Here is a 115,504-nt window from a genome sequence, read left to right as displayed (position 1 = left end):
TATATTTACCCAGACCACTGCTTGTCCATAAAGTCCTGGATTTATAAACCTCTAAAGTCTCTTTAAGGACTCTGATGTCTATCTACATATTGAAATGAAATATAGCCGGGCTCCTAGGGGTAAATTTAATCTTTGCTTTTTCAGTGTGTGGGCCTAGCGAGAGATTTACAGCTAATCCAGGCCCTGGATAGTGAAACACGTGAATAGAATGCCTTCTGTGCAATCTGAAGTTCTTAATGTATAAGATGTACCACATACATTACCTTTGTTTTTGCTTATTAATCATGAGTTTCTTTCTGGCACTGTTGTTGCCAAATACCTGAGCCAGAGTGTTCTGCGCATGCAAGAAGCCAGGCATCATCTGCAAACAGTAATGTGGGCACTGGACAACCATAAGTGTTAGTGACGTCAGCATTCATGTATACTAGAAATTCATTAGCATCTTTAATAAAACTATTAAAAGGGTGGATTCGGCACACGGCCATTGTAAACTGGAGCCCTCCACTTCTTCCAAGGCGTACACTGGAAGAGTTGGGGCGGTGTAGTCATTCTAACCGTTTCGCCAGCGCACAAGTCTCTCGCTCATTCCCTCACCATCATGTGAACAAATGGTTAGAAGACAATTGGAGTTAAGCCTGTGAACCTACCAGATAGTACAGCGGGGATTGCAGAATGGGTAACAAACCTGCAAATAATCTGTACAAACCTTCCTTCTATTTAAATGGCCCTGATCCGTTTTCATTACAGAAACCCTAAAAACTGCACTGGATTTTCCCATTTGTTAGGCTGACGAGCACAACCCAAAAATACAAAATTTAAAAAATCCCTCACCAAATAAAAATCTAAATACAAACCAAATGTGAAATGTCATAAAGTTAATATTATAAATGCATTGATTACATTACACATGTTGTTGACAAGAAAGGACACCTGTATATTTTTGAGTTATGGCGCCAAATACTTGACCTGTAAACCAACACTCCAAAAGGTGCCTCCACAGCCACATATGAGCCAGAAGCCAGCCCTAGTTGGAGGAAGTGCTTCGGGTAGTAACATTTGAGTATTAATCCCAACCCACTTCTCATTGATGGTGAAGATATTGCCGGCCTTGAAGGGGCAGTGAGGAGCTATGGCTTGGGCAGTCCCTCTATTTTGGACATTGCTAAGTGGCATGCCAAGAGCCATTTAAGCCCTTATTGTCCCCATATTGTCCCAAGAGAATCGATGCTCTAGCAACAGTTTGTGTGGTTTTATCAATTCTCGATATTGGCATTTTGTATATATAAGTGACAAATGTGGAATAAAAAAAGAGAACTGGATTGCTTTGAAGAGGGCAGGCAGCATCATCTTCAATGTTGTGCCCCAGTTGAAGCTATGCTGATTTAGGTCTAGAGCTCGCCCCCCACGTCCGCAGCACCACCCTGCTGTCTCGTGCCCCTGACCCCCGCCCACGCTGCTGCTAGCATGTTCGAGGCCCGTGTGCCGCTTTTCGCCGTCCTGTAAGTGTTTGTTCTATTTTTTCAGCGCCTCGCCTCCTTGCGCTCTAGCCCCCTTTTGTGCCCTTTCTGACTGCTGTATTCCAATTGTACTGTGCCATTTAGCGTATTTTTGTGCCCCTTCTGACTGCTGTATTCCAACTGTACTTGTACCATTTAGCGTATTTTTGTGACTGTTTCTGTATTGTGCCTTTACTCGTGTTATTTTGCCTTGTTTCCGGCTTTTTCGCCCTTTTTGCGCTCCCCCCTCGCCGTTCTCTCCCTGCCGCTGCCTCCCCGTGGCCCCGCCCCCCTCGCGCCGCTCCCTCCCGCCTCCCAGCTGCTCCTCCCTCCCCCCTCCCTTCTTAATGGCTGGCGCTGCGCGTCGCGAGTGAGCGACCTCTGACCTGATTTAGGTCTAGAGCTCGCCCCCCACGTCCGCAGCACCACCCTGCTGTCTCGTGCCCCTGACCCCCGCCCACGCTGCTGCTAGCGTGTTCGAGGCCCCTGTGCCGCTTTTCGCCGTCCTGTAAGTGTTTGTTCTATTTTTTCAGCACCTCGCCTCCTTGCGCTCTAGCCCCCTTTTGTGCCCTTTCTGACTGCTGTATTCCAATTGTACTGTGCCATTTAGCGTATTTTTGTGCCCCTTCTGACTTCTGTATTCAAACTGTACTTGTACCATTTAGCGTATTTTTGTGACTGTTTCTGTATTGTGCCTTTACTCGTGTTATTTTGCCTTGTTTCCGGCTTTTTCGCACCTTGTGCGCTCCCCACTCGCCGTTCTCTCCCTGCCGCTGCCTCCCCGCGGCCCCGCCCCCCTCGCGCCCCCATTCGCCGCTCCCTCCCGCCTCACAGCTGCTCCTCCCTCCCACCTCCCTTCTTAATGGCTGGCGCTGCGTGTTGCGAGTGAGCGACCTCTGACCTGATTTAGGTCTAGAGCTCGCCCCCCACGTCCACAGCACCACCCTGCTGTCTCGTGCCCCTGACCCCCGCCGCTGCTAGCGTGTTCGAGGCCCGTGTGCCGCTTTTCGCCGTCCTGTAAGTGTTTCTTCTATTTTTTCAGCGCCTCGCCTCCTTGCGCTCTAGCCCCCTTTTGTGCCCTTTCTGACTGCTGTATTCCAATTGTACTGTGCCATTTAGCGTATTTCTGTGCCCCTTCTGACTGCTGTATTCCAACTGTACTTGTACCATTTAGCGTATTTTTGTGACTGTTTCTGTATTGTGCCTTTACTCGTGTTATTTTGCCTTATTTCCGGCTTTTTCGCCCCTTGTGCGCTCCCCCCTCGCCGTTCTCTCCCTGCCGCTGCCTCCCCACGGCCCCACCCCCTCGCGCCCCCATTCGCCGCTCCCTCCCGCCTCCCAGCTGCTCCTCCCTCCCCCTCCCTTCTTAATGGCTGGCGCTGTGCGTCGCGAGTGAGCGACCTCTGACCTGATTTAGGTCTAGAGCTCGCCCCCCACGTCCGCTGCACCACCCTGCTGTCTCGTGCACCTGACCCCCGCCCACGCTGCTGCTAGCGTGTTCGAGGCCCGTGTGCCGCTTTTCGCCGTCCTGTAAGTGTTTGTTCTATTTTTTCAGCGCCTCGCCTCCTTGCGCTCTAGCCCCCTTTTGTGCCCTTTCTGACTGCTGTATTCCAATTGTACTGTGCCATTAAGCGTATTTTTGTGCCCCTTCTGACTGCTGTATTCCAACTGTACTTGTACCATTTAGCGTATTTTTGTGACTGTTTCTGTATTGTGCCTTTACTCGTGTTATTTTGCCTTGTTTCTGGCTTTTTCGCCCCTTGTGCGCTCCCCCCTCGCCGTTCTCTCCCTGCCTCTGCCTCCCCGCGGCCCCGCCCCCCTCGCGCCCCCATTCGCCACTCCCTCCCGCCTCCCAGCTGCTCCTCCCTCCCCCCTCCCTTCTTAATGGCTGGCGCTGCGCGTCGCGAGTGAGCGACCTCTGACCTGATTTAGGTCTAGAGCTCGCCCCCCACGTCCGCAGCACCACCCTGCTGTCTCGTGCCCCTGACCCCCGCCCACGCTGCTGCTAGCGTGTTTGAGGCCTGTGTGCCGCTTTTCGCCGTCCTGTAAGTGTTTGTTCTATTTTTTCAGCGCCTCGCCTCCTTGCGGTCTAGCCCCCTTTTGTGCCCTTTCTGACTGCTGTATTCCAATTGTACTGTGCCATTTAGCGTATTTTTGTGCCAGAGGCGCGCCAGTGGCAAGTCCGTCTGCGCCCGTCCGTGCCTGGACCGCGCCCAGCGCCACCCCCCCAGTCCTCACGCCCCCCGCGCCACCAGCCTTCACTACTCAGCCAGCGAACTCCACGCACTCAACCCTGGCTCCTCGACTGCCTGCTGCCAAGCCACCCCGAAGCACACCAAAGGACCTTTTTCCTGCCGCAACTGCATCTTCACCCTCAACAGAACAACGAAGCCTGCAACAACCAACACAATCCACCTGCACTGCATCCTCCTTAACACACGCTCCGCACGAAAGCACGCCATCGAGCTCTGGGACCTGCTCGACACCACCGCCCCAGATGTTGCCTTCCTAACCGAAACCTGGTGGAACGACTCCTCAGCCCTAGACATCGCCATCGCCATCCCTGACGGCTACAAGATCACCAGAAGAGATCGCACCAACGGAATCGGCGGAGGAATAGCCATCGCCCACAAATCCACCCTCAAGATCCACACCCACACGGACGACACCCTCAAGACAGCCGAACACCTCCACTTCCAGATCCACACGGACCCCAACACTACCCTCAGCGGAACCCTCATATACCGTCCTCCAGGACCAAGAGCCCCCTTCAGCGACACCATCTCCGACCTCGCAAGCACCCACGCCCTCGCCTCTTCAGACTACATCCTCCTGGGAGACCTCAACTTCCACCTGGAGAACAACAATGACGCCAACACCGCATCACTGACCACCAACCTCTCCAACCTCGGACTCCGTCAACTGGTCAACACACCCACCCACATCGCCGGCCACACCCTTGACCCACTCTTCACTGCAAGCAACCACATCTCATTCAGCCACACCTCCGAACTCCACTGGACCGACCACCACTGCGTCCATTTTTCCTTCAAGAAAAACACCGAACACCACCGCACCCCACTACCGCCTCACCGCCGCTGGGGAAAAATCACCAAAGACCAACTAGCCAGCACCCTCGCCAAAAACCCACCACCCGACCCCACCGACCCGGACTCCGCCGCCATCAACCTCCAACAATGGATCCTCAGCTGCGCCAACATCCTAGCACCACTCAAGAGACCCACCGTCAACCACGAAAAGAATGAACCAGCCTGGTCCACAGACGAACTGACCACCTTCAAACGCACCTGCCAGAAACTCAAGAAAAAATGGATCCTCGAGGGAACACCCGACAACCTTGCTACCCTCAAGGAAGCCAACCGCGAACACCACCAACTGATCCGACTCGCCAAACGCTCCCACTTCACAGAACGCCTAAACAACAACACACACGACTGCAAGGAACTCTTCTGCATCGTAAAGGAGCTCTCCAACCCCAACGCCAGCGTCAACGACGTCCCACCATCCCAGAAACTCTGCGACGATCTCTCCACCTTCTTCTACCAGAAAATCGCAGACATCCACGACAGCTTCAACACCGCACCTCCGCCCGACCCCACCCCCAACAACTCCTCCCACGCCGACCGCCTCACCACTTGGACCCACGTAGACGACGCCGAAACCCTAAAGACCATGAACTCCATCCACTCAGGATCTCCCTCAGACCCCTGCCCACATCACGTCTTCAACAAAGCCGACGTCACCATCGCCCCCAAATTCTGCAAGATCATCAACCTTTCCTTCAACACCGCTACCTTCCCGGACAGCTGGAAGCACGCAGAAATCCAACCCCTCCTCAAGAAACCTAAGGCTGACCTCAACGACCTCAAAAACTTCCATCCGATCTCCCTCCTCCCTTTCCCAGCGAAAGTCATCGAGAAGATCGTCAACGCACAGCTCTCCCACTACCTCGAAGACAACTCCATCCTAGACCCTTCCCAATCCGGTGTCAGACGCAACCACAGCACAGAGACTGCACTCCTCGCCGCCACAGATGACATCAGACAACAAATGGACAACGGCAAAACTTCAGCCCTCATCCTCCTGGACCTCTCCGCTGCCTTCGACACGGTCTGCCACCGCACCCTACTAAATCGCCTCCACGAAGCCGGTATCCAAGACCAAGCCCTCAACTGGATCTCCTCTTTTCTCTCCGGCAGAACCCAGAGAGTCCGACTCTCAACCTTCCGCTCCGAAGCCACCAACCTCATCTGAGGCGTCCCCCAAGGATCCTCACTAAGCCCAACGCTGTTCAACGTCTACATGGCCCCCCTCGCACAACTGGCCCATCAGCACAACCTCAGCATCCTCTCCTACGCCGACGACACCCAGCTTGTCCTCTCCCTGACCAAAGATCCTCACACCGCCAAAGCCAACCTCCACGAGGGACTGAAATCCATCGCCGAGTGGATGAGCAACAGCCGCCTGAAACTAAACTCCGACAAGACGGAAGTCCTCATCCTCGGCCGCTCCCCATCGGCCTGGAATGACTCTTGGTGGCCCACCGCCCTGGGCCCCCCACCCACCCCAGCCAGCCATGCACGAAACTTCGGCGTCATCCTCGACTCAGCTCTCACCATGTCCAAACAGGTCAACGCAGTCTCCTCCTCCTGTTTCAACACCCTCCGCATGCTCCACAGAATCTTCAAGTGGATTCCAACAGGAACCAGAAAGACAGTGACCCAAGCCCTCGTCAGTAGCAGACTCGACTACGGCAACGCACTCTACACAGGCATCCCAACTAAAGACATCCAACGACTCCAACGCATCCAGAACGCATCCGCCCGCCTGATCCTCGATATACCCCACCGATGTCACATCTCCCACCACCTGAAGGACCTCCACTGGCTCCCCGTGGACAAGAGGATCGCCTTTAAACTCCTCACCCACGCACACAAGGCACTACACAACACCGGACCGACCTACCTGAACACCAGACTCAACTTCTACGTTCCCTCACGCCAACTACGCTCTGCCAACCTCGCCCTCGCCATCGTCCCCCGAATCCAGCGCAAGACCTCTGGTGGCAGATCCTTTTTCCTACCTCGCCGCCAAGACCTGGAACTCACTCCCGACCTCGCTACGCCAGACCCAGGACCTCCTCACCTTCAGAAGACTCCTCAAGACATGGCTCTTCGAACAATAGCAGCTACCCCCTCCCCCCCCAGCGCCTCGAAACCCTGACAGGTACATAGCGTGCTTTATAAATCGAATGATTAATTGATTGATTGATTGATGCTTAAGGTACGTACACTTGTCCAACATCACATGACAAATGCTTTTTTGGAGCTGACATATGTATTTTTTGTGAAGCATTATAAGAAATCGGGTTACTAATTGAGGGGAGTACCCACCTCAAGTAATAATCACAATCCTTCTTAGGTTGAACAACTAAAGTCACTAAACCTGAGAACAACTCCAGTAACTATGGCTTAGGGCTGGCATGCGTAACATAGAGACAATGTGTAAAGTAGTTATGCATCACTAAAGGAGTCATAAAATCAAAATGCAAAAAAATAAATATCCCAAAAGAATTTTAAATAATAGAGTAACATGAAAAAACTCTAATAAGAGGACCCAAAGATATGATTTTTTTAAATTTTACAGAGAACTAGTGCAAAGAAGCACAAAGTCCCAATGATAGTTCATGGTAGTGGTAGCCCAGGGTCTAGGCACGATTTAGAGCTGACTGTGGTGGAGCGCAGATCGGATACACCAACAGGTTTGTCTTGGACAAAGATTTTTTAACTTCTAACTTTAGTCCTTTAAGCCCAACTCCACCACCACAGGGGTACTCTTGTAAAGCACACAGGACCTCAGGGGAAGCACTCAGGGATTCACAGGTTGGCAGGCAGAGTGCAGTCCAGTTGCCACTGATCAGCTGGATTGTTGCAGAAAAAGCCTCCTGTAGGTTGATGTATCCCTGTAGCTTGAACAGGAGATCAGCCTTATGACCTTTGTAGTCCACTTCTATGTCCTGGCAGTCCCTGCACACCTGGCAAACTCAGGAACAGGCATCTGCTGGGACAAAGCTGACATTTCAGCACCCAAGCTGTGGATATACACAAATTGTTTTGGCACTCCAGCAGGATCTGACATGCTGATGTCAGATCCTGGCACTCCAGCCGGTCTGGCTGGAGGTACAATAGAAGGGTGCAAGCCTTGTTCTTAACTTCATCAATCAGGCCTCTTTGAAAATAATCAAGTTGTTGGGCCTAGCCTGCAGGCCATCCTGTCAAGGGCACAACACCTCCCTACACCCAAGACCTTTTCTCCCTGTCCTAGGAGCAAGTTCACACCTCATCCACATCTAAAGAAATACTAAGTACTACCTGGCATAAGGAAGAGAGCAAAATGCAGACTTAGCTTCCAGGGACTTCAGGTATGGCAAAGGTGATTTTTTTTCTAAAACTCATATTTCCCAAATATTTATTACAAATCTGACTTCACTAGTGAATTGGGCTTGTATAAATATTTGAAAATTCCAAAAATTCAAATTGTACATATTTCCTAGGCAGAGTTAACATTTCTTAAATATAATATTGTATACAAATGCTTTGCCAACCCTGCTATAATGAAAACAGCTTTGAGATGCTAGTCGGCATCTTTAACATTAACCTTTTCATGTTTAACATTAACATTTACATATCCTACTTCAAATTACCATGCACTCCCTTTAATGTGCAGTAAGGCTTTCTTAAGGGTGACCTATAAATATTTAAAAAGAGGGTATTGGATCTGTCCGAAGAGGTTATTTTGACAGGTCAAATTTGCAGTTAAACCCTGCCCAGCCAAGCTACTGGTGGAGGGCATGCCGTGAGGTTTACATTTTCACTGTAGTATATGGCACAATGGGTGCTGCAGTCTACTTGTGGCATTTAACGTACACCCTGAGAACACCTTGGCACTATATAATAGGGACGTATATGTAAGTTAAATATGCCAGTTAGGTGTATACCAATTTAATCATGTTGAAAGGAGGAGCTTGAATGCTTTGCCACTGGTTAGACAGGGTAAAGTGCACAGAGTTCTAGAGCCAAGAAAAATTGGGTTCAGCAAAAAAGCACAAAAACCCAGGGTGACCCTGCAGAAATGGCAAATTTGCAGTAAACATTAAAATAAAATAAAAAACATTTTGTCTATTTTAAAATGAAATTTGAGGATATAAATTTAATTAATAGGCGTAAATAACCTAATTTATAATTTGAACCACATGTAAATTTGCAGGAATGTGGGAAACTTTTAGTAAAAAGTCAAAAAAAAAAAAAATCTCCTCAGAGAGGCTAGGATTCGCAGTTTGATGGCAGAAATACCTTGACAGCCAACTTGTGAATAAGTGGACACTTCATAACGTTTTCAAGGCACAGTTGTAACCTGGATATGGTTAGAGATTAACTCCTTTGGAGGACGAGTTACCCTATGCATGTTAGGATTACGCCTGTCCAAGACTGTAATAGGGCGTGAACATTCCCAAAACTGTAGTGCAAGGGGATTCTCCAGTGGGAAAAACGTTCAATTGTACTGTAAGGAAAAACACTTTATTTTGCATATGTAAACATGCACCTCGAACATTAACTCATTCATTGCCGTTTACCCTTGGGAGTGCCCCTGGTGCTCCGCGGCTGTCACAATTTCCCAGGAATCGCCCTAGATTTTTGGGAGAAATACAAAAAATGTACTCCAAAAGGTAATAGTAAACCTACGGGAGAATGTAAGTTTTTGTGGTTTGGGCCTATTGTAGCTTAGAAAATAATTATCTATTTTCATATGCGCTGCTACTAGAGATTGTGGGGTGCGGATGAATCGGTGTCCCTTCGAGTAGGGAGAGTACGGTAGGAGCGGGTCACGGCAATTTGTTTCTCCGCAGTGTTTTCATTCATGCAGGTGGACCCAGATCTGACGAGGAGGAGGAGGAGGAGGGAAGCAACCGAAGCCCGGGCAGCAGATCACACAGCGCAGACCCTGGGAGCAAACAAACAGACAAACACACGCGCGCGCAAACAGGATTACCGCCCGGGAGCATCACCGCATGAAGAGGGACCGAGCCAGAGGGGGAGCCTCACTGACTCCCCGCCGGTGCCCGGGACTGCAGGGGCGCACGGGGGCTCCCGACCCTGGACCACTGCAGGCTCACTCAGCTGACTTCAAGGAGAAAGGGTCGAGCTGGGTCCGGAGCGGCCCCGGCTGCAGAGGGCGCTCCTGCACGGGAAAGCCGTCGGGCTGCGGTTTAAAGGGCAGCTGCGCCCGGACCTGCTGACCCAGCAGCTGGGAGGCATATGGATCTGCCGTGCATGTTACCTGCCGGCTAACCCTTTCCCTGCAGGGCATCACTGGGACGTTTTTGCAGGACGTCACTGGGGGCTCTCCCATTTAAACCCATCACTGGGTTTTTTTCTGGGCGGGATGGTCCCTGCCTGCGCTGCGTTTCTTGTGATGATTTTGCAGGAGGTCGCAGCCCTTGCGGTTGAATCTTCAAAGAGCGCCGCGCACCTCTGGTCAGGAAATGTGTCCCCGAGAAAGTGACCTGACATGCCCCCAGTGCCACCGGCTTGAGGGTTAAAGGGCTCTAATCCTGGCTTCTGCGCTCAGCTGCGTTGTGTGATCCTGGGAACGCTGTTCCGTTGGTTCCTGTATCCGATGCAGTTGGGAGCGCTCCGAAGCAGCAATTTCCCTTAAGAAGCGCTATATAACTACCTTACGTTCATTTTCCTGGATAGTGGGCTGAGCGGGTCGGGCCGCCCCAGCCTGGGGCGCACCATGGACGGGGTCTGGAGCGAGACCCTGCCGGACCTGGAGTCACTGGAGAGTAAGGTGGGGAGAAAGACCCCCGAGGGGCTGCTGCGGTGGCTGCGCGAGGACCCCACGCAGCTGCTGGGGGACAGTCCGGCGGGGCCAGGGGAGAGCAGAGGACGGGGCCCGGCACCGCCGGGGAGCCAGGGGCTGGGAGAGAAGATCAAGGCGCTGAAGCTGGAACTGGTGAGTGTTTGACTGCGGAGGTGCGTGTGCAACGCTCAACAGTCCATGTGTCTATAAAATGTACACCTGCCCGTCGGGGTTTCCAACCCAGCTGCCTTCATGGAAAGATCTGAGCTGTAGAGCCTCTTAACGTGCAAAGGTTTTCTTTAAAAGACCCCCTCTAAAATGCCCATCACATATCTTTTAAACGGTGGCACATCTGCAAAAGGTTATCTAAGTGACACTCCTGTCGCGTGCTATCCCTGCAGCCAACAACACATTGCATTCTGGGACATGCAGTTTCGTTGTTTATCTCTTACGTACGGACCCATAAACCTCAGCATGTAAAATGTTGTTGGCTAAAACATCAGGCCTGGCTAGTGGTGTTACACCGGATAGGTGACCACTTGGCCCCTTCGTATTAATGGATCAGAACAAATCCCTCCATTGTAATGTCAGGTATAAAATGATACCCTCTCATTATTAACTATGCACTGCAAGGTCCATCTTTTTCTCACCCGTCTCCTTTTAGGACTTCACCTATTAGTCAAGTAGCACACAGAGACCGTGTCTTATGCAGAATTTCAATTAGGGGTACCCATTTTTTAGCTTTAAGGATTACATCATATGGCATGAATTGCTACATAAACGTACATTGTCATTGTTATCAAATATGTAAAAATCGGACTATATTTTAAAAACTGACCTAGACTGGCTCAAGCTTCCCCTTGACAGTGCATAGTTCCACAAAGGATGCTGCACATCCATCAACTCGAGATACGTCCAGATGTGCAGGCTGTAAGTTGCAAAGCTCTGGCATGTGTCTCCCTGCCACTAACTTTTCAAAATCCATTTTCTGTAGCAAACATCTCTTTTATGAAGACCCTCCTTCAACACTGTGGTCTATTGATTTTATTTCGGCATATATATGTGTAACCGGTTACAGCTGACATCCGGTACCCTTTGATCCCCAGTGACATCTCGTGGGTGACCCTTAGCCCCTCAATAGTTTCCGGCTTGCTGCTGGGGTCTGGGCAAGGTATGCTGTGGAAACAACAGAAAATAAGCATAGCTTTTTGAAGTACCTTCTTTCTGTTCCTTTTGCCTTTTTGTGAACCCCGTGACTGAGGGTAGCAAGGTCAGTGCGAGGGGTACCATGGGGCAAGTCAGTGCCACTCCTAGTTGGAGCTAATGTCCTCATCTTCTTAATATGATATACTTGTTGTCTGTTACGATTTCCGCGATAGTCTTCAATATTTAGCCTTCTGGAGACATGTCCTGCAGAAATGGACATAGTACCTTCAAAGGGGCTTTTCCAGTCACCTGTGGGGTGATCACACCTTCTTTTATTGTGGTGTTTGTACCTCGCACAATATCTTCTTGGTTCTTCATGTACCCTTGCTGCACCATTTGGTAAACTCTGAATTTAATGAATGAAAAAACCCAATGCCCTTCTCATTTATGATGGCCTCTGAGGTTGGTCTAACCCAGGGGACTCCAGCCTTTTCTGTAGTAAGAGCTACGTTTGCTCAAGCAAAGTCCTTGCGAACTACTAGAAACTTTTAGCACTGTAAAATAGTAATCACATATGTTAACATTATACTATGGGTACCATAAGCAGGATTATCAGTAGCGATCACACAAGAATTTCAGGCACAATTAACAGCAGACATACCAGAAAAAATCCCATCAGTATTAAATGACTCCACCTAACTAATGAAATGTCAGCCAAAGCATGAAGTGTCCCCTTGCGGAAAGGACTACCGCAATATGTCTCTCATTCAGTTATCAACTTTAAATGTGTATTCTGGCTTTGAGTGACGACAGATGGCCACGTTACAGAGCCCTTAGCCCGACACAGTCTTATTATGACATCCGGTCATAATAAGACTGTTTTGCCAGCCTACTACTCTACATGTCTTGAAGTGAGCAGTGCCACATTCTTTAATATGCACAGACCCTCTCAAAGTGGTACTGGGATCTATCTCAGCTCTGAGAGCTACTTTGAGGGTTCTAGTGAGCTACCAGTAGCTCCCGAGCTACTCGTTGGCTTCCCCTGGTCTAACCTGAGGTATATGTCTCTGCTATTTAAGACCTAAGTCTGAGGCCTCCAAGGAAGATGATGTTGGTATTGTAGATGACCCCAGGGAAAGGATAACACAACTTTAGCAATAAGTACCCCCAAGTAAGCATGATTTTCGTGTCTAATGTCAGCTTATCGTTTTGATATAACTTCCTCTTCTTTAAACATCAGCTTCTCGTTTTAGGAAATAATCTATTTTTCCATTTTACATTAGGCTTGTCATTATTTGAAAATGTCATAATTTCGCATTCAAATTCTTGCTTTCTATTTTTAGAACACCGAATATGCGTTTTACATTTTCATCACGATCCACATGAAACGATTGGCAGCTTCTAATGTCTCCTCATCCCCATTGAATGCCAGGGATGACTACTATATATCGGGGATGACCAACACATGCTAGGGATGCTTAGCCACGTGACAGGGATACTCTCCGGATGATAGGACTGGCTAGGGGTGCTTAGCACGTGCCAGGGATGCTCACCAGATTATATGACTGGCTTGGGATACTAAACACGTGTCACGGATTCTCTCCAGATGATAGGACTGGCCAGACTATGGCAGAGGCGGCCACCATATTGCCAGAGTTGTCCACTCGGGGTTGGCAAATCCATGTGGTTACTCAAGAATTGCAAACACATGCAAATGTTGGTTTATCACAATGTCAGGGATGCCCACATAATGCAACCGATGGCCACAATGTTATAGGGCCCTGGTGCAAACCCAGTGCTGATTTGCAAGGCTTCTCCCTCTAACCTGAGCCCCAGGCAGACTCTGCCTCCCCATAGCCCAAAGGGAGATGCCTGTGCTAAGGTCTGAGGCGAAGGGGGCAGAACAGGTGGTGTTTGATAAACTGATCGCACTTAATCTGGCGCAGGCCTCACCGCCTTCCACCATTGCATGATCATCTATTGAACGGGAGCGTTAGAACCCTTTGAGCCTGCGGCTAATGCTGATGAAGCAGATGTTCAACATCCTCACTGTAGTCAGGGCTACGAGACTTTTGTGGCTGTGGCGTTTTTCGCATAATAATGAATTTGGCATGTATGCCACATAATCCATCATCTGCTGCATTATCTGCAAATTGTAACCAAAAAAATGGATCAAAAGTTACTTAACGTGTGTCAGCATGTGCCCCGTGTAGTGGAAAGCCCTTCGTAAAGGTTGACTCGTTATCTTTCAACTGCCTATTGCTGTATTTGGGTGTCAAATTAGTGGTTCCAGGGTAGTGGCAGGGTGACATTTTTGACCAGGTAGTGTGACTATGTGTGAAAAAGACAAAATAATGAAGTAATACCACCACAAAGTGTGCAACATTTTGCCGCCTAATTTCCTCTTTCTTGCTGCATAATTTAGCCACCCCTAGTTCTTGCCTGCCACATAATTCCAGTGCCCCTGACTATAGGTAAAAGTGCTACCCCTGGCTTGAGGACACAATGTGCACGTGAATAGCTCCACCTCTCCTCCTTCCACACAGGCACATCCTGCATGTGAGTGCCAGTAGGTGAGCTGGTGGAGAGGACACAGCTCGGACCCCCGGTTTACTGGACCGCTGTGGTCATACACTGCTGTAGGTGAACCTCTCCATATATTACAGACTAAAGATAGAAAATAGGGAGGGCACTTCCATCTCTCTGTGGCCTGTGCTTCCCCCAGGGCCAGGTGCTGTTTGTGTAATGAAGCACTTGCTCATGACTAGGAACCAAATCAACATCACTCTCATAAATTGTACATGGTGGCAGGTGAGCCCACACCGGCCCGCACATCACTTTGGTGCTCCATTTTGCAGAATGTTGTATCGACCCTTGGTCGGTGCAGGGACCCTCCTGATTTCCCAAGGCAATAACACTTCGCTCCAAAATTCCTCCTCACCGGCTTACTTATTTGCATCCTATTGACTTGAGTTTCCAAACGTCAACTGCTAAACAGAGAAGTTGGGGTACTCTTTGAGCCACACCAAGCTATCCAAGACCTTCTTATGAGCCTACCATGGAGATGCCAGTGATTAATGGCCGCTGGAAGTTAGGGCCCTGATGAACACCATACAAGGGGAGTATATGAGTATCTGTCCTGGACTGTTTTTTGAGTTCACCCTCCCCTTCCACCCCCCTTAAAAGCAGGCACACTCTCTGAGAGTACTGGAGTCCGCTGAAAAGGGTGTTGCCTTGCTGCTTGCACTAAAATCAGCTTGTTATCACCAAAAGGTAATTTAGGTTATGTGTATATGTTAAATGCACTATCACTAGGGATGGGCAATAAATTCAGCTCTGCCATCGGCAGTCGCAGAGTGTTAGTTATGCTGCGTTATGCATCCAATGGGGATTTTCAGCCTAATTCCGCACTCCGCCGTGCTGCAGAGTTTGTTTTGCATGCGACTCGCCAACTGTAAGTTGCTTACAGTTACAGTTGGCGAGTGAGAATTGGCATCCCCTAGTGTAATTTTTGGGCGCTAAGAGGGCACTCTGCAAGATTTTGCCAACGCCGAAGAATGGCCATCTTACTCTGTGAAATACCCTGGAGTGAAACTCTGCGAGTTCCACCCACCCCTGACTATCACCCACCAGGGTATCCTGGTGCTGAGTAGGTGTGTGCGCCTAGACCGGCTTATGATAGGTTAGTTAATTGAAAAGCAAGGTCTTCTGACTCTTGCGGAGTTCAGGAAGAGAGGAGGAGGCTCTGATGTGGAGTAGGAGGCTGGTGCACACTTTAGGAGCGATGTAAGCGAAAGCCCATCCTCCTGATCAGGTTCTGTGTGATCAGGGCATGTGTGCGAGTCCTGTGGACAGGAGGTGTCTTGCTGGTTGGTGGAAGGAGTTGTGACTGTGCAGGTAGGTGGGGCCTAAGTTGTGTATGGTCTTGAATTTGTATGAGGAGTTTTAAATTAGTGTGTTTATGTATCGAGAGGCAGTCGAGCAACCTGTGAGGTGGTGTGATTTGAGGTCTGTATGGGAGGTTGAGGATGAGTCTGGCTACCAAGTTCTGGATGGTTGTCTCTTTGAAGTCCAGGGCTTGGGGAACGATTGGACACCTCTTTAGATGTGTTGCCACTGTGTTGTGATCTCCGGTTTGTGGAGAAGTTTTGTGAGTTGCTAAAGTTCTGCCTGCTGAAAGAAAGACCTGCACCCAAAAACTACTTTCTGTGTATGTGACCGGAGGTGCTACACCAGAAATCTAACAAAAAATCCGCAATCCTTGGATTAAGGAAACCTTTGTGGGTGGCCTTAAAAGTTTTCTTCGCATCATCGCACACATAAATACAAGAGAACTGGCAATGACATTGTTAAAACAAGCAAGTCCCCTTTGTTGGACAAAATCTTAAACCTTAATGGTATTACCTCTGGATATGTGTAGCCCTCTAATTGAGGGTGCTAAAAGAGTGGGTTCTTACTAATTGTTTAGCTGTCCTACAGATGACAATGAAAAGTGGAATTTACATTCATAATTTCCAGATCCTGGTTCACGATGCAGAATTTGCAGAATTTTCCATCTGCTCATTCTGCGTACTCCTGTGTAAAATATGTGAGGATTGCGGATTTTCTCCACCCACGCATTGTTTTAAAGGAGGGAGTATGGGCGCTCCAAACAAATGACCTGGTGACCACTGACAACATGCTGAACATCCACAAAGCCCCAAATTTGCATTTACAGACATTTCCAACGTCGTTTCCAATCCTATTTCTAGTCATAGTTTACTACCAAAAAAAGTAAAGGAATGAGTGCTGAGCGCTTCATTTCTGAGGTAAATTTTAGCCGGGTCTTACCTTAAGGTCTCCAAAGCTGTAACCTCGAAACTACCTTGTAATCTGTGCAAATCTCATAAAAATAGGCTGTTTCAGTTAGTAGTGTAGCCCTAAGGAAAGCAATGGAAATGGACCCCCTGTTTTTGGCAGCAAAAAACAGCCATCTTGAGTACACTGGGTCCCTCACAGCCGTGGACCCAGAGCCACCGCACCGCTACAGCATTGACAACTGCACCACTGACCTTATCCCCACCAGTCATTCTCCTTTGCAAGATCTGCTCTCCTCTTCCCCCATGCATACCATCCTTATGGATCCAGGCCCATGCATACCCTACAGCCCCCCACTCCTGGCTCCGCTGCCTCTGTTGTCTACCTGTAGAATGCGCCCACGTTCTGTGGCTTGATAAACATCCAGGTTGTGCACGTCTGCGGGTAGAAAACTTTGTTTTGGCTAAAAACGGAAATTTCCAAATTTGCATCTCTTTGCGGCGAGGGTTTTTCCTTTGCCCCTACATAGTCTTACCGCCATGTGATCTTCTTTAGTTATGGGATTCTTAGACGGAACAAGCCAGTTGCCCTTAACAGGGTCAGTAAATGTCACAAAACTCAAAAGTGGAAGTTGGCCTTTTTACAGATGATCTTTGCACTTAATCATGGGTCCAAAAGGACAAATGTGATAGTAAATCTGATCTGGCATCTACCCCAGAAATCTTTGTATACCTAACCAGTTTTGTGATGTAAGAGGAGTAAGATAATTCTGGTGCTCATTGCAATTGCTTGAGAGATCTGTATGTAGTCTAGTCGCAGCTCTGACTCATCTTAAAATCGATTACACGGTTAATGTGGCTGCTGCAAAGCACAGCAGTAGGGGGCAGGTTACATATTTGTATTTTGTGGCAGTAGCTCAATTGATTATTGACTCTGCTGGAGAAACCCTGGTGTGATGCAAGTGCCTGTCCTCTTAACATACCTTAAAAGTTATGAACAAGGCTCGTAATGTTCCATTTTTACTAATATTTTACAGATTCAATCTGTCTTTATGTTTAAATATGGACAATACAGAAAATGGGTTATCTTTCGGACAATTCTCACTACTGTCAATCAGATATGGAAGGTTAACAGCGGTGCAGATGGACAGGGGAGCTAAGAGTCCCTAATGAAGCTTAAATCACTGCAGCAGTGAAGCTGTCCCATAGTGCAAATGATTTCAGATGACTGCATTGTACTGTAAATGGCAACAACTCATTGGACATTCAAACATGAGTAATCATCTTTTGGTTATATCGACGCGATAATATACCCAGTGCAGCTCATTTTTTACACCAAGCACAAAAAACATGGATAAATACAGGTAAAATGAGCAAAAAATAAATATAGATAAACAGGGACGGAAATGTAAAAAAAAAAATACCACAAAGTCGAGAGCCTTATTTATGAATTAGCATTAAGGAAGACACACAAACAGCAACAAATACGTTTTGAGCCTGTTTTTTCAGTGTTTCATTATTTCAAACTTGCTAAAAATGGTTGTTTTGGACAGTTATAAATGCGAATTAGTGAGTGCTCAGTAAATTGTTAGCTGACATTCGTATAGTGCCGGCATAACTCTTATATAAAGCTTTAAAAACTCAAAACCTGCCCCCAAATCATAGTTTGTCTCTTCAGTACCTGTGAAGTGACAAGCTGATTGTCTTTGTTTCTGGGCATTAAAACGGTAAAGCTCCATATGGCAGAGTGCCCCCGAGGCCTCCCACGTGAAACCACATCATCTTTAGTCATTAAATATTAGTTTTTTGGGTTAGGGGTCGTATTTTATTTACAACACATACATCAGCCATCAACCACAACATTTTACACAGTAACCCCCCTCATATTTACAGGATACTTTACATTTTGTCAGATACCTAGCCTTAACAGAGTATGCTAGTACATCCATTGTCCTATCATTAACTAAAGTCCGTTCATGCATATCCAAAATCATTGACTACAAATGAGTTAATGACTGCTTCTTAAGTTGACACCGCGGGCCTTGTTCCTCCGCAAGGCTAGAAGGCCCTGGGGTAGGCCCTCCATAGTGGAGCATCCTACCCTCTCCCCAAATACTCCTGGGTGTACTTCCTTGTGCAGGGAGTCCGACTGTCCACCAGCATGCCTACCTCGGGTGCTCGCTCCACCCTCAGGCTCCACCCCGCCAAGGGCCAGTGCTAGCTTCAAGACCTGTGCGCATGCGCTGGTATGTGGCCCTAGGGACCAGATGCCAGTAACCGCTCGCAACCCCCTGCGCCCCAGGATGTCATCTTCAATTTCCAGCCAGCACCTATTGGAGCATCCCATTACCTTGCCGCCCTGCTCCGGTAAGAAAAAAAAAGCTACCTAATTGTCCCCCCAATTAGGATCTCATGCAGTCACAGGCCAGCATAGTAGACCGACTATCTGGCCTCCCTCTCCTGCAGTCGCTCCCCTACCGAGGGCGGTGGATGAACCAAGGCAGGAAATTTTCCAGCACCATATCATTCCCAGCCTGCAAAAGATGCAATCCCCCTGAATGTAGCCATGTGGAATGACAGTCAACCTAGGCGGTCTGAACAACTTGGTGCCCTTGTTATTTATTCTCTTCACCGAGTCATTGAGGGCCTTGACTGAAAGGCCACCCCTCCACTGAAATCGGAGGATGATGTTCGACCAGGTGAGCACTGCCTCTGGAAATTTCTTGGCCAACCAACCAACTTCTGAGACCACTAACTCAAAAATCTGTTACCGACCCAGGAGAACCAAGTCATTGCATCCTAGATGCAAAATTATGACGCCTGGAGGCAGACACCCTTGTGGTAGTATTGAGTCCAACACCAGCACCAGCTGAGGGAGGCGCAGCCCACCACAACCATGGAAAGATAAGCGGTATCCAGTCTGTAATGCGCATGACGCAAAGGCACTCCTTACATACAGATCACCTGCTTGTCGCACATAAGAGTGTCTGATGACCAAAACATCCGTGCCCCCACAGCTCCTGGGTGTACTGGAACCCTTGGGACCTCCAAAAGACTGCATCCACCACCTAAAGGAGAAAGATGTGAGAGGCAGAGCACTCACAGCATATGCAGTCACACACCTCTTGTAGCAATCAGAGGACCACCTGCCAATCTTCCTAACTGCTGAACCTGAAAGCCCCATTGGTACTGCCACCGGGGTAGCCCCAATCCTAAATGAGTGAGTATTGAACTCAGAGGCACCAAAACCCTCCGCAAACAGAGCGCGCTTGAGTATTTGTGAAAATTGGTACTGGGTCAGTGGCGTGCCACCTGTATGCACCTACACCGGGCCCCCTATCCCATGGGGGTGCTGTGCTAAGAAGACCTTCAAATTATAAACAGGACAGCACATGTTACCCTGAGCCCTTTGCAATAGAACATGGTCACCCTTCCCCTCTTGATCCATCTTAGAACAAGGAATATTGATCACCAAGGCCCTCGTCCCCTCCAACCAATGAAGGTCCATCAGCTGTAATCCCTCTGCAACATCTATCTTGCTTCTGGCCACCAACTCGCTAAGTCTGAGGGCCCCATAAAAAGCCAAGGTAAAAGCCACCCTAAATAAGGCGCTTTTCCCCAGGGAAGGTAGATTTATCCCCAAGAGTCCCCAAGATAGACCCCAGCTTTACCGCATCTACAGGGCATCTAGGATCCAGTCTAGTCCCCTGGAGTTGCTGCAAACCCTTGAGAGGCCTCATTACCAAGAAAGATTTTGTCCCGTTAGGCACCCCCATAGTTGAGCAAAGAAAGAAATGGCAGCGGTGTTGCGCCTAGTGCACGTGACCAACTTCCCCTCCGCCCTCAGAGCCTCCAAAAATGCCATAACTGATGATGCATCAGACCAACCAGACAACCCTTCATGCACAAAGAATTCAGAATAGGCTGTGAAAGCCCCTTCATAAGCCCTCCTGGTATTGGGTGCTCGACTGGCTGCTACGAGGTCTGGTAATCTTGGGCACCAAACCGCCACAGATGCTCCAGGAAGGGCATTGGGAATTCCTCTGCTTCTGGGTGATGGAACGGGAAAACCTGCATTTTAAAAGGGGACAGGGCATCAGCGCCATTATTCAAGACACCAGGTACATGCATCATTCTAAACATTACATTCAAACGCAGACACGGCACTACGATTTCTTTCAAAAGTCTCGGGATCATTTTGCACCTGGCTGCTTGTTGATTTTTGCACTCCACAACTGCTATATTGTCTGACCAGAAAATCACAGACTGGTTGTGGAATTGCTCAGGCCAGACTGACAACGACAGGACATGAGAATCTGGAATAGTTCCAGAAAAACAATATTAGCTACTGGACTAGACTGAACCCATTCAGTGGGCCATCGCTGCGCACACCAAGCCACACCAAATATGGCACCAAAACCTTCACTGCTTGCTGCATCTCTAAAGAGACCTAGGTCTTCATTGGACCTGGGCGGACTCGGCCACACTACTGTCCAATTAAAATAATGCAGGAATGACTCCCAAATCCTCATATCCTGCTTGACCTCGCTGGAGAACCTGGTGTGGTGATGCTGCACCTTCAACCCTGACATGGCTTGAGCAATGGACTGAAAAACATTTTTGTCCCATGGGGATGGTCTGCACAGCTAAAATGAGTTGTCCAACAAGGCATTGCAACTGATGGAGTGTGACTTTCCTCGCCCTCAGAAATACCTGTAAGGCCTGCAAGAAAGTGATGACCTTGCCCATTGGAAGCCTGGACACCCCCACCACGTAATCTAATTCGATACCTAAGAACTCAGTCATGGTTGAGGGACCTACTGTCTTGCCCTGTGCTAGTGGGGTGCCAAATTCACCCCTCGGCCTTTGAAAGACCCCCAAAGCTTCTGCACACCGCTCTGAGCCAGAGGGACAGAGAATTAGAAAATCTTCTAGGTAGTAAAGCACACATTGGTGATCACGTTGTGATTTGTGTCTGAAGACCCACTCCAGAAATATGCTAAATTTCTCAAACTAGGAGCAAGACACTGAGAAGCCCATTGGCATACACTTATCAAAGTAGTAAGCCCCTTAAAACTGAAAACCCAGGAGATGGAAGTTGGGTGGACAGGTAGCAGCCTAAAGGTGGATTCAGTATCAGATTTTGCCATCAGAGCCCCAGGCCATTATCTAAATTGTCTGATTCAGGGACACATACCTAACTGAGCACAGTGCCCCTTCAATAGCTTAATTCGCAGATTGGTGTTTTGGCGCCAGCGGGTTATGGATTAATCTGAACTCCCCTGGATCTTTCTTAGGAACTACAATTAGAGGAGAACAGGCCAAACCCTGCATGGGGACTATGTCAAAGGGGCCCGCTATGTGACCCAAGTTTAGCTCCTTGAGGATCTTAGCTATAGCCACCTCAGGTTGGATCACAAAGATAGCTGGTTCTTACAATGGCGTGAGCCTACATAGTCGTGAGTCGGGATCCTAAAACTATCCCTAAAGCCTTCATATAATATCTGTGCAGCAGCATGGTTGGAGTAGGTGTTAAGCCAAGGAATCATAGCCAACAAGTTAACCAGGGAGGAAGCCTTGTTGAGAAGGGAACCTGCAATCCTGCTTCTTGCTACCTTTATCTCATGGTTTTTTTCAAGCACTTGAATTCAGGATGCGAGGAATGACCACATAAGGAACAGCAATTTTTGAAACAGCAGGTCCCAGGAGGCCGGGAGCATGCATGTCAGTTAAAATCCCAGCAGGCCTCTTTTTTGCGGCACACCAACCCCACCCCCATCCACTCCTGAGGTAGCTTCTGTCCTTGCCCAAAAGAGCTGACCCCCAAACCCCTGCTGTCGGTTCATGTATCACAGCCATGTGATTACATCAATCTGGTCCCACCCTCGGGTAGGCATATTGGCCTTGATCCTTCTAAATTGTTTATCGTAATCCTTCCATGCTGTGCCATCATACTCATCATGCCCCCCACAATTCTATTCTGATAACAAGCCAGCTGAGCTCCCATATCATTGAAATGTTCCTCTGGATGGCTTGATATGTCAAGAAAGCCCTCACCCAGTTTACCAATGACCCCTCCACCTTCCTCCTGTGAGGCCAATGGCCACATTCCCCAGAATGTGCACACTCCTTACAACACTTAACCTCCTCTGTTTCATTTGCCAACAAGTAGATCAAAAATATCCATGTAAGCCCCCCTTCCAGATCTTCTCTTTCACCTCAGTTGGCACATGCACTCCTGGGCACGCATGCTCAGAGCAAATATCTCTCAGGCCCTAGGGGGCAAAGAGTGTTTAGTACCTGAATTCACCATTCTCTGGCCAGTAGTAGATGTTATCGTAGCCGCAACTCCCCATAGGCCGGCACCGCTCACTGTAGTGCTTGCTGCCGCAGGCGCTTGAACTGCTGACCGGGCAGTCACCACTGGCACAGGGGCGGCCTGACTTTCAGCTTGGCCAGACAATGTGGGGTATCAGACTTCTTTGCTTCCCACTGAGCCTGGGCCACACATGCTCCCTTGAGGCCCTTGGGCTCCCTATGCAGTGCCTAAATGCAAACCAGGTGCCGAGCCCACTCCATAACATCCTCCTCTCCTTTACCTGCTAGAGGGCCCCCAACTAGGGTGGAAGACAGCATACCCACCTCAGAAAGCCAAGGTAATATGGATGCCAAGTGGCCTAACAAGTCTTAGTGTGCTAAACCCCCAGCAGAGGTAGCCCCTGCAGCCATACCAGAACCACCACCAGTCACCGCCGCCCCTGATACACCTGTGGCAGTGCCCTGAGAGCCCACCTGGTCAATACCACCCAGCACTAGTGCTACTTCCGTGGGCAGAGATGGTGCCACCGAGGGTTCCAATTGGACTACAGTCTGCAAAGGAGGGGCCTCGGACAGAGCCAGTCCGCCTGGTGGCACCCCTACACTACCAGTGACCTGAGTCGGAATGGTCTGACCAGATTTTGCCTGCCTCTTTGCTCCAGCTCCCCACTGCGATTAGATCATCATGCCTCCACTGCCCCAGGGAAGAGTGCTGAAAGAAAGGCCATCAGAATTTCCTTGTGTTCTCTCTTTTTTTCTGTTTTCTCTTCTTTAGGCTTTAACTTGTGGCAGGCAGGATTAGAGAGCACTCTCCGCTTGCACTGTGCATTTGGGGACACAACAGCAGCTCTGCATTTGGGGACACAACAGTAGCCCAGCGTGCCTTACTCGGAGCCCCGCGGGTTTCAGCCTTGATCTCCTGACCTGAGTTGTGCTATGTGGTGACTCGGGAGGGGGCCCTGGTGCTGCAGGTGAGGGGCCTGTTTTGGGACAGATTGTGAGGGTGTTTTTTGTCCCAGTTTTTCTTGCGCAGTGGGGCCCATTAATGGCAGGCGTCCAAGAGTTAATCCACGCTCATCGGTTAAATAAATGAAGAAATATACTGGACATAACTATACTTTGTCACAGAATGCATAAGTAAATACGCATACCTAAAAGATTAGCAGAAAAAGTAAGTACGTGTAAATACAGACGGAAATGTTAAAAAAATAAACACCATGAAACCGGAAGCCGTTCTGTAAGCTACGTCCTGTGTTTCCACTGGATCACAGCACTGCACCTCCAGGTAAGCCTGGTCCTCTCGGATTCTCATTGCACGCGAGATAGACCTGCGTGGGGTGAAGGACAGGTTGGTTGGGCGAGGACAGGAACAACAGCTTAAAAAACGTCACAGGGGACAGCGAAATGGATACCAGAGCAGGTGGGAGGCAGATGCATAAACTGTCAGTATGCGAACATGCGGGGCAGCTCGTCTCTAAAAGACCCTGGAAATCAGCGCTGTCTCGCAACAAATGTTCTCGATTTGGACACGAAAGCAGACTTAATTGCAAATGTTGGCTACCCACAAACAGCTGTGCTCTTTGACTCCGTCCCTCTGCTGTTTCTGGGGCGTGTGCACGAGGTGAGGTTTCCCAGTTGACTACCAGCCTCAAGGTCAAAAAACTTAAGTCACCCAGAGCTAAAACAAAACAGCAGAAATCACCTATATCTGCAGTGGCATGGCAAGAATATCAGGGGCCCTACGGCGGGAAAGGAAAATGGGCCCTCATGGTTGCGCACCGGTCGGTTGGTCACAGACAGCCATTATCAGAGGGGCTGTGGGCCCCTCACACCTCAGGACCCGGCGCACTGCACCTGCTGCGCTAATGATTGGTAGGCCACTCGTGTCTGTATTATTATCACTTCTGATACTCAGGCGTTCATTAAAAGCCATTGCAAAGTTTGATGCAGCAATTACTTGGGCACCTACAGCGAGGGCTGTGATAATTAGCATGCCGTTACCACTGACTTGTAAGGAGGGCCTTTCCCTAATCCTCTAAAGGAGGGTGTCCATCGCAGATCCGGATCCATGCCATATTCTCGGGACTCCACTTCAAATAACTTTATAATTTACATCATTTTGATCATATATTGGGTCCCCTTTTTCAGGTTTACGACAATCCTGACTAAATATACACTGATTGTTGATGGGCCTATATCTATTCAAGGTATAATGTTTACATCGGCTCCTTTGTTGTGCTGCATACATTTAAATATAGATGAGATGATTGATCTCCTATGCATGTGAATGTGCTACTTGAAAAAACATTGTACCTTTCCTGTCACTGTTTTGCTTATCCTTTTATGTACCGTTAGTACTGTATTCTTATATGATAGTATCTGAATGACAATCATTATTTGTTTCATTTTGAAAAAATAATAAAGAATTGAGATACAAAAAGTTAACTAGATATACCAGTGGTTCCCAACCTGGGGTCCGCGAAGCCTCCTCAGGGGGTGCGTGACTGCTTAGAAAATCAAATAATATTAACAGATTAGGTCTCCAACTTTCAATAATGACTCAGTAGGGGGTCCCTGAATTTCAATAAAGACTCGATAGGGGACCCCGGGTTCCAGTCATGATAAAGTGGGGGTCCAGAGATGTCAAAAGGTTGGGAACCACTGAGATATACAATGAATCTAAATCGACTCATTTACATTGTGGCTTTCCAGAAAATCTGACATGGATCTTGCACCCCTTGTCTACATCGAACATCCTTGTTCCATGCTCATTTGCTGGGAGGGCAAACACCTTTATCTCTGTGGGAACTCCCTTTCCCTTTGAGTACCACTTCATCACATTCCGTCTCTCTCCAACTGGGTGTGAAAGCTAGAGAGAGACTGGGAGCTGACAAGAAGCTACACCATTCTAGCTCCCTTGATGCAGAAGACTCTTCCCTGGTTTGCGCTCCGCTCGTGCTTTACCTTGAAAGCATTTTCTCTCGCCCACAAGTGCAGTCACCGCATTTCCGGACTGCATTGCTCCATGCATCACCTGCACCAGAAGCATCAGTCAGCCTGCAGCGCGATACATGCGTTGAAGTGCACAGACCCGACTATGGAAAGCTCTCCCTTTTGTCCATCCATCCGCACTGAGGCCAGCCTTAGCCAGTCAGTTTGTGTATTTCTCAGGCCAGATGTGCCTTGATGCGATTTCGTTCACAGAACTGCGGTATCTTATAATAGTCTTTCAGATAATGCTGCAACTGAACTTTGTGGGTACACCTGTCACGTGCCTCTTGTGACCCGGCAGTTGATTAATTAATATCGTCTTTATTTCAGACCATCTTCACGATCGTTTGGCGGGTTTGTTTCCCCTAGTTACATTTTATAGGACAAACTGATTCAATTTAGAGGACAAACTTTCATATATATTTTGTATAGGGCCATTGGTTTCGCATGCAGTTTTGAAGATGACTTTCCATTTTGGGCCAGGGACAGGCACGGTACTGCAGCGGTATTCCTCTGCATCCGACCAGTTGTCTCTCTTGCTTTCAGTGGTCCTGGTGCATTGAGAACACCTCCGCGGGACGGGGGTTCCTGTGGACTTTAACTCTGCCCCATATGGCCTGTCCACCCTTGACGAGGAAGTGCCACTACTTTGAGTTTATTTGTCGCACCGGAACTGGACGAGCCGTTGTTGGCAGCCAAGGTGTCAAACATGACACGGGGTCACCTGGCGGCCATGTTTGATGTCCGGAGTTGAGAAGGGGCTTTCTCCTGACAGGACCGCAGGGGTCGGTGGCTCGTTTTGCCAGCTGTATGAGCCCTCACAGGAGCTTTGCTTCAGTCTAGCAGTGAACAGGGCCCGTGAAACCACAAGCGCGGACTAACCTGCAAGGCGGCAGAATATTGCCTAGGAACGGAGCGCTGCTTGGATATCCGGGTCTCTTGTTTGCAGCAGCCGGGCAGGTTTACACAGCCGCGCGTTGTGCAAGATGTGGACGCAAGCGCTGCCAGGGGCCTCTGCAGAGCGCTGTTCAGGGAAGGACTGAAGGGGTTCTCTAGAATCAATGACAGATTAGTTCAGGCGCCAGGTTTTAAGGGCCTGTGAAGCATGGGCCCCGCCAATGATCTATGGCAAGTGCCCAAGGGATGGGCCAGCGCCTTTCACGTTGTTTACTGGCTGAACGTGCGCGAGCCTTTGCCACGCGCCTCCCTCCAGAAAGACAGGGTGTGAAAGAGTGATCGGGTTTATACATGGGGGAAGGTGGACTGACAAAGACGCACAGCTGCAATTCAAAGCCACCTTTCTTTTCTCATATTTTTAGTATTCAAGCATTATAACAGACAAGGCAGAACGTTTACTTTAATCCGCGAAAAACTGCCCATTTTAAACGTAACAAACAAGTATTACTCTTGTTTTAACCTCTTAGCTGCTGGGCCTTTTCCCCCCCAGTGCTGAGCCCTTTTTTGGCTATTTGGGGTAGTTCGCGCTTAGGGCTTCATAACTTTTTGTCCACATAAGCTAACCACGCCAAATTTGCGTCCTTTTTTTCCAACATCCTAGGGATTCTAATGGTACCCAGAGTTTGTGGTTTCCCCTGGAGGAGACCAAGAAAATAGCCAAAATACAGTGAAAATTTCGTTTTTTCCAAAAAAATGGGAAAAAAGGGCAGCCGAAGAAGGCTTGTGGTTTTTTCCCTGAAAATGCCATCAACAAAGGGTTTCTGGTGCTGAAATCACTATCTTCCCACCTTTCAGGAACGGGCAGACTTGAATCGGAAAACCACATTTTCCAACACAAATTTGGCATTTTACTGGGACATACCCCATTTTTACTATTTTTGGTGCTTTCAACCTCCTTCCAGTTAGTGACAGGAATGGGTGTGAAACCAATGCTGGATCCCGGAAAGCTAAACATTTCTGAAAACTAGACAAAATTCTGAATTTAGCAAGGGGTCATTTGTGTAGATCCTACAAGGTTTTCCTACAGAAAATAACAGCTGAAATAAAAAAATATTGAAATTGAGCTGAAAACAACAGCCATTTTTCTTTATGTTTTACTCTGTAACTTTTTCCTGCGATGTCAGATTTCTGAAAGCAATATACCGTTTTGTCTGCTGGACTCTTCTGGTTGCGGGGATATAAAGGGCTTATAGGTTCATCAAGAACCCTAGGTACCCAGAGCCAATAAATGAGGTGCACCCTGCAGTTGGTTTTCATTCTATACTGGGTATACAGCAATTAATTTGCTGAAATATCAAGAGTGAAAAAGAGGTATCAAGAAAACCTTTGCATTTCCAAAATGGGATCAAGATAAGGTTTTGAGGAGCAGTGGTTATTTGCACATCTCTGAATTCCGAGGTGCCCATACTAGCATGTGAATTGCAGGGCATTTCTCAAATAGACGTCTTTTTTACACACTCTCTTATATTTGGAAGGAAAAAATGTAGAGAAAGATAAGGGGCAATAACACTTGTTTTGCTATTCTATGTTCCCCCAAGTCTCCCGATAAAAATGATACCTCACTTGTGTGGGTAGGCCTAGAGCCCGCGACAGGAAATGCCCCAAAACACAACGTGGACACATCCCATTTTTTGACAAAATACAGAGCTGTTTTTTGCAAAGTGCCTACCTGTAGATTATGGCCTCTAGCTCAGCCGGCACATAGGCAAACCTACCAAACCTGTACATTTTTGAAAACTAGAGACCTAGGGGAATCCAAGATGGGGTGACTCGCGGGGCTCTGACCAGGTTCTGTTACCCAGAATCCTTTGCAAACCTCAAAAAGTGGCTAAAAAAACATGTTTTCCTCACATTTCGGTGACAGAAAGTTCTGGAATCTGAGAGGAGCCTCAAATTTCCTTCCACCCAGCGTCCCCCCAAGTCTCCCGATAAAAATGATACCTCACTTGTGTGGGTAGGCCTAGCGCCCGCGACAGGAAATGCCCCAAAACACAACGTGGACACATCACAGAAAACAGAGGTGTTTTTTGCAAAGTGCCTACCTGTAGATTTTGGCCTCTAGCTCAGCCGGCACCTAGGGAAAACTACCAAACCTGTACATTTTTGAAAACTAGAGACCTAGGGGAATCCAAGATGGGGTGACTCGCGGGGCTCTGACCAGGTTCTGTTACCCAGAATCCTTTGCAAACCTCAAAAAGTGGCTAAAAAAACAAGTTTTCCTTACATTTCGATGACAGAAAGTTCTGGAATCTGAGAGGAGCCTCAAATTTCCTTCCACCCAGCGTCCCCCCAAGTCTCCCGATAAAAATGATACCTCACTTGTGTGGGTAGGCCTAGCGCCCGCGACAGGAAATGCCCCAAAACACAACGTGGACACATCACAGAAAACAGAGCTGTTTTTTGCAAAGTGCCTACCTGTAGATTATGGCCTCTAGCTCAGCCGGCACATAGGGAAACCTACCAAACCTGTACATTTTTGAAAACTAGAGACCTAGGGGAATCCAAGATGGGGTGACTCGCGGGGCTCTGACCAGGTTCTGTTACCCAGAATCCTTTGCAAACCTCAAAAAGTGGCTAAAAAAACAAGTTTTCCTCACATTTCGATGACAGAAAGTTCTGGAATCTGAGAGGAGCCTCAAATTTCCTTCCACCCAGCGTCCCCCCAAGTCTCCAGATAAAAATGATACCTCACTTGTGTGGGTAGGCCTAGCGCCCGCGACAGGAAATGCCCCAAAACACAACGTGGACACATCACAGAAAACAGAGCTGTTTTTTGCAAAGTGCCTACCTGTAGATTATGGCCTCTAGCTCAGCCGGCACATAGGGAAACCTACCAAACCTGTACATTTTTGAAAACTAGAGACCTAGGGGAATCCAAGATGGGGTGACTCGCGGGGCTCTGACCAGGTTCTGTTACCCAGAATCCTTTGCAAACCTCAAAAAGTGGCTAAAAAAACAAGTTTTCCTCACATTTCGGTGACAGAAAGTTCTGGAATCTGAGAGGAGCCTCAAATTTCCTTCCACCCAGCGTCCCCCCAAGTCTCCCGATAAAAATGATACCTCACTTGTGTGGGTAGGCCTAGCGCCCGCGACAGGAAATGCCCCAAAACACAACGTGGACACATCACAGAAAACAGAGCTGTTTTTTGCAAAGTGCCTACCTGTAGATTTTGGCCTCTAGCTCAGCCGGCACCTAGGGAAACCTACCAAACCTGTACATTTTTGAAAACTAGAGACCTAGGGGAATCCAAGATGGGGTGACTCGCGGGGCTCTGACCAGGTTCTGTTACCCAGAATCCTTTGCAAACCTCAAAAAGTGGCTAAAAAAACAAGTTTTCCTCACATTTCGATGACAGAAAGTTCTGGAATCTAAGAGGAGCCTCAAATTTCCTTCCACCCAGCGTCCCCCCAAGTCTCCCGATAAAAATGATACCTCACTTGTGTGGGTAGGCCTAGCGCCCGCGACAGGAATGGATCACACAAGGGTCAATAGTAGTCCTTGCTTGAGGTCTACTGTTAACCCTGGAGTGATTCATTCCTGAAGCAGGCACTAGGCGCAGGCACACAAGCGGGGTTGTGTTTTTATCAGGACAAGTGGGGAAACACTGGGTGGTAGGAATTTTGAGGATCCCTGCAGATCCCTGGACTTCTGCTCATTGGAATGCAAGGAAAATGTGTTTTTTAAGCACATAATGTAATTTCAAGGGGATTCTGGGTGAAGGAAAACTGGTGAGAGCCATGCAAGTCCTGCACCCTTGGTCTCCCATGGTACTAGTTTGTTAAAGTTAACCCACCACTCACACTGGTTGGTTTTAGCACCTCCAGAAATGATGGTTTTAAAGCATGATTACTTATCAAAGTATCTGAATGTTGAAACCAAGCCTTCTGAAGGTGGGCCATAAAGCCGCGTCCAGGCACCAACCTCTTTATGGTCCATTCACACGCCATTCACGCACAACAAACAACCCTTTCATATCGCCAGCCACGGGCCCAATCCAGTCAATCACTCCACTCACATTAACTTACCGCTGCCAGACAAGGGCCCATCACATTCACACGCCACAGAACGGAATAAGTTTGACTACATTTTACCACCTGTCAAGTAACTGCCTCCTTCTTCCTTAACATTACCAAATGCATGCGTAACAAACCTTTACTAATGACTCCTGTGACAGCCACCTGAGGCTCAGGAAGACATGTTTTTCATGCGCCTTTAGCGCACTCTCTGTGCTAAGTCCAACTCCTTCCAGTTTGTGGATGCAAGTTGGGGGTGTCCGAGTATGCCGTACAAAGCGATTCCTCGAACTGAGTGAGCATATCTACCTTTGAAACTAAGGGAGACATGCTGGGGATTTCTCATGATGTTCCCTAAAGAGAAGGTCATAGGCTATGGAAAAGGGTAGTGTTTGGTACATAGGGGAGTCCATGAGAACGTAGCATATGTCCCAGCCAACATTATGTGCAGTGATGTGACTATAATGCACTTATACAGCAAACTGAACACCTACTAAGTTCTGATGGAGGATGAACATGAAAAGCAGGTCAAACACTGACCTATACAAGTCATTCTCCTTTAGTGCTGGGATGGCACCAATGGGTTTGAATCCATAGGTGTAGATGATGTACATCTGTACTACCTTTACTATCTGCCTTCTACCTGTGCAATAACCCTGTGAAGGCACTCCTACCATAAGCTTTCCTTACCCATCCATGTCTCTGTTCTCATCAGAGTCCTGGCTAATCCTGTATAATAGCCAAGTGAACCTATACTAGTTTGTGGAAGCAAGTTGGGGGCTTCCAAGTATGCCCTACAAAGTGATTTCTCGAACTGAGAGAGCATATCTACCGTTGAAAGTAAGGAAGACATGCAGGTGAAGAAAGGGTACTCCGTGGCAATGTGGCATATGTTCTGTCTACTAGTATATGCAGTAGGGGGAAGAAAATGCATGTTAATTGAACAGAACACCGACCACGCCAAAAGGAAGTCCATGATGAAGTAAAATTCTGTGGCTCCTTGCCTAACGAAGCAGTGGCCCATGGACGTTCGGTATCCATGCACTGCCACTGAAAGGATTACCCAACAGCAGCTCAACCTCAGTCGATTTCCCAGAACTTTGCTTTAGTATGATACAGCGTAAAGCAAGTAGGGATACAGAGGCCTGGTTGTGATGGACACTGGGGACAGTAATACCGACTCTCCTGCCGCTTTCCATGCTTTGAGCACACTTTACAGCGACGACATGGGCGATCCTTTTTGGGTGTTTTAGGTATGCGATCAGCAAAGTGTCGCTCCTGCAGCCTTGCCACATCCTCCAGAACATATGAGGTGGAGGCTGCTGCTTCTTCAGTAACAGCAGTGAGGCTTTCAATTACAGACAACTGGAAGTCAAGGAAAGTCATGAGTCTTCCTGTTGTTGTCTGACGGTAAACAACATACGCATTATATGTTGCCATCTGAATCAGGTGGGTAAACAGTTTCTTGTACCAAGTGCGAGTTTTACGACACGCATTGTATGGTTGAAGAACCTGGTCGTTCTTGTCCACTCCACCCATGTACTTATTGTAATCGAGTATACAGATGGGCTTGTGGACTTCGGCCATCTGACCCCAAACCGTGATGGGAGAAGTGCTCTCATCATGAATTGTAGTGAGCACGTATACATCACGTCTATCTAGGAACTTGACTGCGAGCAGTTCGTTAGAACGCAATGCAGTACTCTGTGATTTCTGGAGCTTCTTGCAAACAAGCTCCCGCGGGAATCTTTTGCGGTTACAACGAACTGTACCGCAGGCCACAGTGCCAGCTTTGTAGAGCTCACTGAACAGCTCTACTCCTGTATAGAAATTGTCCACATAAAGGTTATAACCTTTGTGAAGAAGTGGCTGGACAAGTTCCCATACAATCTTACCTGTGACCCCTAACGCGGGAGGGCAACCTACAGGGTTTAGGGTAGAATCCTTCCCTGTATACACTCTCAGGCTGTACACATAGCCAGTAGAGCTCTCACACAGCATGTACAGCTTTATGCCATAGCGAGCTCTTTTGCTCGCAATGTACTGTCTGAAAAGCAGCCGTCCTTTGTACAGGATCAAGGACTCATCGACTGCTATATTCTTTCCAGGAGTATAGATCTCTGGAAACCTGGCAGACAAATGTTCCACGACAGGCCGAATTTTGAACAACCTGTCATGATCTGGATGGTCCCGGGGCAATGCAGCAGAATTGTCATTGAAATGCAGCATGCGCTGCAGTAGCAAAAAACGATCTCTGCTCATGTATGGTGCGAAGATGGGAGTTACCCAAACCGTGCGAGTCGTCCAGTAGGACTGCAAGGTGGGTTTCTGTACTAACCCCATTTTGAGGGTAAGGCCCAAAAATATCTTCAACTCCGCCAGCGAAGTGGGAGTCCACTGGCGTGCCCTAGAACGGGGCCCTAGAGTGCCTCCGCGCTCCCTCAGAAATTGGTCTGCACGCAAATTTGTTTGCTGCACAACTTTCTGAAGAAAGTCAACATCCAAAAACAGATAGATGTAGTCGACTGGCAAAAAGTTAGCTGTATCGACTTTACATCCAACGTCACCAGTAAAAGGTGGAATTTGGGGCTGAACCAAACAGGGGGGCTGCCAAGAGAGCACTCGTTCTGTGCTTGCGGCAGCAAGCACGTGCTCTCTGGGTTCGGCTAACCCAATGTGGTCCCGCTGCCCAGAATGTGCTTGCGAAGGGACAGCACGGATGTCGTCATTGTCTCCTTCAGACTCACTGGAAGAGGTGTCGTCAGATGGGACTCCGCCGACTGAAAAATCACTCCCAGAATCTGCCCCATTGTCCTCTCCCTCAGATGCTGTCTCAGTGTCTGCTGTCTCAGTCTCTGAGCCTACATCAGAACTGTCCTCCATAACCCGAGCTAGGGCTTGATCAGCAGTCATCCAACGAGACGCCATCTCTGCAACTGGCTAAACTGTCCCTCTAAATTACTATCCTACGTAGAAGGCAGATAGTCACAAAATTGCTTGTTGGTATGTTTGTTGTGTACAACAGGAAATGTCGTCACCTTACCTTCGCTTCTTCTCCAATTCTGCAGATTCTCTGAAAACACTGAAAAAAACAAAAAAAGAATGTATTACTTCACCTTACCACACACCCTGTGCAACAGTCATTTTTGGTGCTCTGCCTCCCATTACCTCCTCTTCTAATTCCCTCAGTACTATCCAGCAAAACTGCCACTACAGAAAAGACATGCATGCATGCATATTGTGTATATATATATATATATATATATATATATATATATATATATATTTATATGTTTAGAAACAAAGTGGTTGAAGGGTTGCTGGGCGGCACACTCCACTGCCGGTGCCCAGTGACAGGGAAGACCAATCTAGAAATTATCTAATGCCGAAAAATTTCACCGCACTCCATGAAGTACAAATAAACGTGTATTTTATTGCAGTCAATAACCACCAACGTGTTTCAACTCACCAAGGAGTCTTGATCACGGTCCTCGTGGAGTGCGGTGAAATTGTTCACCATTATAAAACAACACACACAAGAATAACAAGCATTTACAATGCAATGGGTCTCGCATCTGCTCGAGTTAGAGCTATTAGCGTTATAAACTCCTAACCCAACTTTTCTTAACACATAAATTGATAATTTAAAGTTAAACTCTTTCACATAAGAGAGCCGATTCACAGCGCCATGGCCACCATGAGCATCATGTGAAGAGTTACACAAAAGGAAAAGAAGTTCGCTCGCAGTTAAACGTAACAGCAAAAGTGCAATTAGCCATGTACCAGGGGCGATGGCCAAGGCGGTAGCAAAACCTCCCCAAGGAGGGACAAAGGTAAATCATTTTCCAATGCCATCAAAGGAGTGGTAGTGATGGGCGTGAGGTGGGCGTTGTTAGAAGCCCAGATACACACCAACAAGTCAGAAAAGCAGCACATGGACGCTGCAATGCTTGTCCTGAAAAAAATATATATATCTATCTATATATATATATATATATATATCTATATAGATATATATATATATATATATATATATATATATATCTATATAGATATATATATGTGTATACATATATACACATATATATGAGACTCATGTCACAAATCTTTTTCTTTTTATACATGTGTGCTTGCCCTCGGCAAAGCACACATGTATAAAAAAAAAAATGGCCCCATTGATGGTCACCCTAAGGGCTGACCACCAACAATTTGTTTTTTTTTGTTTTTTTTTACCCTGGGGGGGCGATCGGCCTCCCCAGGCAAAACGACGTTTTTTTTTTCCCCCTGGGGTCGGCCCGTGTTCCAAGGGCCGACCCCGCCATTTTTTTTTTTTTTTAATTTTTTTTTTTTTTTGTGGGGGGCGCGATCGCCCCCCAAAACAGTGTCAATAATTTAAATATTGCGGGGGGGGGTGGCCCTTTTACGAGGGGGCCGTCCCCCCCCAAAGAAGATCCCCGTTGCCTAGGGGCGTTTCTTGGCCGTGGATCGCAGCCGCGCTGCGATCCACGGCCAGGAAACGGTGCCAGGGAGGCATCAATGGAAAGGGGAGAGCCTCCCCTTTCCATCGATGCCTCCCTGGCATCTGGGGAGGCCGTTTTGGCCTTTTTTTCCCCACCGGAGAAGGAAAGAACGCTTACCTCCGTCTCTCCTTCTCCGGTGGGGAAAAAATGTGACGTCAGCGCGCCTCGCGGCGCGCTGACGTCATAAGGGGGCGGGAGGGGGGTGGGATGGAGACGCGGAAGCTCTTCCGCGTCTCCTACGGTGAAAAAAAAAAAAAAAAAAAATCCTCCGGTGCATTGCACCGGAGGATTTTTAACCCCCTCCCTGGTGTCGGCCACTGGTCGTGACCCGCACCAGGGAGGGAGTGTGGGCGTCGGCCAGTGGCCGACGCCCGCATTCAACGGGTTAAACGTAGCAAACACCCTTGTTTTAAAATGTCATTTTGACCGTCTCCTAAGGTCAAGTCCTCAATTCAAGGAAATATAGATACGATTTACATTAGCAAAATAACTTAAATCTTTTCACATTTTCGTTTGGGATAATATCTCGTTTTTTGTTTAATACTCAAATAGTCCTTAAAACATGGTTATAAACCTTTTAGCCCCTGTGTGTGATTTACATATGAAGATCTACTCTTTAAGCCATATATTTGCATGCACTTATACTAGAGAAGGGCGAGCCAACAAATTAAAAGGGAGAGGCAAGCCAAGCCATTGTCTGGCTTGGATCTTAAAGCCTGTCCAAGAGCCGAGCTCTGAAAATGTTTGCAATGTAAATCATACAACAAAGCTCACGTAAAATATGATAAAATCTCTTTAAAATTCAAGAGTATATTTTTATTTAAGGAGTGGAAGCTTTGACATTAATACGTCACATTATAACTGCAGAGAAGTACTTATTAAAATGATATTATTTAAACATGAAATGTTAGTGAACTAAGAGACATGACAGTTGTCATATAAACCCTGTACTTGGCCCAGATTATTACAGAGCAACATTATAGTTCTATTTAATCAAGGTCAATAGGTTTTTTTTACAACTGTTTTTCTGAGCTCACATATTTGAAAGTGCTTTCATAGGTGATAATGAAGAAAAAAAGAGTTTTGATGAAATACAATAGTTGCCCATGATCACTCAGTTTAAGCAGGTAAACCACAATTTATCCAGATTTTCTGGTTTCACTTTATACAAGTCAACCAGTAAATTATTATGTATTCGTCCTGCCTTATGTTAAGGCTTTATTTTTACCTGTTTGCATTTTTCTGCATTTTTTATTTAACACAAACTTGTAGCGATGAACATGAGCACTAGTTATATCAGGTCACATTAATTATTTCTAGGCACAGGGAGATTAAGTGCTTTGCCCGTAATCAGAGGATGTTGAGCTGATGCTGAGACTCAAACCTGGTTCCCCAGTTCCAAAGTCGGCAGCTCTGGTGTAAGGCTATATCCTGGATAGAGAGAGGGAGTCAAGTAGAAGCCACACAACAGCTCGGTGCATTATGTGCTCGAGGTTCCAACAGGACCTTGAGCTGAGCCAGGCTTCAGGCTTGAGCGTGGCTCAGACTTTCAGTGGCTCACCCACCTCTAATATATAATACACATTTCTATGTTTTTACCTCACCTATGTAAGGTGGGTGCAATAAGGTTGTGACAGTCCTTTTGATAAAAAGACACCAGTACACCCTGCCTATGCTACTGGTGGGGGGCTGTCCCAAGTCCAGCCAAATCTGAATTACAGCTGTGGTTGAACCACCCTCTGGCTTAGACATGAAGTGGACTAAGCACGCAACAATGACCGGAGACTCACTGCCATTTTGTGTTCGAGAAACTATCTCAAGCTGTACTTATAGTACATTATAAATATGGCAGTTCAAACTTTGCATAGTTTCCTGCCCATATCTATTTATAACATTGCAGTACATCATAGAAAATACAATCTGAACATCAATCTACACAGGTTCCTTAAAAGTTGATATAACAAGTCATGGTTGAACACCCCACAGGCCCATGTAACACTAACTACAACTTCTCTTTTCTAAAGCAAACGCACTAGCTCCCTCAAGATAGAGGACGCAGGGGCCAGCGGACTGCAAATCAGCTGATCCCCAAACAACTATGCCAGACCCAATCCAAAGAGGGATCCACCTTAGCACCTGTCAGGAGATGGGCCGGGACAGCCGGGCCATACCTTAGTCCCAGGCACAAGCACCACTCCCTCATCATCCCCACGGCCATTACAGTGTGGTACCCTGTAAGGCTAAGGACAACTACTGTAGCGTACAACCCTGGTCGTTCCCCACAGGCTGGAATACCTAACCCGTAGCTTGAGTTAAGGCCTAAAAATCCAAATCCGTGGTAAATTCTTCTGCCCTTGTATTCTTGAAGACAAGGTGTCTACCTGGTTTGTAGCCAAAGACGACTCCTTCCCGGCCTAACTTAGGGTATGAGAGGTGGGATCAAGAAAACCTGCTTGCCAGAGTATGGTTGAGCAGATGTTAGTGGCCACTGAACAGCATGGCGAACAGGTGAGGCAGCCCTGTTTTAAACTTGTTCGCATGTTTCTGCTGCCCACCCAGGTGACCCCCTCCATCCCCTGGCAACCAGCGGCTGCTGCCCACGCTTTTGCATGGTTGCAGGTCAGCACACAAAATTTGAAAATCAGGGCAATCCAGCCTGCGCTAGTCTGCGGGTCCCACCATGGGGGCGGAGCCCTTTGGTCCAATTATTTGCCGTCTAGTTTTATGGAACTTGTCCTTGGTTTCTTGACTGAAGTGATGGCAGTCTTGGACACCTGGCACTGGTTAGTTGGCACAACATAAATTTAATAAATACGTTTCTTATGGTTCTTGACTTAGGGTAAGATTTTTATTTAGGGCCTTTTACATGGACGATGCTTGTGGATAAAGGCATCCTGTGGTGCAAGCTTGTCATCTCGCAACCTCACAGAACTGCTCAAATAACTGGGCCCCAGCAATAGTTTGTTGAACCTGGCTCCCATGCACATTATTGAACACAGTGTTATTGCTTACTTTATAAGTGGCCCCATGCTGCATGTGATACTCAGCCAGTCCTGGTTTTCAAGCCAGTTGGTCTTCGGATCCTGGATTTGTTAATCCCACACTTTTATTGCTAAAACGAAACGTTCCTCGGAGTGCACAGCCCTACCGATGTAGCTGGGAGTGGCTAAAAGTATAACAAATGACATGGATACACTAGTTAGGTGTGTTATTGTGAAATCAGTAGCACACGTGGTTTCAAAAGTGCCTGGTAAAAATTTCACCAACGAAGTGAACCACTTTGGCGCCTTTAGCAGAGCTTTGAAGATACACTTCTTTTGCCAGGCCTTCTTCAGCCCCCTGCCTGCCTCCTGCCATCTTCCGGGGCTCAAAGTGCCCTGAAGCAGCTTTCCCCTACACCTGGCACTATAAAAGCACCAGATATTGTCAGCAGTCCCGTCAGAAAATGCATCTTGACAGGCGGGTTTGCGGAAATTAGGTTGTGAAGCATCTGAAATAGAAACTGTTTACAAATAGTTGATAGAGTGCATAATTTGGGCCAGTGGTTGCTGATGGTGGCCACAGGCACTCATTTTGGGGGACTGGCACTTATAGTACCTGATAAGACATTTTCAAAGAGCAAAAGAGGGAAAAACACGCAAAGGGGAAAGAAGGAGGAAGAAGAGAAAGACTAAGAAAATGTCACAAAGGGATGTACGACAGAACCACGCATGCCATTACCACGCAACTTTCACCATGCATTGCCGTCACCACGCAAATGCCGTTATCACAAGTGCCATCCCTGGGCACATTAGAAATGCAGTATATAAGGGGGTTGCAGTTCCATTCTATGCAGGTGGTTTAGCAGACCCCACACACACACAGTCCTGACACTGTATACTGTGTACACCAGCGATGTACTGTTATCCCACATGTGGAGTTCCAGAGGAATAGTGGCCCAGCCTGAGAATGTCTGCATTTTCTGAGGAATGTAGTTCCAGGAATGGGATAATCTGCACTCTGAGGGAAATAATCTCAGACCTATATTTTCAGAGGCATACAGACCCTAATACGGTATACTTGGATGATGGTGTCTAAGCATTGTGATTATTTGTACCCTATGAAGGAAGTGGTCCAAAGCCTGGAATGAAGTGTATCGTTTCATCAGTGACTTTTGGAACCTGGAGTGTCTGCACTGAAAGGAAAGCAGTCACAGACTTGAAATGCTCGGTTTACTGAGGGATGTAGTTCCTGACTTGCAAAGAGCTCTGTGCAGAGAGATGTACCCAGAGACTGTGAATACTATGCCTTCAGAGTGCTGTACACCTGAAATGCTCTGTACCTCATAGGAGTACAGTTTCAGACTTGAGATTCTCTGTCCTCTCGTAGGAATGTGGTCCAGAACCGGGCTGCTTTGTATTCTAGAGACAGATGTCAGACCTGGCGTGCCCTCTGCTTCCTGGGATGTGGTCCCAGATCTAGTGTTGCTCTGTACTATTACTTATCAAGTCGCTTCCTTGTGGTGTTCTGTGGTTTAATGGATGTAGGCCAAAATGTAGGGTGCTCTTTTTCAGACTGAGGCAAACCCAGTGCTGGAATTCTGTAATCTCTGAGGGATATAGTCCCAGGCGTGAAATGCTCTGCACAATGAGGGATGTAATTCCAGACCTGAGATGCTCTGCACTTTGAGGGGATGTTGTCTCATACTGGGAATCATCTGTCCGCCCAAAGGGATCTGATTCCAAACCTGACATATTCTGTACTCTAAAAGGGAAGCAGTCCCATATCTTGGTTGCTCTCTACTCTGAGGGATGTGGTCCCAAACCTCGGATGGTGTGTCCTAAAGGATGGACACAGTCCCAGACAAGGGATGTTCAACCCATTCAGAGACGCACACCCAGATCTTGGATGCTCTGCCCTCTCAGAGGGATGTAGTGCTAGACCTGGGACGCTCTGTCTCCTAAGACTAACATAGATCCAGACCTGAGAAGTACTGCACTCAGGGGAATGTAGCCCCACATATTGGATGCTCATCTTCTAAGACTCATAGTCCCAGGCAAGAGATGTTCTGCTCTCTTAGAGATGTAGTCCCAGACTAAGGAGGATGTCCCCTCAGATGGGTGTAGTCCCAGACCCAAGATGTTCTGCCCACTCAGAGGGATGTGGTCCCACACGGGGCATGCTCTCTCTTCAAAGTCTAAGGGAGTCTCAGACAAGAGATGTTGTGCTTTCTCAAAGGGATGTAGTCCCAGGCAAAGGATGCTGTCCGCTCAGAAGGATGTAGTACCAGAACCGAGATGTTCTGCCCTCTCAGAGGGATGTAGTCTCAAACGGGGCATGCCCTGTTTTCTAAGATTAACTTCTGAGACAAGAGATGTTCTGCTCTCTCAGAGGTGTAGTCCCAGACCAAGGATGCTGTCCCCTCAGAAGGGTGTAGTCTGAGACTTGAGATGTTCTGCTCTCTCAGAGGGATCTAGTCCTTGATTTAGAATGCTGTCTTCTCAGAAGGACATGGTCCCAGACCGGGGGCTGCTCTGTGTTCTCAGATGGTTGTAGTCCCAGACAAAGGTGTGTGCTCTCTACTCTCATGGACATAATCCCAAGGATACTCTCTAGCCTCACGGGGCTACCCCAAGACACATTTTATTCCTCTTGAGTAAGAACTATTAATGCTCTGTAAGAAAGGAAGTTCCTGAGTTGTCTGAATTTTACATGGTGAGATATTCTAGACTCACATTTAGAACTTGGAGATCTACTGGCTTTTTTCTTATACCCTAAATCAGTGGTTCCCAACCTGTGGTCCGGGGACCCCTGGGGGTCCGCGAAGCCTCCTCAGGGGGTCCGCGACTGCTTATAACATTAAATAATATTTACAGATTAGGTCCCCAGTTTTCAGTAATGACTCAGTGGGGAGGGGGGGTCCCCGAATTGCAATAAAGATTTAGTGGGGGTCCCCGGGCTCCAGTTATGATAAAGTGGGGGTCCACAGAAGTCAAAAAGTTGGGAACCACTGCCCTAAATAACATACTACCTGATTAATATTTACCATAAACAATACTGAACAGGCAATCTAAAGTATGACAAATATGGAGTTGTCAATTGGTTCTGCTGGGGTGAAAACATAAACTTCTAATTATACAGTCACTTTTGTCATTATAAAAAGAGGATGTAGAACTCTCTCTCTTTCTTTATATATATATATATATATATATATATATACATATATCTATATCACATCTATCGTAATATGAGCCGAGAATCACAGACCGTGTTCTAGACGATTTGGTCCTTTGAAACAGAGGGATTCATTCTCCAATGTAATATGATACTGGAAACAAGTACAACAACCGTTTCTTGGTGACCCAAGAGGCACAGAAATGTTATTATTACAAAGCTGAGGTACTTTGGCTGGCCCCGAGACTCTTGGGCTTGATTCTGAAAAGGGAGGAGTTACTCACCACTGAGGACTACCTTAAAACGAGCACCTTAATGGTGCTTTCGAGACCTACAAGGTTATCTTTTGATTTCTGTAGGACTCCAGGCTGCATTTTATGTTTTTAGTTCTGACGAAGACCCACACTGATATTTTGTATTAACCACATCTAACAAGGGTCGAAACGTCGGCGATTTGCATATGTAGCCTGGACTAAATCTAAAGACCAGTGGACTGCGGAAGAGATATAACAATATGGGATCTACAAATCTGATTGAGGGCGGTTTCTGCCAGTTACGCCATACTCAACAACCTCTGACTTTACTCTATGATCCTGCTGGCCATAGATGAAAGCAGCACCTTATAGAAGGATAACAGTTGTCTTACCAAGAGTACTTCTTGCACTCATAAAATATTTAAAGCATCAGATTTTGCCACAGTAGCCTGGAACACTATATTCTCAACAAAAACCATGATTGATAAATTGATTGGTCTCCATCCATCAGTACTTTGTGGAATGACCTTAGACCCAGAGCCTGCATCCTCACTGGGAATGTCAGTCTGGTCATTCATAGAGACACGATGAGAGCATTAAATTCAACCTTTGCAAAATTTCAAAAGTACTTTGTTTTGAACTATTGCTGTAGGAAATCTTTTTTTTTTTTTTTTAAACCATGGACTGACGTCATTAGCCCGGAGTGACGTCCCTGCGAGTGTGTGGATGTTATTGGCTGTCATTTCTCACGCTGAGAGACCACATTCCCCCCCGGTTCCCTTGAGAGTGCAGAAGTGCCCACAGCCCGGGTACCCTTCGCCGTGAGAATACAGCACACTCCCAGGCTGTAAATCACTGCTCTGACGATAAACCAAAAACACACATGCATCACCGCAACATGCAAGACTTGGGCGCATTCTGCAACGGGTCCTGGGAACGGATGACTCCCTCCTTCTGTGCATATCTTAAGCCTAGCTGACCGAAAGAAACAAGGACAGAAAGGGGTTCGTTTATTGATTCTCTTACAAGCATCTCGAATAAAGTAAACAATTAAAGCTGCTTCCTGAAGCAGCACATGAACATATATGTTTCCGATTTGAGAGCCTGTCTCCGGTTTCTATGTTGAAGCTATTGTAAGAAAGGACTATCATTAGGCATTGGTGAACTGTTGCCTCCTCACCCCCTGCCTCCAATTTACTATAAATAAACAGACATTGGCAAAGCCAATAGATCTTGACTATGCTTTGCAATGTCTGTTAGCCATTTTGTGCGCCAGCTGTTCAGCATGGCTAAAAGTGTCATAGGCGAGAGTGGTGTGGAGGGTCATAGAGTGGAATGGCGTATAGTGTTGTGGAGTGACAAGAGATTGTTGTGTATTGAAGTGACATAGTGTGGAGTCACGTAGAGTGGCATACACTGGAGTGGCAGAGAGTAGAATGGATTGATGTAGATGTGGTGCATGGGTGTACAGTGATGCAGACTATAGGGGCTTAGAGTGCGGTGGCATTGAATTCAGCTGTGTACAGTGCAGTGTTGAATGTAGTGGCATAGATTACAGTGGTGCAAAGTAGAGAGAAGTGGCACAGAGTGGAGTGGTGCTGAATAGAGTAGCGCTGAGTGCAGTGGCATAGAGTGCAGTGGTGTGGTGTGGAGTGCAGTGGCATAGAGTGCAATGGTGCAGAGGAGAGTGGTGTAGAGTACAGCAGAGTGGCATAGAGTGCAGTGGTGTGGAGTGGTGCAGAGTTGAGTGATGCAGAGGGAGTGCAGAGCAGAGTCGAGTGGCATAGAGCGGTGCAGAGTAGAGTAGCTTAGAGTGGTGCAGAGTAGAGTACAGTGCCATAGAGTGCAGTGGAGTAGTACAGAGTAGAGTGACAGAGAGTTCAGTGTTGCAGAGTACAGTGTCTGTGTGCAGTGGTGTAGAGTGGAGTGGACGGGCATAGAGAGCAGTGGCGTAGAGTAGAGTGATGCAGAATAGAGTGCAGTGACATAGAGTGCATTGGCACAGAGTGCAGTGGTTAAGAGTAGAGTGGTGTAGAGTGCAGTGGCAAAGAGTGGAGTGTCGAAAAAGTGGAGTAGAGTGCAGTGGTGCAGAGTAGAGTGATGCTGAGTAGAGTGGTGCAGAGCGGCATAGAGTGCAGTGGTATAGTGTAGAGTGGTGCAGAGCTGAGTGATGCAGAGTAGAGTCGAGTGGCATAGAGTGGTGCAGAGTAGAGTATAGTGCCATAGAGTGCAGTGGAGTAGTACAGAGTAGAGTGGCACAGAGTTCAGTGGCGGGGAGTTCAGTGTTGCAGAGTACAGTGTCTGTGTGCAGTGGTGTAGAGTGGAGTAGATTGGCGTAGAGCACAGTGGCATAGAGTAGAGTGATGCAGAATAGAGTGCAGTGACATAGAGTGCATTGGTGTAGAGTAGAGTGCAGTGGCAAAGAGTGAAGTGGCGAAAAGTGGAGTACAGTGGTGCAGAAAGCAGTGGCATAGAGTAGATTGTTTCGGAGTAGACTGAAGTAGTATAGACTGGAGTGGTGCAGGTTAGAGTGTCGTAGAGTGTAATGCGTAAAGTAAATTTGTATAGAGTGCAGTGGTGCAAAGTAGATTGAAGTGGCATTCAGCGGATTGGTGTAGAGTACAGGGGCATAGAGTTGAAATGTTACAGAGTAAAGTGCACTGGCATTGAGTGTATTGCATAGAGGGCAGTGGCGTAGAGTGCAATGTTGTAGAATGACAAAGAGTACAGTAGCATAGAGTGGAGTTGTGCAGAGTAGATTGGTGTAGCCTAGCCTGGAGTGGTATAGAGTGCAGTGACGGTGAGGGGATTGGTGTTGACTAGAGTGGTGAAGAGTGCATTGGCATTGAGTAGAGTGGTACATGGCAGAGTAGAGGGGCATAGCGTGAAGTGGCATAAAGTGCAGTGACATAGAGTGAAGTGGTACAGAGTGCAGTGACATAGAGTGGTGCAAAGTGGCGTAGTGCAGTGGTGTGAAGTGGTGCAGAGCAGAGTGGAGTATTCATGGTGTGGTAGCACACTGCCATTACTGACAACACATTTTCAATTGAAATGACCATTAAATTTGGTATAATACAGTTTTACTAATAAAACTCTACAGTGCACAGATGAAAATGTGTGGGAATTGCATCACCTAGTTTAATGATTTGTTTTGATCATATTAAACTATGTGTTTACAACGCACTTCAGAAATAACAAAACGTGCTTCATTTGTGCATTCATAATTCTTACATATTCTGAAATACTTTCACAGTTCACTTAAATGTTGTAGTGTGCTAGAAATAAAATATTTCTTACCCCCAGTATCCAGCAAGATTATCACATAAATCCTCTCATTTGAAGTCGGAGAAAGAAAAGTATACAAGCGCCCTTAGAAGACATCACCTGAAGTATGTCCTTGTTCTTTGGATGCACAGCAAATACTTTCAGATAAAAACAAGATTTAAAGACCTACCCCGTCCTACCACGGGGGTGGCTATAGCTGACACCTTCACAACATATACCTCCTCTTCCGCTATGTCAAGTGAGGACTGTAATGACTTCTTTCGGGATATCGCACTTCAAACGCTTACGGCAGAGGACCGCATGACATTAGAACAAGGTCTTATGGTGGAAGAGTTAGCCAGAGCTGCTTGAGCCCTGCAGTCTGGTAAGGAATCGGGTCGAATTTCTTGCAGTAGAATTATACAAATGTCTGGTGGAAAAGATTGGGGAGCACAATTTGCTGAAGTTCCAATCAGCGAGAGAGGAGGCGACTATCCCGGAAGACTAGCGGCTGGCCTTGATAGTGGTTGTCCCTAAACAGGGCAAACCGCCAAATGAATGTGGATCCTACAGACCCATCTCACTGCTTAATTTCGAAGCGAAGGTCCTTGTGACCAGACGAAGGGCAGCCATCACCAAAATAATTCATTCAGACCGGTCTGAATTTATGCCAAACAGGGGGACATGGCTTAATCTTTGTCGTATCTACGGTGTCCTGCACGTCACTAAAGATTCCTACCATGAGCCAGCTGCCTTATTGTCACTAAATGCCAAGATGGCATTTGACAATGTAGAATGGTCCTACCTGTTTGCTGTGTTGGCGAGGACGGGCTTTGGCTATAGCTTTCTCGGCTGGATCCAGCTTTTATACAAAGATCTTTTGGCTCGGGTACGAGTTAACAATACAGTGTCATGGCCATTTACCCTTCACTGGGGGACAAGGCAGGGTGTCCACAGTCCCCCATGATCTTTGTTCTAGCCTTTGAGACCTTGGCTGCCTGGGTCCTACAGGACCCCATCATATGTGGCATCCCAGTGGGACAGGAATGGGATGAGAACATATCCTTCCACGCAGATTATGTACTGTTGTATGCAGCACAACAGAAGTTCTCCATTGACTGGATCTTGCACTTTTTCTGTATTTTCTGAGACTATTCCGGGTAACGGATCAATTGGGAGAAATATTTGGTCTTCCCACCGACAGCAGAGACACTGCGACTGCAGAGGCCATGTCCTGTACCGCTGGAGGCACATGGCTTTAAATATCTGGGCATTTACATTATCAGAGAACCAGCCAATATTGTGGACAGAAATTTGCTCGTGCAATTGGAACGATTTTGCTTGGATGCACCCCAATGGCGGGTGCTCCCACTCACTTTAATGGGGTGGGCAGCCTTTTTTGAAATGATGACCCTCCCACTGCTGCTCTACATCCTCCAAAACACGCTACACAAGATCCCCCAGATTTTTTTCCGCAAACTAGATCATGAACTGCGTCAGCTACTCTGGAACAGAGGTACCTCGCATGTAGCGCTGTGTAAACTATGGAGGGGAATGTACGATGGAGACCTGGAGGTCCTAGTGATGAGGCAGTACTGCTGGGCCTCCCAAATGGCCGCAGTGAATGATTGGATCTATGCGGCTAGAGAGGACCTGCCTACAAAAGAGATAGAATGGCTATGGGCCCTGGCGGCTGCCTGCCCACCCTCTAACACGGGGCACGAGAACAGACATTGCCCCTACACACTCAGACGGTAGTGAGGGTGTGGAGAGAATATACTAGGTATTTGGGCTGGGAGAGCAAACTCACAGAACTTACTCTGTTGTGGGACAGCTAAGGGGGGCTGGGAGGCTTTCAAGCTTCTCAAAGTGAGCCCTGGTTGGAATTGAACACCTTGGGGCTCTGTGGAAGAATCAGGCATGCATCACATTTGAGTCCCTTCAAACAGAATTTGAAATGGACAACACTGAAAGGTACAGGTACCTACAGCTGGGGCACGCGCTTAGATGCCACATAGTGGAAAGGGAGCAGTTACCTCCGGTGGGTCTGATGGAGGACTGATTGCTGTCAGACCCCCTGAGCAAAAAAGCAATCTCTCTTGTCTACAAGAAACTAATGTATAAAGCTCCAGACCAGTTGGGGAGACTGAGAGCAGCGTGGCGTCAAGATATAGGATTGCTCGTCGATGAGGGCTGGAGCGAAGCTATACAGAGCCCTAGAGAGGCAGCTCTCCAAGCCCGTTTTAGATTAGTACAATTTAAAATGCTACACAGTGTATACTATTCCCGGTCCCTACTGCATCGCATAGGGAAAGCGCTTACCCCAATGTGTCTTAGAGAGTCTGGGCAGGAAGGGACCTTTGTTCACATACAATGGGGATATCTTAAAATCCAAGACCACTTGGGAATTGTGTTAGGTATAATGACCCGAAATCACAGACCTAGTTGTTCCTTTAGATGCTAAATGGATCCTTCTTAACAACACTGGCAACATACAGTGGCCCAGGTGTCAGAAGATGTGGCTAACATTAGCAGTGATGGTGGTGAAGCGTAACAGAGCAAGAAAGTGGGGATCCTCCCATTCACCATGGGTGGCTGAGTGAGAAACTGACCTCGACAGGTGCCAAAGGGCTGAACAAGTGGTGTGTCTAAGCCGGGGCTGCCCATGCCAATGGGAAAAGGTGTGGGAGGATGGAACAACTACAGAGACTTGTAGACATGGAGGTAAGGGTGGGTATCGGTGACTGACGCACAAGTGTCTATGAGAAATACCTGGTGTATAAGGGAACAGATTGTTCTCTATTATGCCCTATTACAGTGTTTCACTGACATTTTTACCCATGCAGTATGATCATCAAAGTTTTTTATGATAAGCCGCCTATGCAATTAAGCCATTGTTAATAAAAAGAGTTTTTATAACAAAAAAGATTTAAGGGCCTGTTAACAGAAAGTTAGTTAGTGGAAGGATACAGCAAACACTGTTTAGGCCATGAGAGGGACAAACTGAATCTAGAGATCCTAACATAAATAAAGTCAGCAAATGGAAAGCCAGAAAGTGTGAGTTACAAACCACAAAGCCATTGGTAATTAACGAGTGGAATTAATTTCTAGGTCAACTTTCTGAAAGTCCCCAAGTTGTCTTTAGCAAACAGATAGCTGTGTTGTCTGGTAGGCTGCAACCTAGTGAATATCTACAGTGCCTAGGGACACGCAGAGGCGTCTGCTAAGCACTAGGCAGACATATATAAAACTGAAAGCATAAAATATATTGCATAAATAGATCATACATATGACAACCAATACATGCATTATTTGAGTATATCATGGTTATTTATCGTGGGTTGTGTATTATTATAGTATATAGATTTGCCACTATTAGGTCCAAATCCACGTATGTTAAAGTTGTGTATTGTTTAGGTAAATGTATGTGGAGTTAAGTATGTTAAACCTATACCTTGCTATATTTCCTTACAATGTCACTATTTGGGTCATCAATATTTTTTATATTATGTTTGCACAGCAAAATATTGAAAACTCGCTATTCCAATACTAAACCATGATTCTGCACTTTGGCATCCCATTACTTCCTCTGACCATTATTAATCTGCCACTTCTTCTGCTACATAATTTTATCCCCCTGCCAAGGGCTATGTTAGCTGCTTAAGGCCCTTAGGTTGAGATCCTTACTGACCCAGAAGGGCTAAATGCAATTGGAATATTACAGAATGTTACAAAATTAAAACTGGTGAAACAGGAAGGCACACAATGGGATGTTGCATCAGAAATCCAAAGCCAGCCATTAATGGCCCTGGGCCACTCTTGACTTCACTGTAGCTCTCAACATTCCAGTGTTCTAATAGACCATGACTTATGATGCCATTACTGAGATCCACCATCACTAAAGAATCTATACTTCATCTCTTACAGAAGGTCAAAAAATCATTATCAGTGGGTAAGTTATGTGCTAGGAGCTATCATCTCTCCTCGCATTTTACATGTCTGATAAGGTAACTGATGAGTCCCAATCTAGGAGAGGAGCAGATTTTAAAAGGAAGCAAACACAGACAAAGGCAATGGGTGCATGTAGCCTTTTATCAGTGTATGTGATATTTGAATAACTGGCAGGGGTGACTGCAAGAATGAGACAGTAAAACATCAATCACACTGCAAGAGGCAGTGGCTTAAGTGGAAAGACACATTTCATTGTTTATACTTTACATATGCCAACTTTATAGATATATGTATTTATATATTTTCCACATATTGGGGATGAAAATAACATAAAAACTTTAGAACTTTACCCAAACCACTAATCTTTGACTCATCCGAACTTCTCAAACTATCCACTACCTTTACTCTGACTCATTCCAAACGTGTCATACTACTGTTGTCTCCCAAATAACCTTTTCCAAACTCTTCCCTCCTTTTTTCCTCCTTTATTCTGTGCATTCAACTAACAGACGCACATGTCCATCACTCCCATTAACAATTTATATTTTCTCTCTACTAATCCACCACGGGTTCTGGAATAGTATGGTACTTGCTTGAAAGTTTTTCAAACCCTCATCAGGAGTAGTAAGCGCTATATACCCACAATTCCACAATTACAGTTAAAATGACAACAGTTGGATATATGGATGATTGAGTGGGAGCATGTAGGTTGAATGTGTGAATGCCTCGAGTGTGTGATGGATGGATGAGTGAGTGTCTCGACGAAGGAATGTGGAGTGACTGGTTTGATACGTGACTGAATCGGTAAGTGAGTGTACAAGAGATAAATGGCAAAGTGAGTGCGTTAATAGAAACTGTATAAAACAGGGAGTGCAGGATGGATTAGTGACACTGAGCCCACTGACACTTTAAATAAAGAGCTGTTTTATTTGTGGCATAATTAAACATAGTATTTCAGAGGACGTACAGGCATGTGAGATGGGCCAGGCTATGAGCTCTAGAGCCCCTGGTTTAAGAACAGAGTAGTAAAGCTTCGTGAAGGACAGTCCGGGCTCTTACTCCGCCCATCCTTGTGACGTCATGAAGTAGTCCCCAAATAAAGGCCAAAGTACTCAGCTGCAGGCACAGAGGACCTTGATCTGCAGGTCTCGTGCTTTCCGTGTGTGTATACGTTCCTGGAAAAACACGTCCAAGATGGCTGGTGTTTCTGTCCCCTCTTACCTGCTGTGGGCAGGGGTGCCTGGGTGTCTTGCCCCTTAGGTTCTAGTATAGAATCTTGAGAAGGATGGGCAGGTGGCGGAACAGATGGGGAGAGTTTAGAGCCTGAGAGGTACAGCACGGGTTAGCTTGTGTGTTTGTCTGCAGAGGGATGGACCGAACCCCGGCTGCTGAACACCTCCACAGGGCCACGCTGTGGGTCGCAGTAGAACGGGCAGGCGTATGCACTGAGCTGTTCAATGCCCTGTAACACGTGTGGCCTTCGTGTACTGCTTACGGCTCTCTCCAGAACAAACAGCTGTTTATGCCGCAGCGGTGTCGATGGAAACAATCTTGCAGGGGCGAAGCTTGGTCCATAAAATTGGGGGAGGGTGGGGGACTACAGACTTCCTAACAGTGACTCTGGGATATCTTGGTAAAACAAATTATATAAGAAGCAGGACGTCGGGGGGCTTAAGGGGCTGTGGAAAGAGATAGGAAGGCTGATTATTAGGCCATTAAAACACATTTTCCAAGCTAATCAAGGCCTTTTAAACAGAGACGAGATAGTGTGCCTGTGGGTGTGTTTTTGCCAGTGTGGGCATGTAACAATCTCAGGTGATCTCTGCACCGTACCCGACTGAAAGCACACGTACCTAACTGTTTACTATTGAACACATTTTAGGGGGGTGTCAACCTTTGCAAAGGGCCCTACTCTGCACAGCAGCAGCTGCCCGTTCATTTTAGTCAACTAATGATCCATTTGAGGTAGAAATAATTTATATTTTGAAAATCCGCAGATTATGCAGCCGTGGGTGGATTATGTGGCAAAACGGGGGGCGGGGGGCAGATCCATAGTTCTGTGGAACATGCTGCGGCTGCAAAAATCCTGATCATGTATTGGGAATAGTACGCACTGCTAGTGCTTGTTACAGGCCTGCTGTAGCTAGTGTTGAGACTAGCGAGGTCTGTGGGATGTTACACCACATCCTTGACAATGGTCCTCTCCACTGCAGTTCTTTGGCTGACCCTGTATCAGCGATGCCCCTGCTTCAGGGCGGGCAGAGCCCTAACGCACTATATAACTGCGAGTAAGTCTCTCTTTCTAGACTTCTGGACCTTCTTATTGGAAACTAATCAGGGGGACTAAGGCTTGCTAGTACCATTATTTTTTAATTGTGCTCAGCTGTATCCAGCCTGACCCTAGTTTGTATACAGTCTGCTGTGCTCAACTCTCCCTTAAGCCTGGTACTGGGGTGGGTGGTTCACCTCTCTTCTGTTACCATAACAACAGAGGTTGGTGACAGCGCCTGCAGCTAGACTCTACTTAATCAACGGCCATAAACATCATCAATTAGATGCTCCCAGTGGCCTCTCTTGTCTACACTCAGGCCCACGTCGGGGATCTAGCCCCGGGTGGGAGTGAATGCTTTGTGCACACGCGTGCAGGCACGTCTCTTCTGCTGAACTGGTTGGGGCCGATAGGGCCGCTCCACCCTCGGGGCATAGCTCCTGTGACTACCAGATCATGTATCTTTAGGAGGCGGGATACCTGGTTACATCGCACATCAGTAAAATGGATGGATGGATGGATGGATGGATGGATGGACGGATGGATGGACGGACGGACGGATGGATGGATGGACGGACGGAGTTAGCCCATCCAGATACCTTTGGAGAAGGCCGAGCTTTCAAGCACTGTACGGTTTTGCTTTGAGACGTCTCGTGAGCATCTGCATCGGATCAAGCTCTTTAGGGGCCGCCTGTGAGTCGCTGCTCCCAGGGAACGCACGTGGGACACTGGTCCTGTGCCACGGCTGTGTCATTCTCAGCGGAGATGGGATAATTAAAAGGACATTCTTCGGATGGGGCGGGCCTGCTCTGTGGCTCTGCTGAAGGCACAGAGTCCGTGCCCAAAGAGTGTCCCTTGAGGCGGATTTATTTGTCCGCATGTGTGCGCGCGCGTTTGTGTGTGCGTATTTCTGTGTAAAAAAAATATATATATCACAGGAGAGTGAAGCTGAGTAAACGATGCAAGTATTACTGTGATATCCCCAATCCCGAGCTGGGGAACTCGAAATTACATGGTAATTCCGCACCCATTAAACACTGCGCCCGATGCTATTACTTGTGGGTGTGGTATCGCTGGATTACATGGGAGTGCTAGGAGACCCTACAAGGAGAAATTCAGCTCAATAGAGTTTCAAACTGGGGATGCCATAGAGAGACCAGGAAATGTGTGCGCGACTATTCACAAAATTTTGCAAGGAATATTGTCTCCCGAGATATGGTCACAGGTTTACTCCGGCCATGGGCAGGAGTAAATCAGTATCACGTATTGGAATGAAAAGGGAATATCATCAAGATGATGGGATGTAGTGGAAGGGGTTTCTTCATGAAGAGTATTTTTCAATTTAGAATAAAAACTTTTACATGTGTAAAAATAATTTATTTACACATACATAGAGGTTAACACAGGTGACTAACTTGAAAGCCCTAAAAGAATTCCACAACAAGTTTAGGAATGTTCCACAAAGTCCCGCAAGGGTTTGAGGAATCTTTTGTGAATTCATGATAGCATAAATTTACTCCAGTTGTAGGAGGAAATTAATGGACATACATTTCAAATTTTTAGTTCGAGCATAGCAGCGCACAAGCGCTGCTTTTCGACTTGTAATCTATTCTGTGGGCTTTTACCACACCCATCACTTCCATTCGTATATAGGCCTGCCTTTCAAAAATCCCTTGATGTCAAAAGTAAATGCTTTACGTTTGTCCCACTTGAGACTGATAGTGTTACAGGGATTATTGCACAATCGGCCAAATAGCTTCATGTCGGTGCACTACTTTTGCTTTTGCTTTGCTGCCTTGCTCATGATGGTATGTTGTTTCTTTGTCTTCCTTGGTTTCGGGCATCTTTCTGTTTCTTTGTGATGTCTGCAGGGTCTTTTTTATTTATCTTTTGCAGTTTTATGTAGAGCAAACTCAAGGCAAAGGTATGGATCGCTTTATTTTTTTTACTTTTATATAGTGCAAACTTGATACAAAGGTATTATAGTGCTTTACATGGGCACCGGGTACATTACACAAGAACACATTCGTTTTTGGCAGCAAGGGGAGATTAAGTGATTTGCCCAGAATCAAAAGATGTTGAACCGGCGCCGAGACTCAAACTGTGTTCCCCAGCTCCAAAGTCAGCAGCTCTGACCCTTACGCCACATCCTCTCCCCTAGGGGTCTTTGTCTGGTGCCAGTTGGGGCAGTCTGGGAATAACTTTTTTTTTTTTTTCTATGGCGCTTGGTAATATAAGTTCTGCCATTTCATAGCGCTGCAAAACAGGTGTAATTCTTAAAAAAAATCGCTAGAATTCATTTGCTTCGACCTTGCAGAGATGAAGAGGTGAATAAGCTACGTCAGGATTATTATTATTATTATTATTATTTTTTTGCAGTTTTATGTAGCTCAAACTCAACACAATGGTATTGGAGTGCTTTTTTTTTTTTTTTTTTTTTTTGCAGTTTTATATAGCGCAAACTCGATACAAAGGTATTACAGTGCTTTACCTGAGCACCGGTTACATTACGAAAGAACACATTCATTTTTGGTATCAAGAGGCGATTAAGTGCTTTCCCCAGAATCACACGATGTTGAGCCAGCGCCGAGACTCAAACCGTGTTCCCTGGCTCCAAAGTCAGCAGCTCTGGTCCTTATGCCACATCCTCTCTCCTACGGTTCTTTCTCTGGTGCATGTTGTGGCAGTCTGGGAATAACTCATTTTTTTTCCATAGCGCTTGGTAATGCAGGCTCAGCCATCTCATAGCGCTGCAAAGCAGGTGCCATTCTTAACAAAATCGCCATAATTAATTTGCAGTTAAGCTGCCTCTTCTGTTATTCTCTTTGTAGACAGTGAAGGTTTTTAAAAGCTAGGCTTTTATTGCCAATGTAGCGGAATAATTCATTTAAAAGATTAACACACAGAAATATATGGCTGACCCCTTTTCTTTGCTCCTAACTCTTTTGATCCCCTCATCTCTGGGTTAAATGCCAGGAAGGTGCCTCTTTGCGGCTTGTTTGGTGCTATAAGAGTTCAGATAAACACACTAGAAAGGGTTGTATCTCTAGGGTATCACAGCCAGCCTGTAAGAATGATGCAAAAACACTCCCAAGATGGTGGCCTTGTTGTGTCGTCTCTCCTGCAGCAACATGCCTGGGAGGGTTGCTATGGCACTTGGCATATATCCACTACACTTCAAACCAAAACACATAGGACAAAGACATTGTAATTTACAATGCCAATAGCTCTAACTCTCACAAATGCGAAACCTATTGCATTGCAAATTCTTGTTTGAATCTGGCCACTTTTGTCAATGTGCCCTATTCATAGTTAAACATGTCATAACATTGTGGGAGAATCCATAGGAGTCGAGCTGGCATTTTCTGTGCCCCAGACCTGTGGTATGTAGTTGTGTGCATGAAAACGATTTTTTCATTTTATTATTATTATTTTCAATCGGAAACACAAGTGAAGGTAGATTTTTTGATGGTAACCAGGTCTGAAACCTCGCAACCCTGGACGTTTGGATTAGGAGGTGCAGCACGCCTCCGTTTCCTCCAAATAAACACAAATCCTTTCTGACCTCTTGAATCCCGAGAAGGCTAGTTTCAGGCTCTGTATACATTTGTTTGCATCACGTGGCAAATCAAGGCATTTCCCCGTGAGCAAACTGCGTGATCTTGTGCAGATTATTTTCAATTCTTGGGACCGCTTGGAAATGGGCTAACCAGAATTAAGAGTACAGCTGTTCTACGTCGATCAACGAGGCTATTGGGGAATTGTTTTATAGCGGAGTAGGAAAATACCGTAATGCGTGCCTTTCTCAATAAATGTAGACATTATTACGTTTTTGTGTTTTTCCAAATGGTGTTAAGAAAGCCCAGGCGAAGAACTAGAGGGATTAAACTCGACTGTTTCTGTTTGTGAAAATATTAGGTGGTGAAAATCCCGCCCTTTCCCGGACCCGGTCAGTGTGTCAGGGAGAAGGCCGCCATTTCACGTCGTTGGTTAATCATTCCGGCTTCACCCAAGGACACGTTTTGGGCCAGAACCGAACACCCAGGGCCGCCTGGGGCTGGGCTCGAGGGTCACATGAGAGGCATTTCACTAAATACTCTTTCATTACAAGCAAATGGCCCCACTGGGGCTCCCCGAGCCATCTGCTCCAATTATTCCCCAGGAATACCCGCTTGATGTAGTGGGGGTGGTGCGAGGAGGGGTCATTATCAGGTGGAGCTGACGGAGTGTGATAAAAAAATAATATTGTGCGGAACACCACCCATGATGCCAGGAGGCATTGAACCCCTCCTTCCCTTTAGCACGTCACGCGAGAAGACGGGAGAGCATTTATGTGGCCACTGTACGTTGCGTTTACATGGTACTGGCTGAGAAAAGCACCTCTAAGCGCTATAAAGAAGTAATGCTCGTCAGAGCTGCTGAATCGAGAGCGCTGTCCTCTGACGACAATAACAATTTGCAGTTTGTGCTTGTGGCTATCGCAAGTCTTAACAAATCGAATCTTTGCAGGTAAAGTAACTCAGGCCAGGGAGGCAACAGTGTGCCCAATATCACAAACTTCGGTCCAGTGGTGAAGCTAGAATTAGAGCCCAGGTCTTACGCTTCCACTGCCTGCAGTTTATTCATTAGAGGTTGACGTGCCCTCGCGTGTAACTGCAGAAGGGTTTCGTGAGAACTGCATGTCAAAGTTAAAAGACGGATATTACCTCAAAACCTCCAAAATAGCAGTTCCAAAAAATAAAAAGTACACTTCCAAATTATTAGTTCTAAAAAAAAAATACTTTGAAAAAGGACCAGTTCCCAAAGTCGCTCTTCCCAAAATATGTTGAAGTAGAGAAAGGATTAGGGATTCATGATCTGGGAATAAAGGTTAGTGATATACGGTCGGAGGTATAGAGCTATGGGTTGAATAGAGAGGATAGCGGTATGGGTAGGGTTATGATTTAGGGGTTACAGGTGTAGGGGTTCATGGTATGAGATGAGGGGCTGAGTGGGTTTTGGGTATAAGTGTTATAGGTGCGAGGTTGGGGCATAGACTATAGGGTACAGAGGTTAAGGATATGGGATTGGGGTTAAGGGAACCTCGCATCAAGTTAACGGTACAGGGATCAGGGTTAATCGGTTATGGTTAACAATAAAGGTTTTTTGGGTATGTGATTAAGTGTTTGGGGTAAATGCCAACCATTCTGATTACTTTTGTTCAGTGTTACCTTTGGAAATCTTCTAAGGTGTGTTGTTTGTTACAGTTATTTTTAGCCTGTGCTGCTTTTCACAGTAACAGGAGCAAACTACAGCTTCAAAACAACCCAATTATACGTGTTAAAAACTAATTTATGCTATTATAAACTAAAAAGATGAGCTAACAAGGTGCAACCAACTAAGAACTGGTGACTGAATTACCGCCAAGTGCTACGAAGAGGCAGAGCTGGAGAGAGAACACTCAGTTCTGGTGTTAATGTAAATAGCTAGTGCTCGTGGTTATCTCACGTGTAACAGACTCTGATTTTGCAAGTAAAGTAACTCGTACCCAGGGTCACTGGAACTATGCGGCAAGGGAGGACTAAATTATGCAGCAAGAGAAAATATGCAGCATGATGCAGAGGACTTTTTGATAGTATTACTTCATTATTTTGTTGTTTGCACCCATGTCAACACTATCTGGGTAAATACTTCACTCAATTAGCACAAGTTTAACCCCCAAATGCAGCACTAAGCAACTAAAAGATGACCAGTCAGCCTTTGTGCAGGTCTTTCCACGTTGCAGCCACACATGTTGCTGCATGTTTAGTAACATTTGAGCAGTTTGATCTAAAAAACAATTTTCTTTTGTTAAAATCTGCAGGTTATGAAGCAGATGATGGTTTATGTGCCAAAAAAAGCAAATTCATAGTTATGCAAAAATGCTGTGGCTGCAGAATCACTTTATTCCAGTGGCCCTGCTCATGCCCAAGGGAGGCAGTTGTTCGCCCAGGATCACACAATTTGCTCCATTTGTAAAATGAGGTTAGAACTTGAGTCACCAGTTGCCACTGCCAGCAGTTGTGTCATTGAACGTTCACTGATTCTGTGTGCAGGGATGGCTGGCCGTCCCTGCACACCTACACCCTGTCACTTAGGGGCATAGGGGTCATTGATGCTCCATGCTCTCTTGCATTGTCGTCGGCTGCAAGAGCCAACAAGGGCCGACTGATCCTCCCCGTAAGAGTTCTTTCCTGAAGCTGACACTTGAACCCTTCAGAGAAGGACGGAGGCTATAGCACAGTCACTGTGGCCACCAGAGAAGCTGGGTGGGATTTGATCCCCCATCACGGGGGAAGAACTCTTTGAAAGTGTGGGTGAGGAGTCTGATTTGTGTTCATTTGCTTATGAAAAGCCAGTGAAGCTCATTCATGGTGTAGTGTGATGTGAGAGTGGCATGAGAGGTTGAGAGTGATTCTGGCTGCAGAGTTCCAAATCACATGCAGCCTTTTAGCCAGTTTTTTTTTTGTTGATCCTGACATCGAGGGTGTACCCGTCCGTAGCCCAGACTGCTTGTGACCCGCGTGCCTGACATTTTTTGGGCACTGACTGGGGGCCATTTGAAAATCTTCCTCAGCATCTTCTGGGTATGGAAACATCAGGCTGTGAAGGCGTTGACTTGGGCGGTCATGTTGAGTTTGCTGCTGCTGATGAGCCACAAGTTTTTGACAAGGGTGATGTGGTGGCTGTCGGTACCAGCTCTGGTGGAGGCCAATGTTGAAGTGCTCCTCCCGAAGATCATGATTTCAGTCTTGCCCGTGTTCAAGCTTTAGACAGTTGGTCTTCATTCAATAAACAGTTTTGGGCGTCCAGGCATTGAATGCGATCCGGGTACTGGGCATCTTGCCTGTGAGGGAGAGAATGAATTGTGTGTCATCAGCATAGCAGAGGACATTGATTTAGTGAGAGCGGATGATATTAACTAGAATGGTCGTGTATGCTTTGAAAAGGGTCCGGCGCAGGGAGGATCCTTGTGGAACTCTGCAGATGAGGTTGAGGAATCCGAAGTGTATGATGCTAGCCACAGCGCAGTAAGACCACCCAGAAGAGGAGGTGCCAAAAATGGAGGTTGACGTCCTTTTCATGCATACCATAACAGAAACTGAAAGCGAACATTCAGCAGTAGAGAAGAAATAATGACGCGTGAAAGCATATTGAAACAGAGTGATACTTAAATGGGATAAGCACCGGCTGCTAATATCTATCAGCAACCTGCTTGCCACTGCGTCATTTATGCCTGGGCCTGGTGGAATTTTTTATTCTTTCACGTTAATGTAAATATTTCCTAAACTTATTTGAGTGATAACAGCCATCCACGCGCTAAGAAACAATTCAGTTTGTGGTGTGCGCTATATTAACAATTAAAGTTACTTTCAGTTTGTGGTGTGCGCTATATTAACAATCAGTGTTCATTTATAGAGGTTCTTGGAGATTAAATCGTTATAATTCGTGTCCTGTCAGTTATGTTGTTCTCTTTAGAAGTGTGCAGGTGTTTCAGTTTACGTAAGCTTGGTTCATCTGCTTCGTCCTCAGTCAATTTGTAGAGCCTGGTTTGTCACCCGTGAGGGTATCCAGGCACTAAGGTTCTAATTCGAAACAAATATACTAGTGCGTGTTTACTATCTTTTTGTCGCGCTTTAAACCACATTCATGTCATATTATTATCAAATTTAAAGGTATTCTATTTACCAACCCTGGGAGGCTGGAATGCTGAGCTGGCTTTGTTGGGATTAGAACTCGTGACCTATAAATCACGGCACGTTCCAGCCGCAACCGTTCAGCTCACTGAGTAAGCATGAGATGCATTCAGACAACCCAAGTCTTCTTAACCTCTCGGAAGCCTCGCTGCATCAGCAGTAAATGGAAATACCTCCACCCAGATAAAATGTCCCCATATCTCGGTAAACATTGATATAGCAGGGCCTGGAAGTCGCTGCACTGGACAAAATATGTTAGGAATGATGGACTTTTTAATGCTGAATAAATTGTGTAATTGGGCACTGACCCTTCTCCATTATGGTGTCTCTGAAATCAGTTTCCTGAACTAGGGCTGTCCAGGAATGAATGGAGCGATTGATTGATGGATGAATGGGCGAATGACGCAGAACAATGGCAAGAATTTCCAGACTTCACTTAGTTGAGTAGAGCTCCCACGTCCCCACAGAAGGCAGGCACCGTGGGTGGGCATCTTGCCAGAGGAAGGAGGCACTCCCAAAGAAACAAGTCTCACTAAAACATTTTAATTTACTGATCATTTTCTCTACCTTTGCGGTTATTCTGAAGGCCATTTTCATTGTTTTCCCAAATGGAATGGAACTTGCCTTGAGCTAACAAATCTCCCTCTTCCTGGGTTGTGCCGCAGGTGCCCCCGAAGTTTGTTTACCTTTGCACCTGGGTCGATACTGGATATATGGGTGTAATAGTGAATTTAGATTTTAGAATCTTGTGAATGGAACGTTTTCTGTCGGCTTACGATCAGAAGCGTTTTGTTCGTTAGGAGCGTGTGTGAGTACTCCAATAAAGGTTACTTGCTTAAGGACATCGTTGTTCCTGGTGCCATTTGATTACAACATTTTGGCGACGATTTAAAAACCAGGAGCACTCACCACAGACTCGAGGATTTTCACAATATTCAGCAATTTGTAGATGGCAGACGGAGACGGTTTAGGAGTGTTTAGGAGTGTTCCTGCATTCCGGTGATGTTGGATTTCTAGGAGGATAGATTCAAAACTTTCAGGAACTGGAAGTGGTGAGGCAGAACATTTTTTTTTTATTTTTTATTTTTGACTGAACTGCATACTATTTCTCAGAATTGGCAGTTGTTTGGCAGCCATCTTAGAGACAGTGTTGTTCGTATGAAAGATTAGTAAGAGAACAACGTCATGAATCGGCGGCCATCTTAGGTTAACAAGTTTTTTTTGTTTTTTTTTGCAATTTCAAAGTGAATTTAAAGGCACATTATCGCAGTTTAAAAATAAAACAAGAAGAAAAACTCTCATTTATATTTTCTATCCTTGACTATTCAGTCATAATAAATAACATTTGTGGTAATCCTCCTCCGCCATTTTTAAACTCTGCTAATGAGGCTACTATGAAATGGGAAAAATGGTTCAGACATTTTAAAAACTACATGTTGGCAATTAATGGAGATTCTTTTGAATCACACAGAAAAAAAGGGTTACTACTCAACTTAATTGGCTTGGAAGCTGAAGACATCTTTGAGCATCTACCTCCAGTTTTACCACCATCTGGCACAGACGCTAGAGATTATGACTGTTTTTCAGAAGCTGTAGATAGGTTTAAAAAAAGGTTTTCAGAGGAACCACACATTGTTATGGAAAGGTATACGTTTTTCACACGTCATCAACAACTTAATGAGTCAGTTGACTCCTATATTTCTGCTTTACGAATTTTGGCTGCAGACTGTGAATTTGGAGAAACAGCGGATATTTATATTAGAGATCAGTTAATTATTTTCTGTTCGAATAAAAAGATTCAGGAACAATTGCTTAGACAACGCAATCCCACTTTGAGAGAAGCAATTGACACGGCTAAGAGTGTTGAATGTACAATAAAATCTTTCAAAGCCATTAATGTGGATGACATTAACAAAGAGATTGCAGCTGTAGCTTTAAATGATACAGAGAAATATGAGGCTAGTAACAAAGGAAAATTTTCTAAAGGAAAACAAGTCAGTATTAACAAACAAATTTCAGGATACAATGTTAGTAAGACATTTTGTGATAAGTGTGGTTCCAAAACACATGCATCTCAATTCAAGTTTTGCCCAGCCAAAGGCAAAGAATGTTTCAAGTGCAAGAAGATTGGTCATTTTGGCAATGTTTGCAGATCGGTAGCCAACAGAAGAATATCCACGCTGGAGGAATCAAAGTGTGATAACGAGATGGAAGATCATTTCGTTCTCAGTCTTAAGGAAAAGGTTTCATGCACAAATAAGTTTGATACAGAAAAGACCAGGAAGGGTATTAACTGCACTAAAATTGACAAAGAACCCTATATTCCACCTGATTGTGAAATCGTCATTGATGGATTGAATGTGAAAGTTTTGGCAGATTCTGGATCACCATATACTATCTTATCAGATCAGTTTTTTAATGAAAACTGGGATGATAAAAAGTTAGAACCAAATGATGTCAAAGTATATGGTTTTGGGGGCAAAGAGATTGATATGCTTGGATTTTTCATAGCGGATATCAAATTTTTAAACAGGTCAATTATTGGAAAAGTATATGTTGCCATTGATGGGTTACATGTTGGCGTCATCAAAAGAAAATGGGAATGGTGCTCAATCCAAATGCCAAGAACCCAGTGTATCTGTCTGATAATATACAGTCTGTCCAAGTTTTGAACACAAGTACAGATAAGTTGGAGTTGTTATTAGACAAATTTAAAAATTTGTTTAGCAAAGAGTTAGGTAAGGTGACAGGATTTTCACATCACATTCAACTTAAAAAAAAATGCTGTTCCTATCAAACACAAATTAAGGCATGTTCCACTTTCGGTCAGTAAGGAGTTATCTGAGATGTTAGTCAGAATGTGTAAGGAGGATATTATTGAGCCTGTTGATGCTGCAGAATGGGTTTCACCAATTGTTCTGGTGCGGAAAAAATCAGGAGATTTGCGTTTGTGTGCTGATTTAAGATCTGTGAACAAGCAAATTTTGGTGGATTGTTTTCCACTTCCACGCATTCAAGAGCTTTTCACAAAGTTAGAGGGTTCTAAATTTTTTTCAAAGATTGATCTGAAGGCAGCATACCACCAAGTAGAGTTAACTCCCGAATCTCGTTGCATTACCACTTTTATTACTCCAGATGGTGCTTTTCAATATAAACGCATGCCTTTTGGTTTGGCATCAGCTGCTTCTGTTTTTCAAAAATTGATGCATTGTGTATTTAAGGATGTTGGGAATGTCATTGCTTTTCAGGATGATATTTTGATCTACACAGCTACAAAAGAGGAACACTATACGAAGTTGGACAAGGTGTTGTCAATCCTTAGTGATAGGGGTATGACGATTCAATTCGACAAGTGTACATTGTTAACTAATGAAATAGACTATTTAGGTCATTCTATTTCAGGAAAAGGTATCACACCTATTAAGAATTCTCTACAGGTGATACAAAACATTGAGGAACCCAGAAACAAAGACCAGGTTCATTCCTTTTTAGGCCTATGTGAGTACTATGCTAAATTTGTCAAAAATTTTAGCGATTTAGCTATGCCTTTACGTGTATTACTTAAGAAAAATGAAACATTTAGGTGGTCTAATGATCAGGTTGATGCTTTCAACAAGTTAAAGAAGTCTATTGTAAATTCGAAACCACTTTCTCCATATTCTGGTGATGCAGTAAATGTTATTACTGTGGATGCAAGTTCAACAGGATTAGGAGCAGTATTAACTCAAGTCAAAGGGAATGTTGAACAAACCATTGCTTTTGGTTCTAGGGCATTGTCTGAAGCTGAGTGTAGGTATTCAACTATTGAACGTGAGGCACTTGCCTGTGCGTGGTCCGTTGAACACTTTAAAATATATATATGGGGGAAACATTTCAAATTGAGAACTGATCATAAACCACTGATTTCTTTATTATCTAAAAATGGCATGGGTAGAGCGTCTTCAAGACTCATACGTATTTTAGCAAAATTGTATGAATACAATTTTACTGTGTCTTATTTGCCAGGTACACGGAATACCAGAGCGGATTGTTTTTCGAGATTATCTGGCAGTAAGGAAATGTCTACAGATTCTGAAGTGATTGAAGAATGTGTTGTTGCAAGTGTGAGAGATGCAGTAGTGTCAATTTGTGAAGTCATTTCAGAAAAAGAATGGGTTTCAGCATATGACAAAGATGAAGTTCTTGGAATTGTGAAGGGTTTTATCATAAAAGGTTGGCCACAAGAGAAATCTTTAACAAAGGATTTACAAGTTTTCTGGAAAGTTAGAAATGAATTGTCCATAGAAAATGATTTGTTACTTAAGGGTGAATGTTTTGTACCTCCTACAGAAATAAGTAGAAAGTTGATTTCTATAGCTCATATTGGACATTTAGGACAATCTGGAACTATTAAAAAATTGAGAGATCAGTTTTGGTGGCCGTACATGGATTCAGAGGTAGTTGTTTTCATTAAGAATTGTTTGTTGTGTCAGGATTCTGATAAAGTTTTGAAGACACAGAAAACTGAGGTTAATGTATTACCTTTTCCAGAACAACCATGGAAGGATTTAGCTATGGATTTACTTGGTCCTTATGAAGGTATTAGTTTGGAAAAAGTGTATATATTGGTTATTATTGATTATTTCTCCAAATGGGTTGAGTATAAGTGGATTGAGCGACCCAGTACTGATGAGGTAATTGAGTTTCTAAACAATTGTTTCAGAAAAGAAGGTTATCCTGATAGTATCACTACTGACAATGGTACACAGTTTACTTCTTCTAAATTACAAGATTTCTTGTCTAATTTAGGGGTTAAACATAAACGAACTGCTTTATATGCACCCAATATGAACGGTTTAGTTGAAAGATTCAATAGAACTTTAGTAGAGGCAGTGCAACTGGCTCTAAATGCTAAGATTAATGTTAAGGAACATGTTGCACAAATGATTTGGTCTTATCACTGTACACCTCATTCTTTAACTAAATTTTCACCGTTTTTGATGTTGAAAGGAAGGAAACCAAGACTAGGTCTAAATCCATCTTGGTTGCAAAACAATGTACAGATTTATGATATGAATAGGATATACAATGAGGCCAAGGTGAATGTTGAGTTTAGGAACAAAAATAATTGCAAGGAAAATGGACAAAGGAGTCTAAGTTTAAATGTTGATGATTGGGTTAAGATCAAGCTTCCCACACATGTCAGAAAGGGAGAATCAAAGTATTCAAAACCTTGGAAAGTTATTAGGGTTGGGAGGTCTTCAGCTATGTTGAGTAATGGTTCATGGTGGCATTGTTCCAGATTAGCACGTGTAAACTTTGAAGGCTGTCACAAGTTAAGTCATCTATCTGATCCTGATTTTGGGTGTGAATCATTCAAGGCTTATTCAAACAGTAGAACAGGTTATACCGACAATACTTTGTTGGGTCATCGTGAAGAATATAGTTCTTCAAATGTTAATATGAATGAGTTTGGTGTCAGGGCCAGCAGACATAAAAAATTGCCAAACAAATACAATGATTACTTAATGTATTAGACAACTTTTATTTAGGGTTTAAAAAAAAAAAAAAAAAAAAAAATTATATTACGAGGTTTTAAGAACGTATATTACAAAGTTTAAGGCAGTTTTTATTTTTTATTTGTTTGGTTTTATTCACTTGTTTATTTCATCTTGTTTGTTTGAAAAGAAGGAGATGTGTAATAGTGAATTTAGATTTTAGAATCTTGTGAATGGAACATTTTCTGTCGGCTTACGATCAGAAGCGTTTTGTTCGTTAGGAGCGTGTGTGAGTGCTCCAATAAAGGTTACTTGCTTAAGGACATCGTTGTTCCTGGTGCCATTTGATTACAACAATGGGAGGGAGGGTTACTTGTACTTGGTGACGAATTAGGCCTTCACGTACGTGCAACCTCCCCCATGTAGGCGAACTAGGCGGCCGTCGAGGGCCCCAAGTCAAGTGGAACATCACATTCGTGAAAAGAATATCGGGCGAGTGGGTCAGTTTCAGGCTTTGCCTAGGGTGCCTGCTGCTGGCACCTACTCTAGGTAAGGCCCAGGTTGCCAGGTCTGTCAGAGGTGCCATGCGGCTGGATGCTTCATGGGGAAGAGATGTGGGCGCTATGGTGGCTCACTGCCTCATGGTGGCAGGAGTAGGCAGTTTTAGGAGTCTCCGGGCATGGAATTGGCGCACACTTTAGTCATCTGAGAAGACGCAGAGTCTCCAGAGAGGAGACAGCTGGTTACTTGAGAACGTAACAAAAGGTGGCCTTGGTAAGGTCCTGATCGAGGATGGTAAATGCTAGGGGATGGCCAGCCTTTGAAGTGAAGCTTGTGATATGTAGAGAAGCTGGACAGGGTGAGTTTACCTGGATAACAAAAGACTTCACACAAAGTTTAAATTCTGCCAAGGGCCGGTGGCAGCAGATGTGATAAGTTCTAGCCCAGGTCTTCCCTCCTGTCATTTCTCTTGTCAGGACCTGGATTTCTTGTTTTGAGTCTAGAGATGGATACGGTTGGGTCCGGTAGGGGATTAGTAGTGATGCTTTTGTGTCTGTGGAGAGGATGTGCTAGAATCAGTAATTCACTTCTCTCAGTTTTATCCACCTGAAAGCCATCTGAGAAGATCATGTTCAACGTCCCAATGAAAGTAGAGAGCAGGGAGGCCAGGGTGTTACTTGGCACTACAAATAGGAGAGTTGTTGCTTTGAGGGCCAAGGTTTCCTAAAAACGTCCTGGCAGCGGCGGTCTTATGTGCCAACCATGATGCGAAGTGGTTGCCGGCTCCTTAGTTCTGTCCTGTGGCTTACTTGCTGGGCACTGTCCTAGGAAAGAGAGGCACAGATAGCCTCGGTTTTTGCTCAGCTTGTTGATATGTGAGGCTGGAGTTCAACACATTTTGAGGTCTCGCCTGCGTGAGCATGTGCTAGCGCATGTGGTCTCGCGTGCGAGCCTTCTGTGTTCAGTACTGGGCTTGGAACCTGCCTGCCGCTTACCATTCGTTGGCATCATTGTTGCTATTCTTTTTGTTGCCTTCTCGTTGGGCAGCGCTTGCCATGCATCACTTCCTTTTCTTTCTGGGGTGCACAGATCAAGTACAGATTAATTTGTTTTCATTAGTGTCCCTTGGCTGGCCATCCACTGCTCGCACTCTGATTGAGGTACTGATCCTGCGCTTTGACGTGGTCAAGGCTGGCCGCTTCATAGCTGTTTTTCTTAACTTATTTCCTCTCCTCCCTGTTTCATTTCCCCTCTGACCCGCCCTCCCCTCCCTGTTTCTTCTCCCCCTCTTCTGACAGGAGAAAGAAAAAGAGCTATGAAGTGGCCAGCGTTGCCAAAACCAATAGATCACCCATGGGCGCGACATATTACTTTGTCAATGCTTGTTTATTGCAAGGGGGCAAGTGGTCTGGATTGGTTTGTCTTTGAATTATGAGCACAGAAGCCACAACTCTTCGGCGCCACAATGCAGTTTACTTGAGAGTTTTTGGCGGTTAATTGAAGCATCCTACTGGTTACTTGTGGTTGGTTAGGTGTTGTGCACTGGATTTGTTTTGAATGATCCTAAGTTAAGCGGGGATGGTCCAGATGTGGTGGGTGCCACCCGTAGGTGATCTGTGCATTTAAATAGAATGTTGTGTACCAAATAAAAGGTTCTGGGTGTCTGTGGTGTGTGTGAAAGGCACGAGTTCTGCATGGTATTGGCATGCCTTTCGCAGTCTAAGAGGGCCTGGGTGAGGCCATTATAGATAGCCGTGTCTGTGTAAAGTTCCGGTCCCTGGGACATCCAGTCAACACTTGGCACTTATAAAGACAGATATATTTTTATATGTCATTTTTTGACACAGTACTTGTGGGGTTCAGCCAGCAAGAGTGCCCCCCAGGAATCTGCTTGGAGAGGCTGATGGGCAGCATTGATCAGGGATGCCCTATCTGTGCTTTGTGCTGTGGTATCTGCAGGGCTTGTGCTTGGCTTCTGGGTGTGCTTGGATTCTGGAATATTAACTTGTGGGAGTTGTTTAGTGATGTGAAGAATTTGCGATGCTCTGCAGGACAGGCAAGTACTCATGCATCGGTCGCATTCGCAACAACAAGGCAGGATAGCAGTGCAGAACACCCCGCAAGGGGGTTGAGTGCCTCAGATATCTAGGTTCCCTGGGCAGCATGCACCACTAATACATAATGGGTGGGGTTTAATAAATAAGGACTGCATGGTGGCGTGTGTGCTATCAGACTGTGTGCTGGTCTTGTCTAGTGAGCACGGACAAATACAGTTGTAGTGTGGTGGGCATGGTGGATTATGGCCACTTGGTGGGCTTACTGATATGTTTCTTTGGTTGGGTTACAGAAATATGGCTCTGTGGTGTCCCTAGACATCTGTTACATTACAGTAGCTTATATTTCTTTGGGTGCATTTTAAGCCCAGATTGATATACCAAATGTGACAGGAGAATTCTAGCCACATTCAGAATTTCTGGTGACCTCCGATCATGGCATGTGCTTAAAAAATATTGCTATGTGGGAGGCTTGGAGAACTATGGCTGCAATTTAATAACGGTACCTACACATCCGGACGTGTAGATCACTGTACCTGCTTAACATCCCCTGTCGTTGGTTTTATTTATACCTTAGGTACTCGCTAATAAAGGTATTACTCTGGGTTTACCTTAAGGTATTTTTAGGTTATCTGGATCCTGTCTTGCCCACTTAGTTTTATTAAGAACTCCCCCCCCCCCTAAAGAGGCAGAGTCCACCCTGGTAGTATCATTTTACCAGGGTGGGATGAGGTCGCCATTGATGAAGCGTGTCCCAACTGGTGGGTGAGGCCTCCTTATCTAACCTAATTGTCACCCTAAGATCGAGGTGGATTTCCCTGTGACCTTAAGGGATGGGTGTTTGAGGTTGCTCTAGGAGTTACACTATAGGGGCTCCGAGTAGCCTTTTACTGTTGGCCATTGCACTTGTGTTGTGTTTATCTTGAATATTGTGGAGGATCAGTAGTTGGGGAGGGAGTCGGATTAGGTGCACGTAAGAGCGCCACCCTTTGAAGCATGTGTTACTATTACGGGACACACCCCCTCCACTAGACCAGGGGCTAATTGCCCTGTAGTGATAGGGCCTTCGTGGTTAAGTGATTCACAGGTAGGCCCCCTTTTAGGGTCGAGCCTGGGTAGCATGCGCTTGCGCATGCATATCGCTTGCGAGACACTGTAGTAGTTAGAAAAGGGCTCGGAGCCCCACCCATGTCACGTCAGTGTCTTTCATTGGTTCGTGGGTTTTGCCTTTTAAAATCTGCGTGCTTTCATTAGTGGAAGGCATGCATACGTCATGCCTTTTCTGGTGGTTAGCCCTCCTCGAGCTCAGCAACCAAGTACTGAAAACATACGAGGCTCGCTGTTTTCCGTCCAGTTTGTGGACTACTTTTTCTCTTTTTTCGCAGCGCGATCTCACTTGTTTAGCAGCGCGATTGCGCTCGTTTTTTTTCCATTTAATGAGGCAAGAAAAGTCAGTTTGGGAGTTTACAACTGCTAATCGCTCTAACTCAGAGAAATGCGAGTCCTGTTGCATTGCGAATGCTTGTTTCTATCATCTTCACCTAGCCACCTCCTACTGAGGTAGCCACCCTCCTTCCCTCTGCACACGACTCGTTAGTGCATGAGTATAGGGATCCTAGGCCCTGACAAATGCCCCCAGACCTTCTTTGGCTTTAGTTAGTGGGCAGAAACATGTTGGCCAGTGAACAGTAGGTGACCCTTCGAGTCATTACCCTCTATAGGTGTCCCACCGTTTGTTTTTAATCTCACCAACAGGCACCACGAATAAAGGTGTAATTTAACACAGGTATCTGATTAGGTGATTTTATATCTTCTGTAGTACAACTGGATCCCACTTCTATCCGGATAATCTTTTTCTCTGCACTCCCTCCGAGTTCTTTTAATAGCGAGGTTGAGTCCGTCCAGGTGGTTCTATCCCACCTAAATGGGGCTAGGTGGTCAAATGATGAAGCATGACACAATATAGTGTGTGAGACCACCTAGTCCGTAAGGAGAAATTCCCCTCCTGACAGCCACATTTTAGCACACGAACAAGTCCCGAAGTTCGGGACACACAGAGGGTCCAGAGCAACTTTTGTGTACTTGGTACCCACTTAAACACCCCATTCTCCTTGTGTATTTGGTTGTATATCTTGGGCAGACAGTATGGGGTCTATGTCATTTCTCTCCCCTTCTCTCTTGTGTTAAGATCCATTTCTTTCTATTTCATACATAAATCAATTAGATAATATACTGCTCTCATATAGGAAGAATTAAGCTGTTACGAGTGGTAACTCTGGTATTACTTTGTGCAGATGGTGACATTTTACTGTCTAGGACAGCAAATGGGCTCAAACCTCTGTTAGATTCTTTCCTTTCATTCTTGTACCTTAGGGCAGGTTTTAAAAAGTCACCCATTATGATTGTGGGCCCAAAATCTAGCAAGACAAGAATTTTTAAAATAAAGAAGCCTCTTAATACGAAGGCTTGATCTTTCCATTATCTGTGGGGTACTTTTTGTTCCTTCTAATTAATGGTCTAGTTTATTAACTAATAGAAGACAACTGTTTTGTAAATCTATTTCCACTGTTTTTGATTTTTGCCAAAAGCCTATTTGGGCCATTATGAAAATCAATTGAGCCAAATGTGTTCTATCGCTATGTTTGTTCAGATTTTTGGGGCTCTATGAACTCACCAGTTATGTGAAGTGAGGAGACACCGTTCCTCAGATGTGCCCTACCCCTTTCACCCAATTCACCCTCATGTAATATTCATAAAAAACTGGGATTGGGTCACATAATTAATCTTATTAAACTTCTCCCTCTTTTACTCTAACTTTCAGTGTAGCTTAAACCTGAGACTGGATGTAATTGTTACATTGTAAAAGACGGACTTGGTCTAGACTCAGCTCAAAAATTTGTGGGCCGAATTATATTTGGTCGTCTTTTTCTGAACTTGGCCTTCCAGATTTGTTTCTTAAACTAGATTTCATTAAATTACAGGCGTGGTCCAGAATGTGATTTTTTAAAACGCTGAGTACTTCGAGAAGAAGTAGAATTTAACAAGCCACCAGTTAGATCTATTATTCTCTTTAAAAAAGTACCCTTGATTGAACCTTGATTGACGTTTGTTTCCAACACCTACATCACTTTTTATGGACTCGTTTCAGGATGAATGTGGTACATTCTCTTAGGTCTGTTCCTAAATGTTGGTCTCACCCTTTGCCCCCCTTAAACTTGCTTCTATGACTCTTCCTCCCCTCAAGACACTTAGCACTTTATCATTCCATTATATTGTGTAGTTCTTATACACACTGATTAAGTGGTGTCTTACTCCTTCCCTTATGCAATTTGGCTTTAGACACGTCAGACTAGCCTTAGTCTGTCTGCATATGCTACCCGATTGGTCCACTCACACAACTGTTGTTAGTTTTTGGCTATGTTCTGTCAATGTGGGATCTTCTTTAGATCTTTAATTTAGTTTGTATAATTCACTCTGATAAGATCGTTAATTTACTTTTACTAATGTTTTTTTCCACTTGATATGATGGACTTTTTAAATCAATATAAATATATATATATATATATATATATATATATATATATATATATATATATATAATCTTTTGATTGTTATTATCTTTTAGGATTTTATGAAACGAAAGTCCAATAAATATTTATTAAATTGAGTAGTGGAGATCAAATGTATATTTGTCTCATATCTACTTGGAGATTAAGCAAAATAATGGGGCCTAATGGCACACAAAGATATTCCGGATTTTAATTACAATTGGGCTATGTTTGTGTGTAAGGATTAGGGTGTATGATCAGCACATTAAGGGAGTTGAAGATCTTGAACCAACAGACTTTTTGTCTATCGATTCTGTTCGATAGTGAATGCTCATTCCTTTATCTAAGTGCAGAAGTAAGAAAGCCAGACTGTTTCATTTGCATTACTAACAAGGCAAGAAACCTTTAGGCAAGTAATATGCTTTTGAGGAAAAGTGCTTTAGGTGGTAATACAGAATAAATAACCTGATATCAACGCCTAATCTTTACTATGGCCAGAGTCACGTTATTGCATCATCTTGTCCCACATGACATCTTTGCTGACTCCTTTGCAGCAGTGAATGCTACATGTAAAATTCACCAGGTACTGATACAGGCAAGATTGCGATATTGACATTTTGGTTGAGATAAATAAAATATTTTCAAGCGGAGAGGCAAAAATTCAACATGAGAGGGAGTTCTAAAATGATCATAAGGCTATCATCCAAGCATTGAACTCAGAAATTGACAAGGCTATCTTTTGAGAACCAGCAGTGTATTTCAGCCTATATGTGGCTCCTGTGCTGTGGTGCTGAATGTAGGTTAAAGCTTCCAGTAACTGGAAGACATTGGGTGTGGCATTATGGTCGGAGCTGCCAACTTTGGAACTGGGTACCAGGTTCAAGACTTGGCATTAACGGTATAGTAGAACAGTCTTTTTTTTTTACTTTGGGTCTTTCTTCACCAGAACCTCACTCCATGTTTTTTCTGCGTGCAGTCTGCAGACAAGAACCCAAAGAGTCGTCATTGATGCAGCCAGAAAGCCAACAACCAGGAAAAATGAAGATCATGTGGCTTTACTTCTGTTTTTGATCTTTGAAGGAGGCGGTCCTTCTGACTGGCCAGTGGATGACATTTTGTCTCTTCATTCACATTGGCCCCAGTCCCCTATTCAAGTTAAGTCTCCTACAAACAATGTGACCCTACTGGAAAAATACAAATCTGCCTTTTAGCTATGAAACCAACTAGCCAAGGGACATTTTGATATTCTTCTGAGTTTTGTGCCTTCTTTACTAGCCAGGAAACTATATCAACTGTGGAGCATCGCATGACTAATAAAGCAGCCAGTCGCTTTGGCTGAGAAATCTTAAGAAAGTTCTTGCTTAGGATGTGTATTTCATACCAAAAGATAGCTGCAAACCTTGTCTAAAACAGGTCCACAACCTGGAGGAAGTCTTAAGATCTACCCACAGCACACAAAAGATGTTTGTTAGTGTAACAAATTCATTACTTTAGGTAACCCTAATGTTGGCAGAGACGGCAGTAGTCTGACTGGCACAGTTGGTTGCATCATTCATATCATTCAGAGAGTTCTGACCCATTCCTGAAACAACACTTATGTGGTTGAGACCAAGGTATCGTATATCCCTTTAGAAACATCATCCCATTGCTGTCATTTTATAAGTAGGCACCAATGTGAAGATTAGACTTTAGTTCATTACCGTTGTCTCTACAGATGAGGCCCACTGCAATATGGCCATGCAAGACCATTAGTGCGCTTCATATTTACCTGCTTGCCCCAACCTCACCTACTGGTATAGTCCTCTACATGAAGCGAAGGGGGTATATTAAAATATATACAGGATGAATTTTGGAAATGGAATATTTAAGATCCTTAGTTTTTTCAGTTTATTCAGGCATCTGGCCTACCCTCATTCACTTAACTCCAGTTCTGTCTTAAATGAGCCATCCGATGAAAGAGGTCAATCAATCAATCAATCAAATAAATTTATAGAGCGCGCTACTCACCCGTGAGGGTCTCAAGGTGCTGGGGGGAGGGGGTCTAAGGGAGGGGGAAGTCACTGTTCAAACAGGTCACAACAGATCTCAACCCCCAAGCAGATTTCATCAAACAAAGTAATATTCTAGAATGTATACTGTTGGTGATTGTTCGAGATGCAGGAATAAGTATAGAAAACTGGTTTGCTCTACACCGCTGAGTTCATTTACAATAGGTTTGAAGGAGGTTGAGTGGCAGGGTCAGTCTAATGTGTGCCCTCCATGGTACAGAAACCTTTTTTTGCGGTCCTGCAATTGACAATTCCAACTGTCTGTCGGGAGAGAGAATCCGTACTCCACAGACCCTTGCTCACGATTGGATGTCAGTCCCAGTTTCCTTGTTCATATTTGTTGCTTTCCTCCCTTTCTATAGTTGACCTCTCTGCAGGAGCTTTTTTGCTTCACTGTTGGTAGATTTGTCATTTTCCTGCTCCAAATGCAGCATTGTAAACAAAACTATGCTTAAATAACACCCTTTGCTGCCTTTCATTACCACCTAGTGGTCGTTAGAAAAACTGTAGAAGAAATGTGGAAGATAATATTGAGCCTGACAGACTCCTTGTATATGTATTGCAACATTTGAATAGTGCCAACTACACCTTTATGGGGCGCTGAAGTGCTTGTCTACATAGGTAACATGTTATACCATGTACGATGTATGGTTGGAAGTGTGTTGCTGTTTTGTTGTATATACGAAGTCTTCTATGTTGTGCATTTGAACACCGAGGTGTGGTTATCATGTCATAGAACGCAGCACTTAGCAGTTTGGTGGATTAAGATGTGTAAGAGAGACACACAATTTATGGTTTTCAGTAAACTGGCAGCTTGGAACAGCTATGCAGATTACTTTATAGTATTTCTTATGTTCATAGTCCATTTAGCTGGTTATTGCACCGGTTTGTCCATTCTGAGACTGTTTGTTTGAAGTTTTGGTCCTGGACCGGCATTGGTTGGAGAAATGGTGGAGAGAACTGTTAGGATGAACTTCATTGATACCATCCCATATCTGATGGTAATTGTGAGGTGTCAAGAAGCGGTCATATTATGTAGCTTGTTGGGACCTGCAGTGGAGGAATAATTTAAAATCCTTTGTTGGTCAAGACAGGGTGGCAGATCTCTTCAGTTATTCCATGCCTGTTAAGCTGGTGGTGAGTGGTTTATTGCTGTGCACTGGTACAGTGCTATGTGATGGACATGATCTTTAGCAATTTTGTCTTATGTGAGTGTATGAATGTAAAGCCGGATAATGGAATTATTGCGCAACCTGTATAAACTACAGTTGACTGCTGGACCACATAGTGTTACGGTATTAGTGTGGGCCAGGAGGGGCATATAATATATTGCATTGTAATTGCTTCCATATAGTGCGTACTGCACCTGAATTGTATGTAAAGGTAAACAAGACCAAATGCTATTGCCATGGCTTGTTTTAAAGTGCCATTGCACTCAAGTGCCGGTCATTAAACCTTTATTTTCTTAGTTCTGTTTGTGCTATTTATCTGACCATCCATTTTAAAAATTCCTTTAGCTTTTATCTCCACTCCCATTAAACCATTTAATGCATTTGATCATTATGTGAAAAATATTTTTCAAGTTAGTGGAAAGTAACAACAAAAAGTGGAGTAAAATGTATTTAGATGGGCATTACAAATCGCTAAACTAGATTAGAGGGAATTCTTCAATTTTTTGAGCAATTCCTGAAAAAGGTTGTTAGGGAATTGGAAAACGGTCAAAGGCAAACAATTATTTAAGGAGCTATACATCTCTACTCTTCCATCTCTTTGACCAGTCCACCCGCTTCTACCCTTTCTCCCACACACCTTCCTCAGTCTCCCCTTTCACTCCCCTTGTCCCCAGCTTCTTTTTCTTTCTCTCACCTCCCCATCGCCGTCCTAACCTGGGGTCAGCTGATTTCACTCATTGGCCCACAGTCTCTTTCCCACACACCTCACCCTCTACCCATGTGAACCTTTGTTTCACTGTAGCCTTTCTCTGTACTAGTCCACTTTTGTCTCTGAATGCCCACATGTGTCTTCTCTCTCCACCCCACTCCTATTTGGTATCTTCCAGCTATGTGAAAGGTTCACTGGCCACACCTGGGCATGGTTAGGATACCCGAGTGAGAAATACAATTAGAATGTGTTTTAATTTGTAGCTGGCCTCTCCTAAAACTAGGTGTAGTATTCCTGACACACTTTTCAACATTTTATAAAAGTTTCCTTTTGGTGAGCCCTCCCAGGAGCTTGCTTATCTCTTTGAAGTTGAGGTTACACCTCCTTGAAGAGAATTGTTGTGGTGCAGCAGCTATGTGGGATGCAGAAAGTGGTGGTGTGACTTGGAGAGATTTGTCCTGGATCATACTTGTGCTTGGTGTACTAAAGAGAGAGGCAAACTTGGCTGCAAGCAGGGGCGGCTCCTCCGCTATGGAGGAGGAGCACCGCCCCCCCCCCCCCCCCCCCCCCCACCTCGCCAGCAGCAGGAGCTGCAAAACATTTACAAGAAAACAATAATACACTGTGTTTATTATCACTTTTTTGTAAAAGGGGTGGGGCCATGGGATGTGAGAAGCATGGAGTGGGAGTCCACAGCACTCCCCCTCAGTGTGCATTTATGTTAGGCCGGCTGTCGTGGGCCGGCCAAACACACATGCGCACTTGGGGGTCTCTCCAACTCAGCAACGCAGGCACTGTGTTGCTGGGTTGGAGACAGCAGGCAAGGACTTTTACTCTGCCTCGGAGCGCCCTGGCTGGGAGCTCCATTCAATCCTAGCGCTGCTTTCATGCTGCCGACAGCATGACCCAGGACAGGCTGGGAGACTCTGCCTACACTGCAGTCGAGGACCGAGGATTGGCGCGGCAAGAAAGGTAAGGTTTTATTTTTATTTTTTTAATTACTATATTTTGTTCATTTTTTTTGTGTCCCTCCCTTCTCCCATGCACCACGCCGCCTAACTCCTTTTCCTTTCCCGCGAGCCTCCACTGGGGTTACAGTTCTTGGAGCACACCAGCATTCTCGCTTAGCGGTGTGACCATACACCAGCCCACCCCTCCCTCCCCTCCTAATACCAACTCTCTGTTCTCTTTCTTGCAGGTTCTTCTGCTCTTCCCCCGACCTACCCCTGCTTCCATTCCCTCCCCCACCTCATGTGGTACATTTTATCCTACCTGCTGTTTACAAGAGTGAAGTGGTATTGAGCGAGGCCGCACCAGAATGTCTGTCAGGTGCCCTCGCTCTTCCACTGACCGCGTTCACACATTTGAGGGCGCGTGATCAGCACCACTGAGGTCACAGCTTGCTCGAGGCACAAGGACCTGAAGGGGAAAATGGCGACCTTCATGAACAGGGCTGTGAGTCTGCCCGCTAGTAAGGCAGACAACAGCGTTATTCTCACTTGCATTGGCATTTGCATATTATGGTCCATCCCAGCGGCCATTACCTGTGTATAACGTAGAAATGTAGCATTATCATTCAATTCGATTTTGGAAAACTGCCACTTGCAATAAGATTCTTACAGATATTAATGATAAAGACTGTAGAAACATTTTTAGACCCATTGAGACATTTTGATGATAGCCAAGTATGTGCCCGGAAGTGCGAACAACATACTAAACAATCACTGGCAAAAACCAGTACATCTGATTCTGATGTACACATGCATGTAAAGACAGGCTTGCAGTAAGGCCATTTTCATGCGCCGTATGCGCAAATACTGTTTAGCACATGAAAGCAAGGCCTACTGGCTTTACCAATGCTACAAAAAAAAGATTGCTTCCGGTTTAGAATTTATATAGGGGATAAAGAACTGAATGTGACAACCAGTTTGATGATTGAATTATAGTTTTAAATGTAAAACAATCCTTCGTGTACTTCAAAGAAAGCACTTCTTGAAAGGCGGGACAATACTCCAAGCAGCCAAGAGCTTAAGGTGAGAGAGAATTACACCACTGGGCGAAGCATGTGCTTTTTAGCGAATTGTAGCAACAGATGTTGCAGGCACCTGCCTGGCAAGCTAGCCCTAAAAACTATAGTGTAGCTCTTCAAAATTTTCAGGAGTGTCAGGTTCATGCATATGTCTCTCGGTATGTGAATGCTGCCAGATCAGGGGAAAGTAGGGAGTGGGCATGAAATATGTTCAGAGAGTAGTTTGTGTCAGGGATTGGCCACCAGGTAGTGGTCCGCCAAGTATCCCTCTTCTTCTCAGCCACTGCTCCTGTTGTGAGGCTTTTATAGAGATCCGCTCACCCCCAGCTCCCACTACTCATCTCAGCAGTCCATGTCTGCTGGCTACTACACCGGACTGCTGGCACAGGGGCGAGTGAAACTTGGTCTATTTCATAAGCTGGCATACGCCTGGGGTGTATTCTGTTGTGACAGCTGTACTGGGTACCTGTTCTTCTGAGGGTGATATGCCTGGTGGCACAGGACCTGGGTGGTGTACTAGAGCTTGGCTCCGAGGATCTGAAGTTTTAGGTGGAGTATGTGCACCCGCATAGGGCTGGAGCTGTTGTCATCACAGGATAAGAACGGATGTGAGCAAACAGATGTGCATAGACCTCTCGTGAGCTGATTTGCTTATATATGTCTAGACCTGTGATGTACTTATGGTTCTCCACCTGTGAGTCCTGGGGCCTCCCAGCTAATCCAGTCAAGTTGGGTTTATGAATTAATTTCAAATTTCACAAGAAGGACCTTGAGCCCCATGAATCTGCGATATCAAAATCCATACGTGGGAGGCCATGCCACGCTTCTACGGGGCAATGTACCCTATTAAAAAAACTACCTGGGGGTGCTGTTGCAGGACAGAGCAGCATTTTATTTGCAAAGAAACACTCCGGTCCAGTTTCCGCTATAACCATAGTAAAATCTAACTTATGCGGCTATTGTGCTATGAAAGCAGAGAGTAGTCTGTGTTCGTCATGTTCTCATACAATTTTTATTGAGTCAAGTGAGAGGGGGTGGACCGGGCTCCGCTTCTGCTCTGACTTGTGCCGTCCTCTCCTGCTGCAGCACCTGACAAGTATGTAGAATGTAGATTTTCCTAGTAATTTATGACAGAAAGTCTTAATTTTATTAAAAACACGGAGGCGAATATTATGCGTTCTTTTCTTACTTTATTTTAAACAGCAGCAGTCAAGAACTACAGCTCCCAAAAGGACTAGCAACAGGCTAGCCAATGGGAGTAAAACAGAGTCAAACGTTGGACCTATAAGGGAACACCACAAACCATAGAGTCTACCCTTGACTGCAAGCAGCACTCTTTTCTTGAGCGAGCAGATCAGAGTCATAAAACAAAGGGTAAATAAGTCCAATAATTGCCAAAGCGAGAGAAGCGGAGAAGAAGTCCTGAACACGGGCAACCAGCCAGGTAACCGTTGGTGTAGGATGGAGGTCCTGAAGATTCTGGAGAGTTGAATCCTGAGGTTCTGCTTCGACAAGAGTGGAAATGGAGAAACTGGAATTATCCCGATGATGGTGGTAATGCTGGAGTCGCTGGGAGGGAAAAGAAAAAATATGTGTTAGTAGAAAACAGCGGCGAGATAATATTCGCCTCTGTGTCTTTTATAAAATTAAGATTTTCCGTCATAAATTACTAGGAAAATCTACATTTTATGTCAAGACCGGAGGCTCTATTATGCAAGTTTCAAGCTTATCAATAACTAAAGAAGTTGCAGTTCTAACAGGTTTGCAGTAAAAGGTCCTAAAAACATTATCATTAGACCAATCGGCCGACCTGAAAATGTCCTCCAAACTGGAACCCAGAGAGAATGCCTTAGACACCACAACTCCCCTGGAAGAATGGGCTCCAAAAGTGGAAATATCTATACTCGCTAGGGACATGACCCATTTAACCCAACGGGCCAAAGCGGCTGAAGAATCTGGTTTGTGAGGCTTACGAAAGGAAATTAAAAGTTGGTTAGCAGAGAACGTTCTCAGGTTACAGGTTCTTTTTTCATACTCCTTTAAACAAAGACCCACACAGAGTTTTGGTTTGTTAGGAAAGAAAGGATAGAAAACAGAATGTAGATTGGTTTTGATACGTTTGGTAATATGAAATAGGACACCCGTAGGTAAGAACTGACGGGCAGAAACGTCTAGAGATTTAACATCCGAAACACGTTTAATAGAAATCAAGCACAACAACATAGTTAGTTTGGCAGAAAGCATTTTTAGAGAAAGACCTGAATTGTCTGGCCAATTAAGCAACAAGTTCAAGACTAAAGAAACATCCCAAATATGAGAATACTTGGCGGACGGAGGTTTCGACAATTTCACACCCTTCAAAAGTCGACAGATTAGAGGATGTTCCCCAATTGGTCTTCCATTGAAATAACAATGGTGCATAGAAATAGCAGATCTATAAAGATTTATAGTTCGATATGACTTACCTGCACTAGCTTGAGCGGCTAAGAAATTAATAATTAAATTCAGATCCGCTGAAAAGGGATTGGCACATTTTCCCACACACCAGCCTGACCAAAGAGACCAGGCTGATCTGTAGGCTCGCCTTGTACCAGGCTCCCAGGCGTTACTAATGAATTCTGAAGCCTCTGTCGAAATTGGAAAGACCTGTTGGGGGAACCGGAGATGTTCGAAGCTGAAAGGGTTAATGAATCGCTGAGGATTAGATTGTGGGGAAATCCGGATTGGTCCAGAAGGAGAGACGGAAACACTGGAAGAAGAATGGGAAAGTCTATTGATATCTCGAGGAGAGGAGGAAACGAGACCAGGGACTGCCTAAAGGGAACTACAAGGACCAGAGATGCTTTTTGACGCCTGACCTGGACAAGCACTCTGTTGAATAAGATGAAAGGAGGAAAAGCGTAGTTGAGCGACCGGGACCAGTCCTGGAGGAAAGCGTCCGTAGCGACGGCCAGAGGATCGGGGTGCCACTGACAAAGAGTGGAAGTTGAGAATTGAGCCGAGACGCAAAGAGATCTATGCAAAAGGGGGCCCCATTTGTTCACGAGTTGTTGGAAAACTGACTGGTGCAGCTTCCAATCGCTGGAGTCCTTGAGATGACGGGAATGCCAATCTGCAGTGGAGTTCAAGGAACCTGGGAGGTATTCGGCTAGAAGGGAAAAATTGTGGGACAGACAGAACTCCCAAAGGCTCTTGGCCAGGAGGGCAAGGGGTCTGGATCTGGTGCCTCCAAGGTGGTTGATGTACCGTACTGCGGATATGTTGTCCATACGGAGAAGGATAGAGCATTGGGCTCTGTTTTTTTGTTAAACTTTTGATTGCAAAGGAGCCTGCAAGAAGCTCTAAACAATTTATGTGCAATTTTGACTCCTCTGTGGACCATATACCGCCAGTCGATATCGAACCACAGCGGGTGCCCCAGCCCGTGAGACTTGCATCTGATTATAACACAAGATCAGGCACAGAGGGGAAGATGGATCTGCCGTTCCAAGCATCTAAATGGGATATCCACCACTGAATTTCCATCCGAGATGCCTCGTCTAGAGACACGAGGTCGGAGAAAGCCAAACCTCTGCGAAGATGAAGAATTTTCAGTCGTTGTAGAGCGCGATAATGGAGTGGTCCTGGGAAAATGGCCTGGATTGAAGAAGAGAGAAGACCCACAACCCTCGCGAGGGACCTGAGAGAAATTAGATCTTTTTGAAGTGTGAGAGCCAGTTCTCTTTTGATTGCGGAGACCTTGGCAGGCGGAAGGAGAAGAGTGGCCGAGACAGAGTCTATTTGAAATCCTAGAAACTCTACTTGTTGGGAAGGGACGACCATGGATTTTTCGTGATTTATAAGGAAACCTAGTTCTGTGAGGAGCAAAGTTGCTGTATGGAGATGAGAGAGAAGACAAGTTCTGATGCATGATAACAATGTCGTCGAGGTAAATTATAAGTCTGATATCCAGAGACCTGAGATAGGCTACGACAGGTTTCAACAGTTTCGTGAAGCACCAGGGTGCCGACGAAAGGCCAAAAGGAAGGGAGGAAAACTGATACGTTTTTTACCTCCATTGGAACTGCAAGAATTTCCTGTGAGCAGGATGAATAGGAATGGTGAGATAGGCGTGCTGAAGATCCAATCTGACCAGCCAGTCATATTGAAGAAGAATATCCCTGAGATGGAGGATAGTTTCCATCTTTAAATGCCGGTAGACCACAAATTGATTGAATGATTTGAGATTGATTACCGGCCTTAGTCTTTTGTTCTTTTTGTGGACGAGAAAAAGGGAACTGATGAAACTGGAATAATCGGGGTGCAAGGTTGGATCGCGTTTTTGTTTAAGAGCGATTGAATTTCTGAAGTAATGAGAGAGGACATTGACAGAGAGAATCTTGGAGGGGGGGAGATGGGACTGGAAAGGAGGAGAAAAAAGCTCGATGTAATAACCCTGTACGGTGCTTAGAACCCAAGGGTCCGATGAAATTGATCTCCATTTTGGAAGGAAATAACGCAATCGGCCTCCCACAGGAAGGCCAGAAAATTGGCTTACCTTGTGAATTGCTGGATCTGGCATAACGGTGTCCACAGTTGCGGTAGCCTCTTGACCTTTGCGGTTAAAACTGCGGTTTAAACTCCTGTCCGTAGGAATTGAAGGAGTTGGAGGAGCCTCTTGTACCTTGGTTTCGGTATGCCCGGCCGGTAAAGCGGCTCCTGCCTCTAACAGCCCGTGCAAAAACCCATTGGTTAAAGACCTTTTTTAACGATTGTTGGGCCTTATCTAAAGAGGAAAAAGTGGAGACATAACAGCTGAGGTCTCTAATAAAAGAGTCGCCAAATAGTTTGCCGTCAGCCTGGATGCCAGGATCCAAAGTGGCTAGATTAGCTAGTTTAGGATCAATTTTTAACAGGAGACCCTTCGGTCTCTCATGGATGATTGCTGAGTTGGCGTTCCCTAGGATGCAGAAGGCTCTTTGAGTCCAAAGAGAAAGATCTGAAGGATCAATCGGAGAATCCTCCAGTCTGGCTGATTCAGCTAAATCAAAAATCTGAGTGAGGGGTCCCACCACATCCAGGAGTTTGTCTTGGCAAGTCGTCCAGGCCTTGTTGACCCCTTTGCGGGGATCCTTGCCAAATTTCGTGAAAAAGGTTATGAGGGACTGATCAATAGCAGGGGTGGCGGTTATATTAGATTCCAGTGAAGGCCTAGGGCATTCTGATCTCAGCTGTGCATGTGTCTGCTTGTCCAGAGGAAGACGCAGACGGGATGAAATGTAATCTCCTACGTGATCCAACGGAAGCCACTCAGTAGAGTTAGGGTGGTGGATCAGGGAAGTATCAAACATCGGAACACCCTCTGAATCGACAATGCTGGGAGAAGAATCACTCAGAGAGAGTTTGGGGCATTTGGAGGGAGGTGAGGATGGAGGAAAGAAGTCATCAGGATTGTCAGAATGCAACAAATCGTCCATGTCCTCATCATTGATGTCCAAAATTTTTGAGACAACAATCTTTTTGGGCGCGTCAATATGCTTCGATTTAAATTTACATTTTAAATGAGAAGACAAAAGTTTTTTTAGCAATATTCCCCTCCTTCGCAGGAGGCCTGGGAGGAATCAAGTCCTCAGTCTGTTGTGAGGCAACCTCACTGTCCAATTGAGCGCCTTTAGCAGGTTTAGCGGTAGCCTGTTTGCGTTTTCTGCCTTCCCCCACAGAATGGGCCAGAGAATTGGACACCATGGACTTTACAGTAGTCTCAATGTTCTTAGACATTTTATCCATAGATTCTTGTAAAGCATGTTTCACTGATGACTGGATAAACATGTTTAAATCCTGTTTAAAAACTTCCTCATCCTCATTTATTTCAGGCATAGTTGGGGAACTATCAGGATCCATAAGCCAAAATAAGAAAATGATTTAAGTCAATAAACGGAAAAATTACGGAAGAAAAATACCAATAAGAGGCTGAAATTGTAGCAAGAATAAATGCCTGGGCAGGAGGGGGTTAACCAGGTGAACCACAAGCTCTCCGGAGAAACAAACCACTCACCGAGGGCAGAGCAGTAATAGGAAGCCGGCTATCAGAAGGAGCCGCGCACCCAGCACTTCGGCTCGGACCGCAGAGGGAACAGCGCGGTGAGCCAAGCAGCCTGAGAGGAAAGCAACACGTCGCCAGTAGCCGAACGAAGGAATAAAACCTGCCGCCGAGGTCAGTAGCGCGAATGAACGCAGCACGCTGACAGAAACCGGCAGAAGGCGTTAATGGAACTTGCGACGGTTGGGGAGCGCACAGCGCGCAAACAAAGTGACTGAGGGGAGGAGAAGGGGGGACAGGAGTCCAATAGCAATAAAGCGACCATGAATAAAGACAAAAGCAAAATACAAATATTATAAGCACAATTTGAAGGAGACCATGAAAGAGTACTTATCTTGACTGCGAGCAGCAAGAAAAGAGGGCTGCTTGCAGTCAAGGGTAGACTCTATGGTTTGTAGTGTTCCCTTATTGGTCCAATGTTTGACTCTGTTTTACTCCCATTGGCTAGCTTGTTGCTAGTCCTTTTGGGAGCTGTAGTTCTTGACTGCTGCTGTTTAAAATAAAGTAAGAAAAGAACGCATAATAGAGCCTCCGGTCTTGACATGAAATTGCTGTTATGTCCATAATAACTATTCAAGGGGTGGGCGGCACACATATATACCCGGGACCACCCTACGGTTTGAACACTGTTGGTTTGTTCCTGGTGACGTATAAATAAAACAGCCCATGCGTCTGCCTCAGACGTGCGCTGAGACTGAGATTAGTATGGTGCAGAGGGCTTTATGCACTGTTCCTAGGTACCCACCGAGGCCTGAAGTGGAAACACAACAAACTAGCCACTGACACGTCTATAGCATTCTAACGTGTTCAAAAATGGACTCACCTGATCTCAGTCACGATCATTCAGTTTCAAACCTTCTCACACTCCTCAAAGTGTTAGAGTACACAGCAGCGGCTCTCAATGTGTCAATGCCTTGATGTATATCGTCTCTTAGACATAAGACAGTTGACGTTTTACCCTCCCCAGTGTGGAGGTTTAGCCCTCCTTTCTGCTTGGAAACACCAACTCCTCGTCTTCAGTGAGCATACTCAGTCCCTACTAACCCGGAGAGCCTGGCTGCGGTATTTGGCACAGGGGATCAATGCGTCGTTTGCCTCTCCTGGATGCTATCTGACTGGAAGTGCTGACGTACACAAACCTGCTGCTTCTTAAGAGCAGTTCAGCGACTATCATAAACTGCTTTCTTTTTTAAAATATTTCCAAGTCTACAAACCCGCACATTTCTTTCACCCAAGGTCACACCGCGATTCATTTAAAAAGGTTTAAAGTCCTAACCAGTGGGCAGAGAAGTTAATGACATCCCAACCTTAGCCCCTCCAAGTCTCCAAGCACTGTGGCTAGCCAAAAATATTAGTGCTCTCAGGCGCACCCTACAAAGGAAAAACGTTATGCGTCACGGTCTCAAAGCTCATTTAATGCAATCCCCTGTACCTGCGGTTACTAAATAATCACCAACTAACCTCGAACAGCCGCCCAGCTTGAATGACATGTTAACAAAGGAATTCACTGGCACCATTACTAAGAGAACTCAAGCAGGATTGACTTCAAAACCATTTGCCTAACTCACACGCTTGTGGAAAAATGCTCCCCCCCCCCCCCCCTCCCATGCCTGCTAGTGTGTACCCAGTGCTACAGACTCTTAAAACCCCTTCTCCTTGGAAATCTTGCACAGGTAAGCATCTAATCCATAAAAACATAGCGCCTAAAAGGAAAAACTTTCAGCTGTCACGGAACACACTGCGTAAGAAGCATTCAGGGTACTCGCCTTTAACGAACACTTTCAGGGCACACTCATCTGAAATATATTTGACTATTAACCAGTTATCTCTCTTCCCCTCAAAACCCTCACTGCATTCCTGTGTAGTGCTATGAAGCAGCTCTGAGACAGCTCTGTATAAATACGTTAGATAAACCAAGGAAGGGGTTGGCAGATAGGACCTGGAACTGATATAAACTATAAAATTACCACGTGCGGTCTGTATCCTTCACCACGTATGCTTTTTCTTAGCACCCTCCTTCCCCCTCTCATTTTCATAAAAGCCCCAAATTTTCTCAGATATAACAGCTTCACATTGGAAGAATCTGCATTTGTTACGGTCACGTCCCGTGATCCCACCCAAAATTACAAAGGGAGCTCCGCCTCCCAAACTGCATGGTTGCCTCTTCTTGCAGGAAACCGGAAGCGCAAGCATGCACAGACTAGTAACAGGTGACATTTCCTTCAATACATTTCCTAAAACAGACCTAAAAAAACAGTCGCTCTAAGTGACGTCAGTCACCATCGGGGAAGATTCCTTTATCCAGACGCTGCTGAATTTCGACCAGGCCCTAGCAGGAAATGCAGAATATTTCATTAAAACAATTCTGTTTTTGTGGAGTACGTTAAGCACACAAATTAAATAATACATTACTGGAAACCTGAGCTTTTGTTATAAGTTAAGTGTAAACGTTCTCCTAGGGTGAACAGAAAATGGCCGACGACCAGGCACAGGAAATGGCACTGTAGCCAGGATGTGACGTCTGCAGAAATGAGGATAGCTGGGGTGACAACTGCTGCCAAAATTAGTTATGATTCCCAAAGTCTGCCGCTGCACAATTCAGGAAACGTAACTGCTTTTGACATGGCCCATGGTGAGTCTAAGCAAAGTGCAATTTTTTTCAGTATTTCATAATAGTTTTAGAAGTGAATTTTGTAGAAATTATTTCATTAGTTACACCATTTTAGCTTTACAAATGAAGCTTTTTCTTCTTGTTCCTCCCTCGCCCCATAAATCAAGGAGCTGATTAACACATTATAGAACCCGCCAAAAAGGACATTCAAAGAAGTAAAAGGAAAAAATACCAGAGTGAACAAAATGACATTGTATATGACCTTGAAAAGACCTCTTCTTCCCAAAGGCAGTATCTGTGTGTTCACGCTGGTGCTTTTGTATGTTATCCGCCTTTTCGCTCCTCTGAGGCTTGGCTGCTCCTGACCTGTCTTGACTTTGCCTAGTAATTCATCTTGATCTTCAATAATGCTTAGAAAGCGCCTTTCTGGGGCTATTGTTCCAGCCCCCTCCTCACATAGGACGATGGATGTTACTATGGCAACTTCAATGTGGCCCAATCAGAGAATGCTGAAAAAGGATATTGGGTGGGTAGCCTCTTTCTCACAACCTCTCACAGCTCACCAAAATGTGAGATTTCAAAACCCACTTCTGTTTTTTTTAGCCCACTACTAATGCCTAAAGGGCATTTATGACCCTTTTTTGGTTTTAACGAGGATGCCTGTGAATGTCACCACATTGTGACAAGAATTGGAAGACCTGGATGAAATACGATCTGATGCTTGGCACAGGGCCAATTAAGATCCCTAACATTAGAACTGTTCCCATTTACATGCCAGTCTAAAGTTACATTCTCATTCAAGAATTATGTGGCAGGCAGAACAAATTGTGAGGCAGTGTGCCCTGGGTTATACTATGGGAAAATGCACACGACAACAACGGCCACAACAGAGCATTCAGCAGATGTCAGACACTTTATAAAAATGGTGCTCTAGTTACTTGTTCTACACCCATCTTTATTGAATAGAATCTGAAAAGTTGTATTGTGTTGTGTTGTGTTGTTACCGCTGTATGTGCAGCACTCATTTAACACTTTTGTAAACTTCCTCGAGCTTGGTCTGTATAGCTGTATTAATTCTGTCCAGCTTGTATCTAGACTCTCTCAGATTGTGCTATATTGTGACATATGCATAGCAGATCTTACTGCTAGTGTTGCCCTGAGGCACTGTACTAGTTAGGCAAGAGGCTGCCCTGCTTGCTATGTGTGGTATGGGTGAGTGTATGTTGAATGTGTGATCAGTGCGGTAGCGTTGGGTGCTGCCCTTGTCGGTTGGAGAGGTGCTCCAGTTGTGCGGCTGCTGTGCTTAGGGGTGCGAGTAGAGCAGAAGGTGTACTAGTTAGGCAAGAGGCTACCCTCTTTGCTATGTGTGGTTGGGTGAGTGTATGTTGAATGTGTGATCAGTGCGGTAGCGTTGGGTGCTGCCCCTGTCGGTTGGAGAGGTGCTCCAGTTGTGCGGCTGCTGTGCTTACGGGTGCGAGTAGATCAGAAGGGTGTGTGGTAGATAGAGCAGCACTTGATGTAACATATCACTTTTCTGTCACATGGATGAGTCGTGTGTGCTTATGGGAGAAGTGTGTGTTGATGGTTTTGCATGGATTGTTGGCTCCATGTATTAGACCAGCAAGGTCCTTACAACTCTTTGGAACTCCTGGGGGTGATAAAGGTGTCTTACTGTTTCTGGCTGGGGACCTCACAAACTTGCCCCTCCGTTTCAAAATGGATGCCCCACCAAGGCTGAACTTTCTGTTGCAATAGTCAGTGGAGTTAATTTGGCCCAAAGGACATGTTTAAATACTGGTTGGAAGTTTGACTACTAATTGGACTTTAAATAATATTCAAGAATGAGACTGACCAAGTTTATGTTGGTCCTTTTGTATCTGCGAGGAGGTTTACCAAGTGTCAGGACTTTTCTTTGTTGTCAGGGAGTGCGGCTTTGGGGTTGGTGAATTTGTGCTCTTTTGTTCCTTTAAAGAGATGCCTGGTTCTGCTTATTACTTTTGTGATCTGGTTATATAGCGAGTGTTTTTAAAAAAAAAAATTTATTTCTGATGTTTGTTTCTTTGCATAAGGTTAGGGTAGGGTTTTGTGCTGGAAGTTGATGCCTCTAATGTGAGTGTGTGTCCCACGCACAGATGCATTGCTGTGCCTTTGTATTGTGTTTTAACTGTTTGCTATGTCAGGGTGGGGTAAGAGTATTGGGGACTTGGGGACAGAGGTGGATGGCACTACTGGCGGGGGCAGGTGAGGGAGCAGGAGAGCCATGGGACGTATCTGTGGAGTCTGGTGAGGAGTGTGTGGGGAATGGGTAAGAGCTAGGGGGTGGGAGGAGGAGGTAAAAGAGGGGGGCAGTGTAGGGGCAAGCGTGGGTGACAGGCGAGGATGGGCGAAGAACTGCAGGAGAGGATTGAGGAAGGTGATCTAGACGAGTAGTGATAAGTGAGGGGGGCACTGATGGAGAGATGAGACAGGTCTTTAATGAGAGACACAAAGTTCAGTGTTAGTGGAAAATGCAACACACAAGCTCAAGAAGGAGATAATGGATGGCGACTCGGTGCGTTGCCAATCTGATGTAACACAGCATCATTAAAGGATCAACAGGTACTGGCACACTGATGCCATAAAATGATCCTTCTGGGTGAATGGAATGCCCATATTCTAACTAATCACATCATGAGATGAAAAGGGCATATATGAGATCTCACTAAGCTTAGGAGGAAGATTCCAGGAGTTTGAGTTAGTGTGTTTGTTGGTTACTTGGTTGATTTGTGTCTGACCAGGAACAGAAAGTAACAACAGTTCACTCACTGAACCCTTCAGTGAGATCAGCACGGAGGAACTATCGAGAAACATGTAACAAGAAAGAGTAGCCCATTTATGCTAATTAGAGTGCCCTGATATTTGCACTTTTTCAGAACAGATTCAAGTCGCTTCAGAAAACCTGTTGTGTTTTCTCTCAGATATTGTCTAATCACAATTGTGGAACCAAATTCGAAAATCACCTTCAGCCGTCTTGTGCTCAGGTTTGTGAACCGTGCAACAAATGCGCAGAAAGACGATGAATTAAAACACCCATTGAGAACAAAGCTGGCCTTTACAATTTTTTGTTTGGAAAAGAGCAGCTTCAGAAGTGTGTGCGTGCATCTATTATTCCACCCTCTATTGATCACACCACATCCCACATAAAATAGCTTTTATCTTTTTAGTGGTGCAGTAAAAATGAATGGATTCTGGTCCAATAGGTACAACCGATACCATTTAAAATAAAACTTAGAAAATTGACTTTATTATTTTTTACATTAGTGTGGGAACACTGAGGAAGAAAAATCTATCATTGTATGCACCTAAGTGCAGACATGTACCTGTCTGTTTAGATCTCATGGGAAGTCACCATTTTAAAGTTTTCTGATCCGATTCTGGCCAAAGGTATTCATGCCAAGATTTTTAAACTTTCCAAAGGTTCATTTCTTGATCCTTACACAAATTACACATATATGTTACCACAATGGCCAAAGAATGGTTCTCAGGTCGGTGACAATGAACTTCATTCATCTATTTAATTTGAGAGGGTATCTGTGTTATAGGTTATAATTCTTATATCGGGGGGGTTCAGCGCTGATTAATCAATTGTGACCTTTAATAGTCCGTTTCTAGGCTCCCATTTCCACCCGGGATGCCTAATGCCACATGGGTGCACGTGAAGCTATTGAGTCTGAATCCTCAGGTAGACTTGTCAGGAATGTATTTTATCCCCTTGATGTAAAAGGCCATTGCTTGGGACATTGATTTAAAACTTGAGGTATCATAGCTACGGTTCTCTTAAAAAAAAAACGTAATTCTTAGTCTAGTGCTGACTAAGAGATTTGCATGAGACTTGTTAGTGGAACCTTCCATATTTTGCAGTCACAAAAAAGGGGAAAACCCAAGTGTCTTGAGTTGCTTTATCCGTCTAGGTTTGGTGGATGGTGAACTACCAAAGGTTTGTGAATAGAATGAATTATGTTTTACTCAGATTTAATTTAAATCACTTGACCTTAATTTTGGCATACGGATATGGCACTCTCTATTGCATGTGAGTGTCATCCACATATTAGTGCCAGCAGTTCAATTTTGCAGCTTAATTTTGTTGTAAAAAGGCAAGTATCTTACAAATCTAGGTGAGTTTCCTTCAAGGTAGGAATGTTTTTTGAAGCCATGAGCAAGATGAAGATTTTACAATAGTTTAGAAACACACTGACCACTGTAATAACTATTTGAGTTAAGGAGCAGCGGGCCTTTAATTTGTTTAATCGGGATCCTTGACAAAGACGAATTGTTCAGTGAAAGAAGATCCACTTCTTTAAATTTCACCATTTTGGAACTGGTGTTTGAGGGACCGCTCTGGGGTAAGTCTCCTCTTTCTTTTGAACTGTGCTTGTTTTTAGGGTGTTGATTTTTCTTATTGAGCAGGTTGCAGATATTTTTGACTATTGAAAGGGAGAGAAGCAGAGCTCACGGTGGCGGAGAAGAAGCTTGTATTTTTCCAAAAAGCCATTTGCCTGAATCCATCCTTCGGTGATTGAGATAGAATAATTTGGGATATCGGCCCTCCTCATCTCCCGGAGTGCCAAGTAATAAGGGATTGGCTGCCTGGTTGTAGTGGTCTTTAGACGAGTTCTGGCTTTTGATGTGATGATTAGACCAAGAGCAGCCCATCTTGCATGCCTGTGGATGTTGTACAACTGTATTGTACCATGTAGTGGTCACACATCTGTGGCTGAAGTGGCAATGGAGTTGTGCTTGTTGTGGTGTACGTTAAAGTCTCCTATGGATGTAGCGATGTTAGGAGGCAGAGACATTGAGCGTCTACATATGTTCAAAAGACAGCGATAGGACCTGGAGGCCTGTGACACCAGAACATTTAATAGATGGAGACTAACTGAAGATCAAAGTCTATTTGGGCAAACAAAACTTTTGAAGCTTGTCTATGAGTCTTTGTGGGTGAATCCTAGGTTTTATCTCCATTTACTTGTTTTAGCTGCCTACTTTAGAATTCTTCAAGCCTATAGAATTATTATATTAATACTGGGGAAGGTGTGCTAGAAAACGATGTGCCTATGACAAGAAATAACATCTTGGGGAGCAGATATAATCAATTATATTAAGGATGTTTTCTATGGCACCAGAGTCATTGGTTAGCATGCAATCTAGATTAAGGGGTTTTGGCTCAGCAAGTTTGATGGAGTAGGGAGGAGGGTGTGGTATGGACATGTATCACCGTTTTGAGTGCATCCCTTGATATGTTTTTTTGGTTCCTATTTGTGACTGATGAATTGGATTTCTTGAATATCTGAGAGACACGTACTGGACATAGAAACAAGCAATATGTAGTGTGTGGTCAGAGCTTAAGAGTCAAAGTGAAGAATTTATTTCCAGCTTAGCTGCTCAGAACTATATCTACAAGGCATAGTGTGTGTATTGAGTTAAGGACTATTTGTCCAGTTCCTGAAAACAATATCTTAACTTCACTTTCAGCACCGTATCCATCTGTGGTGAGATGCAGCACCTGGTATCTTGTCAATGTACATCCTATGTGGCCTCCACCGGCCCAGTATACGCAATAAGACTGAAGATTCCCACGCCCAATAGGTGAAAAGACGTCCAAAATAATTTGGATTACTGTATGAAATTTAAGGGATGTTCTTTTTGTTTGCGCCACTGGGTCCTGCCCTAGGGAAGCAAGCAGGAAGATGTCAGAACAGGTGTCCCCTTGGTCCAACTACTTCAGATAGTCATAGGCTACTGAATCTCGGCCCAGAACTAATATTAGTGGATAGAAACCCCATAAAGATGCAAATACTAGCCATTGTGATGACTTGAAAAGGCATTTTAAGATGACAGACAAAATGGACACAGTTCAATAATGGAAATTAGTGGCAAATCACACTCCAATTGACCCAATCCCAAGCGACTCTCTGTTCTACCAGTTCATTTGTCTCCATCTAGGTACTGCCTTCAGCTGGGCCTGCTGGAAATTAATATAGGTGGTTCATAATTGAGATAAAGTAATGTTAAAAGTATATATTTATGTGGTTTCCCTTGCTCTCCAAGTCACAAGAAAGATAAGTATTTCTAGATTGTTTCAATTTTACAGGTACATCATTTAGAGATTAACTATATTTTCATAGATTGCATTTTCCATCAATTTCTTCTGGTAGTCCAGTCTTCTAGCGTGAGTGCACTGCAATGAGGGATGGATCATATCTAGTCGTGTTGGAATCTGTGATCTTGTGAGAGAAAGTATAGTCTCGTACACCGTGAGTGAGAAAACAGATGTGTTTATGAGGACAGAACTGCTGTTCACTAGTTTATTGCATTCTACAGGCAGCTTTAGTCACATGGATGTAGTATTTGGTGTTGTTGGAATACATTTTTTTATCATGCACGAGTGAAACGTTAACCTCAGTTTTATATATATATATATATATATATATCTCCCAAAAACGAAAAGCCCAGGCACCAGTCCATGTTAAAATCCAAGCATTTAATAGCAATTCTGAGCAGCAAGACAAAAAATCCTGACGCGTTTCGGCAACAGCATGCCTTGTTCACAGGTAAGTAAGAGCAGGTGTGAGTGAGCCAGTGCTTTTTAAATACACAGTCATGTGACTTCAATAGCCAAACTCCAACTCCCATAATGCACAATTCCATAAAATAACTTCCTGAACTGGAGCGCTTAATTTCCATATAGCTGCAATAGCGTCACAGGCACTTCAGTTCACCATACAAATGTTCTTGTGTGCATTAGGTATCCATTTCTTGATAGTCCACTTGCTTTTACAGTTGCTGCCCAGCATGATAACAGCTATACAAGGAATACATGAAAAGTAAGAGGAGAGGCACACTGTCTCCCTCCTATCCCTTGCTCACCTCCATCGCAATATATTTCTCGGATAAATGCCTTGTTTGCATGAAGGTGAGCGGGTCGGGCCCCTTCCATAAAACTATCATTGTCACCTCCTGCTCCGTAAGGGGCCACAGACCCTGCAGGGCGGCCTGGGATACTGGGGCGAAGCATCCCACAGAAAATATCTCCCAAAAACGAAAAGCCCAGGCACCAGTCCATGTTAAAATCCAAGCATTTAATAGCAATTCTGAGCAGCAAGACAAAAAATCCTGACGCGTTTCGGCAACAGCATGCCTTGTTCACAGGTAAGTAAGAGCAGGTGTGAGTGAGCCATATATATGTGTGTGTGTTTAAAACATATTAAACAACTCCCACATTTTCACAAAATAGATTAGTACATGAACAATTTGTGTATTCAGTTCATCTGTGATCATGGGCAAGAATGCAAATGCTATACTTCCGATCACCCCAATTTATCAAGAATTTAAAAAGTACAGACTGAGCTTATTCAAAGTGGGTGCAGATTTTTCACCACCGTATGGTACGCACTAAAGATATTAACTGAGCCCAGAATATTTCACCTTTAGAGTCCTGGGGTTAGCATCCACCCCAAGCTTTAAAACTTGATAATTTAGCTTCAGGGCTATCAATTCACTGTCCAGTACCACCCAGATGTTGACACCCTATAGGGCCAGCTCTCCCAGACCCAAGGTTAGTAACTGCGTCAGACCGTGGGCGGTGGCTGGTGGGCGGGCTATCATCATTCCCAGCTCCCTTGCTCTGTAAACCATTCAGTTGACTTCTGAAGAGCATCGTGGGACATTTAAGACTCTGGTCTGGGCCAGAGATATGGTATGGCTTCCAAGAGCGTGTCAGCGGTTGGTTAAGGAAACGGCTTGACGCTTCCTCTGACAGGCTCTGGAACTTAGGGGTGAACAGTAAACGCAGGAGCAACCTAAAGCTGTTGTTTTTTTTTTACATACAAGATGACCAATACCTATTCATAGTGGTAGATGAATACTTCAGAAACCTAATAGTAGAGTTGGTGGGGACCATGGCGACCCAATGCTCAGCAAGGAGAAGGTACAACAAACATTAGGTTTCCTGGTGAATTTACGGAAGACAATGGTTCTCCATTTCAAGTTAAGGAGTATCCTGGTAAGGCTGAGAGGCTCATCCGTCTCCCGCTGCCTACAAACCAATAGAGAGGCATGTTGATTCATGCGAATGCCACAGAAATCCATGCGAACTACTGAAGTACAATGACAAACCACAAACTGACCACATTCTCGTTCCTCTGTGGGTACATGTACACTTCCATATGTATAATGGATGTTCTCCCTTGCGCATACTTTTTGGCAGTGATACTCAGCATTATCCAAGTGTATGTTACTTGGTATTCTCTCTCCGAACAAAGTGTGCAACAAAAGCAGTCAAAACAGTGAATGCGTGAGACATGCAAGGAGTGTTTATGTCTCCAGTTTACCGAAAGGTGATAAAGTACTTATCAAGAACAGATGCCACAGAGGAACCTCTGGAATGCCATTTGAAACCTGTCCATTCAGTCACTGCTCGCCAGGGTACTCTGCAGTCAGCAGAGTAAGGAGACCAAACCACTTCCATGAATGTAGCCTATTGAAGATGTTTTCAAGGAGAAACCTTAGGCATCATAGGAACTGACCGACCCAGTAATGCCCAATGATGCACCTAAGGTCAACGAGGACAGTGACACATTTACTACCCGCAGGATGGAGGAGTCCAGTTAAGTGTCCAGCATTCTTCCGCCTGGAGAGCTGAGACTCTCACAACCCAATCCCTGGCTTGTAGGTGCACCATGTAGGACTTAGTGGGAAGAATGCTCACAGCACCATCTGTCATCACCCACCCCTATAATGCAAGGCAGGTTCAGTGGTGTATCAGCAGGGCATGCATCTCTGCCTCTCGCCTAAGGGACTCCAGCAGGCTCTTGAGCACAGAGAGGCTGTTTGAAATGAGAGGATCCTCCTATTTGTACCCTCGTACAGAAAGTGCCAGTTCAGTGGAAGGGAACCTGATGGAAGTATATTTACATCCTGGTCCAAGTGTAACAATAACAAGGGGTGCTGCACCTACTGCCGGAGGTGGCCTCCGCGCTAGGAGCTTAATTTTGCAGATGTGACATGCACGAGAGGCCTGTACTAGCACTCTGCACATACCTTACTTTGAAGTCTCTATTTTTAGGTCTGGCTTCGCAGCACAACTCTCTGCTGGCGTATTGCTACCAGTGCCTTGCAGTATACTTAGCGTGGGCTTCGACTTCATCCAGAGGGGTATTATTCTCTCGCCTCATGCTATTGGCTGTTCGGTGAGGCATTTCACATTTCAGGAAGTGCTTCCATTGAGATGAATGTGGGACTTCTTTACAGCTGAAAAGCAAATTGCACTCAATCATTCTGTTAATTACATTACGCTTGTTTTTAATTTCTTAAGCACATTCTGTGCAGAAAGCAGTCCCTTTTGCTACTTTTTCCCAGCATTGGCCAAACTACAAAGGAAGTTGTGATATGAGCAGCAATTGGGAATGCCTGGGTTTACATGCATTGGCACATTAAAGTGAGACATATTCACTTTGCAGTTGCTTGTTGGAGAAGACGTTATCAGGCTGACTGCAAGAGACGCCAGGAATCTTCTTGTGACCACCTCTGACTGGGCAGTAGTCTTGGCAGTGGCACAGGTCTTGAGTCGGCACAGAACTAAGACCAAGAACCTGCAGCTGGGAGCAACAGCGACAACACCTAAGAAAGAGGCTGGAATTTAGGAAGAGGGTCAAGTTTGCAAGGCCTGTTAGGACGCTCCAATAGTTCCTACTGGAATGTGCCTAGACTTAGGCCTTTACCAGTATTGGAGCTATGTCAGAGTTATGGCTAAGATTGTAGTTTACAGTGTTTTACCTGTTTATTTTTAAGCTTGGATATTATCGTTTAATGCAATCTAATTTTTTTATGTTACGTCAATTGATACTTATTTGACTGCATGTAACCCAAACTGGATTCATGGCTCTAGAACAGTGGTTCCCAACCTGTGGTCCGGGTACCCCTGGGGGTCCACAAAGTCTTCTCAGGGGGTCCGCGAGAGCCCAGAAAATTAAAAAATATTAACAAATATTGACAAATTAGGTCCCCAGCTTCCAGTAATGACTCAGACGGGGGTCCCCAGATTCCCATGATGATTCCGTGGGGGTCCCAGGGTTCCATTAATGTTAAAGTGGGGGTCCACAGAAACCAAAAGGTTGGGAACCACTGCTCTAGAAGGTAACACATAACCAGTTGAGCTACCACCTCTTGACGGACAACCAAGGTGTGAGTTCTCTGAGACAGCCTGAATATATTGAATGGGCCAGAGATCAGAGGGATGGACAGGTCAGGGCTGGAGGCTAGAACCACCTTGGTGACCTCTTGGGAATGTCCAAAGATGACCTGTGAGCCCGACCCAGAGTGTAGGTGAGTACACATCCACAGGTGAACACCAGGGCAAGATCGCGAATAGTCTGAGCTCTTATGAAAAAATGTTGGCATACCGCACTTACTTTTATTTATTTAATTTGTATTATTATGTATTTACTTATTTATTTATATTAAGCAGTAATACTAGCAGACATAAATAAAAGAAGTGAACAGTGCTCTGGGAGGCACTTGCTCTCCTGCTAATGAAGACGCACCCCAGGAAGTTATTGGAGAAGTTGCATTGCCTGATCGCCTGCCATCAACTACAGCCTGAATCACTTGTGACACAAAGGGGGTTATTCCAACTTTGGAGGAAGTGGTAATCCGTCCCAAAAGTGACGGTAAAGTGACGGATATACCACCAGCAGTATTACGAGTCCATTATATCCTATGGAACTCGTAATACTGCTGGTGGTAAATCTGTCACATTTGGGACGGATTACCACCTCCTCCAAAGTTGGAATAACCCCCAAAGCGTTGAGGAGCAGTAACAGTATTCCCTGTGTGATTGCCGATGCACTTGGGTCCACCTAAATTAATGAATTTGGCTAAGTAGTATTTCTGACTCATATATGAGGTTTTCTATGTTTCCACCTGCAATCTTCTTTACCACCAACCTCCCACCTTTAGTATGTAAAATTAATTGTTTGTCCAGACTAAAGGCCTAGAAAAAGTAATTTAGGACTGAAACGTGTTGACGGTATACCTCTGTAGTTGTAGTTGAACCTTGGAGGTGTGTTACTGCAGGTGATATAAATGCTGCCATAATTTCTGTATTTCTTTTAAACTAGAATGGTGTGATGAATGAGTGAGTGGATCTCTTTCTCGGGCTGCGAAATAAAGGGAGAGAAATCTGTGTTTATTGGCAAAATTATGTAATATTTTGCTATTTTAACTGTTAAAAAAATATAATAATGTGTGTAAAGTATTGCATTCTGTTTTATTTGTTGTTTAATTCGCTTTCCCGATTCATTCAGAGTAAGATACATGTCCCTTAATGAACAGGGTGTGCAAGAATTATTGTTAGAATCTGCTGGAGTTAACGGCTAAAGGCATTGACCAGATTTATTTTTAGGCAGGTTCTTTTGGTGCTTAATATGTGCCGGTGTTTGTCGGTGCTCAGGTCCGGGTCTTATTTTCGAACACTAGAATTAGCTGCAGTGGCAACTGCCGCAGTAAAATAAAGTAAAAATGGGTACTGATAAAAAATGCACTTTGTTGTCTTATGGAAAGGCTCTTTCGGTTGTCACAGGTAGGAGACTGTGCATATACTACTACTGAGTACACACTGTGGCCATCCTGGTATATCTGGAGCAGAGCCACAGGCACATACAAGCTGGACAGATGACATTCCCAGCCAAGCCTGATGTCCCCACGCTGGAGGGCCATCCGGCTCCCAAGTTCCGACTGAGCTGGGATAAGATAACCCTGCAGCCATTTCATGGTCCATCTTTTTCCTCTGGCAGCAATAGTGGAAGTGGCCAAAGCCCACTTTACGGTGGCAAGTGGCCACTTTCACTGCCGGGTGTAAAGTGGGAGGGGCAGAATTTGAAGGACCAACTAAAAATATCTTGGGCCCCTGACACATTTTTTTATTTCTTGAGATTTTAAAATTAGGTACTGCCTACGTAGGAGTCTGAAGAGAGTATGAATTGAGGAAGTGGATGAAGGGAGCGGATTTAAACATGGAAGGAAGATCCAGTATGGGCCAATGCCATTATAACAAAAGAAGCAAGGTTTTGTGGACGTGTACAGCACATGGCTTCTGCTGCCATGCCTCGACTTGTGACATGAAGATGGGCACAGTACTTAGAAGTGCTGGCTAGGCCTCGTGTAAGGCAGGCCTGTGGCGAGGAGAGGTACAGGAGCAGTGCTGACCAGTGCTGGTACTGGCTGTCAGAAGCACCCCCTGCTTTGTTGAGAAGACCTTATCCTGCTCCACTAGAAGCAGAACAGCCTAGGGAAGAAGTTCTGGTACTTTGCAGTAAGTTGTGCAGGAGAAATGCTGGACATCGCTTGTACTTTCAGGTAATAGTTTACAAACACTACCGTGACGTGCTGGCATTGGGGTGTGAGACACTGTAAAGGGCTAGCCCTGCACCAGCCAGGTGCTTCAAATGTAAGGTGACCACGCGTCCCGGATTTGCCGGGACGGTCCCGGTTTTTCACCAGTTGGCCCGGCAGATTTCGGGAAATTTAGCTAATGTCCCGTTTTTTAGAGGGTCGCCTGAAAACGTTAGGAAGTTTTTTTTTGTTTTTTTTTTTTGTTTTCCAAAAAAGAGGTAGTAAGCGGTGCTATCAGAAAGCAATTTAAATAACAAGCATTTTACTCGCTTTAAAAATTGCATTCTATTTGGGTTCTTAGTACTTCTTCTGTAATTCTCTGCTAATGAGCGCTGTCGTTCTCCGCGCCAGGTTGAAGTAAAATTGTAGTCCTTCTTTCTGTTTTTGGTGTAATGCTACCGGGTTCCTGGAGTGTATTCTTTCAACTGCAGGTGCAGCCCTCGTCCCATTCTTCCCCTGCGGAGTCAGTGCAGCCATAAGGTAAGGTATTGCAGCAGCGTCCGAGCGCCACCTAGTGGCGGTGCAAAACCACTACAAAAGGCCCGAAATGCATCTTTTTCAGTTTACTAAACGCAATGCTGGGATATTTCTGTTTCGACAGGACCAGACATAATCTTCATGGTGTTCGTTTTCTATAGAGTACTGAAGCAAAAATCCGCGCTGACGTGGCGCTTTACAAGCTGCCCGCTGCAGACACCAGAGCAGACATACCGAGTGACTCACAAATTTCTGGTATTTCACTGCGAAATCAGAATTATCCTCACTGTGCCTGTTCGGCGTCTTGGTCTTAATTTGGGGCATCTGCACCTAAAAAAATCACATCTTCCGTAGCCACGGGCCTGGCACGTGGGAACGGTGTTTGCGTCACTGAGATAAAATGTGCTGAAAAAATGTAGCCCCACGAGCGGAATGGATGACTGTTCTCCAGGCCCAGGGAGCCCAATGCCCTCCCTCCCCTGTTCCGACCGGGCCGTGATGTCCGTCAAACACGATAATCCGGGGACCATGGAGTTAGCCTCCCAGCCCCCGCCGTGCCTCTACAGCAGGTTTGGGTACACTTTAAAGTCTGCTTCTATTTGTGAAAGTGTTGCATAACCCCAGTGATGTGAGGTGTCAGTCAGTATCTCTAGTTAGAAAGCAACCATCTCTCCCCCTCCAGGTATTTCTGTGCCTTCAGGTTAATCACACCGTGGAGGGGCCAGACTGGGACAGGGGATAGGCTCAGAGGCCAGAATAAAAGTGGTTTGCAAATTAGGTTGTGAAAACAGTGACCTAGGTTTGTAAATCGAACAACTTTGAACTTTTATCTGGGAGATCTCTGAGGGATGGGAAACTTCAGGCATTTGTGTTTGCCGCAGATAGCCAGTGCAATAATGCTGTTGAAATACAGCGGTATTATTAAAAAAAAAAAAGCTAAAACAAATTCACCCAATTGACACACTCCCATTGTTTTACCCACAACGTGCTATTACGCATCAGTGTTGCCTTTGGTGACACACCATCCATAGAGCATCTTTGTTATTCCCCAGAGTTTTAAGGCATAGGGAAAGTAGACTATTGCCCGGGCCCCCCCACCTTCATAGGGCCCCCTGGGAAAGTGAACTTTCTCCCCATCTCACGTCTGTGTATTTTTTTATCTTAACCTTTATTGTATAATTCGACATAGGCCTTGAATTAGCAAAGATGGGTGAAATAATACACAGTTCCAACATTTTCACCAGGGGCGTAGCTTCGTGAGGGTGGCGGGGAGGGGGTGGGGCGGGGTTGTAGTGTGTTTATTAATACATTAATTTTCTGATAAATAGTTGGGTATAGGTGCTTCCAGTCGGGTATGATGAGATGTCGGCCGGAATTCACCAGGAATTTTTACACACATCCAGACAAAAACGCACACACACTCTTTCCCTCTCAGTTTCTAAAGTCATCAAAAATATTGGTAATTTTACAAAATATTATGTTTTCCCTCGCATAGTACCCCTGCCAATCCACATTCCTCTCGCTTTCCGCTGCCCCTCAGGCCCCTCCAATGCACCCTGCTTGTTCTATAATGTACTTAAACATTGCATGCAAGTCTGATTGTCAGAAAATCTGAGGCTTGCACACCCTCCAAGCTACGCCCCTCATTTTCACCTCTGCTGCCCTCTCAGTGCTTTACCTGACTCTGCAACCTTTTTCTGGGTTCAAGCATGTGATCCACAGATCACTCACATTACAGTGACGCAGAGAAATGTACTCTCCGAGATGCTTTACGAGTATTCCAACTTGTGAGCAGGAGATTGCAAACAGATCTCTTTAGGAAGTGCATTAGAAGCCTGGGGCAAATATTGGAAGCATTGTACCAAGAGGTGCTCTGGGCACACAGATCATCCGGTCCTTTAATGCCCCAGCAGGCACCTTAATCTCCCTAAACCAGCCTGCTAGTAGACGCACCTGTTCAGCAGGCGCAGCTAGTAAGATACCTTTGTGGTTAGTGTTTCTGCTGTGGTGAGCTGGGGCAGCTGGGAGGTGATGGGCTAAAAATCCGGTTGGTGTAAACTCAGTATTCACAGCTGCTATTAACATTTTACTCGGCTGTATGAGTGTGGTAACAAGTGGTAAGTAGAAACACAAGTTTAGGTAAACACACGTGTGTGTGTCTATATTTCCACCAGCTTTTATCAAATAAATGGTTGCTGTATGGGGGCATGTCACCATTTAGGTGGGCAGAGCTTAAGCTCCTGATGTCGCTTGCAGCAAAAATGGCAACCCTGCCACTGGCATCCCCCAATGCCATGGACATATCTCCAAGATGGAGAGGTGTGCTACATGGCTCTGTAGACCTGACAAGTGCTTATGTTACTAACACTTGAATTGAGGATTCCTATCGATCGCTGCCATCCTAGACAATTGAAAATAGACAAAGAACACACTGGTGAATGGCAAAGGCCATGCTTTTTTAATTCCATGTCTCCTAGAATTGGAGCTGTGTCCACTCTCACCTAATTACATTAAAAAAAATTACAACTCAGGAAGTGAGGTAGGGATTAACAGCATTGTCATAGGTGCAAAGTTGGTGTAATTTTTCAAAAAATGTCTTTGCACTAGCTGCATATGGACAGGTGCTGGCCAGTATCTCAGGACAGACAAGATGAAATCAATGCTTACTATATGCAATGGTGCCTGAAAATAGTCAGGTAGGTGGGGCAGTCTTGGGTGTGGAACCAAGGCAGCAGTCTGGCCCAAATCCTGGGAGGCAGAGTTTTGGGTGATTTGGTCCTCATAAAATAGCATGCGGGCTATCGGGGGTAGATGGGCAAAGTAGGGTGGCCTGAGGCAGTGGGCTAGAGCTGTCTGGCACTGGGCCACAGCTTCCAAAAGAAAGAGAGAGAGGGCCCTCCTATATCTATCACCCCAAGGGGACAGGGCACCGTAACACAGTGAAAAAATAAAACTCCCCAAGGGGAAGAAATCAATCAACACACAATCTCGAATATTCAATCGCTCCAATGATCAATCTCAAATAAAGGAATCTGATAATAATTACTACATAATACAATCCCATGCTGTTATAAAATCCAATATAACAAACCCAATGCAGAGAACATTAATAAAAAAATCACATATAAAATATAAAATCCAACATGAGGGAGACAAAAGAATACATCTACTATAGTCTATACAGAATTACAGAAGCCAGTCGATTTCTGTAACCAGCCCCTGTTTGATTAAGGCCTGCTCCTCCAGGTCCAGTAATGCCAATTAGCGTTGACGAGTTTCGGTGGTCTTTAAGGTCCTTTCACCACCTTCTTCAGAACTAAAGAATATACTCCCATCAAAAGCAAATCAAACCATTATCACCGATCCATATGTTAATATGTATACTGGCAAAAGTCAGGATGTGCACATTTTATATATTAAACATATGCAAACGGGAGTTTCATTGGAGTTGACAGTAACACTTGTTTTAGCACTCGCAAAGCCTTTCACAGGCACCTGCTGTGACTTACCCTCACTCACTGCATTTGTAAACAGTGTAAGTGCTGCTATAAGTGTGGAAATGGGTTTTGAAAGCAACAGCAGTACCCTTTTAGCATATGGGGTCATGTTTTACTGTTTCATGCAGAGGGAGCAAGTAGTATCAGGTTGACAAACCGCACTCCGCCCATTGCATTTACCTTCATTGAATGCATTGTGGCACTGCTTGGAATTAGGATTTGTTTGATGCAAAGGCTTGCTTTGCCATGCTGGAAAGAGAGGCACAATGTTGGCCACATGCTGCAATGCTTTGGCTGAAGGTGGTAGGACTGGCCGTTCCCTCGTCTCACTCCATTTACTTGTGGAATGAAAAAGGCAACACTGCTGTCTTCCTTGCTCCCACTATATGTTGGCTTCTGGTGTGTTGCTCAGGCTGTAGCCATGACATTGCTTAATTTGTAAAAGTACATGCGAGTGCCCAAATTGTTTCTAAGAAGTCCATTGCCCACTGCCACCCCTGGCGTCACCCATTTTCACCACTGGCGCCGCCAATTTTCACCAATGGCGCCCCCCATTTCCACCACTGGTGCCCCCCATTTCCACCACTGGTGCCGTCCATTTCCACCACTGGCCATACCCGTTGTCAAAGATGGTATGCATGCTTTCCTCGAGGGGAGGTATTCTACACTGAAAACCTTGAAAACCAAGGGTGAATGAGTGCATTTTACAGCATAATATTCATTATATTTGCTAAAATGTGATAGGCTGCATAAGAGCACTCAGAGTTGCTGGGAAGGAGCTAACCCCCTGTTTTCAGGAGGTGCGGGTGTACACATTGGATGTTAATAGCTTTTTGTCTGAATAGCATTCCCCTTGCCCCCCCTCTCCATTTTGAGAAGAACCTGTATACAGCCAAGGTTTTGGCAATGTTTGCAGCATCATTTTTTACCATTTCAAGAAAAAGGATGATCTCTGACTGATTGTGAAATTTGTTAAAAACAAGTGACTGTGTTTTGGAAAACATGAGAACAGTTAATTCATAGGAACTAATGTTTGAAATGTCCCAGTTGATCTTCGAGCCCGTTTTTGGGTTGAGAAAGACAAGACAACTATCAAAGCTTTTTTTTTACGCCTAGGCTTGTTTAGTCCTCTTTTGAACTCACAAATGTATTGTAGTTGATACCTTGAGCCTCCTGTAATGGTACAAAGCCCTTTCAGGAGTTTTGGAGGCTGGGTTTACTAACTGTGGTGGTGCCCTTCATAGGATGAGGACCTGTTTCAAAGTTTCAAGAATATATTTTGCAGGGAAGAAGAACCATGGTCGGTCCAGCACATGGCTCCTTCCAGTGATAGCCGTGTTCGAGGACTCGTCATTAATAAATAGAGCAGATTAGCTGTAAAGTGTAGAAATAAATGTTGCAACACAAGCGCAGGGTCCTGCAAATGTGCAGGGCCTGAGAATGCTGACCACTAACCCATCACCTATGGATGGGCCTGATGGTGAATAGGAAAGTCAGAAAAACAACCCTTGCTGCGTGCAATAAATGTTTCTCTTACCCTAATGTTCATTAATAATTATTTAATAATTACTCCCTTCCATAGCCTTTACCTTGTTGTTTGGAAAAATCTGTATGAAATGATCCATAACCAAACTTTGACAATCTTCTTTTCTAAACTATATTTAATAGTCAGAAGCCAGTGGGTAACACAGAAATTGAGTCAATATGATCATCGTGATACAATATAGAGTACATACAACACAGTCACACAAGTTTTGCATGAGTAATCTTGCCAAATGGATCATATGTTAAGTATCTCCAGTAGCGGTTGATTCAATTTCCAGACAATATAGCCGAACATGCAGTGTTTGATCTTTGGGTAAATGGATCATTGCTGTTATAAATCCTGCTGCTGCTTCACAAATCCTGAATAACATTTTTTATTGAGACTTTTAAGAGCTGAATTGATAGATCTAATTTCTTCTCAGTTTTTTGATATGTTCTTTTTTTGTTGTTCTAGGCTTACCTGAGAGCCATTGATGTCAGGATCCTTCAGCAGCTGGTGGCCGTCAATGAAGGGATTGAGGCTGTAAAGTGGATCATGGAGGAGAAGGGGACCCTTACGAGCCGATGCAGCAGCCTGACGAGTAGTCAGTACAGTTTGGTGGAAAGTCAGGAGACATCCAGGCGCGGGAGCTGGAGCAGCCTCCAAGACCCCAACGAGAGGCTGGACAGCATTTCTATTGGCAGCTACTTGGACACACTTGCCGATGATATGGACGAATACTGCCACAGCACATCAGAGTCATTAATGTCATCAACCCCAAACCGACCGGCTGCTCCGTTGACAGCTGTTGAACAAGACGTGGAGAAAAGAGACAAAGATAGAAGCAGTTCAAGTATGCCAGGGGGAAGTGCCACCAAGATAGAAAAGATTGGTATTGTCCAGAACTTCTTAAGAACTGATAACTTCTTTAAGACAAACAAAGACACAAACACAGCGGAGTCCAGCAAAACGACAAAGCAAGACTCACAGCAAAAACCCATAGCAAATGGATTGTGTGGCAAGCCAACAGCAGCTCCTGATCATGCTCTTGACACCAAGTTACCTGTAGTGAGAATGGCAGGCGTGTGCAGTCCGCCGGGAAAGCTGTACAAAAATGGGAAAGTTGACTTTGAGAAACACAAACCCAACAGCGGTAAACTGCATCTGGAATACGATGCCCACTGGCGCTGGGTGCAGTCCCAAGACGATGTAACGTTCTTGTAAATCTAACAAAGCTGGTCAGGAGGACCTCTGTGTTTATGCAGTGACTGCTGGGTCCAGTCTAACGTAGTGGGTGCTGCCTTGGAAATACCTACAAAGCTTTGCAGGTATCTCCCCACCCGTTTGATGGATGTTTGTCCGTGTTACAGATGTGACTGCAAAACTAAACATGTCACCAAGATTCTGCCTCATTGAGGCTCCGTTCCCAGAGGCAGGGCATCAGAACCTGTGGAAAGTTTGGCAAGCATTGAAAAACTAAATTAAAATATTTCAATAGCCTTGAGATTTGAAAGAGAAAATGTTCTTAAAAGTGCATGGTGGTTCTTTGATGCTGTGGTATTATGCACAGCAAAATGGCTTTACTTTGGGTATGGCACCAAGTGTAAAACAAATCTACAGGGAAAGTGAAGCAGGGATCAGTTGTAGTCAAAATGACTCTTGGCCAAGGTGCCTCAGAAGCAGACTGCACTTCTGTGTTGAGGGTGATATTGTAAAATAATAATAATATATACTGCCCAATTGAATACAGAGAGGTTCTAAGACAGAATTCTTATTTGAATTGTTTTTCTTGATCCCGAAAGAGAATTGATAAGCAGGGGCATGCCTTGAATTTCCTATAGAGCTGGAAAGCTCTTGCAGTGCACAGTGATCATGCATCGTTTTACCCCTTTTTATTTAAAAAAAAAGTAATGTCTGATTTAATGGAAGAAGCAGAATTGTTAGAGTCTGAATCAGTGTTCGATTCTAATGAAATGGTTACACAAACATAATAGCTCCAGCCTAACGTTTAGTGGCTGGTAATGGCGTAGCGTGGGGAGTGCAGGGGGGGCCGGCCGCACCGGGCGCAACATCTGGGGGGGGGACTCGAGTGCTAAAATCCACGGGTTAGGGGGCGCAAATGACTTGCCTTGCCCCGGGTGCTGACAACCCACGCTACGCCACTGGTGGCTGGTAATGGCAAGGGATATTTGGCACAAATGCACCTAGTTGGCTTTCATTTCTAAAGCTCGCATCTCCAATTGGAGCCAAAACACACACAGCACTTACTAAGGGTAGTATGAATCTAGGTCGGCGACTTGGGAAGATGTCATCTAAAAATGGAAGAAACCCTTCTGCATTGTGGTAAGTAGTCTTCCTGTCCCCTGATCTTTGTTGAACAATGCGTACACTGGATGGGCAGGGTATGACCGACTTGCCTAGCCTTCTTGCCTAAACATACCGAAGGTTTTCATCCGAAAGTGGGGCCCAAGATGGCTACAAACCCCACCTTCTTTCCTTACATTTCTCACTGATTCAGATGATCGCAAGGGTCTTGTCTGCCACCTGCGTTGTTGGCACCACAGGGGCAAGCACCCAGCAGTGAAGGGCAATGCGGGGGAACATTTCTCTCCAACATTGTCGTTCCCACCTAATTGTTTGATAGTGTTGCACATACACTAAGCCACAGATGTTCCTTTCATCAGTCAGTACTCAGTTACTTTGTGGCACAGTGCGGTGGTGGTAAGTCATAGCAGTACACGCTATGCTTTCCATATCCAAACCTTTTTAAAACGGTATTTTTTTGGAAGCCTATAAAGCATGCTCACGTTACAGAACATGGCTACAGTAAACGATTTGCCTTTTCCTCATAACACCTAAAAGATCATGCTCGCAATTTCTGCTATACTTCTTCTATTGACAGTTATTATACACTCCACGTTGGGTGGAGGAATTTTAACCCGTTACAGTACCCTTAGTTCAGGGCTAACTGTCAAAACTATAGGGGTTATTCTAACTTTGGAGGAGTGTTAATCTGTCCCAAAAGTGCCGGTAAAGTGACGGATATACCACCAGCCGTATTACGAGTTCCATAGGATATAATGGACTCGTAATACGGCTGGTGGTAAATCCGTCACTTTTCCGTCACTTTTGGGACGGATTAACACCTCCTCCAAAGTTAGAATAACCCCCTATGTGTCCTCCAAGTAGAACTGTAGAACATTAAGTTGTATGATCTGCCCCACATCACACATGCTATCTTAAAAAAAACAGTGTTTCTATCAGGCAGAGACATCTACTGTCGTTCTGAATGAAAATGCCATGATTTAGCCGGCCTCCAGCAACAATCATTTTATAGCTCATGGGAGGAATTCTAGATACCCTCCACGACACTGGTTTCCATGGACAAATATCTCTTTTTGATTCCAAGTAATGACTCCTTACAGGATAATAATATTGTTGCCATTGCCTGAATTTTGATTTATGGCTAAATTCATCATAGGCTACTCAAATCCTTGGCTTATTTGGAGTACTGAAATTATGGCACAATAACTCTGTTTATAAGCTTATGTCAACTCCCATTTTTGCAGGTCTCAAACACGCTGTACTTCATACCGATCATCTGCAGTGGTTAGTTTTATTATCCATTGAATCAATTCACAACTTAAGATGGAAGACCTAAGTGGGGTTGGTGGTCCTTTCTCACTTCTTTTTAACTATATATGTCACATATGCAGCAGGCTTATGTTGCTGGTTGTTGTGGTGATGGAGTCTGTTTTATCCTGCTGCTTGCTACTGGTCTTAGATTTTCGACAATGACAATCTCAATTTCGGGTACACTCTTGAAGATAAATAATTTTGCCTTCCTAGGTAGAAGTGGTGAATCTCAAGGCGTTATTGCACAAGATTGTCCTGAAGATGAAATGGGTGGTTGCCAAATGACAATAGGCACTGGAACCCAGATCGGGCTTTCTCTCATCTTGTAATCTTTAGTGACTATTACTCATATTTGTGCTGTCATGACACAGGTATCACAGGTGGATGGATTACTGTTATACTCAGGTGAAAAGGACAACATGTGATAAGGAAATCTCTGGAACAGTATTTTGTCTCCTTCACCGAACTCCTTGCTTCTGGTCTCTAAAAGATGGAAAACTCCAAAGATTCTGAAAACTCACCAATGAAAAGGCTGCACAGATGAGTGGGGCTTGAGATGGTTCTAATATGAGTGTCTGTTCTCTTTATAAAAATACAGACTAAAAAATGATTACATTCCAGAGGTATTGGCATGTACCACATGGATGTAAAACCCAGAAATGCACTCGCTCTGCTATGTGTGGTCCTAATTTGTGTTGATGAGTGTGTGCATTGTATTTGAGAATGTAACTTTTGTAAAATGGCATGGTGTTCTCTGAATGGACCTTAGCCCAGCTGCACATAGCTTGCTTCAGCTTGCCAAAGCGGACCTACAAATTCCCTTCTGCTTAGCATCAGTATTTTCTTTGTGTGCCATTTTGAATATAAGTATCAGATCATTTTGGTTGGGATATCTGTGCATGCTATGATAATGCATTTTCAAGCCTTCCTCGGGGTACCGATGGTTGCTCAGGTTACATAATCACTACCCAAAAGTGGTTGAGCGATACCTGTATTTGAGTATTGGTTGGGTTTGTGTCAAGATATATTTTGTGGCTCAACCTTCATTTGAATCAGCATTCAGATTGTCAATACTTTTTTTTTTTACACTAGATGGACTTCTTTTATGTGATGCTAGTTTTGCACACCTTTGGATCTTAGTGGTCAATTCTGCAGCAAATCAGCCAGTACTTATGCAGTGTGTGTGGATTTATCTGATGTATGTTCTTTTTTGGATTTCGTAAATACAGGTTGTAGCACGCAACTGGAAGATCTTCATAAACACCCACTGAGTCTTTCCAACTAAATAACCAAGCCCTGGTCTTTGAATAAATTATTAAATATAAACCAAGTTTCAATAAAAGTGATGTACTTGGGCTAATGCAAAGAACGGATAGATGAACTTCAATTTAGATTTATCCAACCATATCATTTCTCTCAGACAAAGTACTCTGGCCAAGTTATCTCTTCTTTAAAGTCACAAGTCTGACGTGCAATCAGTACAACTGGTTTGAATGACAAGTCAGTGCTGTGGCTTGATTGGCCTAAATTACAAAAACAAATCACATTGCTGCATTGCTGTCTTTTTATCACTAATAATGGAAGGCATTCATCTCATTAAATTTATCAGTCACGATTCTGACTAAGAATGATATTTTCCGCATCAACTAAACAATGTTGGGAACTTCTTTGGCAAAAATAAAAATATGTTTTATTTACTTTCCAATTAGAACGAAATAGCTTAAAACTATGTAAATTGGTTCATGTCGTAAATTGAATGTTTTCTTCAAAAACTGATAAAAATATGTTTCTGCTCATGGTTGAGGATCATGGAAAGCGGAATGTACACCACTAGCTATATTTCCTTCCTGTAAAAATAATCTTTTGTTGTTGCGTGGTTTACCTCATTCCTTGGTGCAAAACCTCATACACTTGACAAATTCAAAACCACTTCCACAAGTAGTTCAAACTTTCCTGGTGTTGATGCTGCATACTCAAAGTCTAGCATAGGTTCTCAAAACGGAGCCTAATCATTTTTTCTTCATGGAAGGCCTATATCCTAATCAAGTCATGTATTTATTATTAGCGTAACATAGATTCTGATAGCAACGGTAATCATTTGCTCGTGTGAAAGGTCTGTAACGACAAGGAATTGCTTAGTTGTTTGTGTGACCCTCAACCAATCCGCTTACATTGTAATCGCAAACTAAACCCTTAGGATGTTTCCAGCTTTTCAGGGTTGGGATGAGTACACTCAACAGTGGTTGACTCCACCATTGTGAACATTACAGGGAAAATTGATGGAGTGTTTGGCTTTGAGACCTTTGTGGTTTCTGCTTTCTCCCCAGTACTGCGCAATTTATTGGACGCTATATCATATGTACTGTAGTCACTGCTGGGGAATAAAGGTACTTTGCTGTGGTAGCAAAAACTTTGATCACTGTCCTAAATAAAAAAATAAAATCTTTGAATCAACATATGACTCAAGGCTATTTTTTAATGTTTTTTTGCTTCATATTCTATGTGATTTTTTTTCTTTTTCGTTTAATAGTGAACACAACTTATGTGTTAGCAATACTTGACTAAACGTATGAGAGAAACTTGTTTTAACAAATAGCGATGATCAAGATGTTTGTATCTGTATTTCCAAAAGCAAATTTGGGACTGTGGTGTCCACTTTTACTTGGTTTAAAAGTAATGAATTAGAAGTAACAAAAAAAACCTTTATAATAAAGCATTACGTTTGTGTGACAGAGGAAGATGCAGTTTCTTTGCTCATATTAGTATTTAGCTGATGCTTGCTGTTGTGAATTGTGTCTAATTTTCCTGATGCATGTGATGAGTGTCATAATATACTCTTGCCGCGGGTAACCCTAGGGTTTTGACTTCTTCCTTAAAAGTAGTCATTTTGAATTGTGTATTGATCTTCAGTGTTGTATATCAAGCAATAGTTGTGTATATCAACTTAATATTTACTTAACAAAATAAAAAGATAGCGATTCAATGGGATACACCTGCCCATAGTGCATATTCCAAGTGTACAGCATGCAAAAGATGCAGATCTCTGTTGGTTGATAGCGATAACTCGCTCCAAGAGAAGTTAATCATTTAAGATTATTTTTTAAAGTTTTTTATTTGACCTACCTGTGGATGTATGGTCACCACTGTCCCACATTGCACACTTGTACAGCAATATGCTAGTACATCCCTCTCCAAAGCCCTTTGCTCAGCCCACTACAGCCGCCGCAAAGCCTCACTTCCAAATTTCGTGGACTAAGGGGATAGACGCCTCACTATCCAGGAATCTGAACTTTGGAAATACCTGTCCACCCCCCAGTGTTGCTACCTGCTCACCATACTGAATATCCATTTATCCTCCCTACCTAAAAACCTTCCTTCTAATTGGACCTTATCGTCCTTCTCATTGGCAGATGGTTTCAAGTAAGAGGTGGTTCAATTGCCATTGAGGGTTCTACAAAGAATTTAACTCTCCTTGACATAACATTAAAGCTTTTAATAGCCAATGTGCTTATGGTTTTCCATATAGCATCAATGCAGAAGGTGACCCATAATTAAATAATACATTCATTGAATTGAGTTACTTAGAATTGATGGACAGAGAAGCAGTGATTTAGCCCACAGCACGCACCCTGAAACTGCAAGTGTACCTGATTAATAACGTAGACTTCAGGAATTGCATTAGAGCTAAGATCTTCTCATATGGTCTGTTCTGTGCATCTGCCTGTGAAGACCATTCTTCAGGAAAGTGTATTCACCACGTTACTCTGGTGATTCAGCTAACAAAAGAAGGAGCTACACACTCACCTTCTTACACCTTCATTCAAGTAAGGGCCATACTCCTATAATTTAGAACATGTTGGGTGCTAATTGTTACATGACCTTTTATAAAACCTGATGCTGCTGGATCTAGACACTGGGAGACCCAAGCACCAGGCGGCATAAGCACTGGGAAACGTGGGCACTCGGAATACCTGGGCATTGGCATTGAAATATACGAGCATTGGGAGACAAGAACACTGGAAAACCTGGCAGGGCTCAGTGACTGGCATACTTAGCATGGGTCGTATACTGCATAGGCAGGGCAGTGGTCATAGTTCGGAAGATCTAGCCTTGCCCTTTGAGCCATGCATTTAATAAAACACAAATGATTTTCTGAACATCATTAGGGATCTCATCTTTTTGAACAACAATGGGAATATATGACACCTCGCCACTTTATCGTAGAATGTGCCAGGCTAGCACTCAGCAGAAATCTTTCAATTTGACGGCACTTTATATCTCCAGGTGCACAGAACATCAATGTGGAGCACTTCTCACCCATTCATTGCTGCATTGCATGTTCACAATTTTGAGTCAAAACATGTTTAATGTTAACAATCCAGTCAAAACACAGATATGTACCTGGAAGAGATACATAGATGATGTTTTTATTAAATGGCATGGCACAATCCGTGAAGCTGAATATTTAAGATTTGGATTAATACCTAGAATCTATTCCTTAGCTTCACGCCTAGTCCTGACGAAGGCCGGATGACACATCCCGGCAATTCACAATGATCACAACATGTAGATGGTCACAGAGGACGAGGAGGTCATTACTTACCCTCAGACATCCACCAAAGTAGTACTATAGTGCTGATTGTATTTAATGTTATCCGGATGACCATCATTAATTAATATGTAGAATGTTACATTCTAGATAGTTTACAATATCTAAGGGCTTCTGAATCCCAGGTTGAGCCCACCTTAATGCACAGTCATTCATATGGTGAGGGTCCAAAGATCAACTATTTCAACAATGCTTTGAGGGTAAGGACTCTTTTATTATAATGTTACTGGATATGCATGCAGGGGTTTAGAATGTAATTTCACTTAGAGGGACCTTAGTTTGTTTAACTAATGTTATGGTCTGATAGCCCAGAACACATCGAGGTCTCTCCCGACAGAAAGCTTGATTACAAATTGCTTTAAGGTGATGGATTGGTAGGTGTGGTTGCATGTAATGGTGGAAGGGTTCCTGAGATAGGTGGAGGCTTGATGTTGCTTTGAGACATTGTCATTCACTTCTTGGTTCAGCCCACAATGGTTCACCTAATTCTATTGGTTATTTGGGTACCCATCTGCTTCCACTCAATTGTTTTCATTGAACATCATGATGGACTGCTCTACAACTATAATCCTGTCTGCACCTGTTGGGCCAGACAATTTGACTATGCCAGTGCTTGTTTTCTATTGCAAGAACATGTCGTTATTTTAAATGTCGATCTGTGTAGGTGATCACCAACCCAGCACTTGTAGTTCGCACCAGTTCTGCTTATTTACAAAATATATGGAACTACTGATAAAATATGTGGGACTGCTCCATTTTTTTTGTCTAGTAGTTTGTATTGTGTTGTAAATTAAAAATCGGATTATTATTTATCTAGACTTTACCATGTTGAAAAAAGGGTGAGTAGCTACAGGGTTGTTGCTAGTGCTGCTGGCACCGCAGTGACATAGTTTTTTTGCCCCGCCAGCCCCTCAGTGATATCCGTAACCACGGATTCCCTCACTACCACCCTCCAGCAGTGCCCCTCATCTCTCCACAGTTCTTCTCTCAGATGTATTGCATTTGTTTTATTGCACTACTCATACCAGTGTAGTGTGTACGAGCAATTTACATCACACATACCCTCTACGGAGACAATGAATCATACAAGTGTGTAAATCAGTCTATATTTAATTTTACATAAAACAATGAGGATTACAAAGTGTAGGACTCACATGTCATCCTTACTAGTAGGAGTATATTTTACGAGTGGTCTGGAGAAGCACAAACTCATGATGTAAGATGTACAATAGTGGTTGGGTTTGGATTTACTAATAAGAATGTATTTCTACCCAAACAATCCTCTTTTAGCAACATTAAGATAATGAAGGACTGAGGAAAAAACATAACGTTATAACCTGTACCATGCAGTTTGCAGCAGCTCTTTGATTGCAGTTCATAGGTCACTGTGTTGTATTGGAAGTAAAATTTATGAACAGCTAGTAACAAAAGGAACTGTGTGGCAAAAGCAGCAACCCATTAAGCTACCCACATAAAATACAGTTCTGTGATCTGCATTCTTTGCAGTAGGTATATTAGCCCTCCGTGCTACTTTATGATGAGTCAGAACTACCACTAGGCAAAACTCCCCTCTCTTGCCAGTAAGAAATAATCACCAGAGGTATCTTGACATTTTTATTGTTGCCAGAATAATGCTGGACACACAAGGAACTTTGCAGCAGGTACTTTTCAACCCAAAAGTTATTTCTAAACACAATGCCTCCCGCACCACCCTAAAGCCAGCATTGAGCAGCTGTCACAACATCCGGCAGTTCTATAGCATCACAATACACATACAGAGTATTGAAGACTGTAAAATAACGTTATATGTCCATTTTAATGCATGGTGCATTATTATGAGAATTGTGTTTAAAATTATGGGTTCATAAAGTTCTGTCTTGAAGTTCTATGATATAAAAACATATTCCTTTGACAGCTGCCTAGAATATTTGTATAGATTGTATGATCTTTGTTGATAGTGATCCTAGACACCATACTGTAGAAATTCTGCATACACCTAGGGATAGGTAGATGGCAAATATTTTTATGGTTGTATTGTGGAAGTAGATTGGCATCTGAATCCACCATTTTCAATTGCTGGTGTCTGCAGAAAGAGAAATAGTAGCAAATAGGAGGTACAATTCCTGCAGTAGGACACCGACTGCTGCAGATTTCTCACGGCCACAGTGCCATCTACAGTCCCTGCGGTGCAACCGGTGCCTTTCAAGCCCACAAAGAAGAGCAGAATGCACTTGCCAACTGCCACAGTGGTGGTCAACCTAAGTCCCCAAATCCAGAAATCAGTTCTCTTGGGCACCTTTTCCCCTCAAGAGATTCCAGTGGTCAAAAGGCCAATGTCCAGTTTTCTGTACTTGGAAAAATGATATTGCAACTTCAACCAAACCAACGGGTGGCGCTACACTGATCAAAATCAAGGTTCTGGGCAGAATACATAGAGCATCGTGACACATGTCCTGGTCTTCCTGCAGAAACTGAGGGGGTCATTCTGACTCCCGCCGGGCGCGGTCACCGCGCGCCCGGCGGGAGCCGCCAAAATACCGTACCGCGGTCGGAAGACCGCGGCAGGTATTTTGAGTTTTCCCCTGGGCTGGCGGGCGGCCTTCAAAAGGCCGCCCGCCAGCCCAGGGGAAAACGACCTTCCCACCATGAAGCCGGCTCGTAATCGAGCCGGCGGAGTGGGAAGGTGCGACGGGTGCTACTGCACCCGTCGCGTATTTCACTGTCTGCTATGCAGACAGTGAAATACAAGCGGGGCCCTCTTACGGGGGCCCCTGCAGTGCCCATGCCATTGGCATGGGCACTGCAGGGGCCCCCAGGGGCCCCGCGACACCCCCTACCGCCATCCTGTTCCTGGCGGGCGAACCGCCAGGAACAGGATGGCGGTAGGGGGTGTCAGAATCCCCAAGGCGGCGCAGCATGCTGCGCCGCCTTGGAGGATTCTGACGGGCAGCGGAAAACCGGCGGGAGACCGCCGGTTTTCCTGCACTGACCGCGGCCAAAGCGCCGCGGTCAGAATGCCCTGCGGGGCACCGCCGGTCTGTCGGCGGTGCTCCCGCCGACCCTGGCCCCGGCGGTCTGAGACCGCCGGGGTCAGAATGACCCCCAGAGTCTCTTTGAACAACCACACATCAAATAATCCATCTACAATCTTTGAGATTAACAACCTTGGAGGAGGGTCCAGGACAGGCAGGGTACAAAGCTTTCGTTAATCCTCCAATTGTCCATTAAAGCCCAACTGGAGTACCTAATCTTCAAAAAGACGATAGTAACTGAAATGTAACAAAAAACGTAAGTTTTAAAAGTAAGACCATGTGGTGTTGTGACTGAAAAAGGAGAAAACAATGACTGGTTGTTTCTCACGTCCTACCTCCCTATGTCCTTGTTACTAATCTCCCCACACCCCCTCAAGTTTACCCATCTTTAAAACAAATATAGCAGCACCATAGGATATCTTCTGTCTGAAGATATATTCTATTGGTGTTATTGGAAACCACCGTGTCTGATGCAGTGCTCCAAACAATACAGGCAGATACATGCAGAGTTATCAAATCACAACTTTATTCTGCGTCTGCACACAGTCAAAATTGGATGAGAGAAGCAATGACAAGCATGTCCACCATTTTGAAATCGTATTGGAGAGGTGTATGATACAAATAACATGTACAAATTGTAATTAACGCTGAGAGGAGCAACCTTCTCACATAAGCAAATATGGAGCACTAAAGAGGTACTAAAGAATTTGATTGGATGCATGTTTGGTGTGATAGGAAGTAATTGAAAAAGTACAGGTTACATATACAAATGTTTACTAGAAGAGCATGTTTTTATGAACAAGTAAATTATGATTGCCAATACAACTTTGTATGGAAATGCCTCTTTTTGAGTGTCTTCTCACCTACAGTTTTGGAATGATGCTGCTGGTTTTGCAACATTAAACCTTTTCTGGATTCACGTGTTGTGCATTATTTCACCATCGAGTGGTTGGGTCCGGAATTGTCTTTCTTTCCTTTCTCTATTTTTATGTGGGCATCATCAACCACCGTTTGGTGGTATGTCCATTCTCAGTGTGATGTCAGACGGTGCCCTGGATGTTCCTGTGCATAGTGGCCATCTTCAGATTCTTTTTTTCTGTTCTTGGGTCTGAAAGCGATGGAGGAGCTCCAAAACCTTTTTGGAAAAATTCAAGGAAAAATCACTGAGTCCCCTATTAAGCAAAGGAGAAGTCGTTGAGAGAGAAGGGAACCCTTCACTCTACCCTTTGATGTGGGACCCCGCCGGAGTCAGCATGTGGTCGAAAAATGAGGCCAGGTAGGGTTCATGGGAAAAAAACTGGACATCGAAATTCCTGAAGCAGACATCGAGAAGAGACAAGCGGA

General features: G+C 44.9%; 1 protein-coding gene across 1 annotated transcript; it reads left to right on the top strand.

Moving 5' to 3' along the window:
- The first annotated feature begins 9,430 nt into the window (after window positions 1-9,430).
- LURAP1 (leucine rich adaptor protein 1) lies at window positions 9,431-108,973 on the top strand. The gene is made up of 2 exons (XM_069232760.1): window positions 9,431-10,532; window positions 103,358-108,973. Exons 1-2 carry the CDS (start codon window positions 10,314-10,316, stop codon window positions 104,105-104,107), a joined length of 969 nt encoding a protein of 322 aa, XP_069088861.1. The 5' UTR covers window positions 9,431-10,313; the 3' UTR covers window positions 104,108-108,973.
- Window positions 108,974-115,504: the final 6,531 nt, after the last annotated feature.

This window comes from Pleurodeles waltl, chromosome 4_2 (assembly GCF_031143425.1).
Source record: "Pleurodeles waltl isolate 20211129_DDA chromosome 4_2, aPleWal1.hap1.20221129, whole genome shotgun sequence".
NCBI classification, from domain to species: domain Eukaryota; kingdom Metazoa; phylum Chordata; class Amphibia; order Caudata; family Salamandridae; genus Pleurodeles; species Pleurodeles waltl.
The sequence above is the reverse complement of the archived record's forward strand: the minus strand, read 5'-3'. Positions and strand labels throughout refer to the sequence as shown.

Bases quoted from the DNA above. Each gene is read 5' to 3' on its own strand.
- LURAP1 (XM_069232760.1), top strand. From the start codon at position 10,314: ATGGACGGGGTCTGGAGCGAGACCCTGCCGGACCTGGAGTCACTGGAG. The intron at 10,533-103,357 runs GTGAGTGTTTGA...TTGTTGTTCTAG, and splicing joins AGGCGCTGAAGCTGGAACTG to GCTTACCTGAGAGCCATTGA.